This window comes from Ursus arctos, unplaced genomic scaffold (assembly GCF_023065955.2).
Source record: "Ursus arctos isolate Adak ecotype North America unplaced genomic scaffold, UrsArc2.0 scaffold_14, whole genome shotgun sequence".
In the NCBI taxonomy this organism is placed as follows: domain Eukaryota; kingdom Metazoa; phylum Chordata; class Mammalia; order Carnivora; family Ursidae; genus Ursus; species Ursus arctos.
Window position 1 is genome coordinate 9,947,927 of NW_026622808.1, and position 122,735 is coordinate 10,070,661.

The window sequence follows — 122,735 nt, forward strand, 5'->3', positions numbered from 1 at the left end:
AAAATTGAAATTAACACAACGGATGAAAGGAACAGAATCGGTCTAGCTAAAGAAAACAGAGACTCTAAGGCTAGATCAGAAGGAATTGTCCAGATGCGTTCAAGACAGACAAAGTGACCGAACACAAAAGAGAGAAGAAGAGACCCACGGACAATTAGACTCAGAAGGCCTAACGTACAGGATTTCCTCTCCCCCTGGCTCCCAATGAAGGGGCCCAGTGGAAAGAGGCTTTTCCCGGGTAGGGCAGGGGCAGAGCACTGAATCGGGACTGCTGTTGCCCTGAGGCTCCCTGCAGGGGGGAGGCGAGCTCAGCCACCAGCTGCACCGAGAGTACAAGAGTACGGCTCAGAAATGTAGCAAAGGAGGGGGGCAGTTCCTAAGAACAGAGATCCAAGCCCTCTCCAGAGGAACTGACTTCATTCAAAACAGAATGTGAAATTCCAGACGAAGGCACTCGCTAAAACAATGGGGGATTTTAGGGGCGCCCGGCTGGCTCCCTCGGTAGAGCACACGGCTCCTGATCTCAGGGTCACCAGTTCAAGCCCCACATTGGGGGTGGAGCCTACTTGAATAAATAAAACCTAAAGCAATGGGGGTTTTGGTGGTAAGCAAATAAGAGGAGGTGAGTAGCTCCTTTTAATTAAGTGCAACCAGTGAGACCACAGGCCAGCTCGTTCACTGGAGAGAACACGATGGGGGAAAGACAACTCTCTTGGGTTCAGAACAAAGCTCAACCATTCACCTCAAAAACTACCCCTGCTAGAAGGTAACTGGATCCGATTGGGGTCATTTTATGCCCTAGGACATTGTCGAAAACAATAGAGCAATCGACTGGACTGGCGATTAGTGAAGTTTAAGAACTGGATCTGATAGGAAACCAGGTAGTTAGCTTAAACGGGAAATTGGGGGAAAAAGCAAACACAGTCCGCTAAACCCGGCTACAGGGCGCCTGGGTGACTCAGTGGGTTAATCTCTGCCTTCGGCTCAGGTCATGATCTCAGGGTCCTAGGACCCTGCCCTGGGCGTACTGGGCTCCGGGGCGTCTGCTTCTCCCTCTGACCCCCCCCACCTCTCGTGCTCACTCTCTCATTCTCTCTCTCAAATAAATAAATAAAATCTTTAATAATAAAAAAAATACAACATAACTGTTTACAGCAAAAATAGCATATCCAGGTTAATGAAACCATGAATAGAATAATGGAATAAATCCAAAAAAAGTAGAAAGGTAGGAAACAATATAGCTAAGAACAGAAATTAATTAATTAGAATAAATTAACTGAAATCCACAAGGCCAAAAGTTCATTGTTTAAAAGTAAAAAAGGAGGGACAGCTGGGTGGCTCAGTTGGCTGAGCATGTGACTCTTGGTTTCAGCTCAGGTCATGATCTCATGGGTCATGGGAGCAAACCCCAAGAGGGGCTCGGTGCTCAGTGTTGGGGGGAGTCTGCTTAAGATTCTCTCCCTCTCCCACTGTCCCTCCCCCGCTCTAGCGGGTGCACAAGCTCTCTCTCTAAAATAAATAAATAGGGGCACTCGGTCAGTTAAGCATCTGCCTTCAACTCAGGTCATGATCTGGAGTCCTGGGATTGAGCCCCACATCTAGCTCCTTGCTCAGTGGGGAGCCTGCTTCTCCCTCTGCCTCTGCCACCCCCCCCCTTGTGCTTGCTCTCTCTCTCTCTTAAATACATAAAGTCCTTTTTAAAAAATAAATAAATAAATAAATCTTAAAAAAAAAAAAAAGTAAAGGGGTACCTGGGTCATCAGTCGGTTGAGTATCTTGTCTTCAGCTCAGATCATGATCCCTGAGTCCCCGGATCGAGTCCCATATTGGGCTCGCTGCTCAGCCAGGTGCCTGCTTCTCCCTCTGCCTCTGCTGCTCCCGCTGGTTATGCTCCCTCTCACTCTCACTCTCTCTCTGTGTCAAATAAGTAAATAAAAATCTAAAAAAAAAAAAAAAAAAAGATTAAGGAAAAAAAAGTAAAAACAGACAACGCCATGGCAAGATGGCTAAACAGAGAATAAACAAACCATATAGGAAACAAAATGGTGGCATAACTCCAGTACCAAAAGACATTAAACAGATAATAATAACAAATAAATAGATAATAAAAATAAGATATCATAAATAACTTCATTTGATAATAAGATCCTAGGGAAAATACTATTTACTAAAACTAAGTCAAGAAGAAATAGAAAACATGACTAGTCCTATTATTAAGGAAATTGAATGGATATAAATCTATCTTCCCACAAAGAAAACACCTCGCATCTGGGGCTGACCAGTTAGGGGGAGTGTTGCCAAACAGAGAACAAGTAGTGTCCTACTCTGGAAGGACAGGAAGTGTGGGGATAATCCCAAATGCCTTCTGAAGCTAGCAAAACCTTGCAGAAAGTAAGTTTCACAGGGGCACCTTTATTGGGTATATTTGAGCCCTATACTGGGTGTAGAGATTATTAAAAAAATAAATGCACTTAAAAAAATTTTTAGAAAGAAAGGAAAAAAATTATGTTTCACAGAATTTGATTTTTTTTAAGATTTTATTTATTTATTTGACAGAGAGACAGCCAGCGAGAGAGGGAACACAAGCAGGGGGAGTGGGTGAGGAAGAAGCAGGCTCCCAGCGGAGGAGCCTGATGTGGGGCTCGATCCCAGAACGCCAGGATCACGCCTTGAGCCGAAGGCAGACGCTTAACGACTGTGCCACCCAGGAGCCCCGGAATTTGATATTTATTCATAGTTAGATCTTAGGCAAACTAGATACAGAAGGATACTTCCTTAACTTGATAAAAGTTCATTTAAAAAAAAAATCCCATTGGGGCGCCTGGGTAGCGCAGTCGTTAAAGCGTCTGCCTTCGGCTCAGGGCGTGATCCTGGCGATCCGGGATCGAGTCCCACATCAGGCTCCTCCGCTGGGAGCCTGCTTCTTCCTCTCCCACTCCCCCTGCTGTGTTCCCTCTCTCGCTGGCTGTCTCTCTGTCACATAAATAAATAAAATCTTAAAAAAAAAAAAAAAAAAAAAAAAAATCCCATAGCACAGATGATACCTCTAGTTGAACTAATGAAAGCGTTCTTTTTTAAGATCGAGGGCACACAACGGTGAGTTACTCTAGTAAATGGCTTATGCAAATTCCTCAGAGTATAGTGACATAGGGAATAAAGGGTCATTTTGTTTTGTTTGTTTTTTAAGTAAGTCTACGCTCATGGCAGGGATTGAACTCATGACCCTGAGATCAACAGTCCCGTGCTCCACGGACCGAGCCAGCCAGGCGTTCCCAGGAATAAAGGTTTCAATAACGGGGAAGGAAGAAACAAACTTGGTATCGCGTGTATATGATATGACTGTCTATGTACAGAGCAAAAAACTAGACCTAAAGTAATAGATTAGTAAGAGAGACTACAGAGTTCGCCGGATATGAAATGAATGTACAAAAAATTATTTCATTTCAAGACGTTGGAAAATGAGGTATGAAAAAAATACTGTATTGTGTCAATAGAAAATATAAAGAAGCTAGGAATGAACCTACAAAAGAAGTATAAACTCTATGAAGAAAAACGGCACCATTTTATTAACGGACATGAAAACTAAACAAATGGAGATCTATACCATGTTTTAGGATAGTAAAGCTCAATGTGGGGGCCTACAGATTTAATCCTATAGACTTAATGAAACGTGAACAAAAGTCGTTGGTGGGTTATTTTTATGGCCTAGATCTAAATATTTTGTGAAAGAACAAAGGGCCCAAAATAGACAAAACATTGTTGGGAGAACAAGGAAGGGAGGGTGTTGCTTTACCAGATTTTTGAAATATAACAAAAAGCATAGCAATTAAAAATAATGTGGTAGAGGGGTGCCTGGGTGGCTCAGTCGGTTAAAGTGCCTGACTCTTGATTTTGGCTCAGGTCATGATCTGAGCTGGGCACGGGATCTACGCAAGATTCTCTCTCTCCCTCTCCCTCTGCCACTACCCTTCACTCGTCCGTGCTCTCTCTCCAAAAATATAATAATAATAATAATAATAATAATAATAATGTGGTAATAACAGAGGAAGAGAAAATAGACCAAAGGAACAGAAAAACCTGGAAACATTTGAAAGTATATATGAAAACGACTTGGTCAGAGAAAGTCATTTGAACAGCATGAGTCATTTCATAAATTTTACTGGGACGATTGGTTATCTATACAGAAAACAATGAAACCACTTCTTTCCACCAAATAAGTCAATTTTAAGTGGATTAAAATTCACCTAGATGTGAAATCCCACACTATAAAACTTTTGGGGGATACTGGAAAAGAATAAGGGATAGGGTAAGGATGGATGTCTCTCTCTCCCTCCTTTTTTTTAAAAGTTTTATTGAAGTAATTTCTACACCCCACATGGGGCTCGAACTCAGTCCAGGCGCCCCAGGGTTGGAGTCTATAATCTAAACAGTGTAAGAAGGTGTATTTGATAGTAAAAATGAATGAACAGCTACAAACCTCAACAGGATGAATCTCTAAAACAGTGTTGACTAAAGAATCAGGTCACAAAGGACATAGACGGTGTGATTTCATTAATACGAAGTTCCGATACATTAAATAACATTCTTAAGGATGTGTGCACAGTCGTCTGTAACGAAAAAACAGAAAGCAACACAAAATTCAAGATAGTGGTTTCGTCTGGGGAAGAGAGGCCATGCTATAGCGTGAACATTATAAGGGACACTAAGATTCAGTTTCCCAAAGGGCGAGGGCGGGATACAGGTGGACAAAATGGATAAAATGCCTCCTTTAAGGCCCTTAAAATTAAGAAAAACAAAAACAAAAAGACAGGGAGGAGGAACATGAAAATACTGTAGAAATCAGTCCATACTATCTAAACTTTCGACGTTTTATTTTCATTTTTAAGATTTATTTATTTATTGGAGAGAGAGAGCATGGGGGGGGGCAGAGGGAGAGGGAGAAGCAGGCTCTCCGCTGAGCAGGGAGCCCAATGCGGGGCCAATCCCAGGACCCCGATATTGTGACCTGAGCCGAAGGCAGACACTTCATGAGCCACCCAGGCTGCCCTACACTTTCAATGTTTGAAAAAATAACCCAACATTACCAACTTCTCCATAGTTTCATAATGCATTTCTTTCGTCGAAGCGTAGCTGACGCGCAATGTTACACAGGCCTCGGGTGTCCGATGGAGAGGACAGCTCTACCCGTTGCGTTGTGCTCCCCACCAGCGTGGCTGCCACCTGCCACCACTCAACACTATCAGGACACCACTGACCACTGACTATAATCCCTATGCCGGGCCTTTCATCCCCAGGACTTCTTTGTTCCAGAAGGGGAAGCCTGGCCCTGGCCCTCCCCTCTGGCAACCATCACTCTGTTCTCTGTATCTGTGGGTCTGATTCTGCTTTACGTTTATTCATTGGTTTTGTTCTCATAACGCGTATTAATGTTAAGGGAGCTCTCAGGAGCGATATGACATTTGACAGTGATGAATTCACTTAATCCTTTTCTTTTTAAAAATTATTGAATTTAGGGGCACCTGGGTGGCTCAGTCGGTGAAGCGTCTTGCCTTCGGTTCAGGTCATGATCCCAGGGTCCTGCTATCGAGTCTCACATCGGGTGCCCTGCTCAGCAGGAAGCCTGCTTCTCCCTCTGCCTGCCGCTCCCCCTGCTTGTGCTCTCTCGCTCTGTCAAATAAATAATAAAATCTTTAAAAAATTATTGAATTTATTACATAGTACGTGCTGTGGACTTAATGTTTGTCTCCCCCAAACTCCCATGCTGGACACTAATCCCTGACGTGATGGTATTTGGACGTAGGTGCTTTGGGGGCTTTGGGGAGGTGCTTAGGTCAACTGTCCTGTGCGGACTCATGAGAAGATGACCATCTGTGAACCAAGAAGCTAGTGGCCTTGACCTTGGATTCCCCAGCCTCCAGAGCTGTGAGAAACACCTGCTGTTTGTAAGCCAGTCTATGGTATCGTCATAGGACCCAAACTCAAGACCGTATGTAAGCAACCCCATTGTTTTTAAATAATTTCTAACCTTCTATCATTCTGTGCGATCGATGCAAGAGACGTCTGGAATTCCATTCACCATGCTGACGCTCGCTTCTTGGTGGTGGGATTTGGGAAGATTTGATATTTGTTTCTTCCTGCAGGGCTTGGATCTTTTATAATGAACATACATCCTTCTTATAAAAACAAGTCATTTCTTTCTAAACAACTGAAGATCGGGGTTAAATACAGCAAAATGGCATATCTATAATCTATAACCTCAGTGATCAAGTTAGATCTTGGGCTTAACTTTCTATACTGTTTTTTGAAATATTTCAATTTAAAAACTTCAGAACATCCCAAGTAAAGCAGAAATAACTAATACAGAATGGAGAAAGCAGAGACGCACATTAACAGGAAACTAATGAAAGAAAACACGGAGTGGCCAAAAACAACAAATTATCCCCAAATCCTTTCACGGCCGCTTTCAAACATATTACAGGATCCAGAACCTTCTCAATTTGGTTTGAGGCCAAAACAAGAACTGGTTAGAAGGGACTTGAAAAGCGGCAGGAAAAACACCAGAAGAAAATGCGCCTCCTGGTGGCGCTGGGAAGGGCTGCCGCGTGTCTGCTGCTGCGCAGCAGGACCTGTCTGAGCTTTTCCAGATCACCTACCAGGAGAGTAAAAGGTTAAAGAGCAGAGACGCTCAGCCCAGCCTGCTAAGCAAGAGCAGGGCCACACCTGCTGGACCATAAAGCTAGGAAAGGGCAACACGTGGCACGTGGGAGGGCACATGGTAGGTCCTCTTCCCAGAATAAACAGCTGTCTGCAGACAGTGGCCCAGGCGGCCCAGGTGTGCCTGAACCCCCAATTAAGCACTCCATGTGACACACTTTTGGCCAAAATTAGTAAACTTTATTTAAACTTCAAAAAATAAAATAACAGACAAAAGGCAGCTTTAGCTTTGTTCTTCCCGAGGATCAGATATAACGACCCAGAGCAGGAACCGCCCCTAAGAAGTTAAAACACCCTTTACCCCCAGTCAAGCCACAGGCAAGGAGGGAGCCTCGATTTGGGGACAGGCCTGGGGCGGGTGGGGTAGGAAGGAGAACACCACAGCAGGGTGAGTGGGTTCTGAGACAGCACAATGGAGAACAAGACAAGAAGCCCCAGTGGAAACAGGACCAGAACTTCAACGAGGAACTTTGTCACAGGAGCTATGTACACGGGAGGCGGGCTGGGGGCCTGTGCCCCACGAGGGCACCACCCGGGCTGCCCTGTGCCCCGCACACCCTCAGTTCTCCTCATCACTGTCGTCCGGGCTGATGGCCGGACTGGTGAGGCTGTAGGTGGGGCTGGTGGGCGAGTAGCCAGGGGAAGTGGGTGAGTAGGTAGAGCCTTTGGGGGAGGTGGGCGAGTAGGTGGGGCTGGTGGGCGAGTACTTCGGGGAGGTGGGCGAGTAGGTGGGGCTAGTAGGCGAGTACTTGGGGGAGGTTGGGGTATACACCGGAGAGGTCGGCGAGTAAGTAGGGGATGTTGGGGAGTACTTTGGGGTGGTGGGCGAGTAGGTGGGGCTGGTGGGTGAGTACTTGGGGGAGGTGGGCGAGTATTTTGGGCTGGTAGGCGAATATTTGGGGGAGGTCGGGGTGTACTCCGGGGAGCTGGGGCTGTAGGAGGGACTGGTGGGGGTGTACTTCGGCGACGTTGGGCTGTAGCTCGGGGAGCTGGGGCTGTAGCTGGGGGAGCTTGGGGTGTAGGTTGGAGACTGTGGTGTGTACCGTGGGCTTGATGGGGAGTAGCTTGGCGAGGTTGGGGAGTAGCTGGGTGAAGTTGGAGAGTAACTTGGAGAGGTTGGGCTGTAGTTAGGGCTCGTGGGTGTGTAGTTGGGACTTGTCGGGGAGTAACTGGGTGATGTCGGGCTATAGCTGGGTGACGTCGGGGTGTAATTAGGACTGGTTGGAGAATAGTTAGGGCTGGTTGGCGAGTAGCTCGGGGATGTCGGGGAATAGCTCGGGGACGTGGGAGAGTAGCTCGGGGACGTGGGCGAATAGCTCGGGGACGTGGGCGAGTAACTGGGAGAAGTGGGTGAGTAGCTGGGAGAGGTTGGGGAGTAGCTGGGAGAGGTGGGCGAGTAGCTGGGAGAGGTCGGGGAGTAGCTGGGAGAGGTTGGAGAGTAGCTGGGAGAGGTTGGGGAGTAGCTGGGAGAGGTTGGAGAGTAGCTGGGAGAGGTGGGAGAGTAGCTAGGTGAGGTCGGGGAGTAGCTGGGAGAGGTCGGGGAGTAGCTGGGTGACGTGGGACTGTAGTTAGGACTAGTTGGAGAGTAGGACGGAGAGGTGGGAGAGTAGGACGGCGAAGTGGGGGAGTAAGAGGGGCTCTGAGGCGTATAGCCCCCAGGGGAGCGAGGCTCATAGGCAGGCGATGTTGGGGAGTAGCTGGGAGACATGGCACCACCTGTGGGAAAGAAGCCAAAAAGACATAAGGGACGGAAAGTCACCCAGAACGCAGAATTGGGGAGGAAAGAAACTTGGCCCCAACAGACAGGGATGGCTCACCTGGTGAGGGGATGTACGGGCTCGAGGGGCCAGGGGAGCCCGGGGAGCCTGGCGTGGGAGACCAGGCGGGGGAGTACCCGGGGCTGAAGCCGCTGGCGTCTGAGGCGGCGCTGGGAGAGAAGCCGGCTGCCCCCGGGGTCATTCCACTCCCTGTGACATCAGAGAAACAGGAGTCAACACCAGAGCTGGAGCCCAACCGACCCACCCTGCCCAACACCGTCCCCAGAGCTCCTTGGCCTCCAGAGCTCCCTGGCCTCCAGCGCTCCAACATGGCGACGCTTCACCCCCAGGGCCCTCTTCCTGGGCGGGGTCGCTCACCAACACTGGGGGACCAGGCGCCATAGGCTGGAGTTGCGCCCTGGTTCCAGGGAGTCATGGCCGGAGAGATTCCTCCCATGGGACTGGGCGCTGAGCCGAAGAACATGCCAGTGGCTGTGAAGAAGCACAGGGACTCCTGAGAACCGCACCTGGGGACCGGCCATGCCCCCCCCGCCTCCCCAGCCCGGTCTGGGCAGCGGAGGCCCTGCTACTCACGTCCAGCGGCCCCCAAGCCGGGGATGTTGGTGGGGATCTCCATGCCGTACTTGCACTTCTCCGCATCGAGCAGGAGGTCGAAGCAGCCGGTGCCGGCCGGGGCGAGCTGGCCCAGCATGATGTTCTCAGACACCCCCTTCATGGGGTCGCTCTCTCCGTGCGCGGCTGCCTCCATCAGCACGTCCACCTGAACGACCCGATTTCGGGGGGCCCGTGAGACGCCGCCACACCCCGTGCTCCGATGGGGCAAGGGCAGTGGCCGAGCCCGGCGCCCACGGTCACTCTGCTGCACCCCTTCTTCCTATAGCACTCCCTCGTCCCGCCCCCTCTCCTTCCACCCTGCGCAGTCTGTCCTTACCGTTTCCTCAAAAGAGCACTTCATGAGAGGGCCCGTATCCTGGCGGTTGACCCCATGTCGGGTGATGGCCATCAAATGGCCGCGACAGGTCATGGTGTCACACAGAAGAGCCAAGTGGCGGTAATTGACGTAGGAACCGTCAAAGGAGATGACATGGTACAGCTCCCGCTCCAGAGCCTTCCGCACGGCTTCGATGCCCAGCACCTGGCACGGCGGGGAGGGATGAAGGGTCAGTCAGGAGTCGGGGCAGCCTGTACTCAACAGTGGACTCAGGCCTGCAGAAACCTGAGCGAGCAAATGCCCAGAGAGGACACGGGAGGCCACTGCTTGCCAGACACTCGATCGCGGGAAGAGAGCGGGGCAGAGGGGCTCCGGGGGGCTCACCGTGAAGATCTCCACGATGTCATTGGACGTAGTGCGCACAGGGTCCACGTCCTTCTCACTCAGCACCCGCATCAGGCTCACACCGTCTGTCTCCAGGATCCACTCCTGCAGGGCCTTGAACTCCCCATCCTCCGTGATAATGATCTTCTTCTTGTTGTCCGTCTGCGGCAGGTGCATATACACCTGCGGGGGATGGCGTGAGCTCGGGGGCGGGGTGCGGGTGGGGGGCGCTGCCGGACGGGGCGGGGGTGGGGGGGGGCTGACCTTGCTGATCTGCTCGATGCCCTGCAGGGTCATATCGGTCAGCATGTTGGACTCGATGCAGCGTAGGAAAACATCGTCGTCCATCTTGTCCACCACCTCTTCTTCCTGCCCCGAGAGCGAGGCCAAAGTCCTAGAACCTTCATCTCCTCCCAGGCTCACCCCGAACCACAGCCTCCCCAGGGACCTAAGAGTCAGGTCAGGCCCGACACTCTGCCCTCCTCGGTTTCTCTGACATCACCTTTATCACATTTTTGTGATCCTAAAAGAAACCTGAGGGAAGGCAGCCAGACCCCGCCGTCCCAACACAATTTCTGCGTGTGCATTCGCGCGCCCCAAGGGCCGCGATGGCGCCGGCGGCCCCCCCCAGCTCGCTGCGGCCCCCGCGGGCTTGTGTACGGAGCTGCCCTCTACTCTGCTGGGACCCACCACAACTCCCGGATCCACTCTCTGACCGTCCCACACTGGGCTCTGCACTTTCGTGACTCAGGCCCCAGGCACCCTGTCTGTTGAGCGCTTTCTCAGGAGCCGCGCCCAGGAGTGAAGTCAGCGGCGCAGCACTGTCTCGGGGCTCGCGGCCGCCGCTGTCACCCACTTTCCACAGGACACGCCAACTCTGCCCTCCGCCCTCACGCAGGAGCCTCACGGAGGGAGAGCCCAGAGCCTCCCCCACTTCACCACCACCTGTTGGGTCTACACGGCTGCCACCTCACTTTTCAAACGTTTTTGCTGCTAGAACTTTTGGAAATCATGGCCGGCCTCCATGAGCCAGTGTGACCCGCACCTCCACCCGCTTTCGCTCTAATGTCTCCGGTCCCGAACAAGGTTCGCCAGCGTTCTACCTCGGACTCTCACTGTCCTCTCGGGCCCCCTTACCTCTTGCATCTTGTTTTCGTCGCTGTTCATGATGCGGATTCGGAGCACCAGCTTCTCAGCGTTATCGTCGTTGAAGATGCAATTCAAGTCATCGCCGAAACCTGGTGGGGAGAAGCGGCCGTGAGAAGGACGATGGTGACAGGACTCTCCCTGACGGGGCGCTCTTCTGGCTTCCCCTCCTCCTCCCAGAACCCTCTAGGAGGGGAAACACGGAGAAGGGAAAGGGAGCAGAGAACTGCAGGGACGCGCCCGAGGAGCAGAGCAGGCACATGGAAGGCGGGGAGGGTGGGTGGTTCGCGGGGGGCTGGCGGGCGGTGACGGGACAGATGGGGAGCCCAGGCACATCTGTCCCAGGCAGGACTCCCGAGCTGGGCCCGCCCTCCCGGCCTTACCGGCATTGATCTTCTCGGCAATCTGCTCCATGGTCAGCTTCCGGTCAGTCATGTGCTTCCGGTCCAGCTCCACCCGCAAAAGCCATGGGGAGATCCGGGCCACGTCGAAGTCCGGCATCTCATAGTAGACGTTCACCCACTCCTGATCCTCTGCCACTACCGTGCTCTGGGGGTTGGGGTCGTAGTAGATGGCTGTGTTGGCGGTCACCTTCCTCAATGTCGTGTGTTCCAGACGGCACAGAATGTCCTGGGACAAGGATGGATTAGGGACACAGGTGTGTGGGTGGCTCTAAAGGTCTCTCCGAACTTCCCTGTAGAGAGCATGCATTCAAGGGAAGGGCTCTCCTCCTCTTCCTCCCGCCAGGGAGCCCATCCACCCAGCCCCTACCTTGGCTCTCTCAGCATCTCGAGCAGACTGGCCCAGCAGGAAGACGGTAAGCGAAGGGGTCTTCGGCTTCTTGGAGATGTTGATGAGCTCCTTGAGGCGGGGCACACCCAGGGTCACGTTCTTGGCAGACACACCAGCATAGTGAAAGGTGTTCAAGGTCATCTGGGTGGCTGGTTCTCCGAGGGACTGTGCGGCCAGGGCGCCCACCATCTCCCCAGGATGGGCCTACAGAGCAAGAGAAGCCAGTGTCAGAAAGAGCAGACGCCTCCCTTCTGGCAAGTGACGAGCTGCAGTCAGGACAGCAACACCGGCGTTGGGACGAGGCAGAGACCCGATGTGGCAGAGTCTGACTCTCTCGCCCTCACATGTTTGCACCGTCTGCGCCACGCCTGGAAGGAGGTACTCTGACACCTGAAACCCTAACTTCTAGAATGTGCTAACATTACAGGCTGAACGCTCATGTCGTATCAGTGCTCCACGTGGGGGGCTCCCCAAAGTTCCACTGAGGTTACGATCACATACCATAAAATCTAACCTTTCCGTGAGAGTCCTAGGGTACGTGGCCTCTGCAGGCGGGCTCCGCTCACTCAGTCACTGCGGGTTTACTGCGGTCTTCTCATGGCCTGGCACCTCGTTACTTTTACCACAGAACATTCCCTTGTATGCTCTGGCAGATCTGTTTACCCATGCATCAGCGGACGGACTTTGGCTGTTTCCACGGCTTGACTGTTGCGAACGATGGGGCCACGGACGTCTGTGCACCAGGTTTTCCGGGCACACACTCTCAGGTATGCTCCAGTCTCTCAGGTATATTCCGAGGAGTGGATTTGCTGGTTCAAACGACACCTGCGTCTACTCTTCATGGGAACAGCAGACCGTGACCCCCAGAGGCCCCCCAGCGGCCACAGCAGCGGCCCGGGAGACTTCCCACTGCTCCACGGCCTTGCCCACAGCCTCTTTCCATCCTAAATTCAAGAAGCACCAAGCGGTGGCTCCCTGGGCCTTCAGTTGCGTTTCCTGGGAGGCTAACGGCACTGAGCATCTTTTCTCATGCGTTTACGGGTCACTTACACATATTCTTTGGGGTAAAATGTCTATTCAAGCCCGTACACAGCTTTCTTTTTGTTGCTGACTTGTAGTCCTTTATGTGTTCTTTACGCGCGGGACGAGTTGCAAATCTTTCCTCCTGTTCTGGGTTCTCTTCTCACTCCCTTGCTGATGTCCTCTGAAGGACAAGTTTTTAATTTAGATGAAGCCCACTCTGTCTTTGTTTTTTTTTGTGCTCTTTAGCGCAGACTGAAGACTCCACTGTCTAACCAAAGATAATGAAGATTTACCCTTAAGTTTTCTTCTAAAACTTTTTCCAGCTTGAGCTCTTGTGTTTAGATCTTTAACGCATTTGAAGTAGTTTTTCTATACAGCGTGAGGTAGAGATCCAACTTCAATCTTTTGCATGTGGATGTCCAGTTGTCCCAGCATTATTATTTTTTAAAGATTTATTTATTTGAGAGAAAGAGACTGAGCATGTGCAGGGGAAGGGCAGAGGAAGAGAATCTCAAGCAGATCCCCACGCCACTGAGTATGGAGCCCGAGGCAGGGCTCGATCTCACAACCCATGAGACCATGACCTGAGCCAAAACCAAGAGTTTGGCTGCTTCATGGACTGAGCCACCCAGGCGCCCGCCCAGCACCATTTGTTGAAAAGACTTATTTTCTCCTGTTTGATCGACGTGACACCCTTGACAAAAATGTAACGACTGTAAACATGAGCCATCAACTCAAGTTTCATTCACTACCTATGCACCCTTACGTAGCATCACGCTCTCTCGAGAACTGCACCTCTCCAGGAAGTTTTGAAATGAGTCCTCCAATCTTGTTCTTTTTCAAAACTGTCTGGCTATTCTGGGTCCCCTGCATTTCCATATGAATTTTAGGATCAGCTTATAAATTTCTGCAAAAAAGGCAGCTGGGATTTGACAGGGACAGTGTTGGGTCTATAGATCATTTTGGGGTTAACGCCATTTAGCGACATAAATCTTGTAATCCGTGAACACGGGATGTCCTTCCTCTTGCTTAAGCCTTCTTTCTTTCTTTCTTTCTTTCTTTCTTTCTTTCTTTCTTTCAATCATGTTCTGTAGTATTTCTTAATGCATTTTAATTATTTAATTTGTAAAACTGGATTTATATCGCATGTAACCTCAGCCATGCCTCTAATTATAATGCTTCTGTCTTCCTACTACCCTGTAAAATCCTCACTTAAAAAGTGACGGTCTATCCTAGTATCTATAGATCTCTTTCCTACTCACTCCCCGGACTCCTCATCTCCGTCTAAACTGGAATTCAGCACACAGCAGGCACTTGAAGAAAATAAACAACGACCCTCCCATTTCCTATCCCAGTCGCACGGCTTCTTTCCTGGAGTCGTCGCCCCTCCCTCCACGGCCCGGTGTTCCTGTGCGACTTGGGAACAACCTGCTCGGGTCGTCTTAAGCCCGCCAGGGAATGGAACGTAAAGCCCCGAGCACAGGACTCGGCACAGCGCAGTCCCTCGGTGAACGGAAGCCGTTACCAGGCGATGGTGGGCACAGAGCCCAGCGAGTCGACAGGTCAAAGGAGAAAAGCAAGGCTGAAGTGAGAACACCACTCACGATGGCTTGGTTGAACTTGGACTCGATCTCCCCGAGCAGCCAGTCGAAGGCCTCCCCGCTGAGCCGGAACTCCTCGGCCATGCGGCGCGAGCACAGCGTGGACCGCAAGTGGATGTTGAAGAGAAGCGTGGCGTTCTCCTGCGCCTGCCGGCTCAGGGGGTCATCCCCGTTCACGATCACCAGCTTCTTGCTCAGTTCCTTGACTCCTGGGGGCCAAAGGAGGTCAAGACATGGCACACCAGGGCCCGGCTCACTCCGGTCCCCCAGCCTGGCCCAGGGGTTGCTACTCACCCTCTACGACCTTGATGGGGTGCAGGTCGGAGGGGAGGCGGGGGTTGATGTGGAAGATCTTCTGGGCGTTCCAGATCATGCGCAGCAGGTTACAGGGGAGGACCACCTGAGGCGGGACGCAGCGGGGGGCGGTCAGGAGTCAGGCACATCCCCGCGGCGGCAGCAGCTCCCCGGCCCCACCTTTGGGCCCATACACACCTTGCTGTCACCAGTTGGGAAGATGACCCTGAGCACCTCCCGGTCTTCACGCATCCGCTCGAATTCCCGCTCCAGCTCGTTCTGAATGTGCGCATTGCTCAGGACATCCTTCACCAGGTCCTCCTGCAGAGTGCGCCGCAGAGCTCTCTCGTTGGTGTAGTCGAAGCGGAACCTGCAGGGGGCAGGACGTGCAGACAGGGGCAGGTGGGCCCAGGGGCTGATCCCTGCGAGGCTCCCAGAGCCGCACGGCCTGCGGAACGCGGCTTTGGAGCCAAGCATCTGGGGCAGGGAAATTCAAGGTCTAGGTCCCAGGATGGCCAACAGGACCTGAGCTGGGGCCAGCCCGCCTGAGCTTGCTCGTACCGTCACTGGGGACAAGGTGGGCTGGGTTAGGTCTGTTCCCACCCAGCCCCGTCCACCACACAGTTGCTGTCGCCAAGAGGGGCAACGGGCTCTCAGAGCTAAGGGTGCCTGCAAGGCATACTCTGGGCCAGTGGTCTCTCCGCATGCAGGGAAGGGTGTCCGAGGACGCTGGCGTGAGCCCCAGGGCCGAGAACCACCCGCCTGCAGCCTCCTCACTTCTTCTCAAAAGCCTTGTTGGACGGCTTCAGGGTAGCCAGGTTCTGGAACTCGACGCTCTCGCCAGCCAGGCCGTCCTCACCGTAGCGCAGCTGTACCACCTGGTTGATGGAGTTGCGCACGGTGGCGTCGTACTTCACCATCACCGACTCCATAGACTTGATGAGCCGCCGCTGGATGTACCCTGCACGGAAGACGCCGTGTGTGGGACCGGGTGTGGGCCAGGGGCGGGGAGATGACGCCGAAGCCCAGAGAGCCTGACCTGCAGCCTCGCCAGCTGCTCCAGGGCCTCCACCCACCTGGACCTCAGAAGAGCCAGCTAGTAGCCCCCTGGCCCCAAGACCTCTCCATGAAAGCCATGCCTGCCACCAGCTGGGACCAGGGCCTAGAAGAGTCCCCTAGGAGCCAGCCCCTGGGGACATGTTGCGAGAGAGACCACGAGGCCCCGTCCCTGCCCCAGCTCCTGGGCTTCAGTTGCTACTCCTTCCGCAAGAAACAAAATCACCTGCCTGGGAATGGGAGGCTTCAGCCCGAGAACCCCCCGGCCCCACCCTGGGGGGCTCCTTGGCCTGCAGCGCCCCTGGCAGCAGCACAGGCTAGAAGGTCTCACCAGTCTCAGCAGTCTTGACGGCCGTGTCGATGAGCCCCTCGCGACCCCCCATGGCGTGGAAGAAGAACTCGGTGGGCGTGAGGCCGGCCAGGTAGGAGTTCTCCACAAAGCCTCTGCTCTCGGGCCCGTAGTCATCCTTGATGAAGTGAGGCAGAGTCCGGTGCTTGAATCCAAACGGGATCCGCTTGCCCTCCACGTTCTGCTGCCCGACGACAGCAATGACCTGGGGAATGAACGGTGGGGTGCACCTAACTCCCTTTGCACGAGGAGTCAGAGTTCTCAGCACGCTCCCCCCAAACACACCTACCCCCGCGCTCCCAGCGTTCTCCGTGGCCCACATCTGGAAAGACAAGGCTCCCCACCTGGGAGATGTTGATCTTGGAACCTTTGGCTCCAGACACAACCATGGACTTAAAGTTGTTGTACTCAGACAGGGACTTCTGGGCAGAAGAGCCAGTCTTGTCTCGGGCATCGTTGAGAATGCGGTTCACCTGGTTCTCAAAGGTCTGCCGCAGAGTGTTCCCCGGGGTGGGCTCCAGCTCGTTGTTATGAGCCTTCTCGATGACCTGGGTGCAAGGCAGGGGGCAGGGCTTGGTGTCTGTTCTGCTCCCCCTTCCCTCACACCCGGCCCTGCTGTCGCGGACGCTCCCTTCAACGACTCCAAGCGCTGGTCACTCGGTCTTGGCCCGGCCTTCCCACTCACCTCTATCACATCCTGCTTGGCCTTCTTAATAGTGTTCTGAATGTCCTGGTAGGTCTTAGAGTCAGCGATGGAGTCCCCAATGCCAATGGTATGACCTAGGGATAAGAAAAGAAGTACCATCAACGCCCTCTTTAGGCTCCCCCTAAAACCTGGGATGGAATCACAGCCAAGAGAGCTGGCGGAGGAACCCCAAATCCAAGGAGGAACAAGCGAAGGGTGGAAGAGAAACGGTGAGAAGAGGGAGAGTCAGGATTCAAGGAGCGGGCTCGCTCGAGCCCTCTACTCACCCTCGATGAGAAGCCAGTTGTTAATGACGGTCTGAATGTTGGAGTAGAAGAGGCGCGTGACATCGTGGCCCATCTCCAGGTAAGAGATGTGGACCAGCGAGCCAGCTGACGTGCCGAGAGACTTCTTACACAGGATGCCCATGATCAGCTCCCCGTTCTCCACCACCACCTGGGCACACAGCACCCCACTCAAGGCCCCTGCGGTGGCACCCCAGGTCCAAATCCCATCCCCACCCATGATCAGCTCCCCTTCTCCACCACCACCTGGGCACACAGCACCCCACTCAAGGCCCCCGCGGTGGCCCTCCCACCTTGGTGTCCCCGGGGGAGATGTGTTTGTAGGGACCGCTGTCCTCGTCGTCGGGATGGGTGCTGTGCGTGCGGATGCAGTTGATGTGGCCTGGGATGATGAGGGAGAAGATCTGTTTGCCCGTCCAGAGGGGCCGCGGCTTCAGGATGGCCGGCTGCGGCACCTTCCCGTCCCACGTGGACAGGAACATCAGGAGGTTCATCACCTCCCCCTGCGCGGGGAAGGACAAGCAAGACCGGACGTCAGCACTGCAGGCCTCACCGGGAAGGTCACGGGCAGCGGGTGAAGGCCGCACTGCGGAGGCAGAGGACCAGGGAAAGCGTTTTCCAAACTTAATTAAAAATTCATTATGACAGTGAGACTCGGAGTTTTTTCTCTTGAACAGAAATACAAATTACTTACAATAATTATGAATTGAATGATGACAAAAATAGCAAATAAAACCATAACGAAACCATTTATTTTTCCCTTCACCTTTCCTTTCTAAAAGTAGCTGAAATTACATGACATCTTAAAGAACTAAATAGGGAAAAACACCATTAAAAACTTGAACGGGGAGCTAAAGATGTAAGCCCTTTTTGGCCGCTGACCTTTCTAACCCTCTCCTCTCTCCTTCCGCCTCACACACAGGTCAGCGTGGGGCACGTCAAGGCAGACATCACAGCTCTTCGTCCCCATCCTCCCCTCGCCACCCGGCCGCCGTGCCTGTCCGAGCTGGGCCCCCTCCCCAGGAGCACACACCCGCTCCAGGAAGACGTCTCTCTTTGTGAATTTGCGCACGGCCGTGAGTGTGTCTTGCACGATGCCCATGACGGGGCGATTGCTCTGGGGGGTCACAATCATGCGTGGCACCATAGCGAGCTCCTGGATCTCTGCCCGGGTCTCCAGAGACTGTGGCAGGTGCAAGTTCATCTCATCCCCGTCAAAGTCAGCGTTGTACGGCGTCGTCACACTGCAGTGACCAAGAGAGGCCGGGCTCAGGGAGACGCCACGGTGAAACATCAGGGAGCCACTCGGCCCTGCCCAGCGCCCTTGGCCAGGGGACTGACCTCAGATTTAAACGAAAAGTAGACCAGGGGAGGATGCGGACCCGATGCCCCATCATGGACATTTTGTGCAAAGTCGGCTGCCGGTTGAAGATGACGATGTCTCCGTCGCACATGTGCCGCTCCACCTAGGGAGGGAAGCGGACGAGCTGAGGAAGGGACTTGCTAAGAAGGGAAGCCAGTGGGCCTGAAATGCTCTGCAGGTGGGAACAGACAACAGAAGGCTGCGATTTCATGGGGAACACTTATCAACCACCCCTTCGGGCCAGACACCAGGTGAGGGGAGGACAAAGTACGGCATCCACCAGCCTCAAGGAACTCTGTCGCAGGAGAAAACCCAGAGACTCTGCACGCAAAGCCTTCTGTTCTGTTCCTCCCTGGATCTCCCTTCCCTGCCATACACACCCAGGGTGCCGCGCTTGGGTTAGCGCAAGCCCCGCCCTGGGTGCCCGTGGCCAGCAGCCACAGCTCGCCCAGGAGAGCAGTGGTCTTTGGAGACGCCCCAGGCGCGGACCCTAACAAACAGAACGGCCTTAGAGCGCCCCCTGCCGGCGGCCCCCAGTCCAGAGAGCTTCCCGCTCAGGGTGGGGAGAGCAGCCCTGGCCCATTCCGTGCCTTGTAGCCGGTCTGCAAGTGAAGATCACTGGGCTTGGGGTGGAAACGCAGGTCAATCCGATCGCCGTTGTCGCGGATGATGTACTTGGCCCCTGGGTACTGGCTGTTCCCCCTGCGCACCAGCTCCTGAAGTCTGGGAAGGGCAGGGGCGCACTGAACACAGGCCTCCCCGGAAGCCCTGTCGCCACCCTCACCCCAGGGCCGCAGGTGGAAGCGCTCTCCCCCTCAGGCTCCAAGCCCGTCCCCTCACGTGCCCCCTCCACCCCTGGCTCTCCAAGCAGGGCTCCAGAGACCAAGCCCACCTGTCGATGTTGAAGGGCGTGACAATCTCCGCAAAGGTCATGTTGGCAGCGATGGAGCGAGGCACGCCGACCTGGTCGATGGAGAGGTTGGGGTCGGGGGTGATGACGGTGCGGGCCGAGAAGTCCACTCGCTTGCCCATCAGGTTTCCCCGGACCCGGCCTTCCTTGCCCTTCAAGCGCTGCTTTAGGGACTTGAGGGGGCGCCCAGACTTCTGCATGGCCTGTGGGGAGACGCGGGCAGCCGGCTGTCACATGGGCCCCGCCCCCGAGCTCGGAGGCCCCACCCACTTCCGCGTGGGCCCCGGGCAGGGCGTGCTCACGCGGGGCAAGCCGGGCAGCTCGTTGTCCACCATGGTGGCCACGTGGAACTGCAGGAGCTTCACGTCCTCGGCGATGACGTGGGCCGCTGCGCCGTTCTGCTCGTTGCGCCGCAGCTGGTTGTTGATCTTCACGATGTCCGCCAGCTTGTGAGTGAGGTCGTCCTGCCGTGGGGGTCCGCAGCGTCAAGGCCCGGCCGGCCCCGCCTCCCACACGCGGAAGCCCCGCCGTGATCCTCAACTAAGTCAAGGACCTCGTTCAGAGGCACGGGCTGGCAGGGGGCGCGGTCACCCAGGCACCCGCGCTCCACCCCGGGCTCCCTCCCCTCCGCCCGCCAGCCAGCCATCCCATGGCCGGGCGGGCCCCAGGAGCCGCTGACCTGGTTGCGGGCAGAGCCCTGCATCACCACGGCAGGCCGCACAGAGAGCGGGGGCACGGGCAGCACGGTGACAATCATCCACTCAGGCCGCGCGTAGCGGGGCTCCATGCCCAGCACGAAACACTCCTCGTCCGAGATGCGCTTGAAGATCTCGTGCACTCGCTCGGGACTCAGCAGGATCTTCTTCTCCTGGGAGTCCTCGTTGACGTGCTTCCACTCAGCGTACAGCTCCAGGCCCGAGCGCCGGATCCGGGGCTGGTACCGCCCGCAGCCACCGTGGCCCTTCCGGAGACAGAGGGGCCGGTGAGCCCAGAGACCCGCCCACCCCCCAGTAGTGCCCCCTCCCGCAGCGCCCCCTCCCGCCGGCCCGGCGCGGCTACCTTCTCTTTGGTCAAGTCCTCGTCGCCCTCCGGCTGCTCCACGCCGAACTTGTTGTCCATCTCCTCCCCGCCCTCGCAGATGTTCTTGCCCTTGCACAGGTCATACACGTGTGTCAGCCGCTTCTTGGGCTGCCCCTTGGACTTGGCCAGGATGTCCTTGATCTTTGGGTTGTTCTGGGGACAGAGCCGAGCAGGGTCAGTCTGGCCGCTCCTTTGTCCCCCCACGAAGCCAGCCCTCCCCCAGGCCAGGGCCCGCCCCCACTCACAGAGTCCACGAGCAACTTGGAGCAGAAGAAGCAGACGCAGCGCAACACTTTCATCGTCTTCACCAGGAAGCCCACGTGAAACACAGGTTTGGCCAGCTCAATGTGGCCAAAGTGGCCGGGACACTCTGTCATGTTTCCTGTGGGGACACACACCTCACACCCTCGTCCCAGCTCGCACCTCAGAGCCTAGGTCCCCCGGGCTCCGCCCCCAGATCCGGTGTTCTTCAAGGACCCAAGCCTCCCGCCCCCGGAGGGACCCCGTGCCAGCCCCCTGCACTCACCTGCACAGGTCTGGCAGCGGCCAGTCCGCTCGATCACCCCCTGCCTCGGGTCCATCAGCCCCCCAAGCTTGGGGCGGCCGCCCTCTGTCGTCTCGGGGTATTTGATACCGCCCTCTGTCACAGACATTCGTTTCTACAGGAAAAAAAGGCCAATAACAACTAAATAGGATTCCTAGTTTCCAGCCTTCACATGCGAAGGCCTCAAAGGGGAATAGCGCATGCGTGGGTCCACTCCTCTGGGAGTGCTTAGCACCGAAAATCGGGGATCCTGGTCCCTGTCCGGGTGGGAGAGGGCTCTCAGACTCGCATCCAGCACACCCTGGCCTCCATACAAGCCGCCTACCTCTCGGACTCAAACCCCATACACCCCTCTGGGCTCAATCCCAGCTTGTTGACATCCATAGGATTTAACCACAAAAAGAAGTAAGTTGTTTCAAGGGGGAAAAAAAAAATCAATGCCTTGCTTCTTCCCCAAAGCTGAAATCAAGCCCCGAATCTGCGTGCCTGGCAGGGGACGGTACTAGACACGCCTGGCCCCCTAGCTTCAGCTCCTCCAGCCAGCCACTGTTTGCCCCTATCCTTGTCACCTCCTCCTTCCCTGAGGGCCCAGCAGCCAAACCCATCCTTGTTTACATGGAGATCCCAGGACAAGATGAAGGAGGAAGGTGCTGGAGCAAAAGGGTACCCCGGTGCCCCAAGAGATGGAGGCAGAACCAGAAGGTGGAATCCTGAGAAAGGTGGGGCCCCAGACTCAAAGGACTCCCTCGAGGAGGGAGTGGGTGATGGAGGAGCTCACAGCAGGTATGGGCGAGAGGTGGGCTGAAGAAACCTTTAGTTTTTGCACATTAAAAACCAAGGACTTTGACATTAGCTGGGTTTGACCCACTCAACTTCCACAGGGAGGAACTTATTAAACTTAAAAGCTTCGACTGGGGCGCCTGGGTGGCACAGCGGTTAAGCGTCTGCCTTCGGCTCAGGGCGTGATCCCGGCGTTATGGGATCGAGCCCCACGTCAGGCTCTTCCGCTATGAGCCTGTTTCTTCCTCTCCCACTCCCCCTGCTTGTGTTCCCTCTCTCGCTGGCTGTCTCTATCTCTGTCAAATAAATAAATAAAATCTTTAAAAAAAAAAAAAAAGCTTCGACTGGCGAGTCAACTTCATGCTGGGCGCCAACCGCACTCTGTGCACCTTGTTTCTCTAAACCCATCCACTCGCCTTCTATGAATGAGGTCCTGTCACTCAGACAGGAGGAACCGAGGCTGCGTGAAGTGACTTGTCCAAGGGGAGCCAGCAGGACTCAAACCCAACCCTCTCCAGGCCCAACACACACCCATCCCACTGTTCCGAGCTGCAGCACAGACACAATTCTTGCAACCCTGGGACACGGCTTCCGGGTGATCATCACAGCTAACTGATAAAAAAACGCATCACTGTCCCCATTTCACAGATGATGACACCACAGGCCCAAGGACAGGCAGCTAGAAAGTGGCAGAGCCAGGATCGCCTGTGCATTGTTCCGACGCTGGGCAAAAGGACAGGGAGTTCCAATCAGCACGGCCCAGTGATCCGTCTCCCCTGCAGCCCCCACACCAGGCCCGAGACCCAGGAGTGGTACTCTGCCAAAGCTGGCAGGCCCGCCCAGCCTGAGCTCGTCAGACACACACACACACACACACACACACACACGCACGCACGCACGCACTCCGCCCCGCCCCTCGGTTTTAGCTCATCCACACCCTGGAGGCAGTGGGCCTGCTGTCCCTCGAGGCTCACTCTATCCCGAAAAGGTCTGACTCTCTGCCTCCAGGCCTCCCCTTGCTTCTGAACTCTGGATTCTTGTATGAAACTCTCTACTGAATCAAGGGGTACCTGGCTAGCTCAGTTGATTAACTGTCTGCCTTCGGCTCAGGTCATGAGCTCAGGGCCCGGGATCGAGTCCCGGATCGGGCTCTCTGCTTAGTGGGGAATCTGCTTCTCCCTCTGCCACTCCCCCTGCTTGTGCTCACGTGCTCTCTCTTTCTGACATAAATAAAATCTTTAAACAAATAAAAAAATAAACTATCTACTGAATCAAATTCAACACGTCTAACAGCAAACTCCCTTCTCCACAAAAATCCGCCTCTTCCCTCACCCCGCCTAAGCTGGTGGCCCTCAAGTCCAAAACCCGCCCCTGCCCGTCCTCACCCTCAGGCACAAACGGGTTTACTGAGCGCAGCCGGAGCCAGAGACCTCTGGTCTGCAATCCCGGTTCTACCACTCACGAACTGTGTAACTTCGCGTACCTGCTGAAGCCCAGGACAGGGCAGGGGCTCAGGAACGACACCTACCGATCCTACCAGCCACCCAGCACCGGCACTGGCTGTCTGCACCTCAACAGTCTCGGAACCTGGCCCCTCTGCTCCACGCCTCCAACCACTGCCTCAGGCCAGGCCTTTCCTCGGGGGTTCACATCAGGGCGCTCCTTAGGTGGTCAGCCTCTCTCCCATCCATCCACGCAGCTGGGGTGCTCCTTCTAAAGTGGAAATCTAACCTTCAGACCCTCTTGCGCTCAGAATGACGTCTAAACTCAGCAGGACAGCTTACAAAAAGGGTTTTAGGACATTTCTACTTTCCTTTCTTTTTCCACATTAGTGATGGAGTCCCCTGTGGTCCCCCATCACCGGGTCTTCATACATGCTCTTAGCTGGGTCTGCAAGGCCCTGCCCCCCAAGGCTAACTGCTATTTAAAGACTCAGCTCAGGCCTTGCTTCTTCCAGAAAGTGTTTCCAGAGCCTCCTCTGAGCTTCCATAACCCCTCTATCACTGTGCATCTCACAATGCAATGAAATTATCTACTGGGGCCTCTGTCTTCCCCAAGCATTGTCAGTATCTCTCAGCAGACAGCATTTCTCTATCGTCCTGGACCCCGTGGCTCCTGATGAATGTTTGTTAGACTGAACTCAACTGCTTAGGGCCCTTGGCTGCAGGGAAGTGCCTTCAAAGACCCTGGAAAAGAGAGAAGGCTGTCCCCTGCCAGTCAGGCCAGCAATGCCCCCATAATGGATCTGACTAGCCACTGCTGAGCAGAAACCAAATGGTCTATTGATGCAAGAGGTTCTAACACCTCATCACGATGACCTGGTGAAGTCTCAGGAGACAGGACTGGGGGGGACTAAATTCACAAAGCTGGCACCCCATCAGCTACATTGTGTCTTCTGAGAAACACGAAGGGCTTTGCTCACCTTGACTGAAACACAGGGAGGCAGAAGCAAGCCTGAGTGTGGCTGCCAGAAAGGTCACCAGAGAGGAAGCTGAGGGAAATCATGCGCAAATGCACCTCCCTCGCTCCAAATCCATGCTCACCAAGCCACCCACCTGCTAAGGACTACTTGCTTCCAGGTACTGCGATGGGGCCCGGGGCTGTCCTGGAATGTTCCGGACAATCTCCCTACCACAACGTAACAAACTGTCATTTCAGATTATATACAAACTACCTTAGCCCCAACCCTTCCTCCAAACACTGGTCTCGCTACCCAGGTGATAAGGGTTAGGCTCCTGAGGGGCAAGCTGGTCCCAGGGGTGCCCCTGAGGCACAAGAAGCCAGCTGTAGATTCTCAGTGAATACCAGTTCTCTTTAGGGGCAACGGGCGGGCTCAGTGGTGGAGCATAAGACTTAACCTTGGGGTTTGAGTTCAAGCCCCACATTGGGCATAGAGATTACTTCAGAATAAAATCTTAAATAAAACAATACACAAAAAACTCTTGGGACGCCTGGGGGGCTCAATCAGTGAGGCATCTGCCTTCAGCTCAGGTCATGATCCCAGGGTTCCGGGATCGAGTTCCTTGTCGGGCTCCCTGCTCAGCGGGGAGCCTGCTTCTCCCTCAGCCCTACCCCTGCTCTTGCTCGGTATCTCTCTCTCAAGTAAAATAATCTTTAAAAAAAATACTCCTTTTTTCTCTGCCTTTAGTAAAACATACATGGTCCTTGGAACTGGGCTTGAACCCCCTCTTACAGACGTGCTCCCCTTCTGCACCCCCTCCCACTGCAACAGAGCTCTCAAAATTCCTTTCCGGGAAACTTTACATTCTTTAACACTCGATTCAAATGTCACCTCTCTGCAATGGCCACCGAGGGCCTCCCTAGCCTCACCGCACACCCCAGCAGGGTTCTCGGCCCCACCGTCATTACCTGTTTACTCATCTGGCTCTCCCACTGGATTGCAACCCTTGAGGGCAAGGATCAGCGCCTCGCACAGGGCCAGTAAATCCTTGCTGCATGTGCAGGAAATCCCTCCCTGGTTTATAAATAATCTGAAGGAGAATAAGCTTCTGACCCACCGAGGTAGCACACATCTACGAGGATGTTTTAAATCCTTCCGGGAATAAGCTGGGGTATAAATAAATAAAATGATCCTTTTCACAGTAGACAATAGCTTTTCATGAACAGAAGTCAACCTCTTCAAGTGTCATCGAGCTCCGTACCAGCTTTGCATAGAGCCCGGAGCGCTGACCCTCCTTGCTTCCTCTCCCTCAGGACTCAGCAACATCCACACCCATGACGACCTCCAAGACAACAGCTCTGTCCTGCAGCTAATTCCAAAAGCCCTCAGTGCCTGACACACAGCCCTCCACAAGACTTCTGGAAAACACTCTACTCTTAGATACCGTCTGTTCCACAACAGGCCCCTTCCCTCCGATCCTCCTCCCCGAAGCAGAACTGTTATTCCCTCGAGACACCGGAGCATTACATCAACTGCAAGCAGTGCAGGGCGAAACCCAAGCCCCCCGCACCTCTGCACACCAGAGACGGCCTCTGTTTTGTGAACCGCCAGCCTTCCACGTTTTGTAAAATGTAATCAGGCTCCTATTTTTACATGAACAGGGTCTCACTCCGCATTCTGGTCAGTAACTTATTTCTCAGATCCCTGAAGTCCCTCAGTTCACAGAGCCCTTAGTGGTTCAAGCGTGTCACCCCTAGGTCCAAAGAGACCCACTCAGTAAGTACCCGAGGCCAAACAACTTAATAAACACCTACGTCCTACCAACTTCAGAGCCTTTAAAAAACACACATAAATGGAAAAAGATTACAAAATATTAAAAAAATTTTTTTATTATTTCCCAAATAACCACAATGATTTACTTCTGACACCTGCTGGGCCCTGTACGACCTGGCAGATCTTGGGATCAGATTGGACAGCATCACCCTTATTTCTTGTTCTACGCACTTTTTTGGGGGGGAGGGCTATATTTGGTAACTGCTAAAAATCCAGCTTCCCCAAGATATGACGTAACCGAAAGGGATTTGGCGCCACCTAATGTCGAAAGGCAACTGTCAGGAACTCCTAGTTCTCAGGACATCAGACGCGTAGCTGATCTTCCCGATCTTCTCCTGAAACTTAAATCTCCCCCTGGGCCCCTGAGAGCTTGGGGCACTGGCTCAGCACGGTTTGGGAACACGGGATTCAGCCTGTTGGGAAGTTCTTGTTCTAGTTTATGAACACACCCCGAGTTAACTCCATAGAATTCCTATTAGCAAATATTTAGGCAATTTATAATGTCAAACAATATCATTTCCAAACAATGTTGTGATAAAAACCGTTCTACACATATCTTTGTGTCCTTTCCAATTGCTCCATTACTCATTAACTTAACTCATTCTCATCACACCACGATTATGTGCCGGGCACACTCTGAGATGCTGAAATTACAGTGAATACAGGGGCCCTCATGAAATTTACATTCTCCTGAGGGAGCAAGAAACAGAAAATGAATCCTGGGGCGCCTGCGTGGCGCAGTCGTTAAGCGTCTGCCTTCGGCTCAGGGCGTGATCCCGGCGTTATGGGATCGAGCCCCACATCAGGCTCCTCTGCTATGAGCCTGCTTCTTCCTCTCCCACTCCCCCTGCTTGTGCTCCCTCTCTCGCTGGCTGTCTCTGTCAACTAAATAAATAAAATCTTTAAAAAAAAAAAGAAAGAAAGAAAGAAAGAAAATGAATCCTTTGAGAGAGTGGCAAGCTATGAAGTAAAATAAAGTCAAGACCAGGGTTGGAGGTCACCCCACTGGCTCAGTCAGAAGAGCATGCAACTCTTGATCTTGGGGTTGTCAGTTTGAGCCCACATGGGGTGCAGAGATTACTTAAAGACCAGGGGTGAAAGGATGCAGGGGGGATGCTATTGAAACAGGGTGGTCAGGAAAGCTGTCCTAAGAATAGGACATCTGAGCACAGAATACATGGATGTAAAGGAATAAGCCTGGGTAGGTCTGGGCAATGTTGCTCTAAGCAGCAGGAACAGTGAACAATAAAGGCCTTGAGGCCAGAAAGAACTCGTAGTGTTGGAAGAACTGGCAGGTCGGTTTGCTTAAAGACAACCCAAAGAGGAGTTTGGTAATGAGCTGGAGAGGCAGGCAGGGGCCAGATAAGCCAGGACCTCAATGCAGCTCAGAGAAAGCAGTTTGGATCCTCCAGAGAGGATTCCATGCAGGGCAGAGACTGATAACAAGAACTCTTCAGCTGCTCTGCAAACTGCAAAACAAGTAGGAGCTAAGGCTGCAGCAGTATTCCATGGGAAAGATGATGGTGGAGTGGGACATGACGGTCCAGATGGAGATGGTCAGAAATGGCCGGATTCCAGGCACATTTCGGAAGAAAGAGCTGACAGACTGGCAGACGGACCAAGTGCAGGTTGTGAGAAGGAAAAGATTAAAGACAGCTTTTAGGTTTTTGGCCTGAGTAAGTGGATGAATGGTCTGGCCACTGTGTGGTTGCTGAACCAGGCAAGACCCGGGGAAAGGCATGCTCCACAGCAGAAATTTAGTTTTTTATTTAAGGATAAAATTTTAGAAGTGGTACTGCTGAACCAAGTAATACGCAGTAAACGACTGATAAAACTGTCAGACTGTCCTCCAAAAAGGCTGTATCAGTTTATCCTTCTACAATATATAAGCATGCTTATTTCCCAATACTTTTGCCAGCATAAAAAAATCAGATAAAGGAAAAAACTTTAACTTGCATGTTTTCATTAGTAAACTGAGGGTGTTTTTTTTTTTTTTTTAGATTTTTTTTATTTATTCGACAGAGATAGAGACAGCCAGTGAGAGAGGGAACACAAGCAGGGGGAGTGGGAGAGGAAGAAGCAGGCTCCCAGCGGAGGAGCCTGATGCGGGGCTCGATCCCATAACGCCGGGATCACGCCCTGAGCCGAAGGCAGACGCTTAACCACTGTGCCACCCAGGCACCCCTAAACTGAGTATTTTTTATTGGCCATTGTACTACTACTGTGAGCTGCTTATTTGTGTCCTTTATCTATTTGTCTAGTAGGTGTGTGCTTTCTTTACTGATTTATAAGCCTTCCTTGTATATTAAGAAATCTAACCTTGACTACCACAGTGCAAATATTGCTTCCCAATCTGTTTTTTTAGCCATCCATGGTGCCTCTGATAAAGAGAAGTGGCTCTTATTTTTATGTAGTGAAATGTGTCCTGCTTTTCCTTGTATATAAAATGCTGGGGCGTCTGGCTGGCTCAGTCAATGGGGTATGTGGTTCTTGATCTCGGCGTTGTGAGTTCGGGCCTCATGTTATGGTGTAAAGATTACTTAAAATCTTAAAAGAAAAAATGCTTAGCTCGGGGCCTAGCACGTGATAGGCACTCAATAAAATTTACCGATAATTCATTCATTACCGTGAAGGGGTTCTGCCCCTGGAATCAGCCCCCACAAGCCTTCTGTATTTCACTGGTGCTTTCGAGTTTTGCTTTTTAGATTTAAAGCTTAACTCCACCTGGCATTTACTCTTTAGTATGGTGTGAGGTTAGGAGGTTCTGGCTCCTAACTTTCACGCGGCTGTGCCTTGTCCTCCAGCAAAACTGTCTCCATCCACAAAGATGGCCATTCAATGCCATTCTCTCCAGACACCTGGCTCCCTCCCGTTCACTCCATAAAGGAGTCCAAGTCACCAACAGCTCACCCCAGAACCACCCTACTACCTGATGTCTCCCGCTCCCTTTCTTAGCCCTGCCCCGCAATCAGTTCTTCAGAGGGCAACCCAAGTATTAGTAGTTTGGGGGTTTTTCAATGTAAACTTGATGTCACTCTCCGGCTTATAATTCTGCAAAGGCTTCCTATTAAAAACAATTAAACTCCGATTCCTTACCATGATTTACAACATCCCACCGGGCCTGCCCAGTTTCATGCTTCTCCAGCCCATTTCGGTGACTCTCCTCACCGGTCTAAACCCCATTCACGCTGGCACTTCTTCCAGCCTCTGGGACACACCGAGTTCATGTCTCCCTCAGGCCCTTCGCACCTGTGGTCTCCTCTGCCCGAAAAGCTCTTGTCCTAGAACCTGTGGCCCAGAGGACTGGCTGCCTCCTCATCCAGGTAATGTCACCTCCCCAGAGGGGGCTTCTCACACCCTGACATCACCCCGCCCACAGAAGCCTCACTCCTCGGTAACTCCCCTTCGCTCCATTCAAAGCACTTGCCACGAGCTGAATTGTTTTGTTTGCTCCTTTACTTGTATGCTTACTGTCTGCCTCCCCTGCCCGTTCCCACGGACAGTGCCAATAGGAGGCAAGGTCCTCCTGCGTCTGGTCCAGCTCTGCAAACCCAGCGTCTGTCGTGTCTATCACACAGTAGGCGTTCAACGAATAGTTACGGAGGGAAGAGGGGGGAATAAAGATCTGGGGTCCGGCTTCTCATCCGAACTTGCAAAGCGCCCCCCACCCACCCCCAGGGCTCATCTGCTCTCTTTCGGCGTCGGTCCCCCAATCTCCCTCCACCCCGGTGCGGCCCGGCCCCCGTCCCGGAGACGGGACACTCGCGACACTCGGCTTCGGCGGCCCGTCGTCCGGGCGGCCACCGTCGGGCCCCACCCGCGCCGTGCGGGGACCAGAGGGAGGGCAGGGCCGCTTACCAGTTCATCCGGACTGAGGACTCCGAACTGCACTCGCTTGATGGTGCGCAGCGGGCATGCGCTGTCCCCGGAGGGGGGGCCGCCCCCGTGCATCGCGGAGGCCGGCGCGCTGCGCAGGCGCAAACCTCACTACAAAAACCCTGCGCCGCCTCCGCCTAGGTGCTCAGACCCCGTCGGGGCGGCCACCGGGAAGGACCTCCCCGAGTTGGGAGGAAAAAGCCGGAGGAGGGAAAGGTGGGGGAGGGAAGGAGGCGGGGAAGTGAAAAAGGAGCGAAAGGAGCTCTCCTCCCCCTTTCCGGAGATTTTTCGTCTCCCAAAAAGGAAAAAAAAGAAGGGGGGGGAAGGAAAAGGTTTCGGGGGGGGAGGAAGAAGAAAAAGGGTAACGAATAAATAAGTAACCAGGCTCCTGAACGGCAGAGGTTACGGCAGTTTGTCTCTCCCCCTTCCGGGAGCCGCCTTCTTCTCCAACCGTCCCGGCCGCGCTCTCGGCGCTTCTGAGGAGCGAACTGGCCGAATGACGCCCTTTATAGATTCGCCCCTGCATCCCCGCCCCTTCCTTTCCCGCCCTCCCTTGCGCTACGGGGTCGACTGCGCCGGCCTGCACGGAGCGCGCGCTCGAGTCGTTGGTCGTCCCTCCCCGGCGCCCTGGTTGGGCGACCTTTCGAAGTGACGCGGGGGTGGGGAACGTGTTTTACCTCGCCGCCTCCCCTCTCTGCTCCCTCCCGCCCTGAGATTTAAGGTTTGAAGGAGCGAGGGAAAATACAGGCCGCTTTTATTCTAGTTTGGACCGCGCTTTCGTCTTCAGCAAAAGTCTCCGATTAATTTCCCCCCCTCCCTCCGCTGGAAAATGGTCTGTTCTGAGAATCGGTAATGAAGGAGGCGGGGCCGGTCAGGTCCTCCCAAGAGGGTTCCCGGAGGGGGGAGCGCTGGGGGCCGTCCTTGGTTATGAATATGCAGTAGATACGCTGAATATGCATGAACTGATCAAGATGGCGAGGCCAATCGCTTGTCCGGAAGTAGCTGATATTTGTCGAGCGGCCTCCTGGGACGGCTGGGCATCTCCCGACCTCCAAGGGAGCGCTGTACAGAACTCTGGCCCTGGAGCCCCCGGCCCGAGCCGCTCGAAGAGGCCTCCGCTCGGGGAGCCTTCTCCGGAAGGAGGCTGGCCACTGTCCGGGAGAGATCACGGGACCGCGACAATCCAGGAAAAGCAGATTAGCCATGGGGCGGAACACAGAAGTCCTGGGGGATCCAGGGTCAAGGCGTCTGAACGTTAGGAAATCCTACCCCCTTCTAGAATATTTCAGAAACAAGATTGGCGGGGGTGGGGGTGGGGGGAGGGGGCAGGGATCCCAAGGGATTCTCCAATGAGAGCGGACTGGGACTTTCACTCTCCTTCCAAAGCAGAGATGACACCAAGTGCACAGCCACATTCAGAGTGATCCTTGTTTGATGTCAGTGTCACGTCACCACCCGGCGGGGGGGGAGGGGCATAACCATGAGGAAAGGAAACTCTCAGGGGAAAAAAGGCACGCTCCCTTACCCCAGCTGCTCGCTCTGTCCGTTTGCCTGAAAGCCCCCCAACACTCCAGCCCCAATGCTCTTCTCTCTGCTGCTGAGGGAAAAATCCTCCCCGTGGCTCATGGCCCACCTGCCTCTCAGCCCCTTTGGTTTGCTCCTCAGACCTTACTTACCCTGTAGTTATGCCCTGATCCCCAAGCCCCAGCCTAGACTCCTCATCTCTTGGTCCCCATGGCGCGTTTCAGGTCTTCTAGGTAGAGTCCCTCTCCACCCCTGACTCCAAGGGGTGTCCCTCTCCCATGCCAGCTCTTTTCCGGTCACTTCTCCCATGTTTGTATTCCAGTCTCTCCTTCTATTTCCCCCTGCCCCCCCCCAACCCCCAGGCTCTCAAGTTCGATCTCACTCCTCCACCTGCCCTTCCCTCTCACAGCTGAGGTTCTGGGCGGTGATGATGGCGATGCTGCCCAACACCACCCCTGCTCCCATGATGTCGGAAGGCGCCACGGTCTCATAGAGCACGTAATACTGCAGCATCAGGGCCACCACCACCTCGGAGTGCAGGACGGCGCACACCAGGGCGGGGTGGGCCTTCGTGACTGCATAGCTCACACACACAAAGGAGACCAGGGCGAGGATCCCCACGGCCCCCACACAGCTCCAACTCAGAGGATCATTGGGCAGCACAGGGGTCTGCAGTACAAAGAGGCCTGGCACAGAGCCCACCAGCCCCACCAAGCCAAACAGGAAGGCCACTGTTGGTAGGCAAGAGGGGAAGTCCAGGGAGCGATAGACCAGAAGCCCCAGCGACAATGCCAGGCCACCCAGGAACGCGAGCACGTAGCCCAGGGCGGTGTAGAGGCCCGTCGTCCCCTCCTGCAGTGTCCCTAGTCCAGGTCCCACAATGATGATTAGTCCCAGGGTGCTGCCCAACAGACCACACCAGTCGTAGCCGCTGAGACCCTGGCTCTCGAGGCAGAGGGCGAGGAGGGCAGAGCAGACGGTGGAAGAACCTTTGCGGACCGTGGCTGCGTTGCCAGCAGGCACCACCTGAACCGCACTGTAGGCGCATCCAATGCTGAGGACGTTGAGCAGGGCGTGGAGGCAGGCCCGGCCCCGGACATCGGGAGGTCCCAGCAGTGGGTCGCCACGCAGTTTCAGTAGTAGGGCAATGGGGAGGTGGAAGAGACACCGACAGATAAGCAGCTCCAGCGAGGGTAAGTGGGAAGCCTGGTACGCCATGCGGGAAAAGGGGCCCACAAAGCCAGCAGGCAGGCCCCCACCCAGCAGGGCCACGAGCAGGCCCTTGGTGGCATCGGAGGGCCGGCAGCGCTGGTGCGAGGGGAGGCTGGGCGGAGTGGAGGGCGGCGATGGCTGGGTGAAGTCAGGCAGGTTGAAGTAGGGGTGACTGCCAGCCTGTGAGAGAGAAAGGAGCTGGGGCGTTAGGGCAGCCATGGCCCCAGGGGCCCCGGGGTCGGCCGAATGCCAGGCTGGGGTCTGGGACCTCATGGGACAGTAGCGAGGGCGGGCGGTGTTGCTGAGGAGAATCCTCGGGAGCTAGAAAGGGCCTGAAACTGGAGGAGGGGGTATGGTGTGGGCCTTGGGCCTCTAAAGCAGGAAGCAGGGGGTGAACGGTCTTGGAGCATCGTGTTTCTCTGGGGAAGCTGTTCTGCGGAGAAGAAAAAGAAGACCTCCGCAGTGCTCGGTTGGTTTGGGGAAGGGGAGGCAGCCTCCGATCCCGGGCGTCTGTGTGATGTCACAGGTTCCGGGGACATGTGGGTACACCATTGTGCGTTTCATTTGTGGGTGTCTCCAGGACAGCTGGGAAAGTTTTAGGGGAAGAGACAAAAGGGAGCAGTCAGGAGCTACGGGGAAAGGGGCTATGCCTCCCTGACCCCCACACTCACCATCTTTCCTTGGACTTCCTCCTCTACTCCTGGCTCAGGGGGCCTGGGCCCTTCGGAGCTCCAGCCCTTGTGACCTGGTTGGAGTGGGAGTGGGGTTCTTCCCTGGAACCTTCCTGAGGTGGGGGTGGGAGGTTCTTCCCTGGAACCTTCCTGAGGTGGGGGTGGGCCTAGTTTCTCATTGTTTCCAACCTGGCTGGCTTTCTGTTTGTCTCTGGCTCCAAAGTTTGTCTCATTTTCTTTCTCTCTCTTTTTTTTCCTCTTTCAGAGTGGCTCTGTAATGAGACTTCTTTGGCTTTATATTACTTTGTTTATGTATGTCTCACCTCATTTCAGGAAGCTTTTGCGGGAAGGAGCTTTGAGGGCTGGGCCCTACGTCTCCTGGATTTTTGAACACCAGGGAGGAGTCTCTGGGACTGTCCCTCTGGAGTTTCAGGAATGTGTGTTTCTTCAGCGTGCGCTTCCACCTGGAGTTTTGTGGGTAGTGTCCCAGGGGCGCACAGCAAGGCCTCTGCATTTACGCACAAGTATATAGATGTGGATATTTCTGCCGGTGGGGACAAAGTACCAAGCTGCGTGTTCATCTGCACCGGTAGTCATTTACGTGCGCCTGTTCTGTAGGGCTGGGGCCTGCCTGGCCCGCAGCCTGGTGGGGGGCCCGGAGTGGTGGTTATGTGCGGTGTGTCCAGGGCTAACCCCCGCGAGTGTGCTGAGCCTGGGTCTGCGGGTCCCACTGGGCCGGACTGTGAGCCTGCCATGTTGTGTGTCTGCGGAGAGGGTGTGCGTGCTCCGGGCGCTGTGCCCCGCCGAGGGAAGGGCGTGCAGGGGGCGGGGGGGGGGGGCGTCCCTTGCCAGGGAGTGGGTGGTCGTGCGGGCCTGCGGGGGTGCCGCGGCCAGGCCCGCGCCCGCTCGGTGTCCACCCGTACGCGGCTCTGCGCTGCGCGGTTCCCGTCCCGGGATCGGTCCGGGCCGAGGCCGTCGGACGCGCTCGCCCCGGAACCCGAGCCCGAGCCCGGAGCCCTGCGTCGGTGTCGGCTGCGCTGCGCCGGCCTCCTCTCGGCGGCGGCGGCGGCGGCGGCGGCGGCGCTGGGGGGGTACTGTTTCCGGGGGTGGGGGTGGGGGTAGGACCGGGGCGGGGGGAGCCGATGATGTCAGCGGCGGCGGCGGCGGCGGCGGGGCCGGGCCGGGGCCGGGCGCTGGGGGGGCCGGGGCCGGAGCCGGAGCCGGAGCTGGAGGCGGGCGAAACCGGAGCGGCTGGGGGCGGCCACGGGGATGAGCCGGGCCTGGCGGACGCGGCGCCATCGCAGTCAGGTGGGCCCCGGGGCGAACCGGGCAGGGCCAGGGCGGACCGGAGCCAACAGCCAGGCCCCCTCCCCGCTGCCCGGCGCCGCGGGGGCCCGGGCCGCGGCCCGCGCCGCGACCGCTCCCCTCTGGGGTTGACCTGGGGGCTCAGGGGTCGGGGGGCTGAGCCTGGCCCCGCCTCCAGGCGCGCGCGGCGCTGGGGGGCGACTAAGGGGGCCCCGGTGCGGCGTCCGACCCGGCGGCTGCCCGGGGGCGCGATCGCCTGGGGCCGGGGAGGGGGCCGCGCTCCCTCCCCTCCCGAAGGGTTAATTCTGCAGGCCGGTGCCCCCCTCCCCCCCGTGGGGCAGGTTGGGGGTGGGGTGGGGCGGGTGTGAGCCCGGGCCGGCGCTGCAAGCTGCTGGGAGGGCGATGGCGTAGGAGCCAGGCAGAGAGGGGGAGGGGTGGGCCGCCCAGCGCCCCGGAGTTGGGGTGTGCGGGGTGCGCAGGGCGAGCAGGGGCCCCGGAGCCGCCGTGCCGTCGGGGCAGGGTTGTGGCTGTGAGTCCCGGAGATTGTGGGTGTCCTGCTGTGTTGTGGGGCAAGGTAAACCTCTCCTGGGCACCACCGTTTGCTGGTCTGGCAGCTAGGGGTCCGGGTAGGGCCCTCCCTGAGCCACGGGGACAGACAGCCTGATGGAGGGGTGTCCAGTTGTGTGGGGCAGAATTACAAGAGGTGGCTTTGGGTGACAGGTCCTCACTGGAAAGCAGGGCACGATCCATGCGGAGTTTGTCCAATGCGTGGTTTTATGTATGTTTTATGCAGGCATGTGTTCTCTTACACATATGAACTATTTATGAACGGTCGTTTCTGCATAGCTGGCATGGTCAGTGTATGTGCCAGGGAGGGCACCGGCGTACTGCGGGTATGTACCCGTCTGGAGGGGGCTGTTGTGTACCTTTGGGTCGGAAGGTGTCACGTCTGGGTCCCCTTTCTGTGGCCCTGCCGAGGTGTGGCCCGGTGTTGGCGAGGACGGCCCGCTGGCTGCGTTTGTGGGTCTGCGTGTTGGGTGAGTTGCACAGGGGGAGCAGGTCTAGAACTCAGGTCCGGAGGATCTGTGGCAAGTGAGAAACCCCCAGGGTGTGTCCCAGGTAATTGTGGGGCCGTGGGCACTGCCGTGCGAGGGGCTCCCGGGGGGGAATGTGCAGGTTGTGTTTATGGGATCGTGGGCAGCCGGGCCAGGACAAGGTTGTGTGTCTGTAACATTCTCTGTGGGATTCTTTTGTGACGTTGTTCGTGGGAGCCTGTCTGTGCTGTGGGGCTGGGAGGCGAGCTGGTCAGAAAACACTTGTGGGGAGGGAGGTGGCGTGACAAGGGCAATGTGGGCCTCAGCGTCGAGAGATCAGCCGCTAGCCGTGTGTGCGTGCCTGCCTTCTACGCGTTTGAGTGGCCGTGTGGGGCGGCTGTGGGGATATGTGAGGAAGAAGGCAGGGAGATAAATATGGGGCAGAGCAAGGGCAGCAGGCGGGAGGCCTGGGTGTCGTCGGGGCGGCCCAGCGAGTCTTCGTGCGGGGTCTGAGTGCTTGCCCCTCACGGCCTGCCCAGCGCGTCAGGGTCACCGCGAGGAGAAGCCTGGCGGCGGCAGGGAAACTAAGCTTGGACAGGGTGGCTTCTTGGCCATGTTTATGTAGAGGCCGGGTGTGACTCTTGTCACTGACATGGAAAAAAGAAACACGAAGTTTTCAGTCCCCTCCTCCGGCTTCCCCCTCTTCTCTGCCCCCCTCCCGGTACCTCTGCTTTTCCTGCTCTTCTGTGACGCACACTGGGCCGCTCCTGCCACTGTGGAAGGGTCTGGGAATGGAATTTGCTCGCTAGGCAGATTGCTCAGAACAGGTTTTCCTCACCTTTGTGTCTGTGCGCGCGTGTGTGTGTGCTGCGCCTCGCCTGCCTGGGGGGGGGGGTGGCTGCATGGGGGGGTGAGAAGGGCACTGTGGCCGGGCCCTCTGGTGTGATGGGAGTGGGGGCTGCTGGCCTCTGTGTGAGGCCCACACAACAGGTGCATCGTGGCTGCTGGAAGGGAGGGAGGCCTGGACTAGAACTGAGGCGTTCTGGCCATAAGGGAGCCTCGGTTCCTCATCTGTAAAATGGGGCTAAATCCTTGCCCTGCCTGTCTTCCAACAGGGCCGTAAGTGGCACATGGAAAATGTACCTGGAAGGTAGCTCCAGTGCGGGGGGGGGGGGGGGGGGGGCGCCTGTGGCAGCCCCCGTGGAGCCCCTTCTCCGGGCCTGGCTAATAACAACAGCAGCGAACTCTTACCGAGCACGGACAGGGTACCAGGCGCTGTTCTCAATGCTGTTATGTGTGATCGTTCACGTACTCTCTGCAACACGCCGGGGAAGGAGGTGTTCGAATGATCTCCTTTTTTCCGATGAGACAGCTGAGGCCCAGAGAAGTTAAGCCACTTTGCTGGTAAGAGGGAAAGCAGGATTCGAACCCCGGCAGTCAGGCTCAGGTTCCCGTGCTCTTCCAGGCTCTGCTCCCTTTTTGAGTGAAGCTTTCCTCGGGCCTCTCTGTGCTCCCGCACCCCCCCCCCCCCACGCTTCTCCCCCGTTTCTGCAGAACCTAGCACCTGTACAGTCCATCTCAGACCAGTGTGCTTCAACAATGACGTGGGGAGTCCCAGCCTCGGCAGTGAGGACCCACAGTCGGGTGCTGGGTGCTGGCCGTGGGGGCGCCCAGTGTTGACGAGCCAGGCACAGGAGAGATTGTCCTTGTCCTGTGGGTCAGGGAGGGCCAAGAGGAAAGTGGCATTTGAGTTACATTTTGGAGGGCTTTGGTCTGGGAAGAGGTTGGGAGAGGTTGCGTCTCTGGCCGGAGAGGCAGCACAGGCAAAGACGGGGGGCTGGGGGTACGTTGAGGTGGGAGAGCCCCCCCGGTGCTGGAAGGGAGCCTAACACAAGGCATGATTGGAAAGGAAGATTGGAACTGGACCCTTGAATATCTGGCTGAGCAGTCTGAATTTTATTCCCAACTGAGTGGGGTCCAGTGACGGTTTCTGAGCCCAGGACCCATCCATCCGGCCCGTGCCGGCTGGGGTCAGGGACCCTCAGTGAGTGGAGGGCCAGATGCGGGAAGGTAGGCCTGGAGGCAGGGGAATAACCTTGGGCCAGGCGAGTGTTAACAAGGGCCTGAGCTCGTTCGGGGGCCAGAGGCGGGTTGAAGGGACGGCTTCCAGAGCCATTCCCAAGCTGGGCTGCAGATCCGACCCGGCCTGGTGAGGGCTGGACGCGGGGAGTGAAGAAAAGGGTGGAGTCAGACGTGACACAGTTAGGGCTTAGCACGTGAGACCTTATGTGGTGATTTCTGTAACCCACTGGCCGCCTGTAGGCCCCTTCAGGGCAGGATCCGGTGGTCTGGCAGAGGGAAGAGATTTCGCATGTGGGTTCACATAAGCCCGGGTCTGCATTTTCACTCCAGTGCTCACACTGCGTGACCTTGAGGAGGATACAGCCCTCTGTGAGTCTCAGTTTTCGCATCTGTAAAATTGAGATGGTACAAATACCAACTTTGGGTGGCCATTCGGGGGAAATCGTGTGGCGAGACAATCCACGCAAAACCCTGGGAGTGTATCAGGCAAAGCGTGAGTGCCCCAGACTTGGTCACGTCATTCTTGTCATGCCCAGCTGCTGGCCAGCTCAGTCCGGCACCGAGGCTGGCTTCCTTCCTGAGGGTGGACAGACCCCAGGAGCACTTTGAAGGAGGGAGAGCCATTCATTCCCCCAAATATTTTTGAACTCTCCCATTACGTACCGGGCGCCAGTCTAAGTGACGATGCTAGCAGTGAGCAAAGCAGTGAACGCCTCCCCCCCTCAGAGCTTACATTCTGGAGGGAAGTGAACAATATGTTTTGCTAGGTGCCAACGAGGCAAAGGAGCGGAGAGGGCTAGGAAGTGTAGGGAGGTGGGGGCGGCCAGGAAGGCCTCCAGGAGAAGGGGACTGGAGGCAAAGCTTCAAGGAGGTGGATCAGCGAGGCGTGGGGCTGAGGAAGAGCATTTTGGCGAGAGGGAACGGCAGGAGGTGCTCAGAACCCCCTCTCCCCCCGAGCACGTAGCCAGTCAAGAGTGGGGAAACCATGAAAACAAAAAAAAACCTAAAAACCACAGAGCCACCAACCTGCCATGAAGCCTGATTTCTGCCTCCTCTTCTCTACCACTTCCCCCCACTACTTTCCGGGACTGAGTTCCAAGATAATAAAAAGAGCTATCGAGTTTATTGAGTACTTACCAAGTACCAAGTACCCTACTAGGTACTGCCGGTCATCAGCTCATTTAATCTCTGCAGACAACCCTCTGAAGCGGGAGGGACTCACTGTCCCCACGTTACAGACAAAGAAACTGAGATACAGACAGGTTAGGGAACTTGCCCAGGGTCACATAAGTCCTGTCTTCATCTCCCGTAAAACCTAGTGGGGTAGTCGTCAGTGATGGGCAGTTGAACTCCGGAGAGCTGGGTCCAAACCCCGGCTTGGTTCGCAACAAGAAGGGGTCACAGATCGCCCCTCCACCGCATCCTCTCCACTTTCGGTGAGGAGTTTAGCGCATTGAAAGCCTCAGTTTACTCATCTGTACGGTGGGGTTGATGACAGCGCCTACAGTGGCTGGCTGGGGTCCTTTTGAGTGTTGACATGAACTGATGCAGATAAAATGCTTAGGACTGTGCTCGTGACACAAGTATTTCCTAAATGGCAGTTACAGGTACCACGATGAGGGTGCTTCCGGGCGATCTCTAAGGGCCAGGCCGGCTTCGGACCTCCGTGGCTCTAAGGAGCCCTGACAGGCCTTGTGAAGGTACCTTGCCGGTCAGCACACAGCCACGGGGCAGTAGGCACCAAGGCCACGAGCCTGAGCTGGTGGGCAGGCCTGGCCAAGGGGAGGAGTGGGGGCTGGAGCTGAGCCTCCACTGTGCTCCCCAGTGCAGGCCTGCTACCTCCGGAGGAAGGGGCCCCTCCTCGAATTTTTTTCCCTTCTTCTGATTTTCACAAAAGGTACTAGATGGGCTGGTGGGCCCCTAGCGGGTGCTGTTGAAAAAAAAACCCCACTGGTTTTCTACAGCACTTCTGAGAGCAAACGCGGGGGGGTTTGTACACCAAGCAATTCTCAGACACCGGCTGGGGATCCTACAATTCAACTCGAGCCCGACACTATCTCCCCGCAGTTACAGTCCGATCCCGCAGATTAAGGGCTCAGTCCATGAGACTGCCCACTTTACATGTTGGTCATAAGTCCGGGCCTCCCATACTGCTGCCCGGCCAGCTATACATTGCGGGGTTTCCCATGAGCCCCTCTTCAGCTTCAAGAATTTGCTAGAATGGCTCGTAGAACTGGGGAAGATGCTTACTTAGGCTTACTGGCTTATTGCACAATAATGGATATAATAATTCAGGTGGATAGCCAAATGAAGAGCTACGAATGGTGAAGTCTAGAAAGGTCCTGAGTGCAGGCCCTTCTGTCTCTGTCAGCTGGGGTACATACACTGCCCTCCTGGCCCATGAATGTGTTCACCGACCCAGAAGCTCTCCGAACCCCATAATGTAGAGATTTTTATGGAAGCATCATGACGTAGGCACGATCAATTATTAACTCAATCTCCGGCCCTTCTCCCCTCCATGGAGGATGGCGGTGAGCTGAAAGCCCTGAGCTTCTAAACATGGCTTGGGCTTTGGGGTGACCAGCCCCCAACGTGAAACTCTCTAGGAGACCACCAAGGTCACCTCAGTGAGAACAAAAGATGCTCCTGTCACCCAGGAAATTCCAGAGGATTTAGGAGTTCTGTGTCAGGGACCAGGGTCAAAGACCAAATATTAGCACAAAAGATGCTCCCAGCCCCCCATCACTTGGGCAATTATAAGAGTTTTAGGAGCACTGTGTCAGGAATGGGGGTGAAGACCAAATATACGTATTTCCTACAGTGTCCACAATATCACAGCTAGAAACCTGTCCTCCATCCGGAGTGCCACAGTTACAGTCAAGAACACAGGCTTTGTAGCCAGACTTCCCCGGATCAGACCCCAGCCCTCCTACCAGCTGGTCACACATCCTTGGGCGAGCTGCCTGGCATTTCTAGCTTCAGTCCATTTTTTTTTTTTAAAGATTTTATTTATTAGAGTGCAAGAGAGAGAGCACAAGCAGGGGCAGCAGCAGAAGGAGAGAGAGGGAGAAGCAGACTCCCTGCTGAGCAGGGAGCTGGAGGCCCCCCCCCCCATCCCAGGACCCCAGGATCATGACCTGAGCCGAAGGCAGACGCTTCACCGACTGAGCCACCCAGGCTGTCCGTTTAAAATGGGGAAGCTGGGCTGCCCGGCCAGCTCAGATGATGGAGCACGCGACTCTTGACCTCAGGGTTGTGAGTTCGAGCCCCACGTTGGGTGTAGAGATAATTTAAAAATAAAATCGTTATGAAGGGGAAGCTAAGTTGCTCTGTTTCGAGTAGGAGCCGAGGACGCCATGCAAGTGAAGTATGGGCTCTCGGGGGTCCCGGCGGCCCAGGGCTATCGTGGAAGGGGTGGGGGAGCCCTCTCCCTCTTTCCTCCCTTTACCACCAGAACTGGACACCAGCCCGCACGCAGGGCAGCTGGGCGGGGAGTGCGTTCTGCGGGATTCCCGCCCCACCCGCGATCCAGCAGCTAAAGGGGGCTCCACCTGACCCAGTAGTGGCGTGTGCCTCGCAGTTGGGGCTGTTAGAGCTTTTGGACGGCACCCCTCTTTACCACCTTCCTCCTCCTCGGAGAGGAATAAGAGCAGTCTTTCTGGGAACAAGACACGGGCTGTGCCAGGGAAGCCTTGCAGCCCAGATGGTAGGACTAATAAAGGGGGAAAAGAGCATGGTGTTTTGGGGAAGGGGGCATTTACGAGGAACTCCCGCTGCAGGGTACCTCAGAGAACAAGGGTGGCCCGGGGCGTGGGGAAGGAGAGCGTTCCCGGGTTTCCTGGAGGGTGGACGAGAGGGGCCTCAGCTCAGCAGGCCTGGCTCGGTGAACAGACCCCCTTGTTATTCCCAGCTGTGTGTGACTGTGTGGCTCTGGAACCCAGATCTTCCGCTGAAAACCGGGACCCCAAAGTCCTGACTATGCCCGCCACAGGGGAAGTGGCTGTGAGGGGCTTTCTTTTTCTTTTTTTTTTTTTTTAAAGATTTTATTTATTTATTTGACAGAGATAGAGACAGCCAGCGAGAGAGGGAACACAAGCAGGGGGAGTGGGAGAGGAAGAAGCAGGCTCATAGCGGAGGAGCCTGATGTGGGGCTCGATCCCGGAACGCCAGGATCACGCCCTGAGCCGAAGGCAGGCGCTTAACCGCTGTTCCACCCAGGCGCCCCTGTGAGGGGCTTTCTGTGCAGTGGCCGCCACAGCTCAAATCAGGGTCACCGGCTGTTCCTTTCGGATGGGCATTCCAGCAAGAGCTGAGGCCAGGGGTTGCGTTTCCCTTCCTCCTTTTTAAGCCAAAGTCCCAAAGCCAGCGGCATTCAGAGTAAGGAGTGGGACCCGAGCTTCTTCATGCTGGGTCTGGCGGCCTTTCCAGTGCCCTCCAGAGACGGGAGCAAGCTAGCGTGTGTGTATCAGTCTGTGGTCTTTGGTGGTCACCTGGCACCAGAAACCTCCAAGATTTACGGGGCTGGGGTGTGTGCGAGCGTGTGTGTCGGTCCTCTGCTAAATTGACTGTCTAGCAATTGAGCCCAATAAAAAAGCTCTAGCAAATCTATTTTGATATGTAAAGGAGGCTATTATAATGAAAGACAACATGCAAATCTTTGATTTTCTTTGAGCCCCGAAGATTGGGCCAGAGGGACCTGAGAGTGATCCAGGAGGCTTCCCTGGACCTGTGGGATTGAGCTATACCGCTGTGTTGTGTGGAGGTGAATTGGAAACATGCAAATGATCTTCTGCTGGTACTTCTCCGGGCCAGCAGACCTGGGCTTTGCAGTGACGTGTGTGACCTCCCAGGTCCAGCCAGACGCGGCTACACGAGAACCCGACAGGCTCCCGGGAGGGGGTCAGGGTGTGCAGAGCAGCCTGGGCGTCCTCTTTGACCCCAGGTGCTGTGCCACCCCCACCTCCTGGGGTCCTTTCCATGCCAACTCCCTTCCTGAGGACACGGTTTGTTTCTCCCCAGAAGGAAGAGGCCCCGCAGAAGGGACTCGTTGAGCCACCCCCGCTCCACTCCATGTTCGCTGTGCCCTCAGGTGAGACGGCGCGAGTGCCCGCAGCCGGGGGGAAACCGGACACGAGGCAGGTTTTTGAGGCTGGGGAGCCCTGCGAAGTGGTCAGTAGGTGTCATGGGGCCTTCCTCCTCCTCCGGGCAGGAGAGAGGTGACCACTGCTTACGTCTCTGGTCTGCGACTTTGGAACCTTTGACCCCTTGACCTTCATCATGACCTGAGCTAGCGCTGGCTTCCTCCAGCCCCAGATGTTTGACGTGCTAGGGCTGGGTGCCGGCCAGACGAGCCTGGCGACAGTTAACCCCTGCCTTCTGTGGCCGGAAGTTCATCAGTCTTTCTCCAGTCTCTGACCAACAGCCCCCCTCCCCCGCCCCAGGCCCTCCCAACTCACCTCCCTGATCTCAGAGGCCTCGCCCCCTCCGCCCAGCCTCTGACGTCCTCCCCTGGCCTCTTCTCCCCCGTCCAGGCTGGCGCCATGCCCCCCCCAGCAGAGGTGACCGACCCGTCCCATGCCCCCGCTGTCCTGCGCCAGCTCAATGAGCAGCGGCTCCGAGGCCTCTTCTGTGACGTCACCCTCATAGCTGGAGACACCAAGTTCCCTGCTCACCGCAGTGTCCTGGCTGCTTCGAGTCCCTTCTTCAGAGAGGCCCTGCTTGCTTCAGCTCCACTGCCCCTCCCACCAGTTACTGGGGGCCCTGCCCCCAACCCAGCCACCACCACAGCTGCCTCTTCTTCTTCCTCCTCCTCTTCTTCCTCTTCCTCCTCCTCCTCCTCCTCTTCTTCTTCCTCTTCCTCTTCCTCTTCTTCCTCCTCTTCCCCCGCTCCGGCCTCACCCCCCACTTCCTCCCCACCCCGGGTCCTGGAGCTGCCAGGGGTCCCAGCAGCTGCCTTCTCTGATGTCCTCAACTTCATCTACAGTGCCCGGCTTGCTCTACCCGGCGGTGGAGGGGACGGGGCTGCAGTGGCAGAGATAGGAGCTCTGGGGCGGCGTCTGGGCATCTCCCGCCTGCAGGGCCTGGGGGAGGGAGGCGATGCCTGGGTACCTCCTGCCCCAGCCCCCATGGCCACCTCGCAGCCCGAAGAGGATAGCTTCGGGCCTGGGCCGAGGCCAGCCGGGGAGTGGGAGGGTGACAGGGCTGAGGCCCAGGCCTCTGACTCGCAGGCCCCCCTGTCCCGGCGGCCGCTCCCCTGCCCGCGATGTGGAAAAAGCTTCATTCATCCCAAGCGGCTGCAGACCCACGAGGCACAGTGCCGCCGGGGGGCCGGCACTCGGGGGTCTGCGGGGCTGGGATCTGGGGGCTCTGGCCCCAGCGGCCCCGCAGGAGTGGATGCCTCTGCCCTGCCCACCCCGGTGGGCTTCCGAGGCGGCCCGGAGCACGTGGTGAAGGTGGTGGGCGGCCACGTGCTGTACGTGTGCGCGGCCTGTGAGCGCTCCTACGTGACCCTGTCCAGCCTGAAGCGGCACAGCAACGTGCACTCGTGGCGGAGGAAGTACCCCTGCCGCTACTGCGAGAAGGTGTTCGCGCTGGCGGAGTACCGAACCAAGCATGAGGTGTGGCACACTGGGGAGCGCAGGTGAGTGGCCTGGGGGCCGGAGGCGGGGGCGCAGTCAGGAGTCGGGGCACCAGGGACCCCAGAGGGGGGAAGACAGGGGAGGAGTGGGCAGAGTGTGGGGCCCAGGAAGTCGCCTGGAGACCAGCGCACTGGCGCACTCGCCCCTGCTCCCCGTCACTGGTGCAGCCGCCTCCCTTCCAGCCTCGGTTCCCATCGCCAATGCTCACTAGCACCTCTGGGTGCCGGGGTCGCCGGTGCTGTGGGGAAGGCCAGGGCGGGAAGAGGAAGTTGCCCGCGTAGGAAAAGACGGTGGGGGGAGGGAGGCGCAGGCACGCCGGCCGGGAGCTGTAAGGTGTCTTTCCGTGAACGGCCCTGCTCATGAGGCATTTCCCCCGTTGTGTCATTGGAGCTTCAGAGGAAGGCTTCGTGGGTTAGGCCAGCCGTGTGCTTATTCCCGGTTCGCAGATGGACCAGCCAGTGGGGGGCCCTGAGCTAGCACTGGTACCTCTCCTGAGGCTGGCAGGATGGGACAAGCAGCATGAAAGGAGGGTGAGCGCACGGCTGGGGGAGTCGTAGGTCTGAGTGGAGGACATGGGAGCTGAGGCCTTGGCTTCGAGCCGCTAACGCCGCTGTCTCTGTCCCCACCCTATCCCCTGCTGTCCTGGCCCAGGTACCAGTGCATCTTCTGCTGGGAGACCTTTGTCACTTACTATAACCTGAAGACCCACCAGCGAGCCTTCCATGGCATTAGCCCCGGCCTCTTAGCCAGTGAGAAGACACCCAATGGAGGCTACAAGCCCAAGCTCAATACCCTCAAGCTGTACCGCCTGCTCCCCATGAGGGCAGCCAAGCGGCCCTATAAGACCTACAGCCAGGGAGCCCCCGAGGCCCCCCTCTCTCCAGGCCTCAACACACCGGCCCCTGTAGCCATGCCTGCCAGCCCACCGCCCGGACCCCCACCTGCCCCCCAGCCCGGCCCCCCACCCTCTGTCATCGCTTTTGCCCACCCGGCTCCCTCTGTCATTGTTCACGGGGGCGGAGGCAGTGGTGGAGCAGGGGGTGGGCCGGCCAGCACAGGGGGAGCCCAAGCTGCCTCGGTCATCACTTACACTGCTCCCCCGAGGCCCCCCAAAAAACGTGAGTACCCACCACCCCCCCCTCAGCCTGCAGCCACACCAACCGGCCCGGCCACAGCGGGCAGCCCGGCCACAGCCGCAGGGCCGGCCACAGCCACGGAGGAGGCCAAGGGCCGGAACCCACGGGCTGGAAGGACTCTGACCTACACGGCCAAGCCAGCCGGCGGGATTGGCGGGGGTGGGGGTCCCCCTGCGGGGCCTGGCCGGGGCCCCTCTCAGCTACAGGCCCCACCTCCACTGTGTCAGATCACTGTGCGGATCGGCGAGGAGGCCATTGTCAAGCGCCGCATCTCAGAGACTGACCTGCGTCCTGGGGAGCTGAGCGGAGAGGAGGTGGAGGAGAGCGAGGACGACGACGACGACGAGGACGACGACGACGACGACGACGAGGACGACGACGAGGACGACGAGGAATCGAGGGCTGGCGGGGAGGACCAGCTCTGGCGGCCCTACTACTCCTACAAGCCCAAGCGCAAGGCCGGGGCCGCGGGCGCGGGCAGCAGCGGGGGCGGCGCGCTGCCCCGGGGCCGCCGGCCGCCGCGCTGGAGACAGAAGCCGGAGCGCAGGAGCTGGGAGGACGCGCCGGCGGCCGAGGGCCCCGCGGGGCGGGCCCGGGCGGAGCGGAGGCACCGCTGCGGGGATTGCGCCCAGACCTTCGCCACCCTGAGGAAGCTGCGGAAGCACCAGGAGGCGCACGGCGGGGGCTCGCACGGCTCCCGCGCCGGCCGCAGGCCCTCCAGCCGCTTCGCCTGCCCGCACTGCGCCAAGGTATGCAAGACGGCGGCCGCCCTGAGTCGCCACGGGCAGAGGCACGCGGCCGAGCGGCCCGGGGGCACCCCCACGCCCGTCATCGCCTACTCCAAGGGCAGCGCTGGCACCAGGGCCGGGGACGTCAAGGAGGAGGCCCCCCAGGAGATGCAAGTCTCCTCGTCCAGCGGGGAGGCCGGTGGCGGCAGCGCAGCGGCTGCGGAGGGAGCTTCCGAGGCCGCCTCTCTCCAGGACCCTGTCATCTCAGGGGGTGAGGAGCCCCCGCTGGTGGCAGGAGGGGGCACTTATGCATATCCGCCTGTGCAGGAATTTCCACTGGCTCTGATTGGGAGCGGCAGGGAACCTAGTGGTGGGAGGGGGAAAGCTGGCAGCGAGGGGCCGGTGGGGGCAGGGGAGGGGGACCGCGTGGAGGGGATGGGGGCTGCCAAAGTCACCTTCTACCCAGAGCCCTACCCGCTCGTCTATGGCCCCCAGCTCCTTGCCGCCTACCCTTACAACTTCAGCAATCTGGCCGCTCTCCCGGTTGCTCTTAACATGGTCCTACCTGATGAGAAGGGTGGGGGGGCCCTTCCCTTCCTTCCAGGGGTCTTTGGCTACGCAGTCAATCCTCAAGCAGCACCCCCTACTCCCCCAACCCCACCTCCCCCAATTCTTCCTCCACCAGTTCCCCCTAAGGGAGAAGGGGAAAGGGCAGGGCTTGAGAGAACCCAGAAGGGAGATGTGGGGTGAGCTCTGGGCCCACCTCCCCCCTTTCACCAGATGCCACCCTCCCTGAACCCCCTGCCACTACCAGCTCCCTGGCTTCCCTGCCCCTTGGGAGCCCCTCCACACTCTTGTGCAGGGACTTGGGGGCCCCTGGAGCTCAGGGGTCAGGCTGCTTTGTGTGAGATTGTAGTTTTCCCATCTCCTGGGAAGGGATCTTGGGTGGTTTCCCTCTCAGTTCTCCTCCAGGGAATGGCCTCCATGAGGGGCAGGGCCAGCTCCCATCCTTTCTCCAGCCCTCGGGGCAACTGAGCAATATACTTATATGAATCTCTACTCACGGCCCCCACCAGCTCTGAATGTCTAACCCACCCTCCTGATTCGTAAACCTGGGGGGAAACCATCTCTCTCACCTAGTGACCTCCCCTCATTCTGAAGCTTTCTCTAAGCCCCTGCCTAGATGCTTCCTAGCACATTCCATTCTCCGTGGCCCAGGGCCTGGACCAGACCATTGTGATACCTGACACCCGCCCATCTGGGAGCATGGCTTTGGTTCCCATTCTTCCCAGGGGTGGGTTTCTGCGTCCCTGTCTCCTCACGTTAAGATGCCATGCCTTCCTTGGCTTCCATGCCTTCGGATCTTCCATATTCCTCATTCTCCTAGACTCTGGAGATGGCCTCTTCCAATCCAGGTCAGGGAGGTGTTGGGGGAGGGCTACCCATCTGTTCCACGGCTGAGCACTTTCCCAGCCCAGGGCAGCACTAATCTTGGCCCTGTCTTGACCCCCAAATCCAGTGAGCCCCAGATTCTTCCAAGGCAAAGAGGTGAGTAGATTGCACCTCTTCCTGCCTCTACCTATGGCCTCTTCTGGGCTAAATCAGATTTGGGGGCCAGGAGGGAGGAGCTCCATATGGGATGGGGAAGGGAATCTACTTTCTCCGTTTTTTTTTTTTTTTTTTCCTGATGGTTTCTCCCAGACTAGACCAAATAGCCAGAAAAGTGATGGGGGTTGGATGGGTGGGTAAGCCCAAGATTTGCACATGACCTCCCATCCTTACCTTTACCTCCATCTTCCCCAGTGTTGCTTCCCTCACCATTCACTCCAGGTGGTTTTTGGGGAACCATCCTACTCCCTTGGTGGGCTTTGGGGTATCCCCACCAACTTTTCCTCCAGAATAGCACCTTACACCCCATCTTTGACTCAGTTCCCCACACCCAAAGATCCCAGCCTAGGGATGGGGTGCAGGGACCTTAAACAGTCCCTAATCCCTAATTTGCACTAGTTAACCCTGGTCAGGGGTCTGTATGTTTCCTTCCAGTGGGGGAGTTGAAGAAATGTTTGCTCCTAATTCTCTTTGACGACCGGGCGTTCCCACTCTGTGATTGGATGAACATTTCCCATCCCACCACCTCCCCCCCCAAAAAAAGAACAGCTCACAAGGGGAGAGTCAGTTTGGGGAGCAAATCTGATAAATGGGAATTAGAGGAGTGCAGTTTAAAAAGGGGAAAGGCTGCCACCATTTAGATGGGAGCTTTATCCCAGCTACTGTTTTCCGGGGCCAAGATGGCTGCCCTCTCTCGTGGCTGAAAGGGCAAGATCATGGCTTTTGGAGGGAGGTGAGCTTGAGGGAAGGACCAGGAGCACCCTCCCGCCTCCTCTTACCCTCCTAGTCTATAGGAAGGGGGAGGTTTTTGACAGGCTCCTGAATGTTAACCATGGAGGAGTGTCATTCCTTCTCTCCTCCTCTGTCTCTTTGCACTTTTCCTGGTCTTGGCCACAGTCCGAGTGAAGAGTTTCCTACTGAATGTACCAAGTTCCAATTTTTAAGGGGGTAAAATGCTTAAAACGGGAAAATGCAAAAAAAAAAAAAATCACTAAAAAATTCCCACAAATCTCGTTTCTGGCACTTTAGAAAAACTGCGAAAAAAGAACATAATAAAGAATACGTATATATATATATCTCTACACACAAATTTTATATATATATATATACACTCATATATATATATATACACACACACACACACACATACACACACGCGCACACACACAGCGGAACCACAAGAGAGACAGAAGCCTTGGAGGCAGGGGGCAGACGTAATGACAGCTCCCCTATATCCTTAACCTGCACTCCTCTGAGGCAGAAAGGCACAGGAAACGGAAGGAGTTGAGGATGGACCGGGGGATTTGAATTTCAGAACAGGTCAAAATTCCAAAACCATGGACATTTTTGGGAGAACTGAGATTGTAGACATTTATTTTTTTGAAAATATGATTTAGGAAACTAGCTTCCAGAATTTGGTGGTTCTGGGCAACAAATGAGATTGTGGCAAATTGGAGACTTAAAATACATGTATCCGAGCTGGGGAACTTGAATATTGTGAATTTCAGACGTTGGAAATTTGGGATTTTGCAATTTCGTCTTTTGAAAATTATTCAAGTCTTGTCAGTTTGTGCCCTCTTTCCCCATGTTCCCTGGGGAGAAGGGTGATGGTGGAGTGGAAAGGCCACTGGTTCTGTGCCACAGCACGCAAGGTTTAGAATTCTACAGACTGTAGCTCTATACGTAGTGAGGACCCCGATTTAGAGAAACTGACCAATATTTATCTCCGCATCTGTGTGTGTGTCCAACTCTCTAGGCCAATAAACCAACAAGACAGACAAACTGTGCTCCGTAGTGGGATGCCAAGTGCACTTCTTTGCGTGGCTGGCGGGTCGGCTGGACAGGGACATGCCTGCCTTGTCCCCCAGGGATCCTGGGAGCTGTGGCTGTATGATCCCTCTGAGGGCACAGCCTCCGGCAGCTGAGAAGGTGTGCGGGCTTGGGGGCCCTGCATACTTCACTGTAATGGCTGCAGCCGCTAGGGCTTAGGCTGACTTTGGTCTGACCTCCAGGCAGAAACAGTAACTCAGCCCTGTTCGCACAGCCTGCTGGGCACAGGATCCTCATGTCCCGTGCGCCTTACACCTGGTGCGACCCACTCTCCAAATTGAAAAGCAACGGGCATAAAGTGAGCAATGGCCATGAGATACAACCACCTTTCTTTTTCCACTCCTAGCCTTTTATTACCTTCAACTCCTCATCTCCCCACCCCTCCCCTTGATTTTGTCTACTGTTATGGAGAGATGGGCAAGTAAGATGAGCCAAGCGGCCAGCTGGGTGGGGGCTTTGGGGAATTCTGGTACAAATACCTTGACCAGGGCGGGCCGCCACACTCACCAGCACTAGCAGGTTGCTGCCAACAGGGGAATCAGGCCCGGTGTTACCGTAGTTCTATTTTTTTTTTTTTTTTTTTTTCCCCAAGAGAAGCCAGAAATCCAGATTTCTCTGTGCAATGTCCAGATTTTCAAAGTAGCTAACTCACACTAGAACTTGTGCAGGCCAACAACATAGGTCACACACACACACACACCAGTTTGCAACCTCTGATGTATCCTGCGTAGAGCTTTTGCTCCCATCTTCTCATATGACCCTCAGACTGGGGGACAGATACTATTCTTAGCTTCATTTACAGTCGTGGAATCTTAGGCTGAGTGTTTAGTACCTTATCCGAAGTTTGAGCACCAAAGCTGCGACCGACATGAAGGTTTTTTAAAGTGCTCTTTCCCCCCTCAGTACAAATGCATCCTTTTAGAAGTAACTTTTTTTTTTATCCTAAGGATAATACTTACTATGAAACAATAAATTACAGAAAAATAAAAAAGAATGACCACTAGTCCCAACATGCAAACATAAGCACTATTAACGTGTATTTCCTTCCAGGAAGAAAAAATTCCCCACTCACTCACTCAACAATGTTAAGCACCCACTATCCTATAAGTCAGGACCTGGGCCAGGTGCTGGGGATATTACAGCGAACGAGATACAGTGCCTGCCCTCCTAGGGCATACAGTCTACTTCTCGTTCTTTTTTCCATTCTAGTGTTGGTAACCTAGTGTTGATATCCAAAGGAACTTCTAGAAACCAAAGAATAAACAAACTGATAGTGCGCTTCTGGTGGGACCCAGAGCTTCCGTCAGCCCCGTCCCCCTTTGGTGCTCTCCCCAGAAAGGCAATGATGTGGGAAGCCTGGACTCCTAGTGGAGTCGTAAGGCAGAAAGGTATAGGCCTTGAGAGTACTGCCCAACTCTCAGTTCAGCTGGCCGAGGACCCGCATCTTGGCCCTCTGTCCTCAAGGAAAGGGGTCGGCAGGGGGCAAGTGGTACGAGGCGTCCAGGAAGATGACGAGGGTCCCAACACTCGTGAAGATGATGAAGGTCCACAGGAAAAGGCGATCCACTACCATGGCCACAAATTGCCAGTCTTCTTTCAGCTGGGGGTAGGCAGAGGAAACTGTCCCTGAGCTCCAGACCCCCACGGAAGGCCTGCCCTGTACCCTTGCCCTTGTCCTACGGCTCGGAGACAGGGGCGGGCCGCGGGACCGAGGAAACCGAAACCGCGGACGACCGAGGGAGCGAAAAACCAGTCGGAAAACAGGGGGCGGGACCAAAGGAGGCAAGCTTCCAATCAAAAACAAGAGCGGGTGCTGGGGGCGGAGCCGGGGTCTGCGGGTGGAGCCAAGGCCACCCAGGCCCTGCCCTGCTCCACCGTCATTGGACTTACCGCGTCGTGGTCCTCCTGTTCCTGCAGCTGGCGAGCAATGTAGCTGATCGAGGAAATGACCTCCCGCAGCTCGGGAGGCAGGCCCACAGCCCGGGTTGGACCATCAGTAAGTCGCCGCAGGTCCGGGGCAGACAGGTCAGGCTGGAACCTGGAAGAGGCGGGGCAGTTTGCCCAAGTTCCAGGCTCCGTCCCGAGTCCCTCCTCCAACACTCTTGTCAGTTTTCAAAACGTGAGAAGGCCCTTTAGGCTGTCCCCGCCAGCGGCGATCTCTCCAGCCTTCCGCAAGTCCTCCCATCTCTCTACGGTTTAGTTTCCGCCTTTCGGCACAGCAGGCGGTGGGAATGGGTACTACAATTCCCATGATGCTCAAAGGCATCTTCCGGGACCTTAAGCTGCCTGCCTCTGCACAGTCTTCTGGGAACTGTAGTTCCCTCTCTCCCTTCATTGTAGGCGATGGGGAGTAGGTACTACCTGTTGGGTTTGGGGAAGAGAAAATCGTTCGGTGGCTTCCGGATGAAATATTCATCTGTTCCCCGACCCCAGCCACTTCCGGGAGAATCCCTGAGGGCTACAGGAGGTGGCTCCGGCATCAGGTCTCTCTCAGGTTTGGGCCTCTTCAGACCCAGGTATAGAGGGAGTTTGTGGATGAAGATCTGCTGAGTAGAAAGGAGTGTTGGCAGGGGCTCTTATGCTTTCAGACCGGAAGGGAAGCAGCCCGCGGCTGCCATCCACCGGCCCATCCCCGCGCATGCCTGCGCACGTCCCTCCGAGCCGCACAGCCTCAAGAGCTCCTAAGTGGGTTGCTAGGCGCGTCCTGGCTGGAAAGAAAAGTTAGGAGGGCTTCGTCCCTGATAGGACCTGACCCTGAGAATGTTTCCCTGGGTCCCGGGATGGGCAGCATTGACGAAGAAAATATGGAATCTATGACATGACAGTGTCGGGAGGGTAAAATTAGCTACACAACGTTACAACACCCAACAGGCCTCGGCACTAGAACATTCTATCAGGAGTTGTAATTCCCCCTCAGCTCTGTGAAAGGGAAGGTTGAAGTTGGTAGGAGGTTGCAGAAGTGTTACCTGCCCCCAAAAACAGATACTAGGACTGACGATAAACACAGGTCGGAGGAGGACACCTTACCCGTCGGACCCAAGCAGGCATTTGGTGAGTGTGGGGTGAGCGATGGTGCAGGTTGAGGACTACGACGCTGAGGATGACTGAGAAAGTGACGAGGACCATGGTAAACATGAGGTACTTGATAATGATGGGGACAGACAGGGAGGTCTCAGGAACTTTGTCTGCCAGCAGCAACAGGAACACGGTAAGGGTCAGCAGGGCAAAGATGGAGAGCCCCATCTTCTCTCCTTGCAGGGCAGAGAGGAAGGCAGAGGATTAGGCTTTGCCAGAAGGCAATTTCCATGGCATCATCAGTGACCATGTTCCCAGCCCACACCAGGACAGGCTTTTGGAAGGGCCAACTGCATGCAGATGACTCCTACAATTATACCTCCAGCCCAGACTTATTCTCCTAAACCCCAGATTTATAGCCACCTGCTGATTTAACCTCTCTGCCTGGATGTCCAACAGACACCTCGAATTTAACATGTCCCAATCCTAATGCCCGGAGCACCAACCCTTCCCACAGGCTCCCCCATTTCACGAATGACAAATGCATCTTTCCTGGGGCTCAGGCCAAAACCCTGTCAGTCATTCTCAACTCTCCTCTCTCTCTCATTCCACATCCAATCCATAGCAAACGCTACTGGCTGTACCTTCAAAATATATCCGTATAAAGCACCATTACCTCAGGCCCGAGTTATTATAAAGGCCTCCTCTTTGCTTCACCCTATTTCCCCCTGCTGACTGTTCTCAACAGAGCAGCCAGATTGATGCTGTTAAAATGTAAATCAGATCGTATCACTTCTCTTCTCAAAACCTTCCAGGGGCGGGGCGCCCGGGGGCACAGCGGTTAAGCGTCTGCCTTCGGCTCAGGGCGTGATCCCGGCGATCTGGGATCGAGCCCCACATCAGGCTCTTCCGCTATGAGCCTGCTTCTTCCTCTCCCACTCCCCCTGCTTGTGTTCCCTCTCTCGCTGGCTGTCTCTATCTCTGTTGAATAAATAAATAAAATCTTAAAAAAAAAAAACAAAAAAACAAACCTTCCAGTGGCTTCTCATCTTCTTTAGCATAAAAGCCAGTCCTTAGTGTGGTTGACAAGGCCTTCTTCCCATTATCTCTCCGACCTTATCTCCTACAGTTTTTCTCTTGCTTCCTTTGTTCAGTTATCCTATTTCTTGAATATGCAAGGCTCACTCCCACTTCTGGGTCTTTGCGTTCAAGTGGTAACTCCACTTGGTACATTCTTCCCCCAGATATCTGCCGGGGTCATTCTCTCACCCCCTTCAACTCTTCCTTCAAATATTGATCAAATACTTCCTTTTTATTGAGGCATTCGCTGACTGTTCTATTTTATTTTATTTTTTAAGATCTTATTTTTAAGTAATGTCTACACCCAGGGTGGGGCTTGAACTCACAACCCCGGGATCAAGAGTCACGTGCTTTACTGATTGAGCCAGCCAGGGGTCCCTGACCCCCTGACCGTTCTATTTTATTTTTGTTTATTCTTTTTTCTTTTTTCTTTTTTCTTTTCTTTTCTTTTCTTTCTTCTTTCTTTCTTTCTTTCTTTCTCTCTCTTTTTTTTTTTTTTTAGAGTGGGAGGGAGAGAGGCAGAGGGAGAGAATCTTAGGCAGGCTCCACGCTCAGTGCTCAGCATGGAGCCTGTGGTGGGGCTGATCTCACAACCCTGAGATCATGACCTAAGCAGAAATCAAGAGTTGGACACTGAACCAACTGGGCCACCCAGGCACCCCCTGACTGTTCTATTTTAAATTATAACCCCCACCCCTATTCTTATCCTTCCTAAGGACTTTTCCTACTTTTATTGTCCTCCTTAGGACCTGTCCTCTTTTAATATACTATCTAATAGATTTATTTACTTTGTTCATTGACTGTCTCCCCACTAGAATGTAAACTCCACAAGGGCAAGGATTTTTGTCTCTTTTCTTCACTGATGTATTCCCAGTGCCAAGCACATTATAGACGCTAAAAGAGTATCATTGCATGAATGAACAGACAAGTCCTTGTAGCTTTTTTTAGGAACTAAATAGCAATTTGAAGGATCTAAAAATGAAACAAAATATGTAAGGATATGCCAGGTGGCTGATTATTCCTGTGGCATAAAAGCAGGCACCTCAAACTTCCTCAAGGAAGGTATCGAAATAAAAAACTTTTATGGTCTGCTCTACTTAAGTCCTATAATATTGGGTTCCAAGATTTGCCCTGCTCTGGGAGGAAGTAGAAGTTACAGTTGGAAGTGCATTCTGGAGCTAGATCGCTTTCCTTCCCGAGACAGAGAACTCGATGCCAGACAGAAGGAAAGCATACTTTAAATACCACAGTTAAGGATTTCAGTCCCTGAATCAGACTGGCACCAACCAGAGTTGGAATTGCGACACTACGTCTCTCTTAACTGTAATGTGGGGGAAATGACTTAAACTGTCTCGGCCTCTTTGTCCTCCTCTGCAAAGCGGGAAGACAATTCAGTACTCGCTCACAGAGTTGTCCTAAAGATTAGAATTGAGTTAATGTAGGATTGCCTGGGTGGCACGGTCGCTTAAGGGTCCGACTCTTAATTTCAGCTGGGGTCGTGGTCTCTCGGTCAGGAGACTGAGCCCCGTGTCTGGCTCTGCACTCAGCTCAGAGTCTGCTTGAGATTCTCTCTCTGCCCCTCCCCCCTTCTAAAATAAATAAATAAATCTTAAAAAAAAAAGCATTGAGCTAATGTATGTAACATGCTAACTGTACTACTTATAACAAGTGCTCAAAACTAGTAAAAATAATACCAACACTTACATAGAACTTACTTGGTACCAGGCATAGTTCTATTAACTCAATTAATCCTCAAAATAATCCTATTAGTTAGGGACACATAAGAAGGAATTTGCCCAAGGTTACTCTGTAACTACATTACGATGCCTCCTAGAGAAATGTTGCTATTATTTCCAAGAGAATCTCCAAGGGACTAGTAGGTGTCTGGAAAAAAAAGGGGGAGTGGGGTGGGGAAGATACCAGGAATGGGGAAAGGGAAAGGGAGAGTTTTCTAACCCCAGGAGTTGTTGGTTCCAAGGATGAGATCTTAGGATTCTGAAGGAAACAGTTCAGGGGCACCGGGATGGAGAGAAGTGGGCAGCAGAGGGGAGGCCGAGCCTGGGTCTGGAGGGAAAACCTGGATCCCATGAGAAGACTCTGGTTGAAGGGAAAACCTGGGCAAGATTGCTGAAGCGCAATCCATGATGGCTTGGGTTGGCAGAAAAACCTTGCCAGGATTCAGGGTGGACAGGAAGAAGCTCAGAAGGAGGGTTGCCGGCCCTTTCCTCCCTTACCTGCATCTGGCGGCAGGTAGAAGACGAAGATGGCCAGGAGAGTGATGAGGATGCATGGGGCAATGACATTGACCAGGTAGAAGAGAGGCTTCCGGCGAATGATGAGGTAGAAGATGACTTCTTGCCGCTGTCCTTCCCCGCCTCCCCTAGGATCCGCTGGAGGCTGGATTAGTCGAGAAGGCTTGTGGATAATTTCCCACTGGCCGTTCTCTGGGAGGAAGGAGAGGGGAGGAAAGAGAGGGGAGGAAAGAGGTGCGGCCTGTGCTTATTGCTGCCAGATATGGCTTGCTCTGCCACATCCTAGACCCGAGAGTGGCTGATGCGATAAGGTGCCAGCTGTGGACACTGGGCTGGGCAGCCCATCTCTGATGAACGTGAACGAGTTTCCATTTCCATATCTGCGAAATGTAGAGAGTCCCACTTATCCTGCCGACCCCACAGGGTTGTACTGGGCATTGCTGAAGGCGGGTCTTTATCAGCCTGTTGGAAACTGGAAATCGTGAAGCCCATGACGTGGGAGCCATGCCCACTCACCAATGAAGGTCCCTTCGTGAATGTGCACTTCCTGCCGCTCCTGCTTATCAGGACCCAGGCCGGTCCGCAGGCTGACCTCGGAGCTGTCGTAGCTGTAGGAACTGAACACCATGGTGCAGTTCTGCCAGTCAAAGGGGAAGTAGGTGACCTGGATGGAGTGGGGAGTCACCAGAGCTGCCAGAGGGCTGTTCCGGGCTGGGGGCGTTGGGAGGTCATTAGGCAGGTCACAGGGAAGTAGGGTCACAGATGCATTGTCAGGTTATTAGGGGAGGCCGTGGGCTACGGAAGCGAGGTCACTGAGAAACTGCAAGTCAGCGACAGTGGGCAGAGAAGATGAAACAACGCAAAATCAGGAGGACGGGAGCGATGGGAGGGTTATGCGGGATAATGGAGGAGGGACGGGAGGCGCTTCGGAGTCAGTGTCTCGGGAGAGGCAGGGTTCCCAGCGGAGGCCCGGGCACCTGGATGCTGCAGCTGCTGCGGTAGAGGCCCGGAGGCTGCCAGCGCATGGAACCATTGGAGGACACCACGACGTTTAAATCCAGAGCAACGTCAAAATTCCCGTCGTTGCTGCGGGTGAAGGACCTTCTCAGTCGGGATCGGCCGCCCTCCCGAGGCCCCGCCCACCTCCCCTTCTTGGGGAAGATCCTACTTGTTTAGGAGCACCACATCCGGAAGCCACACGGATTCAGCCGTGATGCGGAGGGAATCGATGCCCTCGTGCTCCGCGGGGTCCCAGCTCAGCCTGTAGTCCGTCCACTCCTGTGGAAGCAGAGGCTGAGGGGCTGTCCGGGGCTGGAGCTTGGGGGGGACGTGGGATGTCCGGAGGAAGCGGGAAAGGAGTGCAAGGAGGGAACCGACCGGCCTGGGCTATGGTTCTGGAAGTCGGGGTTCTGATTCCGGCTGCACTTTTACTCCTTGGGACCCCATCAGCTAATCTCCCCTTCCCTCGCCCCAAGCCCCAGATTTTTAGTCTGTAAAAATAAGGAGGTTGCACTAGCTAGCCACTAAAACAGTGTTTTTCAAACTGCGGTTCGCGACCCTTTAGTGGGTCGGGAATCAAATTAGTGGCCCCAAGACAGTGTTTAAAAAATTAGAATAAGAAATGTGTGGAATGCAACTCTCATAGTAAAGATAGGTACTGTCTCTGAAGCTTCTGTTTCCGTTATGTTTTCTGAGGTCGTGATGCAAGAAATAATCTTACTGCCCGGACACTGGAGGAAATTGGAAAGGCAGCGGGACGCCCTCTCCCACCCCGTGGGGTCTCCATACCAGGTCTAAGTACACCTTTGTGCTCATCTCCTCATCCTTCTCGTTCTAGAAGGGAAAAGTTTAAAGGGTAGAGGTGATATGAATAGAGAGAATGGAAGGGGCTCGGCGAGTCAAGCTCTCTCTGGAAACCCCTTTCTCTGAGTCCAAACCCCGCCTCCTAGACGCTGCATTGGTTTAAGCCCCGCCTCTATCTAAGAAACTTCCGGCGGTCTACACCGCCAGCCAATCCAGCTTCCAGTCCGCCTACCCGCCCCCCCACCCCCGCGGCCCTCCACCCCGCTCCGTCCCGGGCCCCACCCACAGCCCGTAACTCACCCAACCCTGAATCTCCGCCCGCCGTTGTTTCGCGACCCGGCCCGGCCCCAAGCTCCGCCCCAGCCTGCGACCCCGCCTCAAGGCCCGCCCCCCAGCCGACCAGCAGCCCAGGGCTTCACTTCAGCGTTCCTCGCCCCACCCGGCTCCACGCCCGGCCCGACCAGCAGCCACGCCCACAGCTTGTCCATTGGTCCGATTTCGACCCAATCTCTGCTAACGGCCCGTCCATGTCCCGGCCTGGCCACGCCCCAGGCCCCGTCCCCAGACGTCCCTCACTCTCGCCCCGCCCAAAGCCACGCCCCCAGCCGGTCCGCGGGCCCAACCTCAACCCCGGCGTGCGCCCTCACCAGGCTGATGAGTTGCGCCAGGCTGAGGCCAATGCTGACCCCGACACGGTCGCCCACCTCCCGCGCCGGCCGCACGGAGCTGTCATAGCCGGAGAAAAGCTTCTCGCGGAGCCGGCCCTCCGCCTCCGTGCCGCGGGCGCCTGGAGGAGGAGAGCACGAAGTGAAGCCACCTTGTCCGGCCACGACCCCTGGCCCTGTCACTGCCCCCCTGAGGCCCAGACGTACCCGGGGCGAGCGGCGCCCCCAGCGCCCCCAGCAGCAGCAGCAGCGCTCCCGGGGTCATAGCCCGGCCGCGTTGCTCAGTGAGTTCGCTCGGTTCGCCAGCGCAGGGGAAGTGACGAGGCGCCCAGGAATGTGCACCTGTCGTTGGGGGGCAGCCGCCAGCCCACCCGCCCCGCCCCTGGGACTTGGTCCCGCCCCAAGCAACTGCCAATGCCCGCCACCCACAGATGACAGACAACACTTCAGTTGTATAAATCGTCTTTAATTCAGAAAGCATGGAGTGGAGACCCCGTCCCCTGGGAGCAGAGCCAGGAGATGGGTGGAGCCTGAGCGGGGTCTGTGTGGGTGAGGGGAATATGTACCCTTCTTGCAACAAGCCAGAAATAGAAAGAGCCTGAGGAAAAGTGACCTGCCTCTGAGCCCGAGCCCCTCGCTTTAGGGTCTCCTCCGTCTTCCCTGCCAGGGTCTGAGGCTACTCGGAGCCTTCCCTCCTAGTTCACTGGTGGGTTCGGGTCGTTTTCAGGCCTGTCTCTAGCTCTCCACGCTTTTCAGAAACACCTAGTCAGGCCCTTTTTGGGTACCTAAAACTTAGCTGAAGTTATAAGCTGTAAGGTAAAGCAAGTTCTACTAAGTTAGAAGCTCTGGGGTTATATGAGGTCTAGAGCCCAAGAGGCCCTCACTGTCCTTGGCCTGACTTATCCGGGAGAGGGGCGGAACTTATTGCTGAATTGGGGTCTCTGCACTGGGGATCAAGGCTGTGTCCTGTTTGTTCTTTTTATTCTAGATCCGTTACTTTAGAGACCTCAGCTTTAAAGGGGACCTGGAAGGAATTCCTGCTGAGGTAGCTAAGTGTTCACGTCCCCCCAACCCAGGCACCGCCAAAACATGCCGTGGTTTTAGCTCCTTGGCCATCCCAGCTTCCCTACTATGACCCAAGGATTCCTTCCCAAACTCCTCTGTCCTTCCTCAGACTCCATTTCCCCGGCAGGACCCCAAGGTGAGCCGCAGGAGCTAGAAACTGCATGTAAAAATAACGTTAGCATTCTATAGGAAGAATCGGATTTTTAGAAAATCTAGGAAAAACAAGAAGCGTTTCCTGATTCATCAACAAAGTTCTTGATGAACCATAGCTGGATTCTTTCCAGAGCTCACCTTTAATAGGTATTACTAGAGAAGGTAGGAGGGTGGGTCTAAAACCCACTCTCTATGAGCATTGATATGGCGGTATAGGCCCCAGTTCCATCCTGGAGGCAAGAGCTGAGAGTCGTGGTCCATGTCCTAGAGCTGAGATTCAGAAGGAAGTATGGCTCCACATGCGTCTAGAACACCATGCTCTAGAGCTGGGTGTCTTTGGGATAAGAAAGTTAAAACTGTGGTGATCTGACACTGCTCCTGGTTCAGGCTGAGGCCAGCAGCTGGACAGGGCTCAAATCTAGCCTCTATTTGGAAACCAGGGGTCCATGTGGGTCAAGGACAGAAGCCTGATGGATCCAGAACGGAGCCTGGCAGCACGCCAGCATTCCAGCACAGAGCCTTAGTGCAAAAAGGGCCCTGGCTAGGGTGCCTGGTGTTCCAGAACCTGTCCAGAACAAGGCAGAAGGTGGAGTAGGGCAAAAAGGAAACTAATCCTGAGCTCTAGTAGACCTCTATAAATCTATGGCTCAGTGGCAATGAAGAGAGCATACGGCTCCCGGAAGTGGCTGAGCATGGGGTGTGGAGCATTTATGTCCTGGGTCAGTCAGTTTGGGAACCCCCCGAGCCTTCTTGGGAAAAGGCTTTGGGGGGCTGTGAGTGTGGAAGGAAAAAAGTGATCAGCCAGGACGGTTTTCAGAATCCCCTCCTCTGAATTCCTCCCAGGAGCTGGAAGCCTGGGTGGGGAGTCACAGCCAGCCCCTTGGCTCCCTCACGATACAGCACCTGCTGGGACCTGGCTGCTTGGGGCATGAGTGTGGCAGCGGGTGAGGGCAGGGCTGGGAGCTGGGCTGGGGGACGGGCTGTGGCGGTGGCTGGCTCCATGCAAGGGCAGGGAGCCTCCAGTCCACGGACTACATTTCAGGGGGCGGGGGACTGGAAGGGGAGGTCTCGGGGACACTGTGGAGCGAAGGCTCCCGGTACATGGCCACTGTGAAGGGGAGAGAGAGGAACAGGAAGGAGAATTAAGCATGGAGAATGCTAGAAGGAATCAGAGGTCTGAAAGAGTGCCCTTCCCCGACACCTCCTCTGGGACCCCAACCCACAGGAGGAGGGCTGCCCAAACCCCCAAAGGCCAAAGCCTTCCCGGCTTGACCTGTCATAACAGGTGTCCTCTTGGATACTTGTAGCCCCCACATTGTGTGTCACTCAATGTCCACGTCAAGGCCAGCACCCTCCCGTGTGGCCCACATTTTCTGCAGTCCATACTCACCCTCCAGGAGCTTGGGCACAAAGTGGGCGGCTGCCTTGGTCTTCTTGACTCGATTTCCCTTCATGACTCGGCCCTCCTTGTCCAGGCCCAGGTACCAGGCCCGGCCAGAGCGGCGCTGGCGGTAGAGGGCAGAGGCGTACAGGACATAGTAATTATCGAAGACGCATTCCTTAAAGCGACACTCAGCTGTGAAATGTGGCTGGGGAGACAAAGACCCAGAAAGGCACACACAGACAGACAAAAAGACGTATCACTGGACAGAAGGGGGCCCTGGGAAGAATGAGCCAGGATAGAATCCATACATTTTGGACTGGGAAGGGCCCACTTCTCACTCCATGCGGAAACTAGGAGAAAGGGAGGATGAGGGAGAGTCTGGTCAGCCCCTGATTGTTAGAAACTAGATTTGTGGGGGGCAGGGGGCTGGAATAAGAAGAAACTAGATTTGGGGGGCAAACCCCAGGCCACTCAGCCTCGTCGTCTCACCGAGCTGTAGAGCAGCCCCTCGGCATTCATGGCCATGTAGTGACCCAGCTTGGCACTCTGGATGGTGACCACACGGAGCCCCACAGGGATCAGGTTGAAGTGGGCTGGGGGTGTAGAGAGGGGGGCATCAGTGCCCAGGGCCTCAGACCCCCAGCCCAGCTCCCCCCAACCCAGTTCCTCCACTTCCCTCAGGGGTCAAAGAGTCAGACCGAAAACAACATCACCGGAAGTGAGAATAGGATGGTCACCTCCTATCCCCGTGCTCTCCCCTCCCATCCAGCAGCTGGCTTCCCCTCTCACTGAAAGAGCTGGTGTCCTCTGGGGTGCCCTGGATGCTCCCATCAGGATTCGCCTGGAGGTAGAAACCCTGGCGGCAGAACAGTTTGGTGACGATGCCTTTGAGCTGAGGCTCTGGAGAGAGAGAGACATTCATCTTTGAAAATGACATCTCTGTTCCCAGAACCATTCCTACACTTGGCGGGATCGGAGGAAAGAAAGAGAGGAGAATGGGTGGGGAGGATGAGGGTCCCCGGGGCCCCAGCTCTCTGACCCTCTAAGCAGGCTCTCTCTCCCACTTCCTCTCTGACTCTGGGAGGAAGCCGGGGTGTGGATCCCTTCTGCTTCCTCTAACCCCCACCTTTCCTTTTAATTTATTGAAATTTATTTAAATAGCTTAATTCCTACTCTACAGCTCCACCAGGAGTGGGGGAGGGGAGAAGAGGAAAGAGGAAGGGGAGAACCATCAAAAGGCAGAGGACAGAGGGAGGCAGGCAGGGCTGCAGCAGGGCCAGAGCGTTTGTGACTGTGGGGGGCGGCGAAGTGACCACGGGGTCGGGGCGCCCCCTCCGGAGTGGGGGTGGGACTGGGCCCGACGCTGACTCAGCACCTGCTGCTGCGGCTGCCGCTCGCTTGGCGCGGGCCTTGCTTTGGCCCAGTGCCGGCCTGTCTGACACTGACCCATCTGTCTGTCTGTCTGTCTGTCAGTCCGCGGGCTCGCGGGGGCCCAGCGCTCCCTGAGGCCCAGCCTCTCCCCTTCGGCCAGGTAACCCGCCTGAGGTGGGGGACATTCGGCACCAAACCAAGGAAATGGGGGAAGGGGGCCGGGGAGCTGGCGAGGCAGGCGGAGTCACGTGGGGGCCGGGTCCCACTCAAAGGGTGGGCTGCGGACCGTACCACTACGGAGGGCCGGCGGCGGGGGAGGAGGGCACGAGGGGGCTACCCCTAGGGGAGCTGGGAGCAGGCGGGAGCGGGGCCAGAGGGACTCCTGCCAGTCGTGCCTGGACGGGGACCACGCGGCAACCCTCACAACTCTCCTTCCCTGTCCCTTGCTCTCGGCCGACTTCCCCGTACCCCCTTGTAGGTGGTACGACCCCCCAGTCTCAGAGCGGGGCTCTCGCCCGGTACTGGGTCTGAGTTCCTCGCGGCAGAGGGTACCCCGAGCATGTGGGAGCCGCTTTCAGAGTCGCGTAGGGGGTAATGGGGGGGGGTGGCGGGCTCCCCTCTTGAAGAGCAGGTCACCGAGGAGGGCGCACAGAGGGGCGGGCTGGCGAGGTAGCTGCAAGGACACCCGGGGGAGAGCTGGGGAGATTGGCGCCGAGCCAGCGAGGCTCGGCCAGCAGGAACCGAGCCAAGGCGTGGAGGAGCGGGAGAACCGGGGCGGGGGCGGGGCTGCCAGAGCTGCAGAAACCCTCGGGGTGACCCAGGCGTCCGGAACCCCCAGCCCCCTCCGCCCGGCATTGGAAGAATCGCGAGAGCCGGCACGTAGGCGGCGGACGGTGGGCGTGGGGGTGGGGACTCCTGTGTTGGGGGGGGGCGAGCCGGAGCCCAGAGGCTTCGGAGCGCCAGACCTAACCCCCCCAGCCTTCCCCTTGCCCTCGACAGCAAGGAGACTCGGGGTTATGGGCAAAAGAGAAGGGAAACTGAGGCATGGTCTGGCAGAGACTGTGTGGTCATGGCCCACCCCTTTCACTTTCGGGGAACCCCCCTCAGTCGGGCCCTATCCTGCGGAGTCCCTGGCCTCAACCTCCCAGGCCCGGAGACCCCGCTCCAGCCACTCACCAGGGCCGCGAGCCGGCCGCGCGGGCCGCCCCCCGCACAGTCGCACCTTGGACAGCAGGACGAGGAGCTGCTTCTGGCAAAGGGACTTGGTGCCGCGGGGACACACGCGCCGCTGCGCCGATACGGGCCGGCTGCCCCCGGGCTCGCGGACCTCCCGCTTCTGCCGGATCAGGCTACTGGCCAGAGCCGCCATGGCGCCCCGGGAGGAGACACCCCCAAACCTGCGGGCGCCCGGAGCGCGCTGGGCTCCTCAAGAGAAGCCCGTTCACCAGGGCATGTTCCTGACGCTGGGGTCCCAACTCGCCGCCTCACCCACGGGACCTGAGGATGAGCCCCAGGCCCCCCACCCTTCAGCCGCCAGCTCCCACCGTTGGGCCCCGTGCTACCTCCACTGGACCCAGCAGCCTATGTATCTGTTGACCCCACCCTCGACTTTTGCCCCCTACTGAAAACTACCCCCTTTCCTGTTCTCCACTGTCCCTGTCCCCACTTCCCTTAGGCCAAAGTCAAGACCCTCAAAATTTGCAAGATGTGGTTCCAATACCCCCAGGCACCTTTCCACCCTATGTTGGAGACCCGCACTCCTGCCAAATCCACTTTTGTAACCTAAAGGGTGCGGGTCCTTAGCTTTGAGCATATTAGCTCAACCCCATCCCTACTGGGGCACTGCCAATGTCACAGAGGAACCCAACCTTGCTGTCTTTGCCACCCTCTAAGTGGAAAGGATCCCCCACTTTTTTCAATGAAGTCCCCCAAAACTGTCTGGGAAAACCCAGGCTGTCCCCGTTCAGCGATTAAGGGGTTCCCAGACCCTGTCTCTGGACAATACCTTTTTTCACCAAGTCACCCCCATTTCTAGGGGTATATGGTTCCAGCTGCTGAGCCCCTTTCCTCACCTTGTCACCCTCCACTCCTTTTGAAGTCACCTCCAAATCCGCCCTTCCTAGTGGATACACCGGGTGGTTTGTCTGGAGGGTCTCTCACCTCCAGATAAGGAGCATCCTGTTTTTTTTTCGCCCCCTCGTTGCCCCTTAATTTCCTCGGGGACAGCTGGTGCTGCTTAGATCCTACGCCCTCCAATTCAACCAGCCCCCCGAGAGGAGTGCACCCACGTTATCACCAGTTCCCAAATGTGAACAGGCCCCCTACAAGTCAGAGTGCATCAGAGCTTTCTGCGACAGGGCTTCTCGTCTTCCCCAGGACAGCCTATAGCACCCCTCTTCCTTCCCCGACGCCCCTCAACCTGTCCTGTCTTGTTGATCCGGCGACGGGTGGCGCTGGCTCCGGTTCCAGGCTCCTCCCTCCCTGTCCCTCGCCAGCGGAGCTTCCCCCCACGCCGGGCTAGGCGCCCCGGACCCCCGGAAGGAGGAAGGGTGTCTCCGCAGAGCGCCCTGGGCCGGCGAAGTCAGAGCACTGGGCCGGGCGGCTGGACCAAGCAGAGCGGCGGCGGCGGCGGCAGCGGCAGTGGGGAGCTGAGGCGGCGGCGGCGACAGCAGCTCCCCCTCCTCGCAGAGCCGGCCCGGGGGCGGGGCGGGGGGCGGAGACGCCTGGAAAGAGGGGGGTGCAGCCGGGCGGGCGGAACCCCGGGGTTCCTTGAAGGCAGGGAGTGGGGACGGTCTTAGAGGCAGGCGGAGCCGAGGCAAGGCCGCACGTCTTGGGGTTCAGAGGACAAGAGACAAGGAGGTGACTCCACTGAACGGAGCCCTGGATGGGAGGAGAGGTTGGGCTTAAGATGAATGGAATGGCGGACGCTGGGAGAATGGAGAAAGGGACCCTACTGCCCGGCTTGGGAGGGTAGAACTGAATGAGGAAAGTAGGGAACTAACTGCATAGGGGAGGGGTGGTGGCGAGATCCAGCCCGGGCGCAAGCCGGCCTTCTTAACCTCTCCGATTTTGTGTGAGCCAAATTGGTCAGTCCCTGGTCTGTATTCCTTCCCTCTGCGTTTTGTCAGCAAATATGCACCCGCACCCTTCCCTACTGACTCCTAAAGACCATAAAAATTGGGGAAGATGGTGGCCGGAGGAGGCACCGGGAGGAAGGGGTGCTGGCCACAGATCTAGGGAGTGGAGAAGCCAGAAATGGGACGACTTGTGCCAGGGATGGGGCAGGAGGATGGGGAAGAACCCGCGAGGAGGCCTTCTAGGCTGTGCACTTCGGACCCAGGGCGCTCAGTGTGTCTCCCAGGCGAGGGGCTAGCGGCCCCCGCCACATCCGGCCCGCCCACAGAACCACTTTTCCACGCCCGTAGGAACAGCATCTTTAATGGGCCCCGCCTCCCACGCCAGCTAAGCCGCCCCCCTTGCGTGCAGCCTTGGCCTCCTCCACCGCGGTGCGCAGGGCCCGGGCTGGGTCCCCGCGGAGCCGGGCCAACGCCCCGAGCAGCGCAGCGGCGCCATCCCCCGCACGGAGCTTTTGACCGCTCAGAAAATAGTGGGGCAGTGTCCCGGCCTCGAGCACACGGCCCAACTCATCCAGCAGCCCGAGGCAGCAGGCGCCCGCGTTCTCTGGCCGCGCGAGATAGAGCGCGGGCAGCCGTTCACATGCCCAGTAGAGCAGCGTCCGCAGGAGGTAGGGCGCTGCGGCCCGGGTCCCGGCCACCAGCGGGCGCAGCAGCGCCTGGGCGGCCGCGTGCGCTTGCAACAGCGGAGCGGGTATGCGCGCCTTGAGCGCCAGCTCCTGGCGGGCGAAGCAGAGCTGCCAGCCGGAGGCGCCCGGCCGCTCGGTGTGGCCACCGGGCACCAGGTAGAAGGATGATGACTCGAAGGCCAGCGGGCCGGCCCACGAGTGGCTCCGAGCGCCCTCGGGCCAGCCGGCCACGGACACCACAGGAATGAGGTCGAAGAGCAGGACGCGGCGCGGGGGCCCCGGCGTGGCCAGGAGGACGGTGGTGAACCCCGCGTGGCGGGCTGCGTGGACCAAGCGTGGGGCACCCGGGACCGGGAACAGGGACTCAGCGACCGCGGCCAGTGAAGCAAAGAACCACGAAGCCACCTGGGCGGGGCAAAGTGTGGGCCATGCCTCCCAATCCTCCGACGGCTGTGGGACTGGGCTAACGACGGCTGCTTTCGTGACGTCACCATTCAGGTTTTTCAGTGGGGTGGAAAAGCCAAGATGGATTACGTCTTGCTCGGGCGGCTCCGGCCCCGGAACGTTACTAGATGATTTTTCCAAAGACCCGTTTGGCTTAGATTCAGTGACACAACTGTGCGGCTGGTCCGTGGAGATTTGCCGGCCCTTGGGACTTCCTTCGCTTTCGGTTCGGTGGATGGAATCACGTCCTCCTGGGACTGGAGGTCCTAGACAATCCTGCCAGGCCTCCCGGATGGAGGTTCCACGTATCTGCTCTGGGAGGCACAGCCACGCGTAACGGGACTCCACGTCCAGTTGCAACTCCTGCCCAGTGCCGTCTAGTGAAAACACGGGCACTAGGAGTGTAAAGCCGGCGTCGTAATGAGGTCCCCGGATGTAAGGACCCAGGGGTGCAGGTCCCAGATCCAGGGAGCCCTCGCGAATCCCACCACGAAGCAGCAAGAGTTCTGCTTGGGGAGGAAAGCGGGGGTCCCGACGGTGAACAAGACCTACGGGAAGGGAAGAGACGGGTTCGGGAGGGCATGACCCAAAGCCCGGGCGGGGTGGGGAGGGGCTGAATGCTGCGAGTACCCGAAGGCAGGGAGAGTTACTTACCAAGCAAAGAGAAGACAAAGTCCTTGGCCCGGAGGAGGTCTGGTCCCGGCTTGGGCGCGTCACTCCAGCTCTCCTGCACACCCAGCTCCTGGATCAGCTGGGTTAGTTCCTGCAGCTGCGCCCCGGAGCAGAAGTCGATGTCCGTGAGCGGCCGGGCTGGGGCTGGGGGCGGCGGGCCCCACCAGGGCGCACTCCCCCAGACCGCGGAAGCCATGTGGCTCAACCTTTTGGGGCTGGGAAAAACGCGGACGGGAGGACGCTTAGACGGGCCGTTTCTTTGCTGCCAAAAAGTCGCCCGCGTTCTTCTCTCCTCCCGAGGCCGCGAGAGTGCCCCAGGCACAGCTCGTCAATGGGTCTGCAGCTGAAGAGCTCTAAATTTAGTCTTGAAAACGAACAAATAAATACCTCCAACGCCGTTGCCCTTTTCTCAAATGCTGGTCCCCGTCCCCATGGAACGGCTCACCTGACTCAGCAGGTAAAAAGTAGCTGTTGAGCCCCTCCTAGGGGATGTAGTAGCTAGTCGCCGCCGCCGCCCCTTGTCTACCTCCCCTTACCTCTTTTTCGGAGGAGGCTTGTGGTCTGCGGCTTCCCTCTTAGGGATAGCTGCAGGGGTTGGGAAGGGAGAGAATAGAACGATTCAACAGGTGACTTCTTCCTGTAGCCCCGAGGCCACGCCCCGAGCTACGACCACGCCCCTTTCTGGAGGCTGTCCGGGTCGTTCCGGATCGGCCCCGCCTTCTGCCGGAGATCAGTCACTTTCCGCTCCGCTGAGATCTCGCGCTGTCCTGGGGGTTGTAGTTTGTCTTCCGAGCTATCGGGGCGTTGAGGCCACGCCCCCGCATCCTTTCCTGTTCCGCTGAAGGAGTGCCTGATGGAAGTTGTAGTTTCTATGGAGATAACTGTTCCGTGACTTCCAAGTCTAGGTCAGCCCCTCGCAAACATTCCGTGGGGTTGGAACAGGATGGATCTTAAGAGCAAATAATAGTGGAGGACATGCCCTAGGGACCTGGGGGGAAAGAGGGGCCTCCACATCTCTTCTGTGAGTAGAGGAACCCTGGTCACTTAGATCTAGGAGGGTTCGTCCATGCAATCATAACCTCATTTTAGAGATGAGACTGCAGCCTATAAAGGTTGCACATGGTAGGGTCCCGCCAGAGAGGTGTCGGAAAGGGGCTCCCAGCTGGGTGGGGAGGCCTCCCTTTGGAGTCAGTGTCAGGCAAGAACACACAGCTGGTAACCCAGGAATGGTGACTCAGGGAAGGGGCAGACGTATTGGCAATGCCTACCTCGGATAAATCAGTGCTGGCAGGGAAAGCACTTTGGGATCTGCCAGCCATGTATGTACACAGAAGAGTTACCAGAACTGAAAATCAAGTCCAGAGGAAAATCCCAGCTGGGCTGGGGCAAGGCAATGGAACATTATCAGGAGAAGGAAATTGCGTTCAGTGCCCACGGCTACCAGAGACACAGCTTTCGTCCAAGATGAGACTGGGAGCCAGAATGAGAAGACAGAGCCACGGGAAAGCAGGGACAGGCCCGCAGATCAGACCACCGCTAGACCAGGACGTCTCACATCCCCCTCCCCCACCGGAAAGACTATATCCAAAGTGAGACAGGCCTATGTCCATGGCAAAGGACTGTGAAGGAGGGAACTCCCAGAATCCAGAGCTTGATTTGGGGAGCCCCAATCTCAGGGGTTCCTAGTCACTGACAAAGAAAATTCTCCCTCAGTGACCTCGAGCCCCAAAACATAGCCCAGTACTGGGGAGGCAGGTTTCCATATATCAGGTTGTGACCCAAGAGACCAGATGGGGAAAACTGAAGGCTGGGCTCTTTCTCACATCTGGGGGCAATCAGGTATAGAGCGTCCCTACCTCTTCCCTCCTCCCCAGAGGGTGCCCTCTCAGTCACACTGAAAACAACGAAGTTCTGTGGGTTCTGTGGGAGCTTTGAAGATGCTGGGTTTGAGTGATGAGGGAAAGGAAAGTTTCTCTAAACTCTAAAGCATTACTGTCCAATAGAATTTTCTGTGATGGGGGAAGTGTTCTAATCTGTGCTGTCCAATATAGTAGCCACATGAGGCTACTGAGCCCTTGAAATATAGATGAGACCGAGGAACAGAATTTTACATTTTAATTTTTTTCATTTTTTTAAAAAGTAGGCTCCATGCATGCCCGATGTGGGGCTTGAACTCCTGACCCTGAGACTGAGTCACATGTTCTACCGATTGAGCCAGTCAGGCGCCCCTAAATTTTATTTAATTTTAATTAATTTACATTTTTAACAGCCATATTTGGCTCATGGCTACCGTATTGGACAACACAGCTCTAGGCCTTAGGGATCGGCGGTTTCTCCATGCACGGACGCAGGAGAAACAGGGGCGGGAGATAGCACCGGTCCTCCTCAGGCCCTGTGGGGGGCCAGCATCAGGAATGGGGCTGGGGTGGATGTCCTCAAACCACCACAGAACACTTCTCTTGCCTCTTTATTCCTGATGCACCTTTGTCCCCTCTTTTTCCAGGGTCGTCATCACACACTGATATCCCCACTCCTTGGTGGCCTCCGGGGGGTTGCTGGATGCCTCTTGGCGACTGCGCCTGGGAGACAGAGCTTCACACTTGTCCCTGCCCCCCCCAAACTGTCTCTGGCGGGCATCAAAGACAACATGCCCTACCCGGTTGCCTGACCCAGGGCAGTAGGGCTTCCAGTTGCTTTTGGGAGGCATGGACATCTGGCGATAGTTCTGGCAGCCTGAAGGCACGGTGTCCACAGGACGGTACACCCAGTCTTGGCTGCCTGCTCGCCGGGAGGATGGCTGCAGCTCAATTAGCAAAGGTACCTCAGAGAAGGTCTGCAGGTCATTGTAGATCATCACCTGGGGCCTGGAAGAGCTGGAGTTCTGACTAAGCGGGACAGAAGCCCATGGCAGGCGCTGTTGTGCGCCTTCCTTCCAAGCGGCCTCCTCCGAAACACACGGCTTCATCAGTGATGACTTTGGGGTCTGAGGTAGGCCCAAGACTTGGACTGAGTCGGTACTTGGAGCAAGGCCTGGGTTCTTGTGCTGGTTGGGATTTGGGATGAGGGATGAATCCTTGTGGAGCCCGGATTCCCCAATAAGGCTTTGAGTCTTGGGGAGGCCATGGTCTTGGGGAAGGGCTGGACCCTTGTGGGGGCCAGGAGCTTGATTAAGTCCTGGGTACTTGTGGAAGTTAGGGTCTTGGGTATATTCTGGGCTCCTGTAAATTCCAACGTCTGGTGTATGGCCACATCTCCTTTCGGCTTCGGTGGCTTGCGTGAGGCCTGGATTCTTATGGAGATCAGAATCTTGAGTAAGGCCTACGCCCCTGTGGACTCCAGAATCTTGGGTAAGACCTGGATTCTTGTAGTCTCCGGAGTCTTGGGTAAGGCCTGAGCCCTTATGGAGACCAGAGGTTTGAATCAAGCTTGGGCTCCTGTTGACTCCAGCGTCTTGGTATGGACTCTTCTGTGGGCAAGAATCTTGGTGGAGGCCTAGACTCCTAGAGACGCCCAGCTCATGAGCATTACCCATACTCTTGTAAATTCCAGAATCTTGAGAAGGGCCTGGCCTATTATGGAGGCCAGTCGTTTGGGAGAGATCTTGACTTTTATAGAGTATAGTCTCTTGGTTTTGTTCTAGATTCCTATAGACTCCAGAGTTTTGCCTAAAGCCTGAGCTCCTTTGAATGTCAGAAGTTTGGGGAAATGATATGTTCTTGTGGAGGCCACAAGGTTGGGCGAGACATGGGCTTCTAAAGATACCTGCATCCTGAGTAGGACCTAGGCTCTTTTGGGGGCCACAATCTTGGGTAATAACCAGATTCTTGTGCAATCCAGAATCTTGGGAAGGGCTTGGACTCTTGCAGAGATAAGGGTCTTGAGGAAGGCCTGTGGGCTTGTTTAGGCCTGGATCTTGAACAAGGCCTGGGTTCTTGTAGAGGCCTGGATTTTGGGTGAGGCCTGGGTTCCTGGGAACTCTCAAGTCCTTTGAAGGGCTTGAAGTCCTTTGGAGACCAGAATCTTGGTTGAGGCCTAGACTCTCCCGAAGTTCAGGGGGTTGGGGTTGGATTGGGGGTTGGAAAGCCTTGGAGACCTGGGGAGGGATGGGGAACTGGGAAGATGGGACAGACTGAGAAGACTTGGAGGCTGGGGGGAAGGTGAGGGGTTGCCCTGAGGTGGAAGGCTTCCGGTGGTCGGAGGGTTGATGAGGGACGAAGGATCTGGGACACATAAGAGGCAGAGCAAGAGTGCACGGGGGAGGGATGGTGCTCGGTGAGCTCTGGGCACTGGTCGGAGAGTGAAAGCAAGGTTGAGGAGATGTGTTATCCTTGGAGTGGACCAGGAATTTGGGATAGGGCGGAATCTGAGAGTCTGTGTTTCTCCTCTCAGAACTGCAGGGATGGAAGCTGAAATAAGGGAAGGTCTTGGGCTGTAAGAACTTGTCTTTGGCATCATTTGAGATCTTCCACTCCACATTCCCCAGCTCCAGGTAACCCAGTACGGAGCCTGTGGAGGGCCTGGCACTGTCCCCACTCTGCTGCTTCAATGTTGGCTCAGCTGTACCGGAACTGCCCAGACCCTGTCCCTCTTGGGACCTGGGGAGGGTGCCCACGTCCTTTCCGGAATACCCAGAGTTCGGCGGGGGGCACACATGGCACACATTCTGCTTCACCCTGCGGGCATCGTAGACCACGTGGCCAGTGGAGAGGCCTTGGCCGAAGGCAGTCAGGGTGGAGGGAATAGGAGTTAGGATGGGGGTACGGGTGGTGACAGAGACAGGAGTGGGGACGGGAGTGGTAGTCAGGGTCATGACCAGAGCTGGGGCAGGGGTTGGGATAGAGATTGGGACAGGGGCTGGGGGAGGAGCTGGGGCAGGAATAGTGGCAGGGATAGAAGGTAGGGGAGGGGCTGGGGCAGAGGTGGGAGCAGGGACCAGGGGGTGAGGGACACGAGTATAGGTTAGGTGAGCGTGGGCCGGAGTGCATGTTGGGGCCTGGGCTATTATGTGTTCGGGGCTGTGACCCAGGGGATGGGCTGAGGTGTACTCAGGGCTGTGGGCCTGGGCAGGAGTGTGCTGAGTGCGCTCAGGGGTGAAGCCTGGGGAGTAGGTATGGGCCTGGACTGACGTGTGCTCAGCAGCATGGGCTGGGGGGCAGGTCTGGGCTTGGGGGGTGATGTGCTCAGGGGTGAGGGCTGCGGAGCAGGTATCGGCCTGGAGGGGGTTGTGCTCAGGGACCTGGTCTGGGGAATGGATCTGGGCCTGAGGCAGGGTATGCTCAAGGGTGTGAGCTAGGGAGTAGGTCTGGGCCTGGGGGGTATTGCGCTCATGGGTGGGGGCTGGGGAGGAGGTCTGGGCCTGGGGGGTGCTGTGCTCAGGGGTGTGGGTCTGGGTCTGGGTCTGGGCCTGGGCCTGGGCCTGGGCCTGGGCCTGGGGGGTGCTGTGCTCAGGGGTGTGGGTCTGGGTCTGGGTCTGGGCCTGGGCTTGGGGGGTGCTGCGCTCATGGGTGTGGGTCTGGGTCTGGGTCTGGGCCTGGGCCTGGGCCTGGGGGGTGCTGTGCTCACGGGTGTGGGTGTGGGTCTGGGACTGGGCCTGGGCCTGGGCCTGGGGGGTGCTGTGCCCATGGGTGTGGGCTGGGGAGGAGGTCTGCATCTGGGTCTGGGCCTGGGCCTGGGCCAGGGGAGTGCTGTGCTCGGGGGTGTGGGATGGGGAGTAGGTCTGGGTCTGGGCCAGGGCGTGGGCTGGGTCATAGTCTGGGGTGTTGGTCTTGCTCTCGTGGGGCAAGAGGACGGGAACCATGTCCACCTTGCTCATCCTGGGGAACTGGGAAGGTGTCTCATGCCTGGAGATAAAGGGGGCCCGGGCCTTCAAGGCTGTGACCTGAGGGGCCTCCCCTGCTTCCATCACCCCCTTCTTCCATAGTCCCCAGGCAGCGTCCATGGGAGCCCCGGTGTGCCCGCACTGAGGGGGCATCCAGCAGCACCCGGGAGCCTTCTCGTCATGCGTGTCTGGTATCCAGGAGTTGAGGTGGTTAGGGTGCCTGACCAGGAAGCCTGGGCGGCGGTGGAAGCGGGAGGAGACCCTCGAGCACAGGTTCTTGGCGTCCATGGAGCAGCGGGAGCACATGGGGTGGCTGCCGACGCAGCTGTGTTGCTTGTCTGCGGGGAAAGGTGGGATGGGACGAGGCCGGGGCTCCTGAGGGGCTGGGAAAGGGGACAGGTTCACATCCCTTTGAGGTCATGCTGGGGCCCACTCACCTTTGGGGAAAAAATGATGGAAAAGAATCCGCAAGGAGCTCTTCAGATGCCTCCAGAGCTGAGGGGAGCAGGGGAACGGGGAGCCAGGACGGTGAGCCCTGCAGCCCAGCCCTCGCTAGGCCACATCCCACAGCCCGCAGCCCTCCCACCTCAGCCCCTTCCGGCCAACCCCCAGTCTCCCCCAACCCTGTTGCCCAGCCCCCGCCCTGACCAGAGTCACCACATTGATCCCCACGTTGAGCAAGATGAAGCTGCCCAGAATCAGAAGAATCGAGTCTCCTAGGTCCTGGCACTTCCTGGGGTTGGTGCCAGAGCATACTTGGGCTCCGTGGTGGGCTCGCTCACCCATGGCCGGGGGTCCCAGGACTACCTGGGCCCCCCCTGGCCCCCACATACTCACTAGGAGGCAGACTCCTCTGGTGGGGGAGGGGGAGAGGGACTGGGTCACAATGGGGCTGGTGTTGGGGTCACAATGAGGGAGGAGAGGAAACGGAGGGCCTAGGACGGTCTGCCCTAGTAACCAGGTTCTTGTAATCTGAGTCCCAAAAGTCAAACGGGGCTGGAAGCCAGCACGCCCGCCCTGTGGCCCTCATTCCTCCTTCATTCCCTTACTGCCCCTACCTTATTCTCTCAAACACTCACACATTCCATCCCCTTGGCCACTTCTGAGGCTGGAAAGACCTTGGCCTCAGAGCCTGGGCATTCTCCCTGCCCTCCGTTGGGCGGTGGCCCTGGATCTGAGCAGAGGTAGGACCCACCGGTCTGGAATCTGACCTCACGGCGTCGTGTGGGGCTGAGCCTCGGAGCCCACTTTCGAATCGGGGAGGCCAGATGCCCAGAGCAGGTGCACGGAGACTGGTGGTTTGCAGTCTGCAGCTGCAAGACAGTGTGGGACCAGATCCTGCCGGGGGCGGGGGGGGGGGTGCACAGCCACGGGGAGCCTCCTGCCCAGAAGCCAGGACCCAGGCTGGCAGAAGGAGCGGCGCTTCCAAGCCATAGAACACAGCACAGTGTTTCCTGGACTCTGTTGCTCTTTATTTCTCTCTCCGCGCCCGGCCCCACCGCCCACAGACACCGCGGGTCAGTGAAGCTTCCCGGTCCGGCTCCTGTGCAGGGAGGGCCTCGAGGCTGAGGTGGCCGGCGGGGGCAGTGAGTTGGCCCGTGCTCGGCTCTCTTGCACTTGCCGCTTTAGCTCCAGGCTGTCATACACCTGGCAGCTGGCATTGCCCCCCGGGTTCCTGCTGAGTGGCATGAAGGTGGGCTGCGGTTGGGGGACCTCGGGAGCCTGGACTTCGGGCAGGGGCTGGGAGGAATGGGGAAGCAGGGCCGAGCTGGGGGCCGGGGCCCGTTGGTAGGTCGTCTCGCCCAGCATGGTGAGGGAGGTGGAGGTCGTCAGGGCGTGCCGGGCGGGCGGTGCCTCCGCCCATTCGGCGGCCCGGCGCCGGACCTCGTGGGGTTCCCTCAGGTGGCCCGTGGATGGGTGCGGGCTGCGGCTGGGCTGGCTGTAAGCGTGGCTGGGGAGGCCCCGCCGGTAGGCCTGGGGGGAGCAGTGCTCCCGGGCCTCGGGCCGGGAGCCCCGGGGCATCAGGGCGGGTGGAGGCTCAGAGCCCTCCAGACCCCGCCGCCGCTGATCCCAGGAGTCATAGAGAAGCTGGCCGGTCGAGGGGTAAGGGCTGTACCCCACGGGCACGCAGGAGGGATTCGGGGGCAGCCGGCGGAGAGGGGGCGGAGACGAGACCCACTGCTCCGCCTCCATGTTGCCCCAGATTCGAGACTGGGAGCAGTGGGGCCCGTAGGACTGCAGCCGCAGCTCCGACTTGGCCTCCACACGCTTGGGCATGCGGCGCAGCTCAGGTGACAGGTAGAGAGATGGTGGCGGCAGGCTGGCCAGGATCCCGCCCTGGCGGCCCCACAGCCCCACGCTGGAGGGCAGGCCCGTCTGCGGGTAAAGCCCGCCCCAGCAGCCCCGGGGGTACTTGGGGCGTGGGAAGGCCAGGTCCTCCTCCTCCAGGTAGGAGTCTAGGTCCTCCCGGTCAAAGGAGGGCACGGCCTGAAGCTGCGACATCTTGTGGCGGTGATGGTGGCTCCGGAAGGCTGAGCGTTGGTGGGGGAAACGCCTCTGGTTCCTCAGCTCCCACTGGTGGCTACAGGGGCGGTGGTGGCCGTGGGGCTGGCGGGGGCCGCGGCGGCGGGGGCGGCGGGGGCGCCGGCGCCGGGCGCTGCAGAGACGTTGGTAGGAGGAAGAGGGGCAGCAAGTGGGCCTGGCCATCTTCACTTCCACAGGCTCCAGGGTGCAGTGGACGTGGACGTCTTGGGCCTTGGCTGGGGAATCTTTGGCGGAACTTTCACAAGCCTGCGAGCTTTCCTCTGGGGGAGACACGAGTCCATGAGGCCGGGGCGATTGTCAGAAGAGCTCAGGGCTGGGAACGGGGCGGGGCGGCCTGGGTTTCTAGGGTTGTGCTGGTGGCACCGGGGGACTGTGTCCCCCACCTCTCTTGCTGCCATACTTACTTTTCTGATTAATCCAACAGACCATCTTGTCTAAGGCGTTCTGGAGCCCATGCCACATCTGGGGGTAGGGCGGGCTGGGAGTGAAGACCAGGAAACTCTCTACACCCCCAGCCCCTACACACACCCCTACCTGGCTCCCAGCCAAGACCACACTCCTGCAGGTGGAGGTGTGGGCTGCAGCCGGCTCCCACCCGCAGTCCTCTTCACCCCCGGGGGCGGCCCCCCGCCATCACTGACCGCAGTTACCACGTTGATCCCAATGTTGACGAGGATGATGAGGCCCAGCAGCAGGAGCAGTATGTCCTCGGGGTCCTGGAGATGTTCCTGGTATTGATTGCAGCACCCCATGTTATCATACCAGAGCTGGTTTTCCATGGTGGGGGGGCCCTCGGGCCACCTGGGCCACCGCCCCCCCCCCAGCCCCGACCACACTGTGCTCATGGAGGGACCTGGGGACACCTGCCAGCTGGTGAGGGGGTTGGGTCATAATGAGGCACATTGCAGGGAATCACAATGCAGAGGTGGCCACTCTTTTATCCAATCGGCTTGCCCTGAAATGGCCATGTCCGACCTTGGCTGCCACTCGATGGGGCCCTGTCCCCGGACATCCCAGAGCTCAGTCTGTCCCTATCTCCACGGGGGCCTGCTTAAGTCAGCACCTGATTCTTGAGTTGAAAATATGGTCGCTATAGTGGTCAGACGGTCTTCGCAGGGACTGAGTCTCCATAAAGGGTTTCCTCCATGTCTTTGGGGCCATCAAGGCAGTTTGTGGAGTTGGTCCCCTCCACCCATGCCCACTTGGGGCCAGCAGCCAGGGTGACAGCACGAGTCCCCTCCGTGGTCGCCCCACTGGGCCATTCCCTCCCCGTCCTTCCCGTTTCCCTATCGTAATTCTTCTAGCATCTACCCTCCCCACCCCTTCCTGGCCAAGGAGCACAGCCCTACGCAGTGTGGTCACCAAGCCCACTGGCCCCCTCGCTTTGGAGCAAGACTGACTTCCCGCTCGCCTCTGCCAGGGACCACCCCCGCCTGTGCCCTCTCTCCTTAACCAACTGCCCTCCCACTGACCTAGCCCTCCAGGTTGGAAAACCGTTAGCTCCCCGCTTAAGAAAACCTGATGAAATGCACAGAGCACAAAACAGGTGTAATTGTTGATAGGACAGAAGGAGCCTCCTTCTTACAACAGGCTCATCGCTGGGGTCTGAGAAGTGGTCCCCTGGGGGCCTCGCGTCATTTGCACCACAGAGGAACAACTTGACAGAAACAAAACAACAGCCAGGGGTCGTTTCCCTTCGCGCCTCCGAACACATAGTAGGTGCTCAGTACATACTCACTGAATGGAATTAACTTAAAATGATCAGTGATGTTGGCTGAGCGAAAGGGAACAGAGCGGCAGGCTGATTCACGGACGGCCTGCCTGTCCACATTCCAGGAACACATCTGGTGCAGAGGTGGGGTCGGTTCCTTCAGCCTGGGTGCACTCACGGGCTTCTCTTCCCGAGCGCACCAGCAGCCACGTGTGTGCACGGGGGTGTGTGTGTGTGTGATGGCAGCTGTCTAGGACTAGGGTACGGCCCGCGTTTCCCTGCTGTGGGGATGCACTGCTCCGATGAGCTCGCATGCCAGACGGAGGCAGGTGGGAGTCTGACGGGCCAGGCTGACTCAGTGGAAAGCGGTCTCCCTGCGGGAGCAGAGCCTGGAGCCCCCAAGGCCGGGAACTTGATCCCTGGTGTCTGTGTGACCGTGGATAAGTCACTTCTCCCTGAGACTCGGTCTCCTCGTTGGTGACAGGCAGGTGCTAAGCAGAGCAGTGAGGTCCCAGAGAGCAGCCCTCGAGAATGTCCCGGAGTTTGGTCCTCGGCTCCGAGCCTGCTCGTGGGTACGCGAGCTTCGGGTCCTGCCTGGGGAATTGCGAGGGCCCGGATCCCCTCCCTCTCAGCCAGCCCTGCTCCAAGAAACCGGGGCTTGGGTGGCGGTGGGGGGTTGGGGGACACAGCACACCTTGAGGTTGCAGCCGCAGAAACCAGGCTGCTGAGGGGTTAGGGCCACAGGGACGGGGTCTCCCCTCTAGTGCAGGTCTGCTTGAGGATCTGGGCCGGGATTTGGGGGGTTGCTCTGGACACGAAAGAAAATAGGGGAGTGGCAGGTGGGAACTTCAGGATCCAGAAGGGGCTGGGAGAGAACTGAGGGCTGGGCCCAGGGAAGCCAAGAGGTAGGTGAGGGTCCTTGGGGCTCTCGAGGCCGCTGTTGCCAGGGAGACCCTTCTGTGGGCGACTGGGGCTTTGGGGTGCCCTGCGGGCCCTGGCTCCCCACACACCACCACACACCACCACACACCACCTCCTCTCTTCCTTTTATTTTTGTCCCATTCACCTCTCTGTCACCGAACGGTATACCCAGTCCTTGCCCGTCCCCTCGGTGGCGTTGCTGGATGGGGAGCCCAGGGGGTAACAGTGGGATAGGGCCTCCACCTCGCGGGTCAGCTCCCGCAGCCGCCGCCTCACGTCTCGGGCGTCATACACTACGCGGCCTGAGGAGCGGCGCCGGGGGATGTCGGGGACCACGGCTGGGCCCCGGTCGGGCGGCGGGGCCGGAGTGGGGGGGGCACAGGGCTCGGGCTCGACCTGGGTCCCCACCCCCGCCCCACTGTTCTTGTGGCTCAGGGCCTGCAGGCTGGGGGGTGGAGGGTTCACCGGGTACACGTAGGCCTCGAGGCCCAGCTCTGACCGCATCTCTCCTTTGAGGGGCCTTCCTTCTATGGTCTGGTGGAAGCGAATGGTCTGGGGAGGGGGCTCCACGGCGTCCTGGGGCCAGGGAGCCCAGAACCGCTGGGTGGACTGGAAGCCTTGCCAGTCTGCGGGCTGATCCCAGTGGTGGGAGCAGACTGCTGGGTGCTGGTGTGGGGGCTTCTCGTCGTCGTCCATGTCGGGGGCCCAGGCTACCGGGCGGTGGGCTCGGCGGCCGGAAGAGCCTCGGTGGCGGTGGCGGCGAGCGGGCGGGGGGGTCACAGTCATTTTCACAGGGTCCATGGTGCATCGAAGGTGGAGTGCAGGGGCGCTCTGCTCCAGAGGCTGGGGGTGCTTCCCAGGTGAGGATGACTTAGAAGCTTCTGTGGACCAAGGAGAGGCGGGAGGCCTGTGGGGAGGCTGGCTCCTGCGGGGGGGTGGAGGGGTAGGGCGCAGGGGGAGAGGCTGCACCGCTGTGGTGTCTGAGACAGGAGAGCGGGACGGGAAGGGGCCAGCTCCGGGTCAGGGCTAGAACACGGGACTCCCGCCTCTCCTGTGCCCCCTGCCCCCCCTGCCCCCCCCTCCCCGCTTACCTTTCTCATAAACGATATGGAACGCTTGGTGTAGGAAGCCGCGGAGTCTACGCCAGAGCTAGGTGAGGGAGGACACAGTGACCCCGGGCCGGCCCTGGCCACCAGGCCTCCCGCCGCCGCCATCCTGCCAGCGCCCTCCCGCCTGGCCCCACCCTGACCAGCGTCACCATATTGATGCTAATATTAATGCAGATGATGAGGCCCAAAAGCAACAGGATGGAGTTGCCCAGGTCCTGACAGTTGTTGGTGTTGGAGCTGTGATACGAGGCCCACCCGGGTCGTGGCCGCTCAGCCATGGCCATGGGGGTCCCGAGGGCCACCGGGGCCCCTAGGCCCCCAGCCCACTGTGCCCACAGTATCCACCAGCTTGCCTCCTGCCTGCCCCAGGGGCTCCTGGGGGTAAGCGGGTCACAATGATGCCGGAGCTCTCCCTCACAATGTGCCAAGAGGCAGAGTCTTGGGCCCATGGTTGACCCTCCAGCCCGGGCCCAGGCCTTGGCGTGTTGAACACTTTACCTGGCACGCCTGTCCTGTAACCAGCCATCTGGACCAGCGCACGAGCCCCCTGGCCTGTCTGGTGTCTGCCCTGATGAGCCCCTGGCCATCCCTTCTCTACACTGGCCTCAGGCCTCTGCACACACCTGGGCCCTGATGGGAACTCCCCCCAAAACCCTGCTACCATGGCAGCCTTACCCCAGCACCCACTCCCCCCTTTCTCTCCATGCTCTGAGCTGCTCCCCGAAATGGGCTGTGGGCTTGGATCACCTCCCTCTCCCTCGCTGGCAGAGTGGCAGCCTTGAGGCTTAGTTTCTCAGAGCCCCCCACCGCCCCCCCATCACAGCAGGCACAACCAACAGTTAAATTTTTATATTTACAATATTCTCTTCATCTTTTGCCAGGTTTAAAAATGTGTACAGAGCCGCGAAGGGTTGGGGCAGGGATGTGGGATTGTCAGGGGATTGTTCTGGGGAGAGGGGCTGGGCATTGGAGTCCGTGGCTGAATCATGGGGTCCCCCAGCCCCCCTCCCATGCCCCAGTCTGGGGGGCATCTGTCTACAGGGTTCAGGGCCCAGGTCCCTAGCATTTAGAGGGCATGGCTGTTTGGAGAGGAGCTAGACCAGGCAAGGGAAGGGGTCAGAAAAGAACTAAGTTTCCATGGGAGGAGGTGGGAGAAGGGATAGTCAGGAGGCAGAGTTTCGGGGAGCCAAGACCAGGGATTCCGGATTTGGGCATCAGTGGAAGATGGCCCCCCACCCCCTACTCAAGTTTGGCACGAAGGAACCCACAAAATACCAGCAGACGAGGATTCTCCTCCACTGGTTCCCTTAAAACCCTTCCTGACACCGTTCTTCTCCCCAGAGGCCCAAAGCCTTTCTCCTCCGACGGTTCCTCTCCGGGGCAGTCACCGCACACGTGTCCTTTCGAATTCTCCCTGCTGCTGTCCGCCCGAGCCCTGTCCCCCACTGCCCCCTCCATCTGTTCCTCAGCACCGCTGACCTCATTCTCTCCCCAGCCTGTCCCACGAAGCCTTTCCCCCCTGCGCCCTCCCTCCGCGGCTCCTTTCCTTCAGCCCTGGCGGCTGAGGGAAGGGGGGCCTCGTCAAAGAAGGGAATGGGCGGCTGAGGGGAGAAGGTGCTCTGACACTGACACAGGATGGCTTCAAAGAGGGAGACAGAGATGGGAGGAGGACCACTGAGGCAGAGAGGGAGGGATGAGACACAGTGAAGGGAGGAGAGACACAAGCAGGACCCCTTTCACTGCCACTTGCGTCCCCCATATCCCACCTGTCCCCACATTTACCTGCCCTGGCCCAGGACTGGGGAATCCTTGGCACATTTTTGGGGGTCTTCCCCCCCCAAACCCACCTAACCCAGTTTGGCACGGATGAGCAATGGTCTGAGGACTGAGGGAAACGCTGTCCTCAGACCCCAGTGAGGGCTTTGGTCAAACATGCATGGCCTCTGTGGGTGGCACGCCAGGCCCCCCCCAACTTGGCATCTCTTGGAGGGGAGATAGGGGCAGAGGTCTGCCCCCAGGATTTGTACATCCCCCCCCAGCTTCGGTCAGTCTGAAGTCTGTTCCCACCTGCTGGGTGGGGAGGAACTAAGTGCTAGGCCTCAGGCCTGGGGGACGCCGGGAGTGCTGGCGGGAGAGGGGCCGTCTGCATGGGAAAACACACAACCACATGCAAGAAGAGCTGTGTCCTGGACCCGTGGGAAAACAAGTTCCCAGGCAGCACAGGGACGCACAGATCTCCTCCCTTCCCCCTGGCAGGGAGTCCTCCCCAGAGCACGGGCTTCGTCTGACATATGCCACGGGGGATAAACATGCTTCGCGGGGGCAGAGGGGGTGTGGGGCACGGAGTGGGAGTGGGGGGGGGACGACTGATTTCCTCGGTACCTTCCCAAGGGTCACTGTGCGTGAACACACCATTTCCAGGGTCTCCAAGGGGTGGGGAGGGAGGGGAGGAGGGAGAAGGCATGAGAGAACGGGATTCTGGGGTACAAATCCCCGCAGGAATTCTTTTGAGGGGGCCAACATGTGTCCAGGGGGGCAAAAAAAAACACCTCACCCTGCACATGGGAAAACACACCCCCTCGTGAGAAAGCACGCCTCCACGTGGGAAAACACGTCCACGTTTCCACACACCGAAGACTGGTGTCCCAATGGAGGGCACGAAACACCCCCCCGGTTGTTCCGAGGCCCAGGTCCAGAGAAGAGGACGGGCCTCTGGCATGGGAAAGACACACATCCTGGTGCGGAAACCCATGTCCACCTAGCGCTCCCCGCCGCGGGGCACCTCCGGCGCGAGAAGCCTGTGGCCAGTCCTCCTCCCTGCCTTCTGAGCCGCACTGCCCACCGGCACTGCCCACTGGCGGCGGTGGCGGCGGCGGCGGGGAGGGCCGGGGAGGAGGGCCTCCCCCCCCCAGCCGCCCCCTATACCCGAGTGGTGGAGTGGGGGTGCGGTAGCGTGTTGTTGTGGCTCGTTGCGGTGGGGGGCGGCGGGGGGAAGGGCCCGAAGGGGTGGAGGGACGGGGGCGGCGGGGGCGGCGGGGGCCCCAGGCCGCTGGGCAGCAGGGTCAGGGCCCCGGGGGCCAACAGAGGCACGTCGTCCGGCGCCCGGCGCAGGGCCAGGGTGTAGTCGGGCGGGCAGGCGGGGCGCAGGGCCTCGGCGGGGTCCGCCCCGACGCCCCCCGCCCGCTTCAGCTGCAGGGACACCAGCTCCTCCTCGGGCGGCAGCTCGCGGCCGGCGGCGGGGAGCAGGGGGCCCCCGCCGGGCACCCCGGAGCCCGAGCCGCCGGGGGGGCTGAGCCGCCGGCACCGCAGCTCCTGCCGCCGGTCCCGCTTGTAGTAGAGCGCCGCGAAGGCCAGGATGTTGAGGAAGAGGAGCGAGGCGCCCACGGCCACCGTGACGCTGAGCTCGGTGGAGTAGTCCCGGGAGTCCCCGGGGAAGCGGTCGTAGGCGCGGGGGCCCGGCTCGGGCTCGGGCTCGGGCGGCAGGGTGGCGGGCGGTGGCGGGCGGCGGGTGCCCGGGGCGCCGGGGGGCGGGCGCGGCGGCCAGCGCGTGGCGTAGGGCGGCAGGCGCGTGGTGGTGGTGAAGAGCTCCGTGTGCAGGTTGTGCAGGTGCGGCACGAGCTCCAGCCAGAAGGCCACCTTGTTGGCGCGGTAGTTGTCGCGCACGCGCGGCTTCAGGCCTATGTGCAGGTACTGCTTCTCCTTGCTGTTGAACTTGCTCCACACCACCTCCTCGAAGCGGTTGGGCTTCGTGTGGATGAACTTGGTGTCCTGCGGTACCGGGTGGTTGGGGTCGCTGCGGGCACAGGAGGGCGGGGAAAGGAGGAGTGAGGGGGCGGCCCCGTGGGGGAAGGTGTGTGCGTGGACGGGGCGGGGGGAGACCCACGGAGATGCCGAGATGCAGAGGGCGGGGAGACAGAAGGAAAGCCCGAGAAGAAGAGAGAGGCAGAAGAGACAGAAACTGCCAGAGACAGGCAGAGATGGGCAGGGACAGGCAGAGATGAGGACGGGGGCAAAGACGGGCAGAGATGAGGACCGGGGCCAGAGACGGGCAGAGATGAGGACCGGGGCCAGAGACAGGCAGAGATGGGCAGAGATGAGGACAGGGGCAGAGACAGGCAGAGATGAGGACAGGGGGGCAGAGACGGGTAGAGATGGGGGAGCAGACAGAGACGGGCAGAGACAGGCAGAGATGAGGACAGGGGCAGAGATGGGCAGGGACAGGCAGAGATGAGGACGCAGGGGCAGAGACGGGCAGAGATGAGGACAGGGTGGCAGAGAAGGGCAGAGAGGAGAACGGGGGCAGAGATGGGCAGGGACAGGCAGAGAGGAGGACGCAGGGGCAGAGACGGGCAGAGATGAGGACAGGGGCAGAGACGGGCAGAGATGAGGACGGGGGCAGAGATGGGCAGGGACAGGCAGAGAGGAGGACGCAGGGGCAGAGACGGGCAGAGATGAGGACAGGGTGGCAGAGAAGGGCAGAGATGAGGACCGGGGCCAGAGACGGGCAGAGATGAGGACCGGGGCCAGAGACAGGCAGAGACGGGCAGAGATGAGGACAGGGGCAGAGACAGGCAGAGATGAGGACGGGGGGGGCAGAGACGGGCAGAGATGGGGGAGCAGACAGAGATGGGCAGAGACAGGCAGAGATGAGGATGGGGGCAGAGATGGGCAGGGACAGGCAGAGATGAGGACACAGGGGCAGAGACGGGCAGAGATGAGGACAGGGTGGCAGAGAAGGGCAGAGATGAGAACGGGGGGCAGAGATGGGGGGTGGAGACGGGCAGAGATGGGGGGCAGACAGAGATGGGCAGGGATAGGCAGAGATGAGGACGGGGACAGAGACGGGCAGAGATGAGGACCGGGGCCAGAGACGGGCAGAGATGAGGACCGGGGCCAGAGACAGGCAGAGATGGGCAGAGATGAGGACAGGGGCAGAGACAGGCAGAGATGAGGACGGGGGGGCAGAGACGGGCAGAGATGGGGGAGCAGACAGAGATGGGCAGAGACAGGCAGAGATGAGGATGGGGGCAGAGATGGGCAGGGACAGGCAGAGATGAGGACACAGGGCAGAGACGGGCAGAGATGGGGACAGGGTGGCAGAGAAGGGCAGAGATGAGAACGGGGGGCAGAGATGGGGGGCAGACAGAGATGGGCAGGGATAGGCAGAGATGAGGACGGGGGCAGAGATAGGGAGGGACAGGCAGAGACCAGGATGCAGGGGCAGAGGCAGGCAGAGATGAGGAGGCGGGGGGCAGAGATGAGGACAGAGTGGCAGAGAAGGGCAGAGATGAGGACCGGGGCCAGAGACAGGCAGAGACAGGCAAAGATGAGGACAGGGGGGCAGAGATGGGCAGAGATGGGGGGGCAGAGACGGGCAGAGATGAGGACGGGGGCAGAGACAGGCAGAGATGAGCACGGGGTGGGGGGCAGAGACAGGCAGAGATAGGCAGAGATGAGGGGAGAGGCCGGCAGAGAGGCCAGAGACAGAGGCCGAGACAGCCAGAGAGATAGCTGGCGAGAGAGGCAGAATCTGAGACTGAGTGAGACAGACACATTTAGGAACAGAGAGACAGAGACAGGGGACAGACAGCCAGGGTGAGACCAGCAAGGGAAAAGCAAGCCGATGGCAGAGAGTAGAGGGAAAGACAGAGTATCAGTGGATTCGAAGGGAGAGAGATGTAGAGACAGTGGCAGAGAGACGGACAGACACAAATCCTTACACAGATACAGCCCCGGGGATCAGACGGAGAGCAGAGTGCCAGGAGAGACAGACCCGGAGGCAAAGCCACCAAGGGAGCCCACCCCCCGGAAGGACAGGGCCCTCTCTGTCTGACCGCTGACTCTCCAACGCACAGCTTGGGGCCTGGCACAGAGAAGGCGTCCAGCAGGTGCCTGGTTCGAGGAGGCAATGATGGGGAATGGCGGTGGGGAGTGAGGGGCGGCGCGCCGCGGATGGTGGCGGTGTGTGCCTTGGCCTGCAGGGGGCGCCCCCACCCAGCCCCGCTGGCCCTCACCCAGTCTTGGCGAAGTTGGTCCAGTAGGTCATGACCACAGCGCTGAGCATGACGTCGTTCTTGGAGAAGTTGCAGGGGAAGAGGTCGGTGGCGCCCACCATGGGCACGCCAAAGACGTAGGGCAGCTCGTCCCCGTGCGCCGCGTCCGCCCACTCGGGCCGGCCCTCAGCCTGGCAGTGGTGGTAGAAGGTATAAAAGTAGACGGGGGACTGGTAGTCAGCGTGCAGCTTGGCGGTGGCCACAGCCGGTGCCACCCACTGGTGGTCTGTAAAGAGCGCCAGCAGGGTCTTTCTCCGCATTTCGCCGTTGTCCCGGTCGGCCCAGTCCGTGTACATAAACTTGATGGTCTCCCGGAGCACGTCCTTGCCCTCCGGGTAGCCGTACAGGTTGTCCACGAAGTTGGAGACAGTGAAGTCAAAGGCGCTGGCAGACACGCCGTCCTCGCTCTCGGCGGAGTCCTCTACGAACTTGAGGCCCTCTCCTTGGTTGACGCCGATGAGCATGTCATAGTTGAGGAATTCTCCCTGCTGCATGAGGATCTCAGGGTCATCGGGGACGACGTCACCGTCCACCACGGGCCCGAAGGCGATGTGGTAGCTGGGGAGAAGGGGTCAGGGTCTCATCACCTGCTCCCTGGCCTCCTCTCAGCTCCCAGCCTGCCGGGCCCTCTGCTCAGAAGACCCTTCTTTGTCCCCTGGGTAAAAATCTCCTGAGTCCTTCGGGGCCCTTGGCCTCTCGGGAAGTCTCCCCCGATGCGCTTCGTGGCCCCTTGTGCACCCTCGCTCTGTTTGGGCGCCTCTGCTTAGGAAAGAGGGGCCTGAAGCCCCCCTCTCCTTGCCGAACGGAATGCCTGTGGGCACCTCTCACCCTCAACGTCCTTGGAGCAAGGAAAGCGGAGGCCTGGACCCGGCCCTCTCCCACCCCCATACCGGGCGGGCTGCACGTCCTGGTCCACCAGCTCCCGGGAGGGCTTCCGGCGCAGGCACTCCACGGCTTCGGCGCTGTCCTCCCGGTCGCAGCCCACTTTGGCCGCCAGCAGCCGCGTGTATTTGAGCGGCTGGTAGTTGACAGACCAGCTGGAGATGGCAGTGCCGCTCTGGGCGATGGCCTTCTGGAACAACCCTGGCAGGACAGGCGCAGGCTTCAGGCTAGGCTGTCTCCGCCCAGGCGGGAACGGGACCCGATGGGGTTAGCATGTGGGAATGCGGACGGGAGGGGCAGGCCGGGGGATGGCCCGTACCTTCCGAGTGGTGAGAGAGGATCAGAAGGTTGACGCAGGAGGCCCCTGCCCCCGATCCAAAGATGGTGATGCGCTCGGGGTCACCCCCAAAGTGGGCAATGTTCTCACTGAGCCAGCGCAGGGCCTGAATCTGGTCCAGGAGGCCGTAGTTGCCTTTCGCAGCTTGGTCTCCGGTGCTGAGAAAGCCTGGAAGCACAGGAGGAAAGGGGCTTCCTGGGGGTGTCAGAGCGCCCTCGCCCCCTTTCTGGGCAGCTCGGTCCAGCCCAGAAGCCATTCTGCTTCTGCAGGGTCTAGAGGAACACCGCCCACCGGGGCCCTCCCCGCCAGCCTCCAGCCCCTAGAGCTGACCGCCCACCCTCACCGAGCACCCCAAGCCGGTAGTTGAGCGTGGCTACGATGACGTTGCCGTAGGCGGCCAGGACGGAGCCGTCGAACATGTTCCCGGTACCCTCCATGTAGGAGCCGCCGTGCAGAAACAGCATCACCGGCTTCTTCCCAGAGTCCCGGATATCTGCGTGGGGAGGGGGAGGGCAGTGGGCCGGGGTTGGGGGACAAGAACACAGTCAGACCAGAAGCAGCACCGCCCAGCTCCCAGGCCTACGGAGGACCAGCCCGGAGCTCAGGGGACATGTCTCTCCCGTCCCTGGGGGGCAAGACCGGATTCCCCTCCCTCCCTCCCCACGGAGCCCTGGCCGAAGGTCCCACCCCACCTCCTGTCGGCCTGCCCCGTGGCACTTCTCCAAATGCCAGACAGACCTTCCAAGAAGCCTCAGAGGCGGGGGGGACCCTCCCCAGGGCATCTGCTGGATCCAGGGGACCCCCTCCCCACACACACACAGCAAATCTCCTTCCGGCTCCAAGGAAGAGCGAACTCCCAAGGCTGGCCCTAGCGCTAGAGATGCTGGGAGGGTCGGGGCGGGTCCTCAGACTCAGGCCTTGGGTCTCAGGTCCACGTGGTAGGCTGGTCTGTGGGTGAGGGGGTGCCAGCCTAGGGTCCCTGGGGGCCTGGTCTCCTCCCCGCCCTAATTCCTTTCTAGGTCACCTCCCCAGTTACCATGGCAACCCCCAGCCTAATTACGGTGGCAGGAGGAGGCAGGGTGGGAAAGAGCCTGCTTGATAAAGTCAGGGTACAGCTCTTTACTCTCAGACCCCCCCCAACTGGCCTGACCCTGGGTTCTGCACAGACGCCCCTCTTGCCCTGTCCCCAAAGGATCCCGTTAATCACTGACATGTGACCAGGCGGTCCCCAAGGCTCTATAGCCAGTACCCTCCTTGCACCCCTCCCTGATTCAGCCACAGCGCCCGGCTGGGGTCCCCCATGGCCCACAGGCCCTCCTCTCTCCTGACACTTGGCAATCCCTGACTAGCTTGGGAAATTCAACAAACCAGAGCTGGGGCCTGGGCCTCCACAGCCAGTCCCCAGCGGCTCTGCTCGCCCCCGTCCTCCTGCTAGAAACTTTTCTCCTGCCAGAAGGTGAGCCCACAGGACTCAGAGACATTCCCCTCCACCCCCACGGACAGCTTGTGGCCTCCCGTCTCTTAAGACCTTCTCGGCCACCTCCCTCCACCTGGTGGGCTCTGCCCTCTCCGTGTCCTCTCCAAATCCTGCTCTTTCCCTCCTTCTGGAACCTCCGGTGGCCTTCCAGCCAGACTCAGGCCAGAGCCTCCTCCCTGCAAGGCCCTCTCTTCAAGTCCTCAGTTCTCACCCTCCTCCCCACCCGGCACCTCCACTCCCAGTGTGGGGGGAGGGGGGGTCGGAAAGGGAAGGAGCAGGGAGGGGGGCTGGGGTGACAAGAATTCAAAAGCAACAACAAAAAACAGGATCAAGAAAGAAGAAAGAAAGAAAAAACAACAACCAAAAAGCGAGAAGCTCTCGGGGGCAGATTCAACAAGAAAAGAAAAAAAAACAAAAAACAAAAAACCAAAAAGATCCGTTTTTTTTGGAAAAAAAGAAAAAAAGAAAAAAGTTCTTTGCATTTTTTTTTTCAAAATTTTGTGGTGAAACTTCAAGATATTGGGCCCTGTTTTCAAAAATTTCCAAATTCTTTAATTCGCTTCAAATGTTTGCGTTTTCTGCATCTGACAGGCTTTTGAAAATTGTAGGTTTGCTTCTGACGTTTCAATTGTGCCACCAATTTGCCAACTTAAATTTTTTTTTCCAATGTAGTTTTGCTCCCAATTAAAGTTTTTCTTTTTTCAAATGTTACATTTCGCAAGTTTCCAAACAGTCCAAATTCCTGTCAAACTCTAAACATTTTTATCCAATTATTTGGTGGTGTGGTTTGGTTTGGTTTTCTCTGAATTCCAATTTCTTTTTTCACTTATATTTTTGGCTGTGTTTAGCTTGGCTTGCAGGTTTGCTAGTGGGTCCAACATTGTTCAAATTTCGTTTGAAGTTTTCGTAATTCTTTTTTCCAATTATTACCAATTTTTCTTTTCTTTTCTTTTTCGGTTTTGGGTGGGAGAACGACTGCGGGGCCTGGAGGGCTGGGGGGGCGTTTACTTAGGGGCGGGGCCTCGAGCGTCCTCTAATCAGCAACACATGCAGCAGCGGGATTTTTAAATCTACCTGTGTCTGGCGGATTGAGCGTCGCCTCGTCACGTTTTTTTGTGAGCGGACCTAAGACCGGGAACACAAAACAGAGAAAAAAGGACAATTTTGTGGGGAAAGATGGGGGTGGGGGGGTGGTGGATGGGGAGGGGAGGACAGAAAGCAGAAAAGGGGAGGGTGGAGGGCAGAAAAAATAAGCCAAAAAAAGCAAAATTCGTTTGCAAGAAAAAGAAACCAAGAAAAGAGAAAAACGTTTCTACAACCCAAATTTGTTTCCCCTCCCCGGAAAAAGTCATGCCCCAAAGAAAAGGCTGGGTTTGGGGGGGTGGGGTGCCTGAGTGGGCTGAGGCCTGTTTTAAGACATATTGACTTGGCTTGTCGAAGTGTTTGCTAATTGCTGGAAACGAAACGGTGTTAGAGGTGGGGGTGGGGTGGGGTGGGGAGGGGAGGCCCACCCCAAGCCCAGGAGGCCAAGGCCAGCTGTGCCACCAGCGCCTCCACTCACGCAGGACCCTCTTCAGGGCCAGCCCCGCCCCTGCCTGCTCCCCCAGGCTGCGAGGGAGGGGCTGCGGCAGAAAGGACCCCCCTGGAGGATCCGGAGAGCAGAGCGTAGGATGGGGTTGGGGGCCTCCTGCCCCTGCAGCTCACAGCCCCTTCAAGCCCTCGGCTCCCCCTGGAGGGCTGGGGCCAGGTCAGCTAGGGCCGCCTGCCCGCCTGCCCAGCCTCTCACCCGGCCAGCATTCCTCTTCCATCCGCACTCAGGGGCCTGGCTTCTCACCCCACCTCCCCGATGTGGGGCAAAGCAGGGAAAGGGGTCATCAGGTCTTGCCCTCCACTCCACCTCTTCCCTCTGCACCCCCCAACCTCATCCCTCACCCAGGCCTACTCTCCCCCCACCAAGAACGGTCAACTACCCACTGGGGACATGAGCACCTCCCGCCCCCGCCCGACACTGCTCTAATGCCAGAAAGCCCCCCATCCCCAATTCAGGGTTCAGGCCACAAATAGGGAACAGGAAACACAGTGCCCTGAGCCAGCCGGACACATAAAGTGCCAGGAGGTGCTGGGAGGCGCGAAGTGTTCCCCTGGTCAAGGAAAGGCCCCAGGCTGGGCTCAGAGGTAGGTTCCAGGCTTCTTTCAGAATGGGGACTCAGTTGGGGGACAGCTGGAAGCCAGAAATCAGAGGGGATGCCCCTGCTTGGTTTCTGCTCATTGCCATGGGGAGGGATGGGTCGGCAAGCCTCTGGAAGGCTTCTCCCATCTGGTGATGATGGCCCCATAGGGACCCATTAGGATTAGGGTCTGCTCTCTACAACAGGATGGGAAGGGGATGAAGTCAGCGGGGAGTGTGTGCGCGTGCGTGAGAACAGTGTGTGTGTGTGTGTGTGTGTGTGTGTGTGTGCACACGCGCCTGCCCGAGTCAACCTCTCCCTTGCAGAGCAGGTGTGAAGACTCAGTGAGATCACCTGAACGTGTCAGGCCCCAGGCAGGTCTGTGATAAGTGCTGGTTGAAAATACAGAAGGTGTGGGCACAGGTGGTGCGGGGGCAGGTGGACACTGGGTGCGCACATGTTGGGGTGGACAGCCCACTGGCGGGAAGTCCCGGGTGGATGTTCCACGTGAGGGGTGAGGAGTCCCCCCACCGAGGGGGACTCTGGCGTGGACAGCCTACAAGGAGGCGGGAACGGGCCAGAGAGCCCGTGAGTGGAAAGCATGGAGATGGACAGGCTGTGTGGAGGGCCTGGGGTGCAGGGCAGGCTGCGGGGGTAGGTGGCCCATGAGAGGGCAGGGGGATGTGGAGTGGTGGCTCTCCTGTGGGGCGGTGCTGGTATTGGGGAGGACGTGTGGCACATACTGGGGTAAAGAGTCTATTAGGGTGCTTCGGATCTGGATGGGATTGGAGCGGTGATACTTGGGTGCATTGTGGGCACGGGTCGCTAGGACGCATGGTTTCCATGGGAGGGGTATTACTGTATTGGGGTGCACGGCTGATATGAGGAACGGAGGGTAGATGGTTGGTTCCGAGGTGCCGGGAGTGAGGTGTTAGAGTGCCCGATGGCGGGTAGGTGTAGGCTTGCTGGGTGTGCTGTCCCAGGCCGAGCTAGGACACAGGTGATCTCTAGGTAGAGTTGGGGTACGCAATGCTTGGGAAGTGTTGACACTGCTGGGGACTATGGTGTGAGTGGCCACGTGCAGGGTTATTGGGCGAAGGTCTCTGTATGGGTGTTACCGGGACACATGATCTATATCTGGGGCTGCCGGGGAGCATGGGTCTACGGGGCGATAGGGCGCAGTTTCCGAGAGGCGTTGGGGTGTGTGCTGTGTGCGAGCACCGGGAATTTGGATACGTGGGGCGTGGGAGCACACGGTCGGTGTGTAGACCCTGTGTGCTGAGGGACTGTGATTCCTGGTGGTTTGTGGCGTGTGGGCACAGGACGTGCGGGTATTGGGTGCCTACGGTGTCCATACAGGGGTTCCTGGGTACCAGGCCCATGTGTATAGTTGGCAGAAAATGGCCTGTGGGGGGTGAGGTAGGAGTGGGGTTCTCTGTGGAGGTGTTGGGGAGTTCAGGAGTAGCGACACTGAGTCCGAAGGATAACATGGCGGGGTGTTGGGGCCGGCCGAACTTCTGCTGAGTACCTCTGTTGGAGACAGCGGAAGGTACTCTGAAAGATACTCTGTGTGCTGAAGGTTGGCTCATGGAGAACTTTCCAGGGGAGTGTGCTGGGGGCTGTGGCGAGCTGGACGGCTCCTTCACCAGGAGAGCCGGCCCCGGGGTCCCAGAGCCCGGAGGGAAGGATGTTCTCATGGGGATGGGCAGGCTGTGCTGTGAATGAGGGGTCCTCCCTGATCCTTCAGGGGTGCTAGGGGTTAGGGGACAGAGCTTTCGGAAGCAGAGGCGCTAAGCTCGGGGGAGGCGCTGGGGATGCGATGTGATAGACGGAAGGGTGCCCGGGCACACCGGGAGGAGAAAGGGGGCGTCCCTGTTGTCTCTGAGGTGTAAAAGGAACCCAAGTGGGTACTCCTCAGGGACAAGCCCAGGCCTGAGGCTGGGAGCTGGGGCAGCGCTGGAGTGGGTGTCTGCGGGGGAGAGATGCTGCCCGGGCCAGTAACCCTCAGGGGCCACTGTGTGTGTGCCTTGGCGGGGAGGGGTCTGCACGCCCAGCTCGGTACCTGCCGCTCACTCTGCGGGCACAAGGACCTTCTGGGGTGGCTGTCTGGAGGAGTTCCTGCGACTGCCTGGCAGGCCCCGTCCCACCCTTGGGGGACACGCAGAGCCTGCAGGGACACGCGGCCTCTGGCGGCCCCCACCGAGGCCCAGCTCAGGGCCGGGCGCAGCCGGGGCGCCTGGGGGCCTGCATGCGCGCGCGTGGGCTGCGTCCGTGGGGTCCCCAGCCTGGTGCCCGTGCCCTTACCGTCCTCGGTGGGCACGTAGAGGTTGAGATACAGGCAGTCCTCGCTCTGGTTCTGCACATAGGTGGCGGCCGCCTCCAAGTTGTCGGTGAACCACACAGGCAGCATGATGGCGGGCAGCGCCCCGTGCAGGTTCTGCGGGCAGGCGGGCGGCAGGGTGGTGGCGTTGCGCACGCCGGGCCACGAGGCGGGGGCCTCGGGCGGCTGGAAGCGGCGGGCGCCCAGGGGTGGCGTGGCGTAGGGCACGCCCAGAAACTGCACGACTGGGCCCAGGATCTCGTTGTTGAGCTCGCGCCGCACACCGCGCACTCGCCCATAGGCCGTGTTCACCACTGGGAAGCGCTCCTCCCCGAGGCTGCTGAGGCCCAGGCCCGGGCCGCCTGGGGAGCCGCTGCCGGGACCCCCTCCCCCCCGTTGAGCCCCTGCCAGCCCCACCAGACACAGCGCCAGGAGCCACATGCTGATCGGGGGACCCCCCCTCCCTCCCCGGGACCCCCCCCCTCGGAGAGAGAGAGAAGGGGGGGGAGAGGGAGGGAGGCCCCCCCTCGCCCCAATAGGGAGGAGGGGGCGCGGGAAAGGAGGGAGGAGGGGGGTGGGGAGGGACCTGGGTTAGACTGGACAGAGAAAGGTTCTGTTCCTCTCCATGGAGGGGGCAAGGGGTGGGGAAGGGGAAGGAAGTGGGAGAAGGTGAAGGCAGGCCCGACCTGCAGGGAGGAGGGACGGGGTATGCAAGAGACAGACAGACAGAAAAATACAGAGAAGTGGAAGAAGGGAAGGGAAATTGGACAGGGCAGACAGAAGGGAACAGGGAAACAAGAGACAAGTGGTTAGTGACTTGGAATTCAGACCAAGTTGGCCCCCTTCTTCCACCCTCAGGCCCCCTAGCACATCCCCCCAACCCCAGCAACTCCCATCCCCAAAGCAGGGACCCAGATAGAAAAGTCTAAGGCTAGGAATAGGGTCAGGACATGGTAAACCCCCAGGACAGAGCCAGAGGAGGGGGGCCAGCTCCCCAGACCCAGCATGCCCCCCACCCTTCCAGCTGCTTTCTCCCTCCCAGGCAGGCTCTCCTCAGGGACTCAGGAGTCCCAGTTCCCACCTCCCTAGGAGGGATGAGATAGACAAGGAAGAGAAAATAAAAATACCAAGTCATTAATTAGCAGGAAGTGGCAGGTTTGTTTATATGTGTTAATTACTCCTGAGCTATAATTTCATGGCACTGAACCCCCACCCCAGGCCAGACTCGGGCCTTTCTTGGGACCACACAATCCCAGCACATTTTCCTCCCTTCGACAGCCCATTCCCTAAGGATCTGTGCAGCGGGGCGGGGGGGGGGGCACTTTCCCCCAGGTCTTCCTCATTTCTTCCATCAGAAGTTAAGGTGCCTTGAGGCAGGGGCTAGAGTAGGGAGGTGATGCTGCTGGAGGGGCAAATCCGGGGACAGATGCGTGATCCTGCAGCCGGTTGCTGGGCGACGGGATGCTGCCCCGCTATGTTACCTCGGCAACCGGCTGCAGCTTTAACCCTGGAGGGGGGTCTGGGGGAAGAGAGGAAGGGGCTGCCTTGGTTATAGGGTACATTCAGGGCAGGAGAGCAGAGGCATGAGTCAGAATGCTAGAGTTTTACCCAACCTTAGCATAGAGAAAGAAGTGTGTATGTTGAGGGGAGCGGGAGATTGGGGCATAGAGAACCCTAAAAGATCCGCCTCTTGCCCCTTGTTGGCCAATCAGAGCCTAGCCCTAGTGACCAGGCCTCTGGCTGGGGAGAAGGGGTGCTGAGGTGGGTTTGGAGGGCATCAGATGCAGCCACTGAATGCCCCCCTCCCACAGTCTTGAACAGCCTTGGACCCCAGATGCCTCTTCCAAGCATGCCGCTCTGACCCATGTCCTGGGGGCAAACCTCGGCTTTCTTTCTGTCCCATCCCAGCTATTTACCTCCCCTTCCCCTTGCCAGCCCCCCACAGTTGCTGCTCTGATGCCTGGATGCTCAGGACAGCAGGGGCAGGACAAGAGACAAGATCAGACCAAAGGGGCAGACACCCGGGTCATTTCAGCAAGCCCCCCCTGCCCCCTCCCAGCCGCCAGAGCTGTTTGCTGACGCGGGGCTTTCGGAGCCAGGCGCCAGCCCGCGGGTGGCTCTCTGCAGGTGTCAATTTATTCCAGAGATGAGGACACAGGAATCCTTACCACACACACCCAGTCATGCCCTCCCCCTCTTCAGGTCCTCTTAAGCTCCTGTCCCCCCATCAGCAGGAGCGGCTTGGGGCTGGCTCCCTCAGGATCTCCTCTGTCCCTACTGGGCTGGGTTCTGCTTCCATAGCCCCACCACCCCCTCCCCCTCCTACTAACACTGTCTGCCTCTGCCCCCCCCCCCCACTTAAGGTACTTTGGGCCCCTGGCCTCCTGGCTGCCAGCTTCTCTCCCTTCTTGCCTCCCACTGGAGCCCTCCCCCCATCTCTCTCCCCTCCATAGCGCTCCCTCAGAACATCTTTCCCGGCCTCTTCCAGCTTGCTCCGGCTTCTGCCTTCAGTCCTTTTCCATCTCTCTCCTCTACCTCTCCCTCCTCGCCCGTTTCTCATCTCTCTCTCTCCTTCAAACCTCTTCCCCACGTTTCTCCCTTAAGCCCCTTCTATCTCTCTCTCTCCCTCTTCCCTCTCTCCTACCTCTGTCTCCCCCATTTTCTCTCCCCATCTCTGTCTGCCACATCTTGCTCCCCCTCCTTCTCCTTATCCCTCTGCCTTGCTCTCTCCATTCCTGCCCAGGCCTGACTCCCCCAGCCGGGGAGAATTGAGGGAGGGGGGCTCAGGCCGCAGGCCCCCTCCCCTTCCTGCAGTGGGGAAAATGGCTTGGCCGGGAAGGGGAGAAGGAGGGGGAGGGGGAGATGGGAACACACGGGGTCTGTGGGCCCATTCAAAGGATCATTCATGGGCTGGAGAGAGGCAGAGACAAAGAGACCGAGACGCAGAGACACGGCGAGAGCATCCCTAGGCGGAGACACGCAGACAGAGCAGGCTGGGGGGAAACCAGGCGCAGGGAGAGAGATGGGGAAAAGGAGACCCCAGTGGACCGCCACGCACCCCCCTCCACCCGGCCCGGCTTAGCTCCTACCTGGCTCAGCCCTGGGGCCGTGGTGCCTCCATCCAGGGCTCCGAGTAGGGGGCGGACGGGCTTCGGGAGGGGGGCGGCGGCCTCTGAGCCCCCGCGGCCCCGCAGGCCCAGCCCCCGCCAGCAGCGCCTCACCGGGCGGGGGAGGGGGATCGCCCCAGCCCCGGGGGGCGGGGCCGGGATCCAGTCGATCCCCGGGGAAAGGAGAGGTAGGGGATGGGGTCAGGAGGAACCCGAGAACAGGGAACCCCGCAGTGGGGCCGGCGGAGCGAAGAGGGGGCAATGAGAAAGGACTGGACTGGGGATCCACTGGCTCCGTGGGCCGGCTTCGAGGGACCAGAAGGTGGTACAGGCGGAAGATCCTAAGGGATCGGGTGCGGGAGGAGGTGTCCACGGCAATCCCCAGGGGCCCGGAGCCCGGGAGCGCAGGATCCGCGGTGCAGGGGCAGGGATCCAGCCGGAATCCTCGGGGAGGGGGAGGGATCTAGTCGATCCCGAGGGCGGGCGGGAGGGGGAGGTCCAGGGAGTCAGAGGAGGGCGGGAGCCGATTCTGGAGCCCCGGGGTGGGGGTCGGCAGTGCTCCTAGGAGGGGAAGCGGGGGTAAGGGGGAGGCTTCGGGGGACGCTCAGCAGCCAGGAGGCCCGGACTCCTGGCTCCGCGCGCCAGGGCCCACCCGCCCCGCGTCCATCCCAGCCCGAGAGTGATGATCCGCCGGCGGAGCAGCCGCAGCAGCCCCGCGCGTCACCGCGCGGCCGCCTCCCCCGCCCCCTGCGGAGAGAGCGGCGCACACCCCTCGCTCGCACCCGCCTGCCCGCCCGCCCGCCCTCCAGAGTGTAGGGGGATTGGAGAAGGTGGAAGGGGGCGGGAGCGGACAGACCGACGGATGGACGAAGCGGGCCGGGGCAGGGTGGAGACATCCCCCCCTCCCTAGGTCTCCCACCCTCGGGGCTCTGGGGGTTGGTGGGTTGGGGGCGGGTGGGGGGGGGGTGTGAACTAAGGGGGCGGGGCATCATACGAAGAAGGCGGGGTCTTGCATATATGGGAGGGGCAATCTCGACAGTGGGCGGGGCCTGGTGGCAATGGGTGGGGCTTGGCTATCTGAGCGGCCGCCTCTTTTTGGGAGTGGGTCTGGTTTAAAGCTGAAAAGGAGGAGCCAGTGGGGAAAGGGGCGGAACTTTGCATGGGGACGGGGATCTTTGGAAATTGGCAGGAGGTGGGGGGGGGTAGGTGTTAGAAGAAACGATCAACTTTGAAAGTGGGCCAATCCATGACGCAAATCCTCTAGTCCCGCCTCCCAACCCCGCCCCTCACTGTCCCGCTCCTCCGCCCCTAATTGGTTCTCGTTTCTCCGCCCGCCAGACAGCTTCGCCACTCAGCAGAGGTTTTACAAAGGCGCAAGTACCCGGGTGAGGACCTGAACGCTGAAATGAACACGGCCCGGATTGGGCACCTGTGGACATCATTTGCATGGGAGGCCGGGATTGGCTGGCCTCTTGGGTGGCCTGGGCGGTGTTGGTCCGGCGCGTGACCATCCACTGCCATGGCCGGGCTGGGGGCTGCGTTCCGCCGCTTGGGCGCCTTGTCCGGAGCCGGGGCCTTAGGCTTGGCCTCCTACGGGGCGCACGGTCAGGGGGTTGGGGATGGAGCTCACACTGCGCTGGAGAAGACCTTTGGCGGGAGGGGGTGGGCGTCTAGTGCAGGGGCGGGGTCTGTGGGAAGTGCCAGACAGCCTTAGGAGCCCTAACCCTTTTAAAGCCCCCCAGCCCGGTCCAGTTAGGTTCCCAGAAGTGCCCATGCGTGTTCCTACCAATCAGAATCCCCCTGGGGACATTCCTTATCGCCAGTGTCCACCTGGGTCCCGCCGGGGGTTGGGGCGGTCGAGGCTGGTGCTCCGACTGGTAACCTTTGCCTCTCCGTCCACAGGCGCCCAGTTTCCGGATGCCTACGGGAAGGAGGTGAAGTAACCGCTCTGGGGCTCCCCAGCTTCCGGGTTTCCGAGCCCCCAAAGTCTGGGGTCACCGCGGGAAGCAGGGGAGGGGCGGAGCGCGGGGCTCCGGAGCGCCGAGAGCGGCCAGCCTGAGCCGTGGGTGCCTGAGGGAGAGGCCAGCCGGGACTTCAGTTGGGGGCCAAACGGGATGCAGGCTCCAGAGTGGCTTAGGAAATGCACCCCCCCCACCACCTTTCTCTTTTTCTTACAGCTCTTTGACAAGGCCAACAAACACCACTTCATACACAGCCTGGCCCTGTTAGGGGTGCCCCATTGCAGAAAGCCCCTCTGGGTAATCTTACCCCCGTGCCCAGCCTTGACCGAGCCCCACCCGCTCCCTTTCTGTCTGCCCTTCTCTTACTGGCCTGTATTCTTCCTTGTGTCTCCTTCAGGCCGGGTTACTGCTAGCCTCTGGAACCACCTTATTCTGCACCAGCTTTTACTACCAGGCTCTGAGTGGAGACCTCAGCATCCAGACTTTGGCCCCTGTGGGAGGGGGCCTGCTCGTCTTGGGCTGGCTTGCCTTGGCTCTTTGAGCTTCCTTGTGTTCGATTTCTGGGTACTTTGAGAGTTGGAGCAGTGAGGGGATTAAAAGAAAGGCAAATAAAGAACTTGAGTCTTTGTTCATCTTGGAGGAAGAAGGGTAGGGATTGTCAACCTCTGGACTCCCTCCCTTTCCTAAGACTGAATCGTGGGTCTGGGGATTCTGTTCACTTCAGGTTAACTTGTGACGAGGTTTTTAAACCGGTGGGCATCAGAGTCATAGAGAGTGCTTGAAATAATGCAGTCTTACTGAAGTGCTCTTTGGGGCCCAGGATTCTGTATTCTAATAAGCTTATCATGTGGTTCTGATGCTCACTAGAATTTGAAGATTACTGTAGGGTTTTCAGCCCTGTCTGCCCACAAATTTATTGAGCCCTCACTCTAGCAGTCAAGGCAGCAAGGAGGGGGGGCGTTAGTTGTAAAATACTTTGGGGTCCAACACAGGGACAGAGCATCATGTATGGGGGGGTCAGAAAATGCTTCACAGTGCTTGAGATGATCCTGTTGTGTGGAGGAGACCGTGAACAGAGACAGAGGTGGGGAAGGGAGGAGTAAGGGGCTCCCAGATCTTCCGTGTGGGGTTGGCGGAATTTCTGAGTTAGGCAGGAGAGTGAGAAAAGGTGGCTAGGTAGGCGGGAGCGGCACCCACAGCAGGTAGGAAACCAGAAGAGATGTAGGGGGCCGCCAGGGCTCATTAGGTGTTCATCACGTATCAGACACACATTACAAGGAAATTAACTCTGAACAAGATAGACGCCATCCTTTCGCCGTGGAGTTTGCCGTCTAGGAGTAGAAACGGACTCGAACAGCTCAACATACAGATGTGTCGGTGTGAGTTGTGCTTTGTGCTTGAAGGAAAAGAACAGGGAGGCAGGGGGACAGTGGGGTAGCGGAGGGAGTGTTCTCTTAGATGGGAAGGCCTCACAGAGGACGTCCCTTTGAAGCAGGAGCCAACCAAGTACAAGTTTGGAGGGGAAGTGTATTCTAGGCAGAAAGAAGAGCCTTTGGAATGGACCAGAAAGGAGCAGTTCAAAATCCTCGAGGCAGGAGAAAATCAGGTGCATTGGAGAAGGAGCAAAACCAGTGTGGCTGGTGGGTGGTGATGAGGGGCCCCAGATGCTCATGCGGGCCTTAAATCCATGGTTTTCAAATTTTAATGAAAGTTAGAACTGCTATGTATACATACGTCAGCCTGGTCACTTTCCATTTCCGTGTATGTTTCATCAAGTGCAGATCTGTGTGGTATGTTGGAGGTGTGTGCCTAACTTTTCTAAAGGTGTGCATTCTAAAAAGTGTGGACCGTTTCTCTAAATGAGAGGATTTTTAGGTGATCTTGAGCCCTGTATCTTCCATTACAATCTGAATACTTTTTTTTCAGTTAATTTTTCTTTTAACTGTAATCCATAAGAGGAGAGAATGGCATCCCGTAGAGTCATGTGACTTGAACACTACCTTTCTGAATTAGTGTGATCTGAATACTTTTAAACCTAGAAGCTGTCTCCCGCCCTAGTCCCTACTGAGCTCCAAAGTCCTGTAGCAGCTGCAGTGTGCCAGAATGTTCTGTGGGGACCTGAAGGACGAGGTGATGCGAAGGGGGAGGAGTTGTGTTCCAGACCAAGGTAGGAGCTTTTGAGGCAGCCCTGAAGCAGATGAGAGCCCAGTGCATTTGAGACCTGAAAGAATTCTTGGTGGCCAGGGGCGCCTCGGTGACTTAAGCATCTGCCTTCAGCTCAGGTCTTGATCCCAAGGTCCTGGGATCGAGTTCCGCATTGGGATCCCCGCTCAGCAGGCAGTCAGCTTCTCGTTCTCCCTCTGCCTGCAGCTCCCCCTGCTTGTTCTCTCTCTGTCTGTCAAATAAATAAAATCTTAAAAAAGAAAAAAGAATTCCCGATGGCTGGCTTGAAGACCAGGAGGGGGTCGTAGTGAAAAATGTGGATTCTAGGGGCCAAATGCTGGAGGGCCTTGGGCTGAGATGTTGGGCACTCTTCTGAGGGCACTGGGGAGCCACGGAAGAATTTATATCCCAGGAGGAGGCATGATTTGAGGTGTATTAGTAGAAGATCAGGATATTTCTTCATTTTAGTGAAGACTAAAATACAACCTCAACGGGACCCCCAGAGTGGCCCAGAGTGCCCTTCACAGAGCAGCACTGAATCCCCAGGCTCCAAGCTCCTATTCCAGGGCCCTTGCTGCTTTTCCATCCCTCACCCCAGGCAGCGTGTGGGGTGCAGGCAACCTCCAGGTGGAGGAGACCCCAACATCCAGAACGGCCTCCCTCCCTGTAAAGTGATCCCTAATACCTTAGCTTTGACCCTGCCAGTGGGCGGGGCTCTTGGGGAACCAAGACAAGCAAGGCCTGCTTGGTAATTAGTCCTTATTATCGCTGCACATTGTGTCCAGTTCTCAACGGTCCTACAAGGTAGCGGGAAGTGAAGCTAGCAGGGGTGAAGCAACTTGTTCTGTATCATAGCCCGGTGTAAGCTGGGATTCAAACTCTCTTCTGTCCAACTCCCAGAGTTCTTTCCTTCTTGTACACCGGAGACACTCAAACTTCAGCAGTGAAGACAGACCCTAGCAAAAAATAATTTGGTACAATGAGATCAGTGTTACATGTAGATACCAGGGTGGGCTCCTTTTGCTTTGGGGGACTGGTAAGGCTTCTGTCCAGCTGCTGGGGTTCAGCATGAATAGTTCACCAGAAGAAAACGGAACAAGTCAAGAGGGAGAGCAGGAGTTCCTGGAGCTCAGGATGGAGTGGGCAGGCAGGAAATGACAGAACAGGAAGAACAGAGCCTGACTACGAAGGGCCTCCTGGGCCAACCAGAGTCAGCTTTGCTTGCCCTTTCACTCATATTCTGTATCCAAGCAAACCATCCAGGCCTGTTGGCTAAATGTGTAACGAGAATCTGACCACTTCTCACCACCTGCATTTTTGCCACTCAGACCCCTGGTGCAAGCCTCCATCACATCCCACGTAGCTTTCTGCAAGAACGTCCTTCTGCCCTTGCCCACCTACAGCCTACTCTGGACAAAGCAGCCTGATAGGGACCCTGTATCACCGCGCTCCTCAGCCTTAGCTGCACATTAAAGTCTTTAGGGAATTCTCAAAAAGTTCTACTGTCTGCACCTTACCCCGGATATTCTAATTGAGCTTTATAGGACCTGGGGCCCACGCAGAGGTGTCTTGTAAAGCACCCAGATGATTCTCTCTTGTGGCCAGAGCTGAGGACCCCTGATTGAGTATGTCAGTCTCATGTCTCTGTCCAAACCCTGCGACCCTTCCCATCTCAGTCAGAGTCCAATCCGATGGTCTGCAAGGTCGTATGTGACCCAGGCTCCTGTGACCTCTCTTACTTCTTCCTGGCTCATTCCATGCCAGCCACGTTGGCCTCCTTTCTGGTCATTGAGCAAGTAAGACACACTTCTCCTTCTGGGCTTTGCCTTTGTCGTTGCCTCTGCCTGAAACGTCCTTCACCAGAAGTTGGCCTGGCTCCATCCTTGACCTTCTTTCGGTCTTTGCCCAACTACCACCTTCTTGGTGGTACCTTCCTCGTCCACCGTCTTTCGCAGCCCCTGCCCACCGCCCTGTAGACTCCTTATCTTGCTCTGTTTTTCTTCAGAGCACCTGTTACCATCTGTCTTCTAGTGTATTTTACGTTATCGGTCTCTTCTCTACTAGAACACCGGCCCCAGGCCGTCAGCAATTTTTGTTAATCTCTTTTTGTTACTGCTGTATATTCCTGGGCGCCTGGGTGGCTCAGTCGGTGAAGCGTCTGCCTTCAGCTCAGGTCATGATCCCAGGGTCCTGGGATCGAGTCCCGCATGGGGCTCCCTGCTCAGCGGGGAGCCTGCTTCTCCCTCTGCCTCTGTTGCTCCCCCCTCCCTGCCCGTGCTCTCTAATAAATAATCTTAAAAAAACTAACAAAAACCTGCTGTGTATTCCTATCAAATGCTGGCTGACACGGAGTGGGTGCTCACTAAATCTTTGTTGAATAACTGAATGTTCATATGTTTCGGTGGATGCTGGCCCAGGGCTCGGGCCATGTCCACTGTGAGGTGCTAAGGGATACCAGGGGAGAGGTCAGGCACTTGGGTCTGAAGCATGTGATGACGGAAGCTCTGGGAGCAGCTGACCAGCCCAGAGGAACATGGACATAGGGGCAAAGGAGCCCCAACTCCGAACCTGCTTCTCCCTGTCCATCTTGAGGGGTGACACCTCCGCCTGCCCAGTCACCAGACAGGGTCCTGGGGTCATTCCGAACTCCTCACCTCCACATCTCAGCCCTCAAGTTCTATATTATTGTCTAAGTACCCCCAATCTGCCACTTCTGTCCGCACTAAAACAGCATCCTCTCCTCCCGGCTGTCAGCGACCCAGCCCGGGGCCTCCATGGTCCACCTTGTGCTTTAAGCGGTTTTTCTAAAACACAAATTTGACCTTCTCCTTGGGTCTTAAAATCTTTCGGTGGGCTCCCATGCGGTCCCTGAGGCCAGGTCCCGGCTCCCGCCAGGCCTTCCATACACGTGGGCTGGCCTCCCTCTCTAAACTCCTCTCTTGCCGCTTGGCCTATGGGGCCCAGGGCTCAGGGCTTCCTCACACCTGCGGGCCTCTGCTCAGGACCCGAGCTTTCCTGCCTACCGCGCTGCCTCCTCTGGCCCCCCAACCTCCCTGCACGCGCACTCATTCCTGACACCGTTTGGCGGCCTGTCACCCACGTGGCCAGGGGTTCCTGCACGCAGTACTGTGGTTGCGAGGTGTCTGTGTGGGTGACTGCGGCGTCACGGAGAGGAGCCCGCGAGGCAGCCCCCGGGAGGCAGAAAGGGAGCCGGGGGCCAGTCCTAGAAGCCAATGAGGGAGTGTGAAGGGTGTTCCGCTGCGTCAGCTGGGCCCGAACCGCCCTTGGGAGGAGGAGCCTGGGGTCCAGCGCCGCGCAAGCTGCCCTCGCTTCCCACCCAGGGACACTGAGCCCTCCGCGCCCGCAGAGCTGCCGGGGTCGCAGGGCTAGGTCTCCGCCGGCGGCCCTCCCCAGGCGAGCGTCCTCCGGCCTGGGGCGGCAGAGCGGAAGAGGAGGGGGACGCCGACCGCCCCCAAAGAAGCCAGGGGTCCACGGTCCGCGGCCCCGCGGAGAGCCGGCCTCCTTTCTGCGCAGGCGCGCCGCCCAGACCGGGCGGGGCGGGGCCTGGACGGGTCGAGGGGCGGGGTCAGATCCCGGGCCCGCCTCCACGAGCTCCTGTGAGCCACCGAGTGCTGGGCACCCCAGCTATTCTAGGGGCTTCAGGTGAGCGGGGGGCACCGAAGGGTCAGGAGGCCTCCCTGGAGGTCGGGCCGTTGGTCGGGCCGCGGGTCCATCTGTCCTGCCGTCTGCCCACAGCCGCCTCAGCGGAGAATGGGAGAACAAAGGGAGGGGGCGGTTCTGGGGCCCCCGAGGGAATCCAGGGTCCCAGGTACCCCGCCCTGCCCGCTGACACTTTCGGTTTCTCCCTGAGTCAGAGGCGCCGCCCGAGAGACCCTGGGCCGGCGCCGGGCGCAGCTGCCTCTCCGCGTTTGCCTGTCCGTCTTTGTGTCTGTCTCTGTGTCTGTCCGGCTGTGCCCGAACTTGCCTCCACCTCTAAAACTAAGCCTCCCGGACACCCCGGCATCCCGCGAACTCTCGCCCCTCTCCCATGGCAGGTAAGTGGGCGCCAGGCTGAGGGTCTCCGTTATCCCCCCACGGACTTGGGAGCTGGGCGTCGAGCACATCCTCCGGGAATGTGCTCCGACTGGCTGCGTGGGGCCCCTCCCTTCCTCCCGGGGAGCCACCGCCCTGCTCCCCCGCCCCATCTTTCTCAGCCTCTTCCCATCGCATTTCCCCCGCAGCTTCGCGGCCCGTGGCCGAAGGGGAAGGGGGATGAGGCCGCGGGTCCCTTTCTAATCCACTCCTGTCCCCCCAACAGGCTACTTGTCCCCCAAAGGGCACGCCCCTTCACCCCCACCTCCTTACCCTGTGACCGCTGGGTATCCGGAGCCGGCGCTGCACCCCGGGCCCGGGCCGGCGCCAGTGCCCGCCCACGTACCCGCCCCTGCGCCCGGCTTCTCTCTCTTCCCCTCGCCCGGCCCGGGAGCCCCGGGGCCTGCCGTCCCGTTCTTGCCATTGCCGGGGGTGCCTTCTGGCCTCGAATTCCTGGTGCAGGTGAGTGGGAGGGAGGAGGGGAGGAGTGGCGAGGAGGGGACCCTGGCGTCCAGGCCGGCCAGCTGACATCGGCGCCCACCCTACTCTCTTTGCAGATCGATCAGATCTTGATTCACCAGAAGGCTGAACGAGTGGAAAGTGAGTGGAAGGAGGAGTAGGTTGGGGCTCGTGGAGGGGGCAGAGAGAGTGGGCTCTTGGCGGAGGGGGGGGGGAGTGCCCGTGCCTGAGTCTCAGCGTGCCCCCCCCAACCCCCGGCAGCGTTCCTAGGCTGGGAGACATGTAACCGGTATGAGCTGCGTTCGGGGGCCGGACAGCCCGTGGGTCAGGCGGCCGAGGAGAGCAACTGCTGCGCGCGTCTGTGCTGCGGCGCCCGCCGGCCCCTGCGTGTCCGCGTGGTGGACGCGGGAGATCGAGAGGTGCTCCGCCTGCTCCGCCCCCTCCACTGTGGCTGCGGCTGCTGCCCCTGCGGCCTCCAGGAGGTGGGCGGGGAGGGCTGGGGCCAAGGAGGGGTTTGGGTGGGGGGCAGGCCGTGGTAGGGAGGACCATTGACGGAACGTGGTCCGCTTGGAATGAGGCGCAGGCGCGGGATGAAGCGCGGTCCGGGTGGGCGTGGGCAGGTGGGATGGGAGGTCAGTGAGGAGAGACAGGGGACGGCCTGACTGGTGAGAGCTTGGGCGGGGGGCCCTGGCTCGGCAGTGACCCTGTCTGCCTCCCACTCCAGATGGAAGTCCAGGCTCCCCCTGGCACTACCATTGGCCACGTGTTACAGACCTGGCACCCCTTCCTCCCCAAGTTCTCCATCCAGGATGCGGACCGCCGCACGGTCCTGCGCGTGGTGGGGCCCTGCTGGACCTGTGGCTGTGGCACGGACACCAACTTTGAGGTACCAGGAATAGGGGGAGATTCCCGGGACTTTCATTAATCAAGATGGCAGCTTCTATGAGGCAGGATGGCCAACACAAAGGTCAAGACCCTGAGCTCCTCAATCCAAATCCACTGTGACTCCTACCACACATGTAGTGACCCTCCATTCAGAAAGGCACACCCCTGTGCTCTTAAGAACTGAAAGCTTGGCAAAGACGGTTTCATCTTAAGGACCAATGCTGCTTGTTGCCCGCAGCCCTGCGTGGAAGTGTCTATGGCCAGGCCTGATTGCGGGCAAGTCCGCTGTGGGCTGGCCCCGTGTGGCTGCTATGCGTGAGTTTGTGAGCCCAGACCCGGGAGCAGGCAGCAGTTTAACTTGCCAAGACCCTGTGGCTTGCCCTGCCAACCTAGAAGTCCAAACAGCCCCTCCAGCCTGGAATCCAGGTGATAGATATCCCTGCCATCATGCATTTCTAGCATCAGCCTGGAGAACCCAAGTGGTGACACTTTCAGGGTGCGGCTGGGGACGTACCTTTGTTTCTAGAAGACAGAGGCATCTCACAGACACTTGAGTTCTTTAAGGGATAATCACCAGTGCAGATAAGGGAGAAATAACAGGTGGAAGCCCGCAGACTTTCCAAGGCTTCTGATGAGGTGTCTGACCTAAGCCTACTTTTAAAAATCGAGTCACCTTGGTAGGTGGGTGGAGGTTGCATGATGGGAAGATCACCAGGCGAGCTCCGGATGGGAACGTGGAGACGGGGCCGTCACAGGGCCAGTTTTCCTTTTACATAATTATGAAGGATCTCTATGTGGGGCTGCACTTGGGACCCCAGGGTTGGCCAGGAGAGGCCCTGCCCAGCTTGAGACTGGTCCGCAGGAAGTGCCCCAGCCTGGGGGGCAGTGGGGGAAGGCGAGGGGAAGGGCATCGTTCTAGCCACTGAAGATTAAGCCTAGGAAAAGGACCAGGCAATTACTGTGAATCACCACCCACGGCAGCAAGGCCTGTTGCTGCTGGGCCCAGAGAAGCCCGTGGAAGTTCATGGTCCTCACAGGCCACTTACTGCCACCCCCACACCCCCATAGCTGGGCTTGGATCCCCTCTGGATGAAGTTTGCATGCGACGCTGGACAGGTCCCTTCCTACTTGGCAGATTAGAGGAAAGGCTCCCCTTCGTGCAGCCACAGCCTTCCAGAAGCCTGGCTGGCTGATAGAGCGCAGCCTGCCCAGCCCTTCTTGACCAGGTCACTGTGGTCAGGGCACCCACTGCGCCAGCCGTGGGTGGCCGGTACTTTGGTAACCCAAACAAACCCAGCAGGCAGCCGCACACTGAGACAAGTGCATCGCGCTTCCACGTCTCCCACCACTGATGCTCCATTCTCGCGGATGGCCTTTCAAGAGCAACCCATCAGAGCTCGAATTCTGATTTTTGCTATACACACGCAGCGTGACCTAGGGTGCCTCAGTTTCCCCCCATGTCACACGGAAAGCCCAGGCTGTTGGAAGGATTCCCTGAGTGGAGAGCCTGCACGGTTCCTGCGGGGTGATGGTGGGTGATCAGTCACACCCTCCCCAGTTGGGTCCTGCCCCCCCCCCCCACAGGTGAAGACCCCGGATGAATCCCGCAGCGTGGGCCGCATCAGCAAGCAGTGGGGGGGGCTGCTCCGAGAGGCCCTCACAGATGCAGATGACTTTGGCCTGCAGTTCCCCCTGGATCTGGACGTGCGGGTGAAGGCGGTGCTGCTGGGAGCCACATTCCTCATCGTGAGTTGGCTGCCCCGCCTGGCCTCCTGCTCAGAGAGGGTTAGGGACACGGACTTTATGGGGGCTTGCGGTGCCTGATCTGGGGTGCGAGAGCTGAGCTAGGCCCGCCCAGCCAGCTCTGTTGACAGTGCCCTCTCCTCAGGACTACATATTCTTCGAGAAGCGAGGAGGTGCTGGGCCCTCGGCCATCACCAGTTAGAGGCCACCTCGGGGTGAGGAGACCATCACCTCAACCGGGATCCAAGATGGCGGCCTGTCCCAGCCCCTCCTCAGAGGCAGCCCCTTCCCTTGATGCGCACTGCAGGGGACAGACAGGGATGCCTGAGAGTTTAGGGGCCATGGTGCCCTACTCCTACCCTAATTCCCTGGCCTCCTTCACCTTGGACCCCAGAGAAGGGTATGTAGGAGAGCCCTTCCCTCGCGACCTCCCACCACTGGCGAGCCCCCAGCACACACGCATATCAGCTTTCAGACTCTCCCTCCCCTCCCCTTCCTCTCCTCCCGTCAGGCCTCTGCTCCAGACATGGTCTGTGGAATCCAGAGCCCTGGGGTTTTCTGACAGAGCTGGGGTGGGACAAGGGACGCAGCACCAAAGATGGCGGGTATGACCGTTCTCTCCCCACACCGGCTTGGCCAGTGAGTTCGGCCTCAGACTGTGGCCCTCTGCGGGGATCCCCGCCTCCCCGTCAACGGCCGTGGGGCCTACCCTCTGGTGCCCACTTCCTTGCCCCTCGGGCCCTGCCCACAGCTAGCGCTCACTGCAGCTCCCGTGCCTTACGCAAGCACCCCATCCTCTCCCCACCCTGGGAAGGAGGCTGCATCTTTGTATGTCATATTCATATAAACTTTGTAACTTTTTGGATACTGGAAGATGTATGTAATGGGAGAGAGTAGAAGAGTTGGTGCGGGAAGAAACCAAGGGAACTCGGACAGCTGGGCTGGGAGGGGGCTGGCCCGTTTCATCATCCAAGCTGCCAAGGTCCAGTGTCCTTGAGTTCAAGAGGGCAACGTCATCCTTCATCATGGCCCTGGACCGAGCCAAGGCAGTTTGGGCCACGTACCCCCAATCAGTCTGGTTGCCTCTACCATCCAAGATGGCTGCTCCCACAGAGTCCGGTGTGGTAGCTGATGGCCGCTCGGGATGGCTATTCCTGAGGTCCGGAATGCCCACTTGCTCATTCTCTGTAGCAAGTGGAAGCTTCCTGTGCATGTGATGTGGGGCAGCTCTGTCCCTCCAGCCCTCTTGGTTGGGAATATGGTAGGCAGACTGGACTAGATCCTTCTGTGAACCGGCCAACGGAGCTGGAGCCCTCAGAGGCCAAGGGGCACAGGGGGAGATGCTCTCAGGGCCCGGCCCCGGGCTCCTCCTGTACCTGCCGACCCACACGATCTCTTCGGGTGGGAAACTCTGCCCTGGTAGGACCCGTTCTGGTTCCCCTTAGTCCCACATGGCCAGGCCCTCGATCCAGGCTGGTATCCACGCCCAAGGGGGCAGCGCTCAGGGCCGGGCCAGGACATAGCGACTGGCAGCGGAGAGGTCCCACTGGTAGTGCTCCAGGATGCGTCGGCAGTCGGCTCTGGACCGGCTACTCAGATGGAAGAGCTGGTCCACCTGCGGAGGTGGGAGGGAGGGCAGCGAGCACCAGGGGCCGGGGCAGGAGCGGTGGGAACCCGAAAGCAGGGTCTGGCTTTACCTTGAGGTTCCGGATGGCAGAAACCACGTCTCCCCCAGTGGCCCTTAGTGCTGCCTGGCACTCCTGGTGCGTGACTCCGTGCACGCCCAGCTCCACCTGCAGGGCACAGAGCCTTGCTCAGGCCACTACCCAGCCTGGAGCCCCCTCTGCACACTAGGCCCTTCAGGGAGAGCTCACCTCCGTAATCCTCCTCTGCAACTCGGGGTCGGGCAGGAGGTCTCCGGAGGGGACGGTGGCTTTGCTAGCTCCAGGCGCTCCCAAGGGATGACTGTGGGGGGGTTCTCTCTTGGGCCAGGGAGGCCGCTCCCTGGGGGGCTGGCCGGGCTGAGAAGGGCTGGAGGCAAAGGGAGGGCGGGATGGCAGGCCTGGGGGTCCCTGGGGCACAGCTCTGGCATGGCGAAGTTCGGGGGGGCTCGAACCACCCCCTGTGGGGCGGGGGCCCAGGGACAGAACGGACTCCAGACTCTTGGAAATGACTGTACGGTTGAGAAAAAAAGCTTGAGAGGAAGCCCAGACGCGGGGCCCTGGCTCCTCCCCACTCTGTGTGCTGCTTTCAGGGTGACCCTCGGTTAGGGGCGCAGTAAGGTGTGCCGAGCAGACACCCGAGCCCAGGCAGCGGAGGCCCCGAAGAGCCAAGGTGGCAGGAGCTGCAGGGGGAGCGGGCAGATCCTGAAGTCCAGCTCTGCAAAGGTCGGGACTCGGGGCAGGGGCAGGATCGGAGGGTCGCTCTTGATCTCCTCCGAGACCCTGGAAGCCGGGTCCCCTGCCGCACCCACCTTTCATTCTCTGCAGGGGCACGTTCCTTCTCTGGGCCCGTGCTGAAGGTACATCCCGCATCTTTGCCTTCCCGCCGTCCCTGTCGGAGAGAGTGAGCCCGTTCACGCTCCACACGCCACCCCACCCGTTTAGCAGTGTCCCTTCCCGCCCCAGGCAGGCGGAGACCCAGAGAGGAAGGTCTAGCTGGGAGGCCAGTCCAGCCTTCACTACAGCCTCGCCCTGGCCCCCTCCCCAAGCCTCCCTTCCAGAGAAGCTGCTAGACTTGGTCCCGCAGCCCAGCTGCGTCCCCCCCACTCTTTCGGGTGCTCACCCATCTACGCTTCCCTGGTGTCGCTCTCCCTGGGCAGGGGAGACCCTGTGGACTGGACGGGTGGCTGGTGAGACCCCCGCGTCTGCCAGCGTCACCGCCGAGGCTGGGAAGCTGCCCACTTTGAACGTGCGGCCATTCTGGCCCTTCCAGGTTGCAGAGTCGGGGCTGTAGGAAGAGGCACTGGTGGAGGGGGTGCAGTGGGGGCTGGGCTTGGGCCCACATTCAGCTCGCGAGCTGTGTGCCATGGAGCTGCATCTGCCTGAAGGAAGCGAGGCTTTTTTCTCCCGAACACAAAAGGGCTCTATGGGCTTGGTGGCTCCGGCGGGAGGCCACAACGGTAGCGGATCTCTCCAGGCCCGGGAGAAAGAGGGGATGCAGAGGACCAGGGTTCAAGGAGCTGGGGAGCAGGAAATCGGGACCAGGGTCAGGAAGGTTGGCTGGGAGTCCTCCTCCTGGAGACGTGTGGGAGGCATGAGGCTCTCACCTGCCCTCGATGATGGTGACGGGGTCGCCAGTCTGCATCCTTAGGGCGCCTGCCTCTGTCACATCCCGCACACAACGTCCCTCCGGTGGCCAGGCCTGCAGAGGGAGAAGGAAAGGGTGTCAGGGCTTGTGGCCTGAGTCCGAAGGGTAATTTCATAGGCGCAGGGAAGAAAGGAGACTCCTCTCTGTGGATGTACCCACCAATCAAACCCATACCAGCTATGTCCTCGGTCCTGGGCCCGGGGGGGGGGGGGTGGGGACTGTTCCTGTCCCCCGGTGGTGATCCAGCAGGGGAGGCAGACCTGGAGTCCATGCCAAGCTGGACATAGCCCAGGGGTCAGGAAGCAACAAAGGGGGGCCCTGTCTCTACCTAGGAGAACCAAGGCGAGAGTCGCCCATGCACTGCTTTTACTCGACGCACACCTCTGCCTCCCGGGCCTTCATTTCCAAGGCCCCGCTGCCTTGACCCTGAATCTGGCATCATTTCGTTCTTGCTTTGTAACCACTGTCACCTACCTGCGCTTGCCATATTCCGTGTCCTCCCTCCCATCCCTTCATGCACCACGCCAGAGTGACAGAGCATGTAAAGTTGGCTTGTGACTCCCCTGCTCAAAACCCTTCCATGGCTCCCAGGTGCCCTGAGAGTAAAGACTAAGCTTCAACAACGGAGTTCAGTGATTCGGGTCATCTGACCGGTTCAACGACCTAAGAGGGCTCCTCCACTTGCTGTGTGAATTTAGGCAAACCACTTCAACTGTCAATGCCTTAACTGCCACATCCGTAAAGGCCACGAGATAGTGGCCTTTCTGAGTTGTAAGGATGAAGGAGGTGATTGTGCAGGAAGACACATGTCAACGCCTTAGCACCATACCTTCCACAGATCAAGTGCCCTGTGTTAGCTCTGGTTATCTATCTATCTATCACTCCTTCCATATCCCTCCTGCACACACCCGAGGTCCCGCAGCTGCCTTCCCTGCTTGCCAGCTGAACTGTCTTACCTCTGCCTGTAGACACCCCCAGCAGCCTGCTGCTCTGTGCTCCCCTCTTTCCGGCCCAGCCCCAGCCCCCAGCCCTTGAGCCTGCATCTCTGTACCCCAAGCATCCTCCCCAGGGCTCCAAGCGCCCTGCAGGTAGAGCCCGAATCTGTCCGTCTGTCCCAGACCCCAGCCCAGGAGTATCTGTTAGTCTTGTACGTGCAACCCTGGGAGAAAACGGGGAAGTGAGACGGGGCGTATGTGGGGAGGTAGGGGCTCCCACCTCTTGGAGCAGCCCCTCCAGGTAGGAAAAGCTAGGCCGGTCGGCGGGGTGGGGGGCCCAGCAGCGCAAGGCAAGGGCGTAGAGCGCCCTGGAGCAGAGGGGAGGCCGAGGCAGCCGGGCCCGGTCCTGCTCCAGCCGCTGCAGGATGAGGTATGGCGGGACGCCGGCCCAGGGCTCCTCGCCCCCGGAGAACATCTCCCACAGCGTCACCCCAAACATCCACACGTCCGACGCAGAAGAGAAGGCCCCCTCGCGCAGGCTCTCTGGCGCACACCTGCGGAAACGCCGCTGAACCGGCTGCCCGGGGCCCTCTCCCCCGCCCAGCGCGCGACTTCCGCGGCGCCGCCACCGTCCTCGGTGACCTCCCTCCCAAGCCCTTCCAGAATCCTCGTCCCGGCCTGCCTGGGAGGCGCGGCGCGCCCGCACTGCCCCGAGCCAGCCAGGTGCCCTCCCGATCGGCCCCCGATCGGCGCCCCTCGGCCCCTCACCAGGCGTAGGGGATGGGGCGGGGCCCGCCCATGACGTAGCGGCCCCGAGCGCCGCGCAGCGGCCGCACCAGCCCGAAGTCGGCCACCTTGATGGTGCGCGGGGAGGCCAGCAGCAGGTTGCGCGTGGCGAGGTCTCGGTGCACCAGCCCGCGGGTCCCCAGGTACGCCATGGCCCCCGCCAGCTGCCGCAGGAAGAGGCAGAGCAGGGCCACGGGCAGCGGGGGTGTCGGGGCCGGGGCGGTCAGGCGCGCGTGCAGGGATCCCAGGGGCGCCAGCTCCATCACCTGCGGGAGCGTGGCGCCCTGTGAGCAGGGGTCTGCCCCCCGCCCCCGCCCCGGGACGCTGGCCAACACCCTACCGTCGCACCCCTGGCCTGGGAGCCGCGGTCCGGGTGTGCTCACCATCTGCAGAGGCTGGCCCAGCACGAGGCCGTGCAGACGCAGCACGTGTGGGTGCTCCAAGTTCATCATGATGGACACCTCTCGAAGGAAGTCCCCCAGCTCTGTGCCCACGGGCCCTTCAGGACCCACCCGGAGGGACTTGACAGCCACTGGGACCTGGGGGGTGGGGGGAAAGGACACTATCTGGCACCCTAGGGAACAGCTGTGCCAGGGCCAGAGCAGGGACAACGTGAAGGACAGGGGGCAGCCAGAATTAAAAAAAAAAGAAAGAAAGAAAGAAAGAAAGAAAGAAAGAAAGAAAGAAAGAAAGAGAAAGAAAGAAAGAAAGAAAGAAAGAAAAAAAGAAAAAGACCAGAGGGGCAGCTGGCCCCAGCATCCAGAATGAAGTAGGCTCCCCAGCTACCCACACTCTGGCCGCTGGGCAGTGTCCACAGCCCTCGGTGCACCACTCCAAAGCAGCCAGAGCCCAGCAGCTCTCCTCTGCGCACGGCACCATCCGGGATCAGACACTTGAGTCCCCCCTCCCGCTCAGGGAGGGACAGGTGGCTGTCTGAAGGTGGGGTGGTCTCCTTCTGCTCAGGGGCAAAACCCCCAAGGATCTGAAGCAGGGGTGGGAAATCAAGTGTGTAGAGTGTTGTACACGCCTCCCTGACGCTCAGCCCACCCCATTCCCGGGCCTAAGCTGGCCCTTTAAGTCTATTGCCCCCCCCACCCCCAAATGCACACCTTGTAGACCCAGTTCTTGGACTTGAGCCCCGAACGGTGCTTCTTCAGAGCTTCGGCCAGTCTGCGCTGGGCTGGGGAAGGTCAGAATCAGGGAACGTGGGTGGCACACGATGGGCCGTGGGGGCAGGGGAGGATGCAGAAGGATTTACAGACCAGAAGAGGGCTGGCGGGGGGAGAAGGGGGTTCGAAAGTCCCAGTCTGGGGAAGATGAGACCAGGGGTCCCTTACCAGGCCGGCCCATGCCAATGCCGTCCAGGTCCTCAGGCCTGACGAAGTCGAAGTGCTCCGGCCGGGTAACATTAAGTTCCTCAAGGATGGGGCGGTAAAACTGGGCCAGCTGGATGTCCCGAAGCAGCCGAAGCAGCCACAGCGAGCTCGCCTCGGGGAGCATGTCTGAAGGAGCCCCCGAGGATGACGCACGCACCTCCAGACACGGAGCCCAGGGTAAGCCGCTGAGACGCCGAAACAGCAGAAACGGGGTCTCCAGCTCCACCCCCCACCCATCAAACACACTCAGATGCAGAGGGAGGGATGCATCAAAGACAGCCAGGAATCCGGCCACTCACTCAAACCCAGGGAAAATGCTACCGGTACCTGAGACCTACATACGGTCCTCACCTCACACCTGACTTTCGTGTTCTGCAGGCCTGAGGTATGTTCCTCTGCTCACTCTGGAGATAGGAAGGCACCTACCCCTGTACCCCTAGGGGCACCTGGGTACCACATACCAGCCAGCGATGCCCAGATATGCTAACCACACACACACACACACAGGTACACTGCCTCCCACACTCGAAACACTGCTACACACACACACTGAGACCTACAGACATGCTGCAAAAGAATCTGAGACACCCAGATCCATGGCCTTTCAAGTCCGAGACATTCCAGAAAGCTGCCACGGAACACCCAGGCTTCCTGCCACATAACCTTTCACAGTACGCCTACTTGTGACTTTCGGGCTCACTGCCTCCGAGATATATCGCCCTACGTGTGTGAGACATCAAGGTCCACAGGAACACACGCCACACGGGACACCTGAACTACGCAGGAGATGCCAGGCTCACAGCCTTTTCCGCACCCCAGGCAGCGACGCTTGAAATCACATCGGCCATTTGTGATCGGTGCGTAAGTGCAGGCTGAGCTAAGCTCAGGTAAGGCCTACAGGGCCAGGTGCTACCAGGTGCACAGTCCCTTCCACACCCACCTGCGCTCAGCTCCAGGGACAGAAGCCCTGCCCGCACGCCTGAGTCACTCAATCTAACTTGACTCCCAGGCAACTCCACCAATCTTTGTTAACTAGGGCCGGGTGCTCTGGGCGCCGGCTGCCTGCACCACACTCTCGCTTACACGCACCTGGACCCCACCCCACCCCCACTTTAGTTACACCAGGAGGAAGGGCTGGACTAGGGATTGGGCGCGGGGGAGGAGGGAGGCCAGGACCCAGGGAGACCCGGGATCGCCTGCAAGGTGAGGAGGGGAAAGCAAGCGAAGGGGGACGGGAGGAAAGGCGACCGCAGAAGGGAAGGGGCGGCGGAGGGAGAGGGCGGGGAGGCGAACAGGGTACCCGCGGACGCACCCCAAGCGACAGCTGCTCCGCCAGCCCCAGCCCCCGGCGTCCCCGCTCCGGGGAACCTCACCTGGCGAAGGCGGAAACGGCGGCTGCGGAGCCGCCCTGGCCGCTAGCACTAAATCCCGGGGAGGGCGGGGCCGCAGCCCGGGGGCGGGACCGGAGGCCGTGGGGGCGGGGCCTGGCGCCGGGCGGGGGAGCCCCCACCACGCCCCTTGCCCCCCGACCCGGGACGGCCGGCGGGCTCTCCTCCGCCTGGCCAGACCCCGAGAAACCCTTCTCCAGTCTTTTCCCTCTCTCCTCCTCCGCACCCCTTTCCCGCCTCATTCAAAGACCTTTTTATCCCTCTCAGACTTCCTCCTGGGGGTCCTGTCCCCCATGCCCCTCTCCCCAAATCTTCCACCTCTCCTGGCCAGAGCCCCACCCCTTACACGAATAAGCACCAGATGGAGAAATGCGGCCCAGGCCCTGGGAATATAAGGCCAAACAGGACATCGTCCCTGACCCCTAGCAGGGGAGAGAGCGTCCCTAGCCCTCCTGTGGAGGGAGGCAGGGTGGCACAGGGCGCTTTGAAACGGAGCTAAGGCAGAGAGGTGTTGCTGGTGCGGGAAGTCGGCCCCCAGCCTACACAGAGTCTAAGATTGGAGCCATTGTCTGTGTCCCAGCTCTGAACGTCGCTCCAGTGTGCCACCCCAGAAAGGGACCCTTTGGGGAGCTCCCCAGGGTAGAATATGTGGGAGGTCTTGTGTGTGGCTGGGCTCCTAACCCCCATCCCAGCTTGGTACCTGGTCTCAGTGGTCAAGGGCACCCCTCCCCATCACTGGCGTTTAACTGGCCTCATTCTGGCTCAACCCTCCTTCCCCCATGTAGTCTCCACACACCGGCTACCTGGATGGTGGCCACAGGACAAAGTCTAGAACCTCGGAGAAGGCTCTGAGGAGGAACATCCCTCTCCCTTTCCCTCAGGGGTCCCGGGGAGGAAGTCACGAGTCTCAGGACATCTGGCCTGTCTCCTTCTGTCCCAGGGACGGATGTGTGAGCTGTCCCCAGAGTCCCTTGGAGGGAAAAGCCTACCCCATCTTGGTAAGCACATAGGATATTCCAGCACTGATGGGAAATTTTTCATAGTTCACAGTTCAACCTGTTTGGTTTCCTTGCCTTCTCTTGCCTTCCAAGGAGGCCAGCTCATCACACTGTGATTGCTCCCTCCACATCTGATGTCCCTAATATACTGTGGGATCCACACGGTAGGGACTGGATCTGTCTTGTTCATCCTTGTGTTCTTTCTTTCCTTTTTTTTTTTTTTAAGATTTTATTTATATATTAGAGAGAGATCACACAAGCAGGGGGAGGGGGAGAGGGAGAAGCAGACTCTCCGCTGAGCAGGGAGCCAGACACAGGGCTTGATTCCAGGACCACAGGAGCATGACCTGAGCCAAAGGCAGACACCCAACCACTGAGCCACCCAGGCGCCCCGCATCCTTGTGTTCTCAGTACCTGGGACAGTGTAGGCATGTGATAGGTACCGAGCATACTGTTTGTGAAGTCTGCTCCGTCTAACCGTCATTCCTCTGTCGGGGATCTGTCCTTTCTCCCTGCTTTTAAGACATCATTGGTATTTTGTAGTTCTGTTACAAAGTATCTAGGTATGGATTCTTTTTTACTCATTCTGATTAGTGTGTTGTGTTTCCTGTATCTATGAATTCATATCTTTCATCGGTTTTGGAAAATTCTCAGCTACTATCTCCTCAAATATTTTGTTTCCTCCATTCTTTGGTTCTCCCTTTTGGGGACTGTGGTTAGAAGTATGCTAGACCTGGGGCACCCGGGTGGTTCAGTCGTTAAGCATCTGCCTTCAGCTCAGGGCGTGATCCCAGGGTCCTGAGATCGAGCCCCACATCAGGCTCCTCTGCTGGGAGTCTGCTTCTTCCTCTCCCACTCCCCCTGCTTGTGTTCCCTCTCTCGCTGGCTGTCTCTCTCTCTCTGTCAAATAAATAAATAAAATCTTCAAAAAAAAAAGTATGCTAGACCTTTTCACTCTGTCCTCCATGTCCTTGAAACTCTCTTCTATATCCTTCAATCTTTGTGTCACTGTGATGCAATCCAGGTAATCTCCTTAGGTCTGTCTTCCAGTTCACCAATTCTCTCTGTGGTTATGTTTGTTGTGCTGTTTAATCCGTCCTCTGGGGGGGTTTGTCATTGTTATATTCAATGAACATTGATATACTTTGTATGCTGACAGTACTTCATTGAGGTATAACTTACATTCAGGAACATGCCCAGACTTGACTGTATAGCTCAATGCACTTTTTTTTTTTTTAAGATTTTTATTTATTTAAGAGAGAGAGAGAAAGCATGAGCAGGGGAACAGGAAGGGGCAGAAGGACAAGCAGAGTCCCAATGAGGCAGGAAGGCCTGACACAGAGCCCAATCCCAAGACCACAAGGCCATGACCTGAGCTGAAGTCAGACACCTAACTGACTGAGCCACCCAGGGGCCCCAGGTCAATGCATTTCAACCACTATATGTGTGTATTCATGCAGATAAAGACCCAGAACATTTCAACGATTCCAGAAACTAGCCTTGTGTCTATTTTCAGTCAATTCCATTGTCCTGAGGCAATGACTATCTGATTTCTAAAACCCATAGATCGCTTCTGCATGCTCCCAACCTTCTTATCAATGGAGTCACATACTGTAATTGCATTTGGCTTCTTGGAATCAACATGTTTTTGAGATTCGTCTTGGTGTTGTCCAAGTTCTTGGTGGGAATCACATGGTTCCATGAGCTTCTTTGGGAAAGAGCACGTGACACTTGATTTTTTCTCTGAATGTCCAGTGTCTTCACAGATCTGGGTGCACTAGAGGTCCTCTGGGAGTGGAACCCATATATGTAGAGGATATGCGGGTATATGAAGGGAGATGCAGCCAGAGAGGTTGGCAGAAGCCGGGCCAGGAGTCAGTCCATCCTTCAGCAAGCTTTCACTGTGCCAGGTTCTGGGGACCCAGGCGAACAAATAGACATGATCCCTGGCCTTCCTGGATTCATTCTATAGGGCCTTGGAGAACATGGGTAGGAGCTTGGGGCTGACCTGAGGGCTCTGATAACCACTGAAAGGTTTTAGCAGAGGAGAGACATGAGCAGCTGGGAAAAGGGGAGGGAAGAAGAGCAGGGAGCTCAGGGAAGAAGCTCTTCCCCTCGGTTCAGGGGTGAGAGCCTGGCCCTGCGTAGGCCTTGGCAATGAGATGGAGAAGAGGTGAAGATTATCAACAGGACTCTAGGCCTAGGTCCTCTATGCTCCAGCAGGAAACCAGACACAGAGGCTCAGCCCCACCCAGGGTATCAGAGGCCACTGTATCCCTCCCCTTCTCCCTATCCCTTTCTTACTTCTGGAGTTAAGCTTCTCTCATCCCACCTGTGTGGGGAAGCCCTGCCTGACCACCCTCGGGGAGCACCCCTTCCAAGCTGAGATGGGGCGTCCTGCTAAACCCGGAGGCACAGATCGGGCACCAGTCCCACTCTGTCTGCCTTTCCCCAACCCCGTCCCTGCCCTGCGGGCTCTGAATCCGAGAAGGATGAACACATTCACACCACCGGCCAAGTCTTTCCCCAGACGGCAGGGAACCAGAAGGGTAAGCAGGGAGGCCCCCTGGTATCTTCTCCACCTACTGGGTAGGGTTTGGGGGGGGGAGGGCCCATCGCTCTGCAGAAAACTCTCCTCTCCTATTGGGAGCCATCGGAGTGCCCCCTTAGCGCCTCCCTTCCTGCTCTGATGGCTGAGATCATGGGGCTGTCCCCTGTCATCTTACCTATGCCAACCTTTCGCCAGGGGAAAGTACCTCTCTCTCTGCTGGGGCTGTGTGTGGCTATTCCCTCTGCTTGGAAGTCCTCCCGCCCTGATCCCGATCTGGCTAAGTGCAGGAAGCCTATCCCTCCCTGGTCAGGTCCCTTGCCCTGAACCCTAAGACCCCTGCACCTTCCCCTCATTGCTCTCGTTGCTCTTCTCACCTTGCCAGTAACTTGCCTGTCTCCCCTGCTCCATTCCAAGCTCCAGGCAGAAAAAGACTTGATCTTGCCTGGATATTGCTGTGTCCCTCCTGCCCAGTCTAGTGCCTGGCTCATGGGATAAGTGTTGAACAAATGGGTGAGATAGTGTCATCTGGGTAGGGTGAAGCCAAGGAGACTTTTGACACCAGGAGCTCCTTTGTGGGGAGTGCTGCCGAGGGGAGTGGCCGAACCCCCCATAAGCACTCTCTGGTGAACCCGTCCGTGCCCCCTCCCTGTTTGGCCCCACGTGGTTGGCTCTTCCTAGACCCTGGGGTGAACCCCTCCCATTCCATCACCTCATCTCCATCCCTCAGCTCCTGGGGTCCCATCCTTTCCCGTTGTGGATTTGCCTTGCTAGTTTTTAGTCACCAGCCCACCACGCTGTATGTATCTGCTGGTTTGCTTTCCAAAGTGGAAGCAACCCTAAATCCCCCCCACCCCCCGTTCCTTCAGGCTCGCCGAGGAGCCCAGGGCCTTTGCGGCACAGTGGCTTAGAGCCCACCTCCGGGGTCGGACTGCCTGTGGTGGAACCCCCATTCTATCACTTGCCATCCTGTGACTCTGAGCAAGTGACTTCCCATCTCTGGGCCCCTGTGTCCTCCTCAACATGCTTCTATTAGAAGCATTTACCTTTGGTGTTGTTGGAGAATGAACTGTGTCGCCGTGTGTGGCAGCCAGCGTGGAGGCCGGTGAAGTCCCCACTAGGCGTGAGCACTTCCGGGCACAGTGCCTTCCCCTGGGGACAGGGCTGGTCTGGGTCATCAGAGGGATATTGCAGAAAGGACGGTGTGTGATTCCGAGCGAGCTCGTCCAAGACAGCCTGGCTTCTGCCTTCCTCTCTTGAACCCCCCACTCTGGGGAAGCCCAGCCACTGGGTCATGAGGACACTCAAGGGGTCCTATGGAAAGGGTCCCCACACCACGGGACGGAGGTCTCTCGCCAACAGCCAATGCCGACCCGCCAGGCACGCGAGTGAGCCATCCTGAAAGATGACCCTCCAGCCCCGGTCAGACCTTGGATCTCTGCGACCCCGACCGACGTCTGGACGGCACCCTCGTGGGAAACCGTGAGCCAGAATCACCCAGTTAAGCTGCTCCTGAATTTCGGATCCACAGAGACTCTGAGATCATGTTTATTGTTTCAGACGATTAAGCTTTGGAATAATTTGTTACACGGCTGTACGTACAAGTGCGTGAAACGCTTGGAATCGCGTCTGACTGAGTCTGAGGCTGGCGACTGACGCGTAGCTGGGAAGGACACGGCCAGTTATGCTGTGAACGCAGGGCCCTTCGGCGCCAAGTCCTAGGCTCCTTTACCTGCCTGCTGTTCCAGTGACCTACCGCCGAGTAGGAAGACCTAGCGGCATAGACTGGCCATGTTATGCTCCTGAAGTTCGAGAATCTGGAGTTCCCCCAGGACAAAGTGGGGATAGATTTTCTCTGCTTGACCGGGTCTGGAGCTGAGTCGACAGCTGGGGGCTATATTACTGCTCACATGGGGACAGTCGATGCTGCCCTTTGACCGAGCCCCTCGATGTGGACTCTCCAGGTAGCCTGGGCCTCCTCACAGCATGGTGACTGGGTTTTGGAGGTGGTGTCCCAGGAAGCAGAGGGCAGAAGTCGCCAGCTTCTTTAGGACGTGGCCCAGGAAGTGGCCCAGTGTCACTCCTGCCATATTCAGTTGGTCAGCCAGCAATAGAGGGAGGCACGCATAGAACCAACCTCTTGACAGGAGACATGTCAAGGAATTTAGGGGCCATTGTTTAAAAGTGCCAGACCCCCGTAGCCTCTCCTGTTGGGTGAGGGGCTCAGGAAAACCACACTCCGGTGGGTCGGCCTTCCGTGCGCAGGAAAGAGACACAAACTCCACAGCGTGCTCATGAGGAGCTCACGTGGGGAGCGTGCGTCACAGAGCTCCAGCGATGGGGACATAGTTGTCAGGGACGATTCCTGGTGTCACCCTGTGCCAGCCTCTGGGGGAGCGAAGACAAGACCTTAGGGAGTGGCTTTAGAGGGGGGTGCGTGGTCTAGAGCGAAGATTTTTAAAAGATTTTATTTATTTATTTATTTATTTATTTATTTATTTATTTAACAGAGAGAGCAAGAGAGCACAAGCAGGGGGAGGGAGAAGCAGACTTCCCACTGAGCAGGGAGCCTGATGCAGGACTCGACCCTAGGACCCTGGGATCACAACCTGAGCCGAAGGCGGACGCCTAACTGATTGAGCCTCCCAGGCCCCCCCTAGAGGGAAGATTTTTAAGGAAACACCACCAACCTGATGTAACAGATGGCACATGAGAAACGTCTGGGGGAGGGACACTCCTCTCTGCCTTAGGAGCTCAGAGCAGGCTTCTCGGAAGAGGTGACGTCTGAGCCGAGGGAGAAGGGCATCGGGGTATGCGAACAAGCCTAGGCAAAGGCAAGGAGCCAGGAGCAAACACAGGGTTTGGGCAGCTACGAGTGATTCAGTGTGGCTGTGGGGTGGGCAGAGCTGAGACACAAAGCCCCAGGGACAATGGGGGCCGGGTTCCAGCAAGGATCACAAGGGAGGATAACTTACGGATGAGAAATACGTGTGCGGCATGAGAGCAAGGGCAAGTCCAGCAGACTCTTGGCCTTGCTGAGACGCCGAGGAGGAGGGAGGGTCGGGGAGGGAGGTGGGTTTGGACACAGAGACTCTGAGAGGCTCATGGGGCTTTCGGGTGGAGATCCCACTTAGAGCTGTGTTGGGTCAGCTCTGGGATGAGGCCCCCATAAGACGTGGGGAGCTGCGGGTGGACAGCCTTGAATGTCAGGGTCAACAGCCAGGTCTGTATGCCATGGTCATATTCCATAGGAAGAGCTAGGGAAGGGCTTTAAGCAAGAGATGGGAACGGCTCATGCTTCATGAGGGCCCAGTGCATGCTGGGCACCGTCCCAAGCATCGTCCATGGATTTATTTGGACCTCGCAGTAATCCTGTGAGGTCCGTGCTGCCACACTTCACCGAGGGTGAGAGATCACTGATGGTAATGTGGAACATTATGCCGGGACACGTCTTCGACTTAAGGGGGCTTCTTCAGAGCTGTTAAGAGGTAAACAGAATTAAAAAAAAAAAAAAAAGCCATTGAATCAATGAATTACATGATTTGCATTTCAAATACGAGGAAAAAGGAATGGAGCTGTCACAGTAACTTACCAGAGCCCCAGTGAGACACAGGGCCAGGATCTGAAACCCCAGCAGCCCGACTACTCTGAACCATCATTTGACGCCGGACAGGAGGTCGTCGGCAGAGTGGAATTTCGCGAAGACCAGTGTGGCTGAGGAGGGTGCGGCGGAGAGGGGACTGGGCAGTCCGATGGCACCGTTGGGAGACTGGAGTCTGCAGTCAGAGGGCCACAGGACAGGAGGAGGGCTCAGGTAGGCTGGAGGTCCTTCAAGAAGGGGCACAAAGGTTGACCCACTGGGCGTCGAGTGTGAAAACAAGGATAACTCCAACATGTTGGGCCTGGAAAGAGGGTACAGCGTAGGGGGGAAAGAGGCAGCTGCTGCAGGTGGGAGGGGAGTCCTGGGGCCTGGGGAGTACAGCTGCCTGCTGGGCACTCGCTAGGCCTGTCAAACGAATGGATCAGTGAGTTGTTGTCTGACCTTGGGCAAGTTGTGGGAGCTTGATAGATGGTCTCTGGGTCTCTCTCTCTCTTTTTGAGTGTAAAACGAACAGATTGGACTAGAACGTGTAAAATAAAATGGAAGGCACTTTCCTAGAAGGGGTAGGCGTTCCTCTCTCCATCCCCAGGACCTTTATAGGGCACCCAAAAACAGCGGTTCTGGTCCTGGCTGGCTGGCTGTAAGTTAGATGAACTGAGGCCCCATTTGACACCACCAAATTCAGAATCTCTGGGTATAAGGCCCAGGGATGGAGAGTTGGTGGGTTCTTTTTTTAAAAGATTTTATTTATTTATTTGAGAGAG

The 122,735-nt window shown here is 58.1% G+C and overlaps 14 protein-coding genes across 26 annotated transcripts; 3 read left to right on the forward strand and 11 right to left on the reverse strand.

Annotated features, from left to right (window-relative positions):
• Positions 1-6,872: 6,872 nt before the first annotated feature.
• POLR2A (RNA polymerase II subunit A) lies at positions 6,873-30,327 on the reverse strand. The gene is made up of 29 exons (XM_026520860.4): positions 29,828-30,327; positions 20,938-21,070; positions 20,657-20,793; positions 20,391-20,564; positions 20,011-20,292; positions 19,634-19,795; positions 19,314-19,534; positions 19,012-19,144; positions 18,400-18,524; positions 18,092-18,302; positions 17,352-17,561; positions 17,041-17,209; positions 16,754-16,848; positions 16,413-16,616; positions 16,051-16,273; positions 15,441-15,624; positions 14,862-15,033; positions 14,664-14,769; positions 14,373-14,578; positions 11,725-11,949; positions 11,337-11,583; positions 10,945-11,045; positions 10,072-10,176; positions 9,808-9,990; positions 9,424-9,627; positions 9,066-9,252; positions 8,850-8,963; positions 8,532-8,681; positions 6,873-8,430 (listed from the first exon to the last, which is right to left on the reverse strand). The coding sequence occupies exons 1-29, from the start codon at positions 29,918-29,920 to the stop codon at positions 7,274-7,276; spliced, it is 5,913 nt and encodes a 1,970-aa protein (XP_026376645.1). The 5' UTR covers positions 29,921-30,327; the 3' UTR covers positions 6,873-7,273.
• A 1,420-nt stretch (positions 30,328-31,747) lies between these two features.
• Positions 31,748-34,551, reverse strand: SLC35G6 (solute carrier family 35 member G6). Its single transcript, XM_057311242.1, has 3 exons — positions 34,462-34,551; positions 34,176-34,346; positions 31,748-32,902 (listed from the first exon to the last, which is right to left on the reverse strand). The coding sequence occupies exons 1-3, from the start codon at positions 34,549-34,551 to the stop codon at positions 31,748-31,750; spliced, it is 1,416 nt and encodes a 471-aa protein (XP_057167225.1).
• On the forward strand, positions 33,729-49,565 carry ZBTB4 (zinc finger and BTB domain containing 4). Of its 3 annotated transcripts, none has more exons than XM_048226946.2 (4): positions 33,729-33,841; positions 42,693-42,762; positions 43,205-44,313; positions 44,963-49,565. In XM_048226946.2, the coding sequence occupies exons 3-4, from the start codon at positions 43,214-43,216 to the stop codon at positions 46,923-46,925; spliced, it is 3,063 nt and encodes a 1,020-aa protein (XP_048082903.1). In that variant the 5' UTR covers positions 33,729-33,841; positions 42,693-42,762; positions 43,205-43,213; the 3' UTR covers positions 46,926-49,565. The 3 variants fall into 3 exon arrangements, with proteins under 3 accessions (XP_048082903.1, XP_044247613.2, XP_048082904.1); XM_044391678.3 differs by lacking the exon at positions 33,729-33,841 and adding an exon at positions 34,462-34,560; XM_048226947.2 differs by lacking the exon at positions 33,729-33,841 and adding an exon at positions 35,138-35,450.
• On the reverse strand, positions 49,128-58,743 carry CHRNB1 (cholinergic receptor nicotinic beta 1 subunit). 5 transcript variants are annotated; one of them, XM_048226948.2, is made up of 11 exons: positions 58,636-58,743; positions 58,411-58,550; positions 57,749-57,793; positions 57,129-57,238; positions 56,938-57,046; positions 56,477-56,597; positions 55,943-56,152; positions 52,641-52,864; positions 51,975-52,156; positions 51,504-51,651; positions 49,128-51,213 (listed from the first exon to the last, which is right to left on the reverse strand). In XM_048226948.2, exons 1-11 carry the CDS (start codon positions 58,691-58,693, stop codon positions 51,073-51,075), a joined length of 1,488 nt encoding a protein of 495 aa, XP_048082905.1. In that variant the 5' UTR covers positions 58,694-58,743; the 3' UTR covers positions 49,128-51,072. The 5 variants fall into 5 exon arrangements, with proteins under 5 accessions (XP_048082905.1, XP_044247614.1, XP_026376619.2 ...); XM_044391679.3 differs by having other exon boundaries at positions 51,975-52,159; XM_026520834.4 differs by having other exon boundaries at positions 56,477-56,624.
• Positions 58,744-58,878: 135 nt separating this feature from the next.
• On the reverse strand, positions 58,879-65,046 carry FGF11 (fibroblast growth factor 11). Its single transcript, XM_026520857.4, has 5 exons — positions 63,578-65,046; positions 61,820-61,930; positions 61,520-61,623; positions 61,037-61,235; positions 58,879-60,754 (listed from the first exon to the last, which is right to left on the reverse strand). The coding sequence occupies exons 1-5, from the start codon at positions 63,768-63,770 to the stop codon at positions 60,678-60,680; spliced, it is 684 nt and encodes a 227-aa protein (XP_026376642.1). The 5' UTR covers positions 63,771-65,046; the 3' UTR covers positions 58,879-60,677.
• A 777-nt stretch (positions 65,047-65,823) lies between these two features.
• Positions 65,824-68,031, reverse strand: TMEM102 (transmembrane protein 102). The gene is made up of 2 exons (XM_026520837.4): positions 67,263-68,031; positions 65,824-67,156 (listed from the first exon to the last, which is right to left on the reverse strand). Exons 1-2 carry the CDS (start codon positions 67,474-67,476, stop codon positions 65,838-65,840), a joined length of 1,533 nt encoding a protein of 510 aa, XP_026376622.2. The 5' UTR covers positions 67,477-68,031; the 3' UTR covers positions 65,824-65,837.
• Positions 68,032-69,791: 1,760 nt separating this feature from the next.
• SPEM3 (SPEM family member 3) lies at positions 69,792-73,884 on the reverse strand. Its single transcript, XM_048226642.1, is given in 5 exon segments — positions 69,792-69,830; positions 69,832-72,540; positions 72,697-73,436; positions 73,536-73,593; positions 73,747-73,884. Coding segments are annotated over 5 exon segments (3,684 nt in total).
• Positions 73,885-74,616: 732 nt separating this feature from the next.
• On the reverse strand, positions 74,617-76,421 carry SPEM2 (SPEM family member 2). Its single transcript, XM_026520841.2, has 3 exons — positions 76,284-76,421; positions 76,043-76,104; positions 74,617-75,895 (listed from the first exon to the last, which is right to left on the reverse strand). The coding sequence occupies exons 1-3, from the start codon at positions 76,419-76,421 to the stop codon at positions 74,617-74,619; spliced, it is 1,479 nt and encodes a 492-aa protein (XP_026376626.2).
• A 1,994-nt stretch (positions 76,422-78,415) lies between these two features.
• On the reverse strand, positions 78,416-79,756 carry SPEM1 (spermatid maturation 1). The gene is made up of 3 exons (XM_026520856.3): positions 79,524-79,756; positions 79,366-79,423; positions 78,416-79,155 (listed from the first exon to the last, which is right to left on the reverse strand). Exons 1-3 carry the CDS (start codon positions 79,665-79,667, stop codon positions 78,416-78,418), a joined length of 942 nt encoding a protein of 313 aa, XP_026376641.2. The 5' UTR covers positions 79,668-79,756.
• A 2,546-nt stretch (positions 79,757-82,302) lies between these two features.
• Positions 82,303-93,061, reverse strand: NLGN2 (neuroligin 2). The gene is made up of 7 exons (XM_026520855.3): positions 92,605-93,061; positions 89,207-89,257; positions 86,999-87,148; positions 86,638-86,823; positions 86,327-86,519; positions 85,398-85,994; positions 82,303-83,176 (listed from the first exon to the last, which is right to left on the reverse strand). Exons 1-7 carry the CDS (start codon positions 93,059-93,061, stop codon positions 82,303-82,305), a joined length of 2,508 nt encoding a protein of 835 aa, XP_026376640.1.
• Positions 93,062-93,203: 142 nt separating this feature from the next.
• On the reverse strand, positions 93,204-96,394 carry LOC130543570 (basic proline-rich protein-like). The gene is made up of 3 exons (XM_057311243.1): positions 96,380-96,394; positions 95,710-96,190; positions 93,204-93,306 (listed from the first exon to the last, which is right to left on the reverse strand). Exons 1-3 carry the CDS (start codon positions 96,392-96,394, stop codon positions 93,212-93,214), a joined length of 591 nt encoding a protein of 196 aa, XP_057167226.1. The 3' UTR covers positions 93,204-93,211.
• Positions 96,395-97,212: 818 nt separating this feature from the next.
• Positions 97,213-100,117, forward strand: TMEM256 (transmembrane protein 256). Its single transcript, XM_026520854.4, has 4 exons — positions 97,213-97,331; positions 97,630-97,661; positions 97,905-97,985; positions 98,086-100,117. Exons 1-4 carry the CDS (start codon positions 97,247-97,249, stop codon positions 98,227-98,229), a joined length of 342 nt encoding a protein of 113 aa, XP_026376639.1. The 5' UTR covers positions 97,213-97,246; the 3' UTR covers positions 98,230-100,117.
• Positions 100,118-103,132: 3,015 nt separating this feature from the next.
• Positions 103,133-107,895, forward strand: PLSCR3 (phospholipid scramblase 3). 6 transcript variants are annotated; one of them, XM_048226945.2, is made up of 8 exons: positions 103,133-103,514; positions 103,723-103,906; positions 104,170-104,405; positions 104,501-104,543; positions 104,664-104,884; positions 105,199-105,288; positions 106,872-107,033; positions 107,176-107,895. In XM_048226945.2, the coding sequence occupies exons 2-8, from the start codon at positions 103,900-103,902 to the stop codon at positions 107,230-107,232; spliced, it is 816 nt and encodes a 271-aa protein (XP_048082902.1). In that variant the 5' UTR covers positions 103,133-103,514; positions 103,723-103,899; the 3' UTR covers positions 107,233-107,895. The 6 variants fall into 6 exon arrangements, with proteins under 6 accessions (XP_048082902.1, XP_048082901.1, XP_057167344.1 ...); XM_048226944.2 differs by having other exon boundaries at positions 103,727-103,906; XM_026520847.4 differs by having other exon boundaries at positions 103,134-103,514; positions 105,127-105,288.
• Positions 107,888-114,850, reverse strand: TNK1 (tyrosine kinase non receptor 1). 2 transcript variants are annotated; one of them, XM_057311357.1, is made up of 13 exons: positions 114,810-114,850; positions 113,398-113,593; positions 113,170-113,240; positions 112,851-113,042; positions 112,444-112,599; positions 112,043-112,326; positions 111,555-111,828; positions 110,299-110,393; positions 109,815-109,979; positions 109,504-109,583; positions 108,905-109,203; positions 108,728-108,823; positions 107,888-108,645 (listed from the first exon to the last, which is right to left on the reverse strand). In XM_057311357.1, the coding sequence occupies exons 2-13, from the start codon at positions 113,558-113,560 to the stop codon at positions 108,532-108,534; spliced, it is 1,989 nt and encodes a 662-aa protein (XP_057167340.1). In that variant the 5' UTR covers positions 113,561-113,593; positions 114,810-114,850; the 3' UTR covers positions 107,888-108,531. The 2 variants fall into 2 exon arrangements, with proteins under 2 accessions (XP_057167340.1, XP_057167341.1); XM_057311358.1 differs by lacking the exon at positions 114,810-114,850 and having other exon boundaries at positions 108,558-108,645; positions 108,905-109,061; positions 113,398-114,803.
• Positions 114,851-122,735: the final 7,885 nt, after the last annotated feature.

Bases quoted from the DNA above. Each gene is read 5' to 3' on its own strand.
- POLR2A (XM_026520860.4), bottom strand. From the start codon at position 29,920: ATGCACGGGGGCGGCCCCCCCTCCGGGGACAGCGCATGCCCGCTGCGC. The intron at 19,535-19,633 runs GTGAGCACGCCC...GTCTCCCCACAG, and splicing joins AGCTGCCCGGCTTGCCCCGC to GCCATGCAGAAGTCTGGGCG. The intron at 14,770-14,861 runs GTGTGTATGGGC...GTCCCGCCTCAG, and splicing joins TCCCAACTGGTGACAGCAAG to GTGGTCCTCCCCTGTAACCT.
- SLC35G6 (XM_057311242.1), bottom strand. From the start codon at position 34,551: ATGGCGCCGCGTCCGCCAGGCCCGGCTCATCCCCGTGGCCGCCCCCAG. The intron at 34,347-34,461 runs GCCCCGGCCCCC...CCCCGGAAACAG, and splicing joins CAGCTCCGGCTCCGGCTCCG to TACCCCCCCAGCGCCGCCGC. The intron at 32,903-34,175 runs GTACGGGTGGAC...GGCCCTTTCTAG, and splicing joins ACCGCGCAGCGCAGAGCCGC to CTCCCGAGGATTCTCCTCAG.
- ZBTB4 (XM_048226946.2), top strand. From the start codon at position 43,214: ATGCCCCCCCCAGCAGAGGTGACCGACCCGTCCCATGCCCCCGCTGTC. The intron at 44,314-44,962 runs GTGAGTGGCCTG...GTCCTGGCCCAG, and splicing joins TGGCACACTGGGGAGCGCAG to GTACCAGTGCATCTTCTGCT.
- CHRNB1 (XM_026520833.4), bottom strand. From the start codon at position 58,693: ATGACCCCGGGAGCGCTGCTGCTGCTGCTGGGGGCGCTGGGGGCGCCG. The intron at 52,865-55,942 runs GTAAGGGAGGAA...CTGCCCTGCAAG, and splicing joins CTACCTGCCGCCAGATGCAG to GAGAGAAGATGGGGCTCTCC. The intron at 51,214-51,503 runs GTAAGTCCAATG...GCCTACCCCCAG, and splicing joins AACAGGAGGACCACGACGCG to CTGAAAGAAGACTGGCAATT.
- FGF11 (XM_026520857.4), bottom strand. From the start codon at position 63,770: ATGGCGGCTCTGGCCAGTAGCCTGATCCGGCAGAAGCGGGAGGTCCGC. The intron at 61,236-61,519 runs GTGAGACGACGA...TTGTCTCCCCAG, and splicing joins AGGGGCTGCTCTACAGCTCG to CCACATTTCACAGCTGAGTG. The intron at 60,755-61,036 runs GTGAGTATGGAC...TCCCCTTCACAG, and splicing joins TGTGCCCAAGCTCCTGGAGG to TGGCCATGTACCGGGAGCCT.
- TMEM102 (XM_026520837.4), bottom strand. From the start codon at position 67,476: ATGGCTTCCGCGGTCTGGGGGAGTGCGCCCTGGTGGGGCCCGCCGCCC. The intron at 67,157-67,262 runs GTAAGTAACTCT...CCCTTCCCGTAG, and splicing joins CTTTGTCTTCTCTTTGCTTG to GTCTTGTTCACCGTCGGGAC.
- SPEM2 (XM_026520841.2), bottom strand. From the start codon at position 76,421: ATGGAAAACCAGCTCTGGTATGATAACATGGGGTGCTGCAATCAATAC. The intron at 76,105-76,283 runs GTCAGTGATGGC...CCCTACCCCCAG, and splicing joins GGATCAACGTGGTAACTGCG to ATGTGGCATGGGCTCCAGAA. The intron at 75,896-76,042 runs GTATGGCAGCAA...CCCAGAGGAAAG, and splicing joins TGGATTAATCAGAAAAGTAA to CTCGCAGGCTTGTGAAAGTT.
- SPEM1 (XM_026520856.3), bottom strand. From the start codon at position 79,667: ATGGCCATGGCTGAGCGGCCACGACCCGGGTGGGCCTCGTATCACAGC. The intron at 79,424-79,523 runs GTCAGGGTGGGG...TCCCTCACCTAG, and splicing joins GCATCAATATGGTGACGCTG to CTCTGGCGTAGACTCCGCGG. The intron at 79,156-79,365 runs GTAAGCGGGGAG...CTTGGTCCACAG, and splicing joins CCATATCGTTTATGAGAAAG to AAGCTTCTAAGTCATCCTCA.
- NLGN2 (XM_026520855.3), bottom strand. From the start codon at position 93,061: ATGTGGCTCCTGGCGCTGTGTCTGGTGGGGCTGGCAGGGGCTCAACGG. The intron at 86,520-86,637 runs GTACGGGCCATC...CTGTCCTGCCAG, and splicing joins CCTCTCTCACCACTCGGAAG to GGTTGTTCCAGAAGGCCATC. The intron at 85,995-86,326 runs GTATGGGGGTGG...CCTTCTCCCCAG, and splicing joins CAGGACGTGCAGCCCGCCCG to CTACCACATCGCCTTCGGGC.
- LOC130543570 (XM_057311243.1), bottom strand. The intron at 93,307-95,709 runs GTAGGAGCTAAG...TCCTCCCTGCAG, and splicing joins CGGCCCCAGGGCTGAGCCAG to GTCGGGCCTGCCTTCACCTT.
- TMEM256 (XM_026520854.4), top strand. From the start codon at position 97,247: ATGGCCGGGCTGGGGGCTGCGTTCCGCCGCTTGGGCGCCTTGTCCGGA. The intron at 97,332-97,629 runs GTCAGGGGGTTG...CTCCGTCCACAG, and splicing joins GGCCTCCTACGGGGCGCACG to GCGCCCAGTTTCCGGATGCC. The intron at 97,986-98,085 runs GTAATCTTACCC...TGTCTCCTTCAG, and splicing joins ATTGCAGAAAGCCCCTCTGG to GCCGGGTTACTGCTAGCCTC.
- PLSCR3 (XM_057311361.1), top strand. The intron at 104,544-104,663 runs GTGAGTGGAAGG...AACCCCCGGCAG, and splicing joins GAAGGCTGAACGAGTGGAAA to CGTTCCTAGGCTGGGAGACA. The intron at 105,289-106,871 runs GTACCAGGAATA...CCCCCCCCACAG, and splicing joins GCACGGACACCAACTTTGAG to GTGAAGACCCCGGATGAATC.
- TNK1 (XM_057311357.1), bottom strand. From the start codon at position 113,560: ATGCTCCCCGAGGCGAGCTCGCTGTGGCTGCTTCGGCTGCTTCGGGAC. The intron at 112,600-112,850 runs GTGGGTAGCTGG...CCCACCCCCCAG, and splicing joins CACTGCCCAGCGGCCAGAGT to GTCCCAGTGGCTGTCAAGTC. The intron at 110,394-111,554 runs GTGGGAGCCCCT...CTCCCTCTGCAG, and splicing joins TGGAGGGGCTGCTCCAAGAG to GCCTGGCCACCGGAGGGACG.